Here is a 144179-nt window from a genome sequence, read left to right on the forward strand (position 1 = left end):
TAAACGGGTGTAAGTAAAGCTCTTGTCATTTTATTTTAATTATATATAAATTCGAGTTGTTTTTTTTTTTCAATGTGCTTCATTCAATTTTTATAAGTAAAATAAAACACTCTTGAATGAACTCTCAGCTTCTTGAAAAAAACAGGATCAACGGAAATACATTCATATTTCAAATAGGATTAAATTGACATATTAATGGAACAAACTAATGTAATTAATACTCAACTCTTTTCATCAGTATTATCATCTTCATTTTACCTAGCATACAGCATAAGTTGGGGGTTTCGACTGATTTTTATTATCACTTCGATAATGTTGTTTGGATATTAATATTTAATGGAAAGGGAATGGAATATAAAATAAAAGATTAACATTAAAATGCTTTTTGACCACGAGACTCTTGTTTAAATATTAAAAGTCAGGCTCATCTTTTGTAACACTTTTAAGTAGATTGTTTTTGAATGGATATAACAAATTAAAAGATAAGATGAATCTTAAATTTCACGAATCTAAAACAATATCGAATCTATCTAAATTTGAATTGTTTATGTAAAATAAATAAGTAGAAGAATTGAATAAAAATATATAATATTAAATGGTTTCCAATCAAAATAATATTAATCTGTATTACTCTAAATAAATTTTTAAAATGTTTTTAATTGGTTTCATTATGTCATTCATTCTTGTGCGATTAAATTGCCAATTTTGAGTAAATAGTTTTAAAAAGAGTGCCATAATGTATACAAAGCTAGACTAAAATAAAATAGTGCTTAATGAATGAGCGCAAATCAAAAGGGACAGCGAATGTATTTCCGGGAATCGACGAGCTCAGCGTGCTGGGGACGGGGTCCAGTAATAATTAAAGATGTTTAATTTATTTGTGCAATTTTTCGATGGAAAAAAATGATAAATGCGTGACCGAGGGGCAGGGATAGCCTGTGATTTGTAGGGTGTTGGACACGAGTTTTCGTGAAAACAAGAATTCGAATCTGGCCGACTGAAAAATCCCAGTGTATTGAATAGTGACTGGTGTACGTGAAATCTGCCGGGCCTCAAAGTCCTTCTAGTTCCTATAACAAATTAAAAATCTCTGGGGGTACTGATACAGGAGTTCCCTTGTCTTCTGGATTGGGTTCAAAATTACAAGGCTACGGAGTTGAACATTGGTATCGTAAATTCAAATTTGGATCGTCTGATTAACGACAGTTATAAAATAAAATAAAATGAAATAAAATAAAATAAAATAAAATAAAATAAAATAAAATAAAATAAAATAAAATAAAATAAAATAAAATAAAAAAGAATAGAAATAAATTTTTTTTTTGAAAACAGAAAAATAAAATAAAATAAATGATAGAAATTAAACAAAATATACATAATGCAAAGTTTCCCCCCCCCCTCCTTTACTTACATGAAAACGCCTAATAATTCTACATATGGGCCACTTTTATGTGAATTTAGTTAAAAAAATAAAAATATCATTATGAACACATTTGTTATTAGATACATTCGCAAGTACTTAATATGCAGAAATCTGCTATATTGAATGTATCATACACATTTAAAAAAGGAAAAACACTCTGTTTAAAAAAAGATGTTGCTTTTTTTTAAGAGATTGGCAGTGTTTCAAAAATGGTTGGGAGCCTCTGATGTAAAGAAAACCATCTTTAACTTTTAATCTGAAATATTTGCTACTGTTGAATGCTGACAAAAATGCGTAGCTTTTCAACAAAAAAGAATGCTCTTTTCTCTTCTTAAATAAACTTTCTGTTTTGATTAAAAACTTCATCTTTTAAACGTTTGCAAAAATAAGTATGTAAAACAAATATTCAATTTTATCTCCCGACAATTTTTAATGGAAAGAAAAAATGCAGAATTAAAAATTGTTCGTGAATTGTAAATTTATAGATTATGGGTCAATTTAAAATTAAATTGAAATTATACATATTCTTTTAAAAAAATACATGGTTAATTGTTAAACCCGAATGCAGTCAGTCTATACTAAAAGGTTCATAGGGAAAATCAATACTGTAAATTTATAAATTATGTGTCAATTTAAAATTAAATTGAAATTACACATATTCTTTTAAAAAAATACATGGTTAATTGTTAAACCCGAATGCAGTCAGTCTATACTAAAAGGTTCATAGGGAAAATCAATAAAGCTCATCTTAGATTGTGGGGCAGAATCTATAAATGCTCTGTAAAATCTCTCAACAAATAAACAAAAAAATTATTTACCCTCCCTTCACTGTTTCGAAATGCTTCTGACACAACCCGTCTTAATTTGATTTTATTAGCTTCTAAATTTTATGAAGAATAAAAAAAAATTCGTTTCTTCTTTTTTTTGTTGTTGCATGTTTTAGAAAGAAAAATAATTATCAGTTATCATTTTTCCCTAAATTAGTGTTCCAGATTTAATAATGTTGATAGTGTAATAATATAAAAATAATAATATAAAGTTTAAAAAAAAATGGATTAGAAGAAGCCGAAAATTCTATCTCAATCAAACTAAAGCTAAATGTATGCATAAAAATAATAAGGTTATTTTTTTTTTTTTGTTGAGAAAACGTTGGTAGTATCTTAAAAGATAAAAACTTTTTTTCCTATAAGAATTTGGAATTATAACTATTTTCTGTTGAGTAATAGGGAAATATATTTCTTACGGGGGGGGGGGAGGAATATATTTCTTGCATACACTACGTAATGGGGATATATATTTTTGATTTTTAAAAGAATTTATTTGAATTTTTACTTTTTTTCAAGTTTGAAATAAGTTTTGGAGAGAAAAATAATCATGAATTATCAATTTATTCTTTATTATTTATATCCAAGGTTTAATAGTGTTTCCACTGAAATAATATAAAAATAATAATTAATGAAAAAAAAATGAATGAGAAGAAGCAAAAAATTTAATGTCATCCAACTATAGCTAAATTTATGCATAAAAATAATAACTTTGGTTCATTTTCTTTAAAAAAGAAAGAAAGAAAATAACGTTGTTGCAGTGCATAATATATTTTATGAAAATACATTTGGCAATATAATGATAAGCAACATTTTCATAATGTTCAAGAGAGCATTTCTGGTCAGAAAATCACGACTTCCATGTAGGCAATAAAATATTTCTATGTATTTGCTGTTAAGTATATATCCGGAAAAAATACTCAGGAACAGTTTTATGTAAAGAAATATCACTTTTAAAATTTAAAAAAGGGTAGCTTTCCTGAAACTGCTGGGGTCAAACTTCATAATTAAGATGACCTTGAAAAGAGATGTGTAATAATGTAATATTAGTAGAGAGAGGGGTAGAAGAGTTATTTGATTAAAAGAGAGGGAAAAAGAGAACGGTATATTTCATGAAAATCGTATTTCACATTTTTAATTCATTTCTATTTAAACGTATTCAAAAATTAATTACTGGAAGAAATTTATTATGTTCACAGAGTACACTTTCATAAAAAAAAATTTTTTTTTTAGATTTTTATCGACTTAATTATTAAATTTGTTTCAAAAACATATTTTATTCTGCATGTATTTTGAATAAGTCATATATATAGGGGAGAGTCGGGTAGCCCCGCTCACTTAAAGAGTATTGCTTGTATTTTTGTATAATACTAAATAATAATCAACATTTTTGTATGTTTCTATTGTTTTATCATTTAATTAAATAATGCAAAAAGAATGAACCAAAAAAGAATAGTTAAACTTTAAAAAATTGAAATTTAAAAAAACATGTTTTTCAGCTCTTTTCAAAATGTGTCGGGTAGCCCCGCCCAGTTACAAAAATTGTGTTTTTTGGCTATTTTTTCAGGTGTAAATGAAAATGACCAACATATTGACAATAGATAAACCTCATTTATCATTTTTATCACAAAATTATTTTATTTATTACATATTTCTATACTTTTAGTGAATTCTATCATTTAATAACAACAAATGTCATACTTTTTATCATTATTAATGTATATTAATGTATTATAATATTAATATATATTAATATATATTTATATTAAATATTTAACGAAAATAATTTAATTTAAGTAACAATAATTAATAACAATAGTTGTTTTTCAATGTAACTTATTTGGTTCATCTCTTCTTATAAACTTAATATAAAATACTTCTTATAAAATTACAAATTCACTTTGTATTTTGATTGCATTCAAATGCTTCTGTAGACTGATTCGTTCACAAATAAGTGAAAATAAATAAGTAAGCAAATAGTTTATCATAATATTTATGATTTCTTGATATTAAATTTAATTTGAATATATCAATTACATTTTAAAAATATTTAATTTTTCATTTTTAAATATATAAATTTATGTTTCATATAATATTAAAACATATATTTGTTGTTAAAAATGCATATAACATTCAAATTTGAAGCAATAAAATAATAATCTTTGCAACCGTACATTTATCGACTACCCGAAATCCAATTTTTTTGTAAATTTGTAATTACTCGAACAATTTTTTGCATACAAACTTCTTTCTTTGTGCAAATTAAACTTAAAACTACATACTTTAAGGCTGTATGCATAGAAAAAATTATTTTTTTAGTATTAAAATGAAGTTTAACCGAAACATTCAACCAATTTTTCTTAATTTCATGACTACTGTATTCAACATATTTTCAAAACTATTGTTTACCATGTTACCAGCTGCATAAATACTTGAAACTTTGAAAATAATCTTTTTTTAATATAACAATTAATGTCTGATGGCCCATTGACTTGAAAAAATATTCTATACATATGAAATTGACAGTGGGCGGGGGTACCCGCTGGGCGGGGCTACCCGACTCTCCACTACCTGATAAAAAAATTATTTATTTACTACAAATAATACCAAAAATTTTAAAGTTTTAGCGTCTTTAGTCTGGTGCCGGGGGGGGGGGATTTGCTCTTTTCATCCCTTTCAACACGCCTCTGGTACGACGCTAATATTACTCCAAGATCTTCATGGATTGCGCAGCTTAATTTTTAAACTATTCTACAAGAAAATTCCAAATTTTTAAAATTATACAACATTATTTTATATTTTATTGTGGAACCATAAATTATTTTAATTGAAAATTATTTCAGTTAATACTTATAAATAACTTTTATAAACAGTTCATTAAATGTTATCTAATTTTTTTAATAAAAAAAATGTTTTCGAAAGTAATGTGTCCAAGAGTGGAAAACGTAGCTTTATTTTTAAATTAAATACATAATTTTTAAGAGAATTTTATTTTTTAAACTTATTTATTTTTAGAATATATGTTTTCGAGAGCATAAGTTATTTTTTGAAATTATAATAGTAATTCAGTTGAAATTTGTTCAGTTAAATAAATTATTGACCAAAAATGGAAATTCTTTAGTCAATAATTATTATCTAATTCTTTGAATTATTATCTAATTAATTATTATCTAATTCCATTATTAATTAACATTATTATCTAATTCTATTTTTTTTTTTTTCAATTTCGCTTGAAAGTTTAATTTTTAAAATATGCTTTTAGAATAACAAATTATTATAATTGCAATTATTTTAAGCAAAAAACATAATTATTTTTTTTTAAAAACTATTCCATTGAAACAAATAACCTTGTTAACAATACAAGGTTATTTGTATAAAAAAAATGCATTTGAAAAAATATTCACTCCAGCTTGTAGTATCTCAGAAAGCAAAAATATGAAAGCAGTGCAACGAATGAAGTTTAAAATAACCCGGTTTCAAGCTGCATTGTTCGGTTATTATTACCATAGAAGCAAAATGTCAATAGTTAAATTGCAGTCTGCCCTCAACACCCAGCTTTATCTTTGAAAACAGTTTTCACCGTAGAGGTCCATTTAATTATTAGGAACTACTGGCGACTACTGGCGCCAGCTAGCGCTACGATCGCTTCGGAGTTGCGCAAGCGCAATTGGTCCTCATTTTCGGATCACCTTCGGATGCCTGCAAGGGTGCGTACTGCTGTCTGTAATTAGAATAGAAACTCATAATTCTTTCAATTAAAAACATTTATTAAAAATGGAAGATAAAGGTGAAACTTATTATAAACCTCATGAGGAACTAACGGGGTGTCAGAAATTCAAAAGAATGTTTTGGAATTCGGACACTCAAGAATGTCTGGGACGAACTGGATTAAGTTGGTGTAAGTATATTTAAATGATAAGCTTTAGTATCCATATAGAATATTTCGATTAATAGAATAAACTGTTATATTTTTCTTTGCAATTTTAATATAAAAGAATTTGCACTTGTATGCGATAAGTTATGGTAAACGTAATGTTAATTGTATAAATTTATCTTAAATTACTGTTACAAAATCCTTGCATGCCCCACTTAATTCTAAATATGTGTTGGGTGCAGTAAGGAAGTTTTTCTTATAATATATCGTTATAAAACGTTATTTACAGTTCAACTACCTTGCTATAATGAAAAAAAAAATCTTAATATTATTGATTTTAATTGCGATAATTTATATCAATGCAAAGTTGTATATAGTGAAAAAGTAGAATAATTATTTCGACTGAAAAGAATATTTACAATGTAATACTTATACTTATGTATTGTACTTATTATTTATGTACTATTATTTATTATAAAGAATATTTACAATAAGTCGAATATTATATATTAAAAATATCTAGCTCTATATTACAGGGAGATAAAGCTGTAACAATCAGGAGCAATATTTTCTTCAAAATAACGCAATTCTATATTACGTTCTATGGCTTATTTTATATTTGCTTACATAGTTGATTAATACATATTAATAAAAATATGCATATGTACAAAGTCGTACATTATGAGAAGACATTGCTCTATCAACAATATAGTCTTTTTAGTCGCAGTAAAAAAATTCCATAGATGTTAACGGGTTTGGATGGGTGTATGTCCCTCTCAATAATTAAAAATTTCTAAAAGCCTCCCTCGATATTTCAGACAAGCAAAAATTTTGCAAATCTTCATTTTAAATTTATGAAGATTTGCAAAAATTCTCCTAATTTTAAAATAAAGGAATAAAAATAATGAATAATTTTTCAGACATAAGAATTTTTTCTCTCATGTTTGAAATTTAGACCACTATTGCGACTATGTATTTTAATTTTGTCCCCCTTGAAAAATTGGACATTTGCTACACCTGTGCACAATTATATGCCTCATATTGTTTTTATTCGCAAAGTTGAATATTGTGTATCAGGGGTCTGTCCCGGCCAAATTTACTACCGTTTAGCAGCACCTTCACAAATTCAACTTTAGGAAATTTCACAAAATACCTTTTCTTAAAATTTTATTTTTGTATCCCCCGTAAAAAACAATAAATCCGCATTTTTGTGTTGATTTTTTAATATAATTTTTAATTTTCACAAATTATGTCGAAATTTTCTCAAAATTGGCCACTCTCATAAAAACCTAGACAGACCCCTGTATATTAAAAATATAGGCAGGGGTCTGTCTAGGTTTTTCTGAGAGGTACCTATTTTGTGAAAATTTAGACATAATTTGTGAAAATTTTAAAATTATATTAAAAAATCAACACAAAAAATATGGATTTATCGTTTCTTAAGGGATACAAAATCAAAATTGTAAGAAAAAATATTTTGTGAAACTACCATTTTTCCTTAAGTTGCATTTGTGAAACTACCGTTTTTCCTGCAGTTGAATTTGTGAAGGTACCGCTAAACGGTAGTAAATTCGGCCTGGACAGACCCCTGATAGGTATATATTTACAAAGTTGTATGTTATGTAAAGGCAAATAACTATCAACAATATTTCCTTTTCAGTCAAAATCACTTTGTTCTACATTATATTCTATGCCTGTTTGGCGGCATTCTGGACGTGCATGTTAGTTGTATTCTACCAAACATTAGAGAATGATCAACCAAAATGGAAATTAGACAGCAGTAGAATAGGCAACAGTCCTGGTAAGTATAATTTACTATGGTTTTTATTAAATATAAGCATTCTTTTTATTGGCAACTGTGCATAAAAGCTATTATTCATACTTTAAAATATATTTCATACAAATATTTTTTTATAACCATGTTGTAATGCTGCAATAGAAATTAAGCAAATTGTAAATGTATAAAGTTTTTATAGAAGTTTGACTTATTTTTTTTTATATTTACACATAATTACCTTAAGTATTGCATAATGTTGTGTGAAAATGTCCAAATATATTTTAACATTAAATGTAGACAACTAAACTTAAATCCATAACTATTTGCTACATTCATAAACTAAATAATAATCATTTAAAGGTATTCCTATTTTTAAAATTTCTTTATATCCAACTTCTTTATATCAAGCAAATTTAACCAAGATTAAGAGAAATACTCCAACATTTTTATTAAAATGCAAATGGATAAAATAAAACCTTGGTAATATTTAAAAGTATTAAGGTAACGTCTAGACTTGGCAAAAATTGGTAGCATAAAGTAATGTTTAGTTAACTAAAATTAAGAAAGAACTATACAAATATTAACTTAAATTTAAGTAAAAGTTTACTATCCAATTTTTATATTTTATGCATTTATTATCAGGAGTTTGCTTTAAGAACTAACTTAAAGTATTTTGGTGACTCTAAGGAGTATATATCTGTATCAAGATCTGTCGCAATTTGCAAATTTAAAATAAAGAAACATTTAGATGTTTGCCAGGGGATGACTATGAGTTATACCTTTCAAGTTGGTCCCTTTCTGCGATGCATATTTAGTTACTCTCGGGCAGCTGCCCGGAAGTTGCCAAGTGATTATTCAGCCTCAGATCACTATGTTTAAATCTCCTCGCTCTAAGGTGAGACATTAAATTTTTGGATCTCTATACTTTTCTTTTGAAGTTATGATGGAAGCAAATGTGTTGTAATTTTTATTAATTGATAAGGCAGCTTGCGAAAAACTGACTAAAATATCACAGAAAACTAAACTCATAAGTTATAAGTCAAAAAAGGTAACTTAAAAGGTATAACTTGTAGACAACCCTGTGCAAGCATATACATGTTTTTTGTTTAAAACTTCTTCTGTTTAAAATTTAGCACCTTGTCAATTTAGCACCTTGGCGATAGTAGTTGGCATGACGGATCACAATGCGGAAATATCTCCGGTTTGTCGATAATTTTCGTTAAATTTTTTTATCCTAAATTCCCCTTCTGGTTACCGTGATATTATTTGTTTTCAGTGGCATCATTTTTGGGCTACTGCAACTTTTGTATACTGTTATGCAATTGGTTCATTTTCTTAAATATTGGTTTATTTTCAAGTTTTCAAATGTAGGAAGGTCTCACTGTTGTAAACTATTACCTTTTGTTTAAAAATCTTTTAAAAAAATCCCTTTTGACTTTTTTTCCTGTTTGAGGGGAATTTTCTTTACATTTTTCTTTTCAGTAAGAAAATCTGTCTCCATTCACCGAATGTACGATTTTTTTGCATTTGGCAAGGTGGTAAATGCTTAGTGCGGGCCCTGCATAGTTTGAATTTAATGTGTTGAAGCAGTTTATGAACTTAACAAGGTTTTTTTCTAAATTTCAATCTGTTTGAAAGTTCTGACAATTTTTTCTCTCACTTTTTTGCTTTAAATTATGACTATCTAGGAAAATTTTATCTTTCTTGGGATTTTAAGCTTCGCTCTGAACTTCATGTCACATGAACAAAGAAAAAAAAAAAAGAAAGAAAATGAATAAATGTAATAACAAAAACAGTGAGAGGTATATTATCTTAATATTTATAGTGAAATTTTTAAAAGTATAAGAGGCTCAAGAGAAATAAACAGTTTCTAATTTGAACTGTTGTATGGTAAAAAGTTTTCAAGTCTAGATATCCGCTCATCTTGTTTCGATTGCCATGTTAATATAATTTCCTTACATAAAATTATAGTCATACACTTAATAACAAAATAATACTTTTTTATGAAGTTTTTGTTTGTTATATTGACTTTTAAGAAGAAAAAAAATGAATGAGAAGCAACTATAGGGTCTGGTAAGAGGAGCAGAAAGGGTGAAGCCACTTAATACTATAAGAGAAATTTATTGATCTCTAAGTATTATAAGTTATTCAATGCTCTATAAATAAAATTATACTGAAAAATGTTAAAACTTTCTATTCTAAAGAAAGTAATTCAATTAAGAACGATTAATTTTGTTATTTTGCATTAAATTTGCTTTTATTATATTATATTGAGCAAATTAAACCTACTTTTTCTCGGTTTGTCGTTTGCTCCTTTTAAAAGCAGTGTAATATATTATTACACAATATCATGATTTGTTTTCACAAATTGTCCCGATTTTTATTTTGAAGCACTATGAAGCCTGCAGAAGATATTTCTGCAAAAATGCATTGATATACAAACGTTTAAAAATTTAATGTTTGTGTCTTTTAAGTAATCCAGTAATTTAACTAGAATTTAAAAAGGAAAATCCTAAATATAATTGCAACATATTTTTAGTAAATGTATTAGAATATTTTTCTTAACTCTGTATTTTCTTTTTTTAGGTTTAGGATTCAGACCATCACCACCTAATGCCAACATTGACAGCACCCTCATCTGGTTTAATGCCACTCGAAATGAAACTACCGATTATTGGGTTCAAAATATCAATGAGTACTTAAAACGTAAGATAATTTTTTGATGTTTTAAGCATATATTTAACACTAAAGACAGTTGGAGCCAGTTTAAACTCTCTTGTTTTTTATTAATCTTTGAATTAAAAAATAACTTCCTGAAAGTATTCAGTATTTCTGGCATTTCCTAATTTGATCCAATTTCAATGCTAATTTAATCATTTATGTGTTAGTGTTATAAAGGAACCTTTTACCTAGAATGACAGGAAGGATCCTTTAGATATTTTGGCATATCAATACCCCAGGTAGTTGTGGGTATAAGGTACCCTTTTGCATATATAAGGTAAGGTATCTCAGTTTCATTAAAAGAAATGAATGAAAAAACCCAGAGTACTTCAACATATCTTTAATTATTATTTATGGAGAAAAGAAAACTGAATTATCTGAGAAACTGATGAATACGTATGATTGAAAAGCCAATGTTCTCTTTAATCAAATACTTTTGTTTACCAAATCGAGTAATAAACTTTAATATTTTGATGATCTAGTCTATAATATATTTTTATTAAATTATGATTCTATTTTAAGATTTCGGTTGTCTAATGCTCAAACAATCTGAGAAAGGCAAAAACGGTCTTTTTAGGTATACAGCTATGTTCATTCTTTTTAGTGTTAACCCCCTTAACGATCGATTAATTTTCAAGAAAACTGTCATAAAAGTGCCTAATTTTTTGTTGCTTTTGTGTTTGTATTACATATTTGAATAGTGCTAACATCTAGTTTAAAATAAACTATCTACAATTACCTTACAAATATCCTCGTACTGCCATCTGGTGTGTAAAATGTGAAATAAAATCTTTTCCTGGGCAAAAGAAATGAATTAGTTTTTTTCTTATTGGCGCATTGCTATTGAACTCTCCATCCAGCCCGTCAATATCACGGGAGCGAGAAGGAAGGGGTTAATGTTAAAACATTTATTTGTTATGCTTTTATAGTTTAATTTCTGCTTGGTGGATAAAGTGAAGTAGAAATAACTTTTTTGAAAGGAAGTGCCAAGTATCAAAACAGTTTTTATCTGGAATCTAGTTTAAAAAATATTATTAATTTTCAAACTATTTAATATATATTTTTTAAGTAAGTAAAAACTTCAAAACATGGGAACATTTTACGACATTCTTAAAAAATTAAACTAATTTTGATGTTTTGTGCTAATGAGAATAGTAAAACCTAGTTTTATAATTATATTTGAAAATTTTTAAAAATATCATAAAGTTACCGCTTGATAATCAATAAAATAATCAATTCAATTAGAAAATTGCATGCTAAACATATACGCTACATATTAAAAAAAAGCTCCTGTTGCATTCACTATTATAAATAAATTATATAATAGTTTTTATAATTAAATATTGTTAAGTTTGAATATATAATTTGACTCTTAAATAATATGATATATAGGTTTTTAAAATTCCTAATCAAATAATTAAATAGGTCTTTAAAAAAATGTGACATAATTTAAGTAGTTGTAAAAAACTTTAACTCTTTTGGTCTTATATTAAATTTAATTTGTTTAAATTTAATGTATCACAATATCAGATTCTATCTATATAATAATAAATAAAATTTTATGGGTTACCAAGAACTGGTAATCAGTAAAATTTTAGAATTCTATTCTTTTCTAGTTTAAATCAAAGATTAATCGAGTGATTTACATTTTGCTTTAAGACATTGACACCCTGCTTATTGTTTTTGTGAAATGTTTTAGTGCTATTACTTAAAAGACTTATCACTTATTTTCTTTTATATAGAAATTTTAATTTTTTGTTTTTAGCTTACTTTGAACGTGATACTGGGGGAATTGTTCAAACTTGCACAACAGAGCATGCCACAAAAGAGAAATCTTGCCATTTTGAAGTCAAAACTGGAAAAGAATACCCTTGCTCCCCAGAGCGACAGTATGGCTATCCAGAAGGCAAACCATGCGTTATTGTTAAACTCAATAGGGTAAGTGTCAAAAGTCAGATTTAGTATCAGTGTGTTCATTTTTAACAACTGATCAAAATCCCAGAATTTTAATTACTTTTAAAATTAAAAATAAGACTATATATCGATGCAATATTCTCCTTCAAGGATAACACTGATGTGATTATTGGAAAAGAATCTAAATTAATTTAAATTCTTTGTTATTAATAAAAGCAAATGATGAATGTTCCGGATTATATGGATAAAATAAATTGAGTGTTAAACTTCTTGCTGGTGAAATTTGCTAAAGAATGCTTTTCTTAAATTTATTTCCATTGTTCATAGAAATTTCTGTACTTAATAAAAACAAAATAGAGATGTATGTACTATAATTTTTCATTTTTCGAAATAATTTTTTTTTTTTTTTTTTTTTTTTTTTTTTTTTTTAGTATCTAGATTTAACCAGTATTTTTCTATTACCTAAACCTCTTGTTAAGTTTTGATCAAACAATCGAAATTTTTCCCATTGTGTAATAAAATTTAATGAATTATTCTTAAGATGTAACAAATTAGGAAAATGTATTACAGTATCTGTTTCAACTTTTGAATTTAAGCATTTATCTTAAATAGATTCTGCAAGTTTGTAAATTTTATAGTGCAAAGATTTTATATAATACTAACCTAAATGATAGCAGTTAAAAGTTATTAACTAAATAGTCTTGAGAGAAACATGGTTTGCGAAAAGTCCAATTATTATTTTTTTTAAAGTTATTCTAATCCATTAATAGTTCAAGTATCTCTTTTCTACCTTTAATCTTCTAATCAATGCATTGAAAAGTACACTTTCATTTGATTCCCTTTAACTGTGTAAAGGGATTGTAATTTTGACTTTATCTAGTGCTGTTATCAAGTAAAAAATTGAAGTGAAAGTTTTGAAACTTGAACAAAAATTTTGGCCCATAATATTATTCCGAGATCTTTAACTTACTTCAATTGGAAAAAATATTAATATTAGGGTAAAACAAGAGATTTATTTTTCTTACACGTTTGTAAATACTTTTATTTGGTGGGACTTGATCGATTCCTTTAATTAAAGGTGTAATGACCATTAAATGCTTTCCCCCCTTTAGATTTATGATTGGATTCCAGATACATATGACACACCACCAGCTGATTTGGCTAAGCATTTAACAAAAGAATTTGCTAAGGACCAAGTATACATCACATGCCTTGGAGAAGTAAGCTTGTTTTAACTTCTTAAATCAGCAAGTAATTTTTTCTAAAGTATAAAATTATATACTGTAAAAAAATTATTTTATGACATGAAGTTAATTATTTGACTTTCTGGTATTCCACCTTTAGATTATGATGTTCATTTTGATATTATTTTGATTGCATAAGCTACAAGTAAACAGAACTCATAAGATAAGTTCAAAATAAAGATAAAACAAAGGAAAATTACAGACAAATGAGAAAAGGGGGAAAGGAAAAATAATAATAAAAAAATAACAAACAACTGGGAGGAGGAAAAGAAAGGATATTTTTTTTTTATTTTTTTTTTTTTTTTAAATCCGAAATCTTTTATTTTTTGAATTTAAAAAAAAAATTTCTCCCTCCTCCCAGTTTGTTATTTTTTTTATTATTTTCCTTTCCATCCCTTTTTTCATTTGTCTGTAATTTTCCTTTGTTTTATCTTCATTTTATATACAGGGTGATTCTGAAAAGATGGGCAAAATATTAGGAAGTGATAGTACACACCCAAGCAAACAATTTTTTATCAAAGTGCATGGTCGAAAACAAAACGCAAAGGTGCTGGTGCATTTGGAAATTGGTTTCATGCAAACATGAAAGCTCCATTCCGGTTGCAAGTTACCGCTCTGCAAGTTATTATTTGCATGTTATGGGAAGAAGAGCTCGTGTACAAATTTTCAGCACGATTCATACATTAAAGCTGCTGATTCGAGAGTGCATTGTCAATCTCGGTAGTAACGCATCTGAAGATGTTGCCCTTCTTTAGTTAGGAAAAAGCCGATATGCATTTTGTCTATGCATTTGGTTCCAACAGAACGCAGCACCATCTCATTATGTACGAGAAGTGCGAAGCTATCTGGACGTAACCTTTCCAAACCAATGGATTGGGCGAGGTGGTCCTATAACTTGGCCACCGTGCTAGCCAGATCTTTCATGTATCGATTTCTTTTTATGGGGACAGCTGAATGCTCTTATGTATGAGACTCACATTGAATCTGCAGAAGAACTTGTCGCCAAGCTTTCGGCCGTTGCATGGGAAGTTCGTGATATGACTGGTGTGTTTCAGAATGTTCGCCAATCTTTTCTTTGTTGTTGTACTGTGTGCATAGCCAATGCCGGCCATTGTTTTGAACACTTATTGTAATCACATGTCATTAAATTTACTTTTATAACTTAATTTCATCGTTCTTTGTGTGTTTTTGCCTCATAAAAGAATGTAGCTTTTAATGTCCTATAAAGGTTTTATGTTTTGTTTTCGACCGTGCATTCTATGATAAAAATTGTTTGCCTGGGTGTGCACTATCACTTCCTAAAATTTTGCCCATCTTTTTAGAATCACCCTGTATATATACAGTATAAGTTTTTGGAAAATTATTTAATCAGGTCAAAATAAGCTTAAACCTTTATGGCAACTGGAATAATAGTCATTTGAACTACTGAATTTTAGTTTAAAGGAACAGTATTTGTTTAATTTTAAGCACTCTTTGATTAAGTTTATGTAAATAAACTTGTTGAACTGAACAATGTGATACTAGTGTTTCATTAAGAAGAGTAAATTTAAAAATATTAAGATAAAATTAACAAACATAGCAATGTAGATCTAAAACAGATTCAATCTTTATCAATACCTTATTTTAATTCATATTTACAATTTTTTTTGAACTGAATTAAAATTATTTTATTAATTATATGTTTTTGTTTCAAACATGCAAGTTTTCCGATCACTACTTTTGTATTATGTGTACTTTTTTATGTAAATGTTTTGAAACTGGGAATTAAAAATTACTATTTTGGTAATATTGAACATTAAGTTATTTTAAGAAAATTATTTTTTTTTATTTTATAAAATTTATTTAAGTAAAATTAAAAATTTATTTCATTTTTTATAATTAATGTTGGTTAAGAGCTATGATCTAATATTTTTGTCAAATGCAAATTGTTATGATGAAAAAAAAAAACCCTCTTGCTATATTTAATGCTATCTTGCTATATATATGCTTGCTATATATAACTTAAAGTTATATATAATATACTCCCCCATCCCATAGTTGAGAAAATCTTTGACGTGATTTTATTAGATAGGTAATGACAAAAGTACATCTAGTGTGTCAAAAGGAAGAGTTTTTTGAATGGTAATCCTTCAACTTGAACAATAACTGAATAGTAAAAATCAGTCAACGAATAACAAAAGATTCAAAGCATAAGAACATATGCCGAGTGACATGAAATAACTGAAACACATATAATATAAAATATTAATACGCATTAAAATATCTCGATTTTTGAATGAACTGAAACATAATCAGTAATAACCTCTATTCTTATAACAGGTTTGTAAAGGTATAAGATTTCTGCTTTAAGATACATTTTATCTACTGATATTTTGTCCCATTTCTTCCTCTTTATTTTAGGAATGCATAAGTCTTAATTGTCTTTTGTCAATGTTTCTTTTTTCTAAGCTGTACTAAATGAAAATGAATTGAGCCATTGGCAGACCTGTAATGTACTCTTGCGTTGTTCCTTTAAAATTAGTCACCATCGCAGAAAGCTTTTTACCATTACTGAAAAAGAAAAAAATCTGCCTCTTCAAATAAAGTTTGTCTTTTTGGAATTCCCAAGAAAATAAAATAGTAGTTTTTACGCATTTTTCTTCCAATGTAAATCCATGTTTGAATTTTTTTTCTTTTGCAGTTAATTGATTTTCTTATGGTTTTTAAAATTCTAATAATATTACGACAATCAAAATCATACATTTGAATAAATTAATTTTTGAAATGTTTGATTTGTGCAAAATCCATGTATCGTTCCTATCAGGCTTTTTTGGCAGTTATTGCTGTTGATTTCCACATGATTTTTGAAAATGCTGATAATATTATGATATGGGCAGGGTATGCGCCTGTCTGGAAAATCATGAATTTCGGTATTGAACAAAATTTTTCATGAAATGTCATGATTTTAAAAATTTTTTTGAAAAAAAAAATCATGGACAGTCTTGGATTTAGGTTGCCTGAAAATCTAATTTTTAAAATGGAATTCACTCTCACCCCCGATTTCATGGAGTTCCAAATATCTGAATTTGTAACAATCTCCCTACTCAGTCATATTTTATTAAAACATAAATTTTTTTATCATGTTCTTTAATAATTATGGTGTTCTTTAAAAAAAATGAAAGAAATCGTATCATTTCTGGAGCAAATTATCATTTAAACATCTGTAATTTCAGAATTTTTATTTTTTTTTTATTTTATCAATTTAAAATTCTAGTTGAAGCAAGCTAGTCATTGCCAAATTTTTTTTAATTCTGAAATGAGAACAAAAAAATCTGAAGTATTTCTTTCATTTCTGGTGAACAAAAAAAGTATCTTTAGAATATTCTGTGGAAAAAAAGAAAAACATTATTTGCTTTTGTATTTTTTTCCAGCTATTTATTGCTTCAACTTTTTTTTACTCTGTTTTTTAAATTTAAAATCTATAAATATGAAGATGCAGAGTATAACAGTTTTGGTTATACCTATCATTATATAGTGTTTTTATAATGCTTTTTTTAATTCATTGTGTTTTTGTCGGAGAAAATAGTAATTTCGTTAAGTCATGAAAAAATTTTGGAATTAGCCATGGATTTGAAAACCTAAAATGTAGCAGATACCCTGTACACGGAATTTCTCCGCAATGATCACTATTGATTTCCGTATATATTTTTAAATTTTGATATTTTTAATACAATAATATTTATTACAACACATGAATATCATAATATACATTTAATTAATCCCTTTTTGTTGTGCTTTCATCATATATAATACATATGATATTATCATCGATCTTTTTTCTGTTATTGCTGTAGATTTCATGGTTTTAAATTTTTTTTTGTGTATAACTTGTAAAGTACGAAAAAGGAGGAATATGTAATTTTTTTCATTGTATACATTTTTCTATGTGTTAATGTGAAAACAATTAATTAGACAAAAGAAAAATTCTTTCTCTCTTAAAATTTTATAAATGTTACTTTTGAGCATAAAAATGAGTTTTTTATTTATATTCTGAATGCATAAAAAGATAAAGTAAGCACTAAAAAAATTTCAGGTAGTTACTTTCTGTTATTGCAAATCTGATGTACTCTTCTCTTAAGTTCAATTGTCAATCCAGCTTTCATTGATGTGTACATTTTAGTTTATGTTATATTTCATTTATAGTTTACTAATTACACTTTGTCACTCTTTTAGAATTCAGCAGATAAAGATAACATTGGAGAAGTTGAATACCACCCCAGCCAGGGTATTTCATCCGTTTATTTTCCCTTTATGAATCAGCAAGTCTATAACTCACCTTTTGTGTTTGCGCAATTCAGCCACATCAACCGTGGCGTGCTCGTCAACATTGAGTGCCGTGCCTGGGCTAAGAACATCAATTTTGACAGAGGAGACAGATTAGGAAGTGTTCATTTTGAACTACTAGTTGATTAAGATATAAGAAAAAAAAACACAGATAAATTAAAAACATCTGAGACCTGCAGCATGTTAATATTTGTCACTCTTTCACTACAATTTTCTGCATTTTATCATTGAGTTTTAGTACTTTATTTTTGTGTTCGTAGAATTGATCTGAATGGAAATTGTATCTCGCTACCCCCTGTTTAAACATGTGTGACATCAAAGATCTGGTTGATAAAAAGAGCACAGCTGAAAGCACATATTTGTAAGCTTAATTATAGTGTGTTATGTGTAAAGAAAAAAATAAAATAAGTATATTATATGGTATTATAAATCTTTTATAGAATAAAGTATTTATAAAATACGATGCCAAATGTTCTCTGTGGCATTTCTTTCAACCCTTTGTAATTTATCATGTGCGTTGACTATTGGATTTTAGTAGAAAATAAGCGATGTATTACATTGCATTATATTTCTCATCAGTGCATTAGTAATAGTTTAGGTATTTGTGTGATTAGTGCAATAGATGAAATAGTTAACACATGTGTATTCTTCCTTTCTGTTGAGCAGTGGTCGGCAGTTTAAAAGATTGCTTTAATTAAATGCTGAATTTAGTAATAAATAACTTCATGTATCATTACTTGCATTTCATGTATTTATCATTTTAACATGTCAACTTAATATGCATTTTTATATGACTTAAGGATGGACCACTGGTATAATAGTCATTAAACAGTTGTGTTTAAAACTTTGTGAGACTGATCTGTATTTCTTTGTGTTTAGAATAGCATGTCGTGTAAATTTAATCATTTGTTTTTCTTTTTTTATTTGCTTTGTCAAATTTTGTTGCGTAAATACACATATCATTAACATTGTTGAATCTATTATAGTTTAAATTTTAATGTTATCAGTGATGTTTTCATATTTTAAAATTGTTTTCAGATATTATGTTTAGTTGAAATATATTTGTCCTGGGCATGTTTTTTAACTTTTAAATATTTTCCTCTGCCAACTATAATGTGTTTTTAAAATATAAGAGAAACCTATTTAAGTGCTATTTTTTGTGCATGCATTTAGTGGTTTGGATTTACTAATACGCAAGCATCCCGAACTGTCAGAAATTGTGATATTGATGCTACAAAATGCTATTGTAAGTCAAAATGAACAAAATTAGTATTTCTCTAAAATTAGTAGTGGTTCCTTCGTAATTAAAGGACTGCTTATAATGAAATAAAGTTATGGTGTTGATTGAACATTTAAAAAAAATGGCATTTTATTAGTTTACGTCAATACAGCTGCACTGCAATAACTTTAAAAGTTAATAAAATATGGAATTAAAAATAATTTGTTTCAAAAAATTATAACTTCTTGTAATATTTTCTAATTTACAATGGTTGATACAAATTTCAAAATAACATTTGGTATCTGGCAATGTTTTTATTTTATTTTTTGTAAATATGAAAAGATAAATATGAAAATTGAGCAATGTAAAATATAGGGAAAACAAATTATGCTGTTACTTAAACTTTTGAATAATACATATATATATATTTTTTTGCACAAAAATTGTTCTTTTTTTTTTCAAAGAAAAGAAAAATCCCTCATCTCTTTGTATTTTAAAGCACTTCCAACTAATTTGTTCTGTATTTTATTCTGAAAAATATTTATGCGGGTTTTACTTTTTGTCATTCTATGGTGCTGACATACTGATTGCAAATCATTTCTTTTTTTACTAAAGAAATTTTTTACATTTTTTATTACCATTAAAGTTAAATATGGAACTACGCTTATTTTGTCCCTGTGCTTTTTTTCTCCAATTAATTCACTATTACTCTAAGGTTGTCCAATTATGAATATTTTAATTCAAGTTATTAAGCACCTGTAATTATTAATTTATATTACCAATTAATGTTTAAATTTTATGCATGTTTTTTATTAATGATCTGAAAATCTTAATTTTATTCTTGAATTATACGTACAGTTTTTAGGGGCCTATCATTATTTGAATTGTTAAAAGTACTGTTATAATGTTATATGTTTGATTTGAGCACAAAATTGCGAAAAGCTGGTTGTTTATTTTTTATTTACATAACATTATTGGAAATGTTGCATATATTATGTATTTAGAAAGAAATAAAGTTTTGAACCTACTTTGCTCTGAGTTTTATTGCTGTTTTTCATCTAATCTAGAATTAATGCTAGTTTCTCTGTAACTTATATTTTGATTTATGTTTTTCATTACCTTCACTGCATAGTTGAAAAAATTTGACGTAACAACTTTTTTCTTGATAATTTTTCCTAGAGACTATTTCCCCTTGGGAAGGTTTTAAAAAAAATATGCCTTTTTATAGGATACATTGTAAACATAATTTTTTAGTTTTAATGTAACGGAAACATTGTGCTTCAAAATAATTTCTATAACTGCAAAAGTAGAGACATAAATTTTCATTCAGTGAATGATTCTAAAACTCTTTGCTCATTCAATTTCAACCTGTTTTAGTAAAATGTGGTTTTCCCTCTTTTTATGGAATACCTGGCATTTTTAGCCCAATTTAAAGTATTGGGAGTACAAATTAGTTCAATCCGTTTCTTTTTTGGTCAAAAATGTATTTTTTATTTCAAAACAAAATGAATGAACAGATTAATCAAAGTATTGTCCATCGCTGGCTACTACTTTTTTCCTCCTCTCTGGCAATTTTCGAATTCCATCTCGAAAAAATGTTTCGTCTTTTGATGCGATCCAAGTTAAGAGCCAATTTTCGATTTCTGCGAAAGATGTGAACCGGTGACCTGCGAATTCGTGCTGCATCCGATGGAACAACCAGTAATCAGAAGGAGCAATGTCCGATGGATGCGGTAAAATATCCCACTTGAGCGTTTCCAAATAATTTTTTGCGACATGATTTGATTTATTGAAATTACATACATTTGCTGACTTGTGTGCTCAATATATAGGCTTTTAAGTCATAGTCAAGTAGAAAATACAGATAGAACAATTCAGAGAAAGACATCACAAAGAAGACATCCAGGGTTACGGCGGGATTCGAACCCGCTACCTCCACGCTTAACAGAGCGTTTGGACCGTTGCGACATGAGGCCGACCGTTAACAGGCAGAAGAAATAGCTTTGTCATGTCTTTGCTCGTATTTCGGAAGTTTTCCTCGTAATGCACGGCTCAAACGAATCAATTGTAGCCTATATAGATCGCCCGTAATGAAATCGTCAGGTTGCAGCAGCTCATAGTATACAACACCCTTCTTCATTCACCATTCTTGAAAAGTCGAAACCATTCCCTAGATTTATCAGTTGGAGCATTATCACCACAAACTTCTACGAGTATTCAAAGTGCTTCAGCTGCACTTTATTTCCAATTAAAGCAGAAACATAAAACCTCCCGCAAGTGCTTAGTTACCACAAAATTTAACATATTCAACAAAGTAAAATACAGGGTTTTTACAGCCAGTTTTGGCATTTTTTAAAATGCCTTATTAATTGATAAACTTATAAATTTTATCAGTAGCACATAGGGTAGAGGGGGGCTAGTGAGTTGAAACTATACAGAGAAAAATTGAATGTAAACATTGATTAAAAAAAAAAAAACATTATTTATAACATGCCCCCTTTGTTAAAATTTTGAAAATAAAATATGTTAATGAAGAGTAAAAAGAAAACTAGAAAGTTACTTTTGCAATTTAAAAACCTTTTTTTACAAATTTCTACTTAATGTGCATGGGCCTGTACAGTGCGCAAAAAAGTAAACTTGATGTAAAACTGAATAACTTGATGTAATGTTCGGATCTTCACTATCTAGGACTCATACTTAATAGTTTCTAGACGGTGAACTCAAATATCATAATTAGAGCCGAAATTGGACATAAAATGCACTTCTTTTGAACAAATATACATTTTTTTCCTCTTCGACGGATTCAGATTTCTGACCCCCAAAATGTAGGAGGTAGCTGCTATCTCGAAAATATGGTCCCAATAGTTAGGTCAGGAGAGCGGTCCTAAGCTTGCACCCCCTAATGTTAATTTTATTTTTTACGTATTTCGTTATAACTCAAAAACTTTTTAAGCGCATTGAAAAAGTTTTGCACAAACTTTTAAAATTTAAATTTGTATAATGCAAATATAAAATTTGTTTTTCCAAAGATACTTTCCCGCAAAAAATAACTTTCAGTAAATAGTAGTCGAAAAAATTTTGAATTGCTAGGTATATATTTTTTCATCATTTTAAAGATTGTAATTTTAAATGGCAAAATACAAAATTTGAGCGATGCTGGTCAAATAGTTCCTGAAAAATCGGATTAATTTTAAAATTCGATTCGCTCTGTACATCAACTTTTGCCAATCTTACAGAAAAAATGTAACCAGTGAATGAAAAAGTTATTCAAGATGTCCACTTAAGTCCCATGTCACTGAAATCAGATTCAGCCGGTGTGTACTGGTTCTTGAAATGGAAATATTTTTAAAAAAATAATATTAGGTTTCATTTAAAAATTATTCAATTCTTGTTAATTATTTAAAAATTTAGTCAATATTTTTTAAAAAAGAATACATAAAAAATTAAATGACTTGAATTCTGACATTAATAGAAATTGAAGGTATTTTTTATCTACTTTATTTCGATTTTCTCAAATTCACGACGAAATTAGGATCCCAAGGTATTAAGTCAACTATGTAAATAAGAAAAAACTAAAATATTGTTTAAATCGGAAAGCAATGAGAATCCTCTATTATTAATCAATTTATAAAGTCAGAAATAGTTAAAATGCAGTGTCGAAAAGTTAAAGACTACAGAGATTTTTTATTCTAAATAATTTCATAAAATTAATTTTCAGAAGTTGAGTTTTAAGAAATTTTATGATGCTGATGTTGTCGTAGACCATTAAGGCAATAGGTGCGATTGTTCTTGTTTACCAGTGGCGCCATCTATGGACAAGAATTCGAATTCTGACCCGTTTATAGAGCGGACCCATTCATTCATCCACAGATCATAATTTTGACCTGAACCAGAGAACGATCAATCTCCAATTCAGTACCCTCAGAGGTATAATTTGTTATAGTAACATGGAGGACTTTGTGACCAGACAGATTTAACGTGCACCAGTCACCATTTACTACACGGGGTGACTTCGGCCTGCTGGATTTGAGCTCCCGTTCTCATGAACGGGGGTTCAGCTCTCTACCAACCAGGCTATCGTGACCAAATGATTTTACGAAAATTATTAAAAGCAAAGTACATTCTCTTGAAGAAGGGGAAAAAAGCTGTTTTGAATTGTTGGATAGTAATAGACTAATAATTGTAGTAATAGACTAATAATTTCGTGAAGAATATGACATAAATAAAAATTCTGAATGTGAGCTAAAGCTTTCCAACAGAGGTTAATGTTAAGCTGGTAAGCGGCCACCGAAATGTTCGATTTGTATATAAATGTGTTGGGATTGACGTTATGAAGGAACCTTGGCCAAAGAATACCTGGGGAGGCCTTTTCATTTCAATTCCAACCTTCAGTAAGGATAGGTTCGAAAAGGGACGAAATATATTGCACCTCCAAAACCCGTTTCACTGTCTCCCCTACATTTTTTGTGGGGGTGCGTGTGTTAAGTAACCCGAAACTAATCACTGTCACAGAAGGGGAATTGCAACCTGCGGGGGTCAACTAGCTTTCAAAAGATATCAGAAGAAACTCACTCTTCATCTTATATTATGCTTTTTCTCTTTCTAAGATAAACTTAAAAAATATTTTTTTTTAACTCTAAAACGACTTTATTTATTTTCAAAATAGTTTTATCATTTTATTTAACATGCACTTTTTCTAATTATATCTTGAATTGTTTATTATTTTGATTTGATTCTTAACAAATAAACACCGGGGTTATTTGTTATTTGTCACAAACAAATTGAAACATCAAAATTGAAAATTATTCGATTTAATTATTACAAAATTTTAAATCATATTAAGACAGATCTAAATTCCGATTATATCACTTAACTTATTCAAATAATTTAGCTCGGATACATTTAAAACTTCACCCACAAACTCATATTCATCATTTTTACTTACATTATTTCTACTCAGTTATAGTTACTTTAAAAACTTATCGCCAAAGATATTATTTAACAATAATACAAAAGAAATTCCTTATTGATCTAAAGCAGTTATTTAGTATAAATTTATTAAACTGCACATTTTGAAAGCGCAGTTTTATATGAAGTTTATTTTAAAGGAATAAAGGAAAACATAACTTATTAAAAAGCGAAAATATTTTATTTATCAGCTTTTGCTTGTTAAAAGGTATTTATATTTTATCAAATAATTTTTATCAAGTAATATCTTGTGATTACTTTAATAAAGGAACTTCATTTTTAATTTTAGGCCTTTAACTTAAAATTATTATAACCCTAATAACAAAGAATGATGGTAAAAGTGGGTAATGAACGCATTTTATTTGTAAATGTCGTAAATAAAAGGACAAATAAATAACTTACAAAAGTATAACTTATTTCTAAGAAATTCCTTAAAAACTATCTTTGATAAGCTTTATAATTTTCTAAACGTAGAAGTAATATTATAAGAAAATTGATGTAACTCTTTCATTTCAGTTTTGAGGATTCATAAAAAATACCATCATTTCTGTCGTAAAAATAAAATATAACATTTTCGACTAATAAGCTGAAGTGACAGTTTAAATTTATTTTTCTAATAGATCATTTCGATGGATCATTAAAAACAACAAAATAAAACAATTCCATGTTATTTTACATTTTAGTACATAGATTTGTGAGACTGCTCACTGTAATTAATATAAAGATTTATCAAAATAATCGAAATTAATTTATAAAAAAGTACGATAACGAAATTTTTGAAAGAAAAGGCATTTATTGGTTTTCATTAAAACTTACAACATAACAACAGATTGAGACAAGTTTACTTTACAAAATTTTATTAAATACAAAAATACAGAAAATTATGGTTATCTGGGAGATATATTCATATAGATGGCATGCTGGCTAACCCTGGGAAGTTTTCGTGTTTTTCCTCTTTATGTAATGCTAATGACGGTTAGTTTTCTTATATTTTAATTAACTATAATTACACTAATTAAAGTTTGCAGTATAGAAATTTCTACAAAAACTCTTCTCCATGAATGGCAAAAGAGGGTCAGGGAAGAGAAATTAAAATAACACATTGATTACATACTTTGTTCTAGCAAAAAATTATGAATAAAAGTTCCATTATACACTTTTAATATGAATTCGAAAAATTTCTCATTATTAAATACATAAGATATTGCATAATTACTACTCTTAATATATATTTTTAGAATATTGCGAAAAAAAGTTTTAAAAAGTGTATTAATTAGGAATTACCGATTAGGGAATCAACTAAGGAATCAGGTCTGAAAACATCAAAACCAGTTTGACTGTCTGAAGTAACAAAGAGTAACTTAACTCTAAGTATTACAGCTTATTTTTATTTTTTAATATATCGTAATGAAATTTCGTGGTGTTTATAATAATCACATTTCTCATTCTTTTTATTTCATCTGGCAATCAAACTGGTTTCAATATTTTCAATGTTGCGTTCCTAAGCATCGATTCATTATATTTTGATACCGTTTGTATTTTTCTCTCGTGAATATTAATTATGACCACTAATGTTCTTTTACTTCCCTTTTTTTTTTAAAGAATTTTAAAATACATGCGTGTATTTTCATATTTTTCTTCATTTGCTGATTAAAATGAAAATTTCATAATACTTTAGTGTTCTTGTGTATTTACATTAAAGCCCTAAAAACAGGGTTAAGTGCTTGTTCATGTTTGGATGATGCGTAGTCTTGTGTACTAGCTATTTTTTTTTCCTTACCGTGAAAAAACATACTATCCCAGCTATTGGAGTAATTAAAACTATTTACGGAATGAAAAAATTGGAACCTTTTAAATTTTTTTAATGTAAATGTTTTTTTAAACCTACAAATGAGTGTACGATATATTTAAAAAAAAAAAAGGAAAACGGCGGTTTTGTGATGCTTTATACCATATTGGAAGATCTTTACGTCATTTATTCGATTTTAATTAATCTCACTTTATTCAGCAGCTAATTTTTTTAATTCTGAAACATCTTTAAAAAACAAGAAACAAAGTTTTAAAAAAGGAGAATAATGTAATTAAAAAATAAATTCCATTCTCAAAATGAATAAAAACAAGAAAATTATTACTACTAAATAAATAAAATGTATATAGAATGAACGAATTATCAGCAAATATAATTTTCATAATAAATTACAAGCTTATAACTAAAGAGAAAGCTATCGGTTTTTAAAGCGTTCCCCATATCAGTTCTTCAGAAGGACAGAGAGAGAGAAAAAGATTTTCAAAAGGGGGCAAGACCTCCCACCGAGAAGATTAGTGAACTTGGGGGTGGAAGTTGCCTTCCTCCCTTACTCAAAGGTAGAAAGTGACTTGTGTTTCAAAGGCAATATTACAAAAAGTAATAAAGATAAAAAAAATTAACCTACATTTTCGTGGATAGGAAAGATTGAAAAAATTATTAGTATTTTTTTTTAATTGATCACTCCGATTCTTGAACAAGAAAAATCGATTCAAAGTATGACAAGCCCGCCATAGACTTTACATGTTAAAAGCAGAATTGAGGAGTCTGCTTGGTGCAACACTTTTCTCCCGGCAACCACGATTCATGACCCTGATTTTCTGCTCTTTTGAGCGCGCCCCGTGTTCTTTGTTCGCCAAGGAAGGAACACTCAGAAGTTTAAAAATTAGTCTACCAGAGTCTTAACAAAAATATTTTGAGATAGAAAATTCATGTGAATGTAAGTTTTTTTGGATCTCATTTACACTGAATAATGGAAAGGATTGGAATATGTCTGGAAAAAAAAATACGTTATCAAACTTTACAATTATAAGAAAAATGCTTTAGTGCCGAAGTTTTTTTTTTTTATTTATCTTTTTAATTTTGATATTTTTACTTTATGTATCAGTACTCATTATTACCAACACCAAAAATGATAAAATGATCGATAAATTATTGAGAGAGACCACTTATGACATTGAGTTTAACGAAAATATTTAAGTTGCGTAAATAAATTAGAGCTAGAGTTACTTTACTTGTATTTTATGTCTAAATCTAGATATATGAAAATAACAAACAAAATAACGGAATAACAATGCGAATCGAAAGAGCAGGGATGGTGCTATAGTGGTTTGGCGCATGCGAAGTTAGTGATCGCAACTCGAAAACAGAATAAGATAGGAGAAAGTGAATTACAAAGTATTTGCACAGTATCGATTAAGTATAGATACAGAAAGGTACCTTAAAGAGATTATTCCAAAGAACAAAAGACTTAAAGCATATATTTAATTGTTCGCAATTTTTCTACCCATGGTATGGTTTGGAACCCTTGCTTTATAACTTTGTCTTTAGCTTTTTCCACCGTATCTCGAACTTTTTTCGAGATAGTAAAGCGGAACGATTACTCAGTGATTTTTCACCAGATGATGCTGCAAACGGTTATATTCTATCAGATATCCACTTTACTGTATACTTCGATGCTTTATTTATTTATTTTTGTAACCATAACTTCAGCCGTTTGGCAATTAATTTGGTGGGTTTGGACTTTAGTGGACACCCTGTGTAACATTAATTATTCATTTTCTGCGTGGATTCATTGGTCCCCCTGTTAGGTAAACTAAGAGACAGCATCAAAGTAATTATATTTAAAACAAACAGCTTAATATGAAAATTCTAATGTACTCATTAAATTACGTATAAAGTATCATGTTTGTATCTATTATATAACAATTCAATGAATTCCTTAAACAGGTGATGCTTTATTGTTCCATGACATCCTGAAAAAATGCCTGAAATAGTAAGAATCAGTAGCGTAACCGGCTTTTGTATCCGTAATTCAATATCTTTTTAATTGAGTTTTGCATCGTCATTTAAACTTTATGCCCATGAAAATATTTGTTATTAATGATCAGAGCATTCAAAACAAACAGCAAGTCATTGGAAAAGAAAAGTTTTGAAATTATCGTTTGCGTTTCCCGTCTACCATGTTGTAATCGAAAAAGGAATAAAAAGAATTCAAAAAATCCCAAATGCGTGTCATAAGCTTACTATCGCATCATCATCCGCACAAATCCGTAACCCGTTTACTGCGCATGTCTCGGAAAAAAACACTCTTATTTTTTTTTTCATCCTGTAAACACCAAATTCGATCTTCTAATTCCTTAGAATAGAGATGGAAATTAACTGAATTTGTTTGTAAATAACTTCTTTTACAGGTAAGCATTGGTTATTGTTATATTTTAAGCTGAAAAAGTTTAAAAAGAATTGTTTTCGCAGAATAAAAAACTATTTTCAAAATTAATAATTATCGAAGAAAATTTAGCAAAACTTTTTAAAATTTATATTACTTATATTTCAAGCGCATTTGAAGTAATAATAAATAAATAAATAGATACATTTAGCAAAAATTGATTATAATTATCTGTACTTTTTAAATTGATAAAATAATTTTAATTTGCCAATACCTTTAATTATTTAAAAAAAACAAAAAACATATTTCAGATAAATAAGGTTTATTTCAATTTACTTCCAAAGTTCTTACATTTTTATTTGATTCTTCATATTTGAGTTCTTCAGTTTTATAATATTATTTCATATTTGTCAATCTATATTTTGTCGATGAAAAAAAAAATCACGATTTATTGCTGTGTCATTTAGACTTTAGCAATAATATTTTTATTTTATGCATAAATTTAAATTTGTTTGTGTATCATTATTACCTTTATTTGTATTTTTATTACACGTGTATTTTTGCTGCTATTATTTAATATTGGCATTTTGAACATTTGAACTTTAGTCGATATAAAGATTTAGAACATTTTTCAGAAAACTGTTACCATACTACCGATGCTAGCATACTTCTCCAAAACAAATTAAAATAATTTTTTAATGTGAGGTCGAGTTATAAGAAAAATCTTTGTCCAAAAAAAATAGGATGGAAGGAAAACTGTGCAGGTTATGCACTATGGAATTTTTACAAATAACAATGTGCAATAAGTTAGTAAGATTTATTTATCACCGATAATCATCAGTCGATCCGTATCGAATTTGTGGCCATATCAATATTCAATTCTGTATCTTTGTAATTTTGAGCCAAACACAGAAGACAGGGGAACTTCTGAGTAAAACATTGGAACAATTGAAGGAAACTAACCAGCGTTTAGTTACACATTCTTCACATGATCGACGGCTAGGACTCTAACACATGATCATAATGAAGATATTTTTTTTAAAAAATTCATCAGTCATCGTCGGGATTCGAACCTGAGTCGCCTAATATCCCTTGAATCAAACTTACTTTAAATATAAAGTATTCGAAGCAGGATGGCTTAGAGTAGAGCTTAGCGACTCATTCAAGTTCAAAACACGATGATGCCTGATTGATTTGAATATTATTGTTACCAGGCGCCGAACAATTACAAAACTACTGACAAAATTTACTTTGAGAGAGTCTCACTGATGTCGGGTTAACCACTGGAGTGTTTCAGGCCTTTCTTCTCAGGATCAGTTTTACTCAATAATTTTTCAAAAATCTATACTTTTTTTCTTATGAGCCAGATTCAAGTTCACAAACTTCCTAAGTCTGGAATTAAAAGTTGTATATTCACTGTATAGATTGGCAGATCCAAATAAAAATTAATTTAAGTGAATACAGCTTTAAATTTTTTTTTAAAAAAAAAGTCTCAATAGTTTTTTGGAAAATCAATAAACAAAACTAATGAAAAGGATTTAGTTTTTCACTTTCGCTATATAAGGAAGTAATTTTAGTTATTTGATATTTTGTAGTCTTGATTCATTATTTGATTGTTGTAATTTGTGGAGAAAAAAATTAAGGTTTCTCTTGTGGATTGAACCACGGTGTGAATAAAGAGATTAGTTATAATATGAAGATTTTATTTTTACTACAGTATCGACAAATTTATTTTAAGAATATAATTGATGGATATTAAGAGATATTAATTAATCTAACCTTAATTTTTATTTATTGAATATTTTTTGATTCATTCATTTCATTTAATTTTTAAAAGAATATGCGAGGAAACTAGTTTTTTTTTCTTCATGTGACTAATGCTCTGATATTATTATTTCAATTGTTATCAACCTTAAAAAAAATTGTACAGCATTTTACCTTGCGTCTTTTCCCTCCCCTCCCTCTATTAAAACTTATCTAACGTATTTAACAGATTCCAATATATTTATCGAACTGATGTTCAACAGATTCTTTTATATTTATCTAACATTTTCCAACGGCTTAATTAGTGCTCCACAATATGAAGTTATTGTATTTATTTATTAAGTTATGAAGTTATTTGTATTATTAACAGATTAAGTTATGAAGTTATTTGTATTATTAACAGATTAAGTTATGAAGTTATTTGTATTATTAACAGATTAAGTTGTGAAGTTATTTAATAAGTCATGAAGTTATTGTTTATTTATTAAGTTATTTGTATTTATTTTTTAAAAATCGGGTAAAAATTTAAAAGAAATTTCAAAATGTGCTAAGTGATAACAGATTAAAAAATTTAAAAAAAATTTTAAAGCATATTTTTAAAAAGGTAGAAAGATTTCTAAAAGGCAAAGAAATAAAATATTTCCCTCTCTATATGTAGAAAAGCTTTTTTGTTTTTTAATGGATTAAGTTTAAACTTTATTTTTACAATCAATTTACGTGTGTGAAAAAGAATTTTAGATTATCTTTTAATAGGTATAAAAATAACAGAAATTGTAATTTTTTGCAATCATAATTTTAAAGAGAATGATTCATAAATAATAATAATGAAATAATGTATTACATTTTTACCAGTAAAAATGTTCTTAAAAGAAATGTACCAAGTACTTTTAAGAGTAAAGTGATAAAAAAAAATTCTGAATTAAGTGAAAACAAAATTTAAAACTGTCTGAATGTTTACTAACTGCAAGAATCGCAGTTCATAATATGTTTACGTGTAATTTTTAAAATATTTTGAAAGCGTTATCTTTGTAATTTCTATATAAATTTCACAATAACCAACCATTTATGAAGTATAAAGAATATACCATAGCAAAGACTATACTATATCAGTGAAATATTTTAAAACGTCGAAATAAATTCTTTTAGTTCTCACTAAGCATTTCCGTTAAATGAAAAATATTTATTTCAAAATATTTTAAACTCAGTTTCAAAATATCTTGACTCCTTCTAAGGTTCTAGGACGATATAATTGTTTTCTTTGTTCTCCAAATTATCACAAAGTAAGTTACCAATATTATTCTCCAAATTAAGTTTTGAAATTTCGTAGACTGAACAGAAGCATTTATTCTTTAAATTATTTATTTTGTAGCCTAATAACTTGGATAATTTACTGTGTAAGATCACGATGCAAATTAATTTTATTAATGTATTTATTTATACCTTTCTTTATGCGTTAGAGCTCACCATATTTCAAAGGAAAAGTAAAAATTTGTTAAAGAGAGAATTAAAACTAAAAAAAAAGTTTTACGCTTAAAACTGTATAAAAACTATATTTTAAGTATAACGAAAAGTTGGTCAGTCTGCCAGTGATCATAAAGTCGAATACGAATTTTATAAAAGAAAAAAGTTTCCTGTGAAAAACCGTTAATAATTTTACTCTATCGTTTAAAGCCTGATAATTTTGTTACCTTCTTTAATAACTTACGATGCCAATTAATTTTATTAATTGAACTTCATGCATACTTTTTTTAAGATATTCGACTGGTTTAAACGCAATTTTAAAAATAAAAAAAAAGATGGCTTAACTAAAATTTAAAATTTTTGTTTGGTGAGCAAGGGAAGGGTCTTAAAATTGCAAGTAAAGTTTTAAAATTTTTTTGAAATTTTTTTTCAAAATAAGGGCAAATTTGAACTTAAAAACTACAAACTTTTCACGTCACGCTAACAGCTCTACAACAAATTGTAATGCATAAATTTATAAATAATATTTTTTCCAGATCAATAAAGTGATTACTTGTGTTCTTAACTAAAACTATAAAAGCATTTAAAAAAAAACTATGAAATAGAACTAAATATGTTGCTTAAAACTAAATTTTTAAAGAAAAACTCTAAATATTCTTACTTAAAGCTTGATAGAAATTACAAATTCAAACTTAGACCTTGGCTTTTGGTTCAAAACATCGACAAAATCTACATACAAACTTTCAAAGAATTCTACAGACTTTTTTTGTATTGTAATGTATGTGAGCGAAATTTTTTTTTCAAAACCAACGTTCTTCAGAAAATTCTGAAATGTAAGAAAAATCTGTCAACAAAAACCCGTGTTTGTGACCCGTGTTCGAATCTGAGCGATGGCAGGTGAATGAGAAATCCGCACCCGACTCGTACCGACCACAATGACGTAAAATATACTCAGTGATAGACAGAACATGGGTTAGAGTCCCTTTTGCGTCAGGTTTACTGTGAGAAGTTATCGTGGCTTTCTTCTCCAATTAACGTAAATGGGGTTAGTTCCATAAAACAATCATCCACAAAGGTAAATTTCTTCCAATACTTGATTCAGTAATTCCCTTTACTTCTGGATTGGGTCGACTGTTCACATACATTAATGGTTATTAATATATATATATATATATATATATATATATATATATATATATATATATATATATATATATATATATATATATATATATATATATATATATATAAATGGAAGTTTTCATCGAAATTGCCGATTTTACTCAGTCGGGTACCATAATAAACGATAGAACTAATATTAAAAACATTAAAAGCAATGATTAATAACTAACTATTTTTTTAATTTCACATTTTATGATAGTATAATTCTATTAAATTTTATTATTTTATTTTATTTTATTTTTATTACCTTTTTTATATTTTTACTCTCAAGTTACAAAAGAATTGCTTATTTTAATGATTTCGATATAGTTATCGTGTAATTAATCGTATGAAGCAGTCTCTCGCGTTACAACATTTGTTGCACTTCACCTGTAAACTAGCAAACATTCATCACTCCTTGTCATGATTGTCAGTCAGGCTTTATGTAATTTATACGAGTTGACTATTTATGACTCTTAGCATAGTATTGATGGAGCTCAAGTATCAGGATTTCATATTATATGCGTAATTTCTAAAATTTAATTTGAAACATTGATTTATTTGCTTAAACGCGTACGGTGTGTAATCATAACAGCGCTTGGTCTGAAGCGAAACTTCTCATTCGAACTGATTAAGTTAAGATAGATAAATTGATAGTTTATTTTGCTGGAGCTCAGAGGCTCAAATTTATGTTTTTTGCTTAATATTTGAATTCAAACTTGAAAAATTTATTGAATTGTTTGAAAACGTATGATCTGTTATAAGAACAGTGTTTGGTCTGAAGTGAAACATTTCACTGAAGTATGTTCAGTTTAAATAGGTAAATTGATAGTTTATTTTGCTGGAGCTCAGTGGCTCAGATTTATATTTTGTGCTTAATTTTGGAAATTTAACTTGAAAAATTATTTAATTGTTTGAAAACGTATGGTCTGTTATAAGAACAGTGTTTAGTCTGAAGTGAAACATTTCACTCAAGTATGTTCAGTTTAAATAGGTAAATTGATAGTTTATTTTGCTGGAGCTCAGTGGCTCAAATTTATATTTTGTGCCTTATTTTGGAAATTTGACTTGAAAAATTTATTGAATTGTTTGAAAACGTATGGTCTGTCATAAGAACAGTGTTTGGTCTGAAGTGAAACATTTAACTGAAGTATGTTCAGTTGAAATAGGTAAATTGATAGTTTATTTTGCTGGAGCTCAGTGGCTCAAACTTATATTTTGTGCTTAATTTTGGAAATTTAACTTGAAAAAATTATTTAATTGTTTGAAAACGTATGGTCTGTTATAAGAACAGTGTTCGGTCTGAAGTGAAACATTTCATTCAAGTTGGTTCAAATAGTCTATAGGCAAGTTTTCAAGATAATCCATAGGCTGTAAGTCGATGGAGCATAGTGGCTTAGTATTACATACCGTGCGTAATTCTTTAGATTCTTATATATAACGTTACATACGTTATTTGAAAGCATACGGTGTCTAAGCATAGCAGCTTTTAGCTTTAAACAAAACGTTTCATTCAAGGTAGTTCAGGTAAGATAATTTATTGGTAAATTAGTAATATATTTTGATGGAGCTCAATGGCTGAATTCTGTGCGTAATTGAAAGTATAGTTTAATTTAAGGTAGTTCAGTTAAGATTGTCTGTAGGTACATTAATTTATTTTGATGAAGTATAATGGCATAATTTGATGTTCTGCAGCATATTTTTTTCAATGAACTTGAAAATTTGATTCATTCGTTTGAAGGCGCATGGTGTATAATAATAGTGTATGATCTGAAGCGAAACGTTTTATTCAAAGTAATATAGTTACGACAACACTTTGGGGAATTTTGTTGTTGTTGTTTTCTGTTGTATGAAACCTTTTAACGTATTTTTAATTTTTTAACGTTGCTGATTTCAAATCCGCAATCGGTTTCTCTCTCTCCAAGTTTCAGTTTTATTTAAATGACGTTTTTAGTCTATATTTTGTCGAAATGTACTACTTTAAAAACGTTATATACAACAAGGAGTTGCATAAACATCACGACAAACTTCTAAGGGACTTAAGCACATCATCAGGATTGAAATTGTATAGAACTCATGCCTAGAATTTTCTTAAAACGCAGGTAAAGACCATTTCTTATTGTGATTTGTTTCTTCGCTTGTATCTGAACATGTCATAATAGAGAAGCGCTCTGCAATTTTAATCTTGTTGATGTGCCTTAACTCCCCTAGAAGTTTGTTGCAGCATTTACGCTACTCCTTGCTATATAAAACGTATTTAAAAATGTACATTTAATAAAAAAATAGACGAAAATGTTCTTAAAAACTGCAGCTTTAGGAGCAAAAGTAATTTCAGATTTGAAGTTCCCACACCCGAATTAGACAAGATCAAGTATTTGTATAAATGCAACAAACATTTTTTCTCCAGTGCAATTAATCAAATTAAGATAATCTATTGATAAATTAGTTTCTTATTTTTATAGAACTGAGTGACTCGTTTTTGTATTGTGTGAGCTTTTTTTAAAATTTAACTTTAAAATTTGATTTATTTGTGTGAAATAGTACAATCTGTAATCATAATGAACGTTAAAACCGCTGGCTGTCTGAAGAAGAAATCTTCATTCAAGGTGATTTTTTACTTTTTTTTTCAGTTAGAATAATCTAAGGACGCACTAACGACCTGAATAGTTAACTCTTACATTAAATACTGTAACTTTAACTAAATTACGCAAGCATTCAAGCGTACAAAATTACGCAAACCAAGTTTAAAATATTTTTTAGAACAAGTTTGAACATAGAGTTTTCCTATACTCATGAAGAAATAGCTTTAAAGTTCTTTTTTTATAATTCTCCGATATTTAAATCATTATTTTTGTCTGCGTCACTAAAATGAAATAATGGGAGATCAGTATTTTGATTATTTGTTGCAAATCAAAAGTTACAACATTCGAAACTAGCATAAAAAAAGAATTAGTAGATTAATGGAGAGACGGGACCTCAAAAGTCCATTCGGTTATTTTCTTCAACTAATCTACGGATTTCAACACAAATGACGCCCCAGGAATATGGACTTATAAATATTAACATGCAATCACGTAACGAAGATAGTAATGGAATTTGAAGTACTCCATTCAGAATGTTAATGAACAAGAAGTTATTTTGGGTTACTAGTTATCAGTAGAACTATTAGAATAACTAGAATTATCCATATTATACCGACCGTCTGCATACCTATTAAAACTATAACGTGGGTTTGACATTACTTTGACACCGCATATTTATTAACTGTACATATTATATAGTTCATACATAACAGGGGGGTGACATACCTTGTTAGGAAGAGTACCACTTTTATCAGACAAAAAAAAAAAAAAAAAAGAAAAAAAAAATATTATGCATAACACTTTCCGCTTTTTCAACTCATTGCAACATATAAAAAGTTTTTTCTTTTCTTTTTAAAAATGTGTTATTTATAGACTGATTATGGGATTGTTACATAAATAGAGCCTTTTTCTTGTAAGTTTGAATAGTAGGGGTTTAAAAAATATTGAAACAAAGAAGAAAAAAGTACCAACTTAAATTTTATTGTTGAAAAACAATTATAAAGATCCTGTAAGTTAGGTTATATATAGAATAAAAATTATCAGTTAATCTTGAACAATATTTGATTTGATTTTATTCATATTAGGAAACATTTATTCTCTATTATGTTTAAATATAATATTTATTAATATAATATTTAAATATGAAATTTTAAATATTATATTACTGTAATACATTAAAAATAATCGTTAAGGTTTGCAAAATTACTTGCTTGTACAATTTTTTAAAATATAATGTTATTTCAGCAGTAATAAGGCTTTTACGGATTCCTCAATGCGACTTTTTTTGTTAAAAATTTTTGTTTTTATAAATCTTCGTGTGGCGCTGTCTTCAATCTGTGGCACGTATGCTGCGAGTTGAGCATCCATGATATAAAATAATGTCTACATTTATAGTATAGGGTCCTATACAATAAATTCAGGCATATCCTATGAGATACAACATAATTATACTATCGTAATTGAATATCCACTTAAAAACGAAATATTTCTTTAACCAAACAAATATCCTTTTAAGTTCTCTATCTTTTAAACACGCTCACTGTTAATGCATTATTTATTTATTGAAAAAGAAAATCATTCTGCAGAGCTAGTTTGACGACTCTACCTGAGTTCCAACTCAATTACAGACACCTTTTAACCGCTTTGACATCATTATATTGTCTGCAAGCAATGCATTATAGTGTATATCTCATTAAAATGTAATATCACTTTGCTTATATGAAACTTTTTTTAGTGATTATTTCGTTTTTGTTGTAATACTTATTTTTGCGTTTTAATACATATTTTGAGCTGTGCATGGTAAATTAACCAAATATATGGATCTAAATGTTTGCATGGTATATGAAGTATAGCTCTTTCTTGAAAGGCGGTCACGACGTCTTCTTCAATTTTTATTCGTTTACTTAAATCCATATACGGCGAAACAAGAAAAAAGCGAAATTAATAATAAGATGCATAAACTTTCGACCGCTCTCGTGACTAAACGATTGGGACCATATTTTCCAAATTGTTGCCCCCCCCCCCACTAATGTTTGGTAATCAAAAATCCAAAGCCATCAAAAAAAGTCATACTTAATCAGAAAAAATATGTTTTTTGTCTCTGATTCTGCACATTAAATAATAGTTTTGAGAACGAGGTTTTGAGAACGGTTTTGAGAACGAGGAAACAGGATTACTAAAACAAAAGTTATTCTGAGTAATGCCGTTTGTTTGGTTCACTGTGAAATTGATACAATTTCTTTTGCGGGTTATTTTTAAATAATTTTTTCATTAAAATGGAGGACTGTTTAACGAGAAATGCGATGAGGCTGTCGTAGATTTATGTGCAGTAACCAGAAAAAAATACCCTCTAAGCAAAGTATAAATTTCAATAATCATATTTTTCCGTTACTTTCCTAAATGCCAGTCTACATTAAGTTTATTAAATACTTAAATATCCGCATAATAACATCTTTTCTAGATATTAGTAATTAAAATGCATGACTCATTTAAATTTTTACTAACTCGAAATTATTTGCCGGATTCCATTTGAATTTTATATTTTGTGATTTAAATTTAAATAGCTTTAAAAAATGTAAAAATATAAAGGTTTAATTTTTTTTAACTAATAATAAATAAAATAATAAAAATTAGAAATTACTAAAAATATTTTTTGCTTGAAATTACCTTTGAATTACCTGTAAGTGAATTTTATTATTGTGGACAAAAACCTCTTAATTAGTTAACAACATCGCGAGTCGTGTCAAAACATACAAAAAGTGAAATTAACATTAAGGGATCTAAATTTTCTGCTGTTTTCCTATCTATTGGGATCATATTTTTGCCCTTCTTTGACCTTGCTACCTTCTTTCATATTTTAACTGTCAAAATTTTTTTATCCACCCTAAACAACGCCTGCTATATTCAAAGAAATTTTTTTCTGTCTGAGTTTGCTAGCACTTAGACGTGATAACTAGCACTAATCTATTGGCATATTCGAGGTTAATTCTTTGAATCAATTAGACTGGAACTTGATACGTAAAAATTCGATTATCGGAGCAAGAGTTATTCGTGTTGATTCTAATGAAAGTTGTCTTCCATGAAAAAGTAATGTAAAAAAGTTTTTAACTGCCTCTGCAACCGTAAAATTTCTCACTACTACATAATGAGCTTTTAGATTTCAGTAGTCTATATATATAAAATGAATGTGTGTCTGTCTGTGTTTGTGTCCTTTATAGACTCCTTAACCATCCGACAAAAGGCGATGAAATTTGCCTCGCAGATAGTTTCAAGCACGAGGAAAGTCACTGTCAACATTAGAACATTCTACGACAAATCGTTCTTGCAGGATGAGCGAAAAACGAAATGGAATTGTCTGATTAGTTAAGCTTTAGCCATTGTTTTAAATTTAGCGATTCAATTTTCACATATTTTAAAGATAACATCGGTGATAATTGCTAAATTATAGCTCTGTTTGAACAAAAATTAGTTTATTGATTGCACGTATTTGAATATTGAATTATTTTATATTTGCTATGTCAGATAAATTCAATGAGCAACATGATGTGGTAACACGCGAGGGCTACTTCACCAAATTTATACTTTAAAAGTTGTCTGATACCAGGTATTTTTTTTAATTATATTTCTTTTAAAACATTTTTCTAAATAACTATTTATTTAAAATCAACGATAATTGAACAGAAAAAAATATTTATGTATTTAAAGGCAAAATTAATGTGAATGTTGTATTTATTTGTTTAGGTGAAACGTAAAAAAATCTCCACATTATTATTGATGCCAATATGCTTAATGATTTTAAATAATAAATGCATATTGAAATAAAAGAAATAAGTTTTGTACTAGAAAGCAAAAGCAATGGAATTAATCTATTTATTTGTCTAGAAGAACCGTAAGAAATCGTCATATTATCATTGGCGACAATGATGCCTAATTAATGTTGGTAATTTGTTAATTGACATAAGAAACTGATCAAAATTATAGCAAAAATATTGGAGAAAAGATACTTATTCATTTTGATTCGACATATTAATATTGACACTATATTAATACTGATAATATGTATTAATTAAAATAAAATAATATAAGCTATGTGCTAAAAAGCAAAGTTAAAGGAGAAAAGGTTAATAAAAAATTTGCTTAGGAAAACCGTAGAAAATTACTATTTACAAATGATGCTTAATTCATATGTATCCCTGACGGTAGTATGTACTACTGGTGTTATAATAATTGGTGCAATTTTGATAAGAATTCTACAACAGGTTTTCCGTGGTTTCAGAAAATATTTCTCCTGTGGTAGCAGAGATAGTTTATTAATATTTTAATGAATGAGAACAAAAGAACTTTGTTCTTCCACTACTAAATATTTTAATAGTAAGTAAAAGGTTAGATAGAGAAATGGCCATTATTCCAATCTAGGTATAAAATATTGTAATGATATATTTCGTGATGATTAAAACAGAACCAATACTAAGCAGTTAAATACCAATACTTTAGAACGGCCCCTTGAAAAGGATACGTACCGGAGAAAATCATTTGATAATGGTAAATTTTGACTATCATGGTTTGGCCGCCAGTAATAGCATCATGCCAAGTGAGGCTAAATACATTTTATCTTTATTCTAATGGGATGAACTACAAAAAAACAAGTTTTACTTACTTCGATAACGTAAAGCCACCGTAAAGGGCAACAAATAATATTAAATAAAAAAATGAAATTATTTTAGCTGTATTAATTGAAAAACTTAGGGGAAGAAGCAGGTAAGTGACATTTTCAGAATGAAGAAAACAGTTGTATCCGAACTGTTTTATTACCAATTTAATAGAAGACGGGACTAATAATTCTTCGCTTTATTGTTCTTAATTTTAAATAAAGCCTAACTACCTAAAAAATAAAACCTTATTGCCTAATTTGAAATAAAAAATCATACTAGCATACTAAAAATTTATGTGATTAGTTGTGTTAAGATTTAAAGAAAGGCAAAACCAGTGATTCATTAATTCCCCTAAAATATCCCTTACCTGGTTCTTAAATCAAGCTCTTTAATTGTGTCGGTATATGCTTTTCAGTTATGAGCGAGATTTCGTACTGTTTCTTTATTCTGATTTATTGATTCTTTACTTATTTTTCATTCAACCCGTGCGAAGAACGGGCATTCAGCTAGTAAGTTATAAATATTAGAACCTATGCTTGTTAGTATAAATATAAATTTATGAGAAGGCAATTTTATAATTGAACATTAAATTATAAAAATGTAATATTATAATTGAATGGTTGAATTGCACTTATTGTAACATTCCGTCTGTGCCAATGTGACCGCTATGAAAAGATTGCCGCTCTTTGGAGTTGACATTAAATGAATTGTTCAAAAAATAAAAATGAATAGATCATAAACAGTACATAGCGACGAAAATAAACGGTTAATTTACCCCATATTTAATATCGTACGATGAGCGTTTGAAGAAAGCATTTATTTATATCAGTCTGTTCTTCCATTTTAATACAAAATAAAAATTCATAATAAAATCAACAGCTTTATGATACACTCTGTCGTTCAGTATTGTGAACAAAAATCTGTTAACTGCATATAGGCGGAATCCAGCTGTCAATGATTGTGTTTCGTAAGAATGCTTAAAAATTGTTAGTTTACAATGGATGGAATGTGATAAGGAAAATACGTTTAGTGATGATTATTTAAAATTATCCCACTTTTGAGACGGAGAAGTAAAAAAAGTTGACTTAAACATACCTCGAAATGTAATTCGTGCTTACAACGATAAGCTTCGGAAATCAGGGCTAAGACGTTCTATTAATGTAAATGCTATGAAATACATTCGGTTTCATTTTTGAGAGGTAATCGTTGTTTAGAGGTGCGGTCTTTAAAGGAAATTTGAATGTTTTTTAATTGAATGTTGAATTGTACTTGTAAGTATGAAATATTATAATATGGTGTTGAATTAAAAAGAATATAAGATAATAATTGAGTTTTAAGGTATCTGACTGAAGTGAAAATATACAATTTCGATGTAAGTTTCGAATGTTTTTACTGTCTATCTATTTATGAACTTCTCTTCATTAGCTTTTTAAGTATCCTTAAATTGAAAATTAATGTTATGATTTCCAATAATTTTTTTTTATGTAAAATTAATTGTTTCAGTATTTTTTGACAGTTACATACTTTTAATGCATTTTCATAGAGTAACATTGATTTTGAGAAAATCTCTTTACACCAACATAGAATATTTTTTTTTAATGGAATTATCTGAAACTTCGCATACAGATGTTATATAATGTGAACAATGTTTTGAATTAAAAGCTAATTCTTAAGTTTAAATTTATTATTTTTATCCTGCTTTTAAGTAGTAATGTTTAAAGAATCAATATTGAACGATAGTTATTTTTATTTCATTAAATATTTGAAATTTCTTAAAGATTTTAGTTCAAAACATAGGTAACCATATTATTGATCGGGAAGAAATTTTTTTGTCGATATTTATGAATTATTTTTTTGTTGTAGAGTTGCAAATCATAAATAAAATGATTGTAGTTTTTATACTCAAATTTGCATTCATTTTGAAAAATATTTTATAGAATTTTAAAGTTTACTTCAGATTTATAATTTCAGGATCCCTCTTACCGAAAATAAAACTAAAATTTTACTTAATGCTGTTTTTTATTTTTTTAAAAAAATGTGTCTAACCCAGTCGGACACCTTATGAATGCATTAGTTCTTATTAAAAATTTGAACAAACGTAAAGCTCAATAGAGTGACATAAGAATATTGTGCCATTAAAATTGAGTATTGAACTATAAGAAGTTAATAAAATAGTTTAGTGTCATTTTCTACTGAGGAATGTAATATATTATAATTGAGTGCTATTTTATTCTTGTAAGAATGTAATATTGTAATTGTAGATTAAAATATTCTAGAAGTCTAAGAATGTAATATCATAATCGGGAAGTGAATTAGAAGAGTATTATTGAGTATTGCTTTGAAGACTGTACTCAAACTCAATAGAAGTATGGGACATAAAAGACATAAGACTTAACGGAAATATAAACTATTACGGTCAATAAAGTGACATAAGATTATTGAGCAATTAAATTGAGTATTGAATAATCGGATTATAATACTATTATTATAATTAAGTATTGAATATTATAAATATAATATAGGTGAGAATTTGAACTACAATAAATTAATATTATAATTGAGTGTTAAATTGTTACGTAAATTAAATTGATACGTAAGAATGTAATATTATAATTGTGTTATTGAATTATAAGAAATATTACACTTGAGTATTCATTTTTAAGAATGTAATAGTTCTTAATATAAATGTGAGACATAAGTGACATAAGGAGCAACTCAAACGTACTCAATAAAGTGACATAAGCATACTGGGTCATTGTAACTGAGTATTGAGTTATAACAATTTATTATTATAATTGTGTTAAATTATACTTGTAACGTAAGAATGTAATACTATAATTGGTTATTGAATTATAACAAATACCATATTTGAGTTTTAATTTTCCATATTAGTTCTTAACAGGAACATGAGACATAAGACTCAATAGAGTCACATAAGAATACTGGATCATTATAATTGAGCAAAAAAAGAAAATGCAACAATATTATTATTATTAAGTCTTGCATTTCATAAATGTAATATTTTATTATTGAGAATTATGAATATGAAATAACTATAAAAGGTATTCAATTATAAGGAGATAATATAATTATAAGAATTGGATTCTGAATTCATTTCTCTTTAAGAAAACATTCATAAGTTTAAAAAAGCCGTGGAAGTTTTTGTATATTGTCTTTTTTCTTGTACTTTAATTAAAACTTTTAGGATAAACAAGAGAAGCGAAAATAGATCTCTTAAACTGTATTTTGTTGGTGTAAATATTTTCAATCATGTTGTAATTTAACATACGTTATTGTTTAGAATTATTTTTACAAATAATAATATTACGCAAAAAATTAAAATAAATTTAATAAGATATTTCGCGCATCTTTCCTTGGGAGACAGGAAAATGAGATAAATGCTGTCATATAATAATAGATAGGTTATTTCTGCCAATTATTTCTCAATGTGAAGTTGATGAAATTATAGAATGTTATTGTCTTATTTATCGTTGTCTTCATTCAATAGAATAGATTTTCTATTATTTATATCCTTTTCATGCATGTATTTTATGATTATTATGCATAAGATATGAATTATTGTGGAACCTAAAAAAAAACCAATGATTCAATGCTATTGGAACTTTTTAGTGGTTGCAATATACAAAAACTATTGTTGAAAGATTTGAGTTTCCACAAAATGATGAAAGGCTTTTAGTTACTTTTATATTATTAATGTTATCAATAGGAAAAAGACCAAAATTGTTATTGCTAAAATTGTTATTGTTGTATAAAATTTTAAGTATAACTGTTTTAATAGTTATGTTTTTGATAAGCAAAGAAATATTTAATATTTTTTTGAATTTTTGATATTATTTGTACTATTTACGATTATTTTTTCATGGCTCTTTTTGACAAGTTAAATCTAAAGTTAAATCAAGTTAAATTAAGTTAAATCTAAAACATTTTCAGAACTGCCTTCAAAAGAAAGAAAAAAGTGCATTTTTTAAAATTTCCATATGAGAATACACATTAAAAAAAGGCTATTTAAAAAAAATCAAATTACAATTTTATTTATTTTATGCGTTTTTCAGTCATGTATCGTGTTAAGAATTTTTTTACTTATTTATAATGTAACCTATATAGTTAAAAAGTATGTAGCACAGAGAAACATAATATCGGGCAAATGAGCTGAAACTTAAATATGGTGGACCAAAACATCCATCTGTGTTTGTAGCAAATCTGTACCATTTTATGCATCAAATTTGCGCTGATTTTTCTGATAGTGCAATAGTGCCTTTTAATGAACTTGACGGGATCATAAATTTTGGGACTGATAGAGAATGCCCATGAATGCCATCGACGTAACCACATTGTGAAAAAGGGTTTCATAATATTGAGCAAAAATTTTCCAAAATAGCTCCGAAACAAATAAATCGTATTTCCCGGTGCATAAACCAGCTTTTAAAACACCCCAAAAAAATTTTAAAAAAATCAGGGGTCAATTTATATTCCAGTAATAAAGTTGAACATTCGTTGATCATGAAATATCAATAAATCACAAACAATGAGATAGATATAAATAACTCTGTGTCAATTTAATTCTTTCAAAATTTATTTTAATATGTCATATACAATTAGTATGCTATATATATGCTTATTTAATATGTTATATACGATAAATTATTCAAGAGTATTTCAAAAAATATTATAAAATTAAAACTTTTAAAACATGCCATAAAGCTAAAAATTTAAAGATTCCAGAATATCAGATGTAGGGCCGGGATAGCCTAGTTGGCAGGACACTGGGCCCATGTCCAAGATTTCGTGGGTTCGATCCCAGGCCGGCCGAAAACTCCCCGTGTAATAAAATGGTGACTGACGCTGATTAAATCTGTCGAGTCTCGAAGTCCTCCATGTTCCCATAACAAATCAATACCTCTGGGGGTGCTGATCCGGGAGTTCCCTTGTCTTCTGGATTGGTTCAAAATTACAAGGCTACGAAGTTGAACATTAGTAGTATTAAACCCGCAGTTCAACGACGGATATGAAATAGAATATCAGATGTGTCGGAACCAATAACGTTAGCAATGTCGTCACACAGACAATGAATTGAATGGAAAATTTTGTAGACTTCATATCTTATTTTTCTTTTTTTATTTCAGAAATTTTTATGTTTGGTTTTTTTTAGTTATCGACTTATACACCCGTCATATCAGAATCTTGCTGTCTCGTATTCAAAGATAGGGGGTCGATTTATACACCGGGATATACGGAATTTGAAAATCCCTTGTATTCAAAACACCCATCTTATTTTTCTTTTTTTATTTCAGAAATTTTTATGTTTGGTTTTTTTTTAGTTATCGACTTATACACCCGTCATATCAGAATCTTGCTGTCTCGTATTCAAAGATAGGGGGTCGATTTATACACCGGGATATACGGAATTTGAAAATCCCTTGTATTCAAAACACCCATTTCTGAGCAAAATGCATAGCCTCAAAAGTTAATTGGAGGAAGAAATGTTATTCCTGATGTTATTATATGGATGTTATTATATGATGTTATTATATTCCTGTCATTATATGGAGAGAGAAGTTATTCCTGATGATTATTTCTCCGAGATAGTTGTTAAGATACTCTAACCACTCCATCCACCGCTGCAATCACGAATTTTAATGGTACAAAGGGTGACAATTTGGAAAATGTGATTCCGATAGCTTAGTCAGGTGGTAAATTTAATTGCTTATTTCACTACATAGAAACTTTTATGAGAATGGAATGTATGACACGATGTGTCATTGCTTCGACACCTGTATAAAGCTTCCTAATTCTCCCTGAACTGGTGTGTACACGCTGGGTCCTTAGTTCGAATCCTGCAGGCAGTGAACGAACATTTCTCCCTCCGTGTCACTTTTGAAACAATGCATTTAGCTCAAAAATGAGTAGGGTAAACTAACCAGTGAAAGAACACTTAAGTTTCGCTTGCCTTTTAAAAAATCATATTAATTTCAAAATTCGTAATTTTAGTTAAATGACAGTGTCAACAAATTTGTTACTAACTGCAAATTATGTAAAAAAAATTGTAGGGAACTTACATAGTATTGTTTTAAAGTTTTGGATAATAAAACGTAACTTCAATAACTATATTTTAAATTCTCTTTTTCACAGTGAGAAAAATAAAACTATTACATGCAATTAATTCCACTTCAAACATATAAATACAAATACTCACCTTACAATTTTTTCAAAGAAACAATGTGTTGCAGAGATAATAACAAATTCAAAAATTTTTCCAGAGAAGTCTATTTGACCAGGTAATCCAAAACATTGCTAGATGACTTCCTATTGTTTGGCAGTAAGCTATTGTTACCAATCAAATTCTTATTTTTAATCAATATATATGAAATGTTCCCTCACCGGGTAGTGTTCCATCACTGGTTGGTTTACCCTATATGCTGTTTCAATTTTGAATACATGGGATTTTCTAATTGATTCTTTTTGTTTCGGAGCTATTTTGATACATTTTTGCTCAATTTTGAGAAAGTTCATGAGTTTGAAAAAGTGACATGCAATATATAGACATTCGAATATTAATTGCTGTAATAAAAGTTTTTAAATCTGTAACTAACATCGACTAAAATAAGAACAAAAACTCGAATTTTTCAGTGCGCATCATATATGCTGTTTCAGATGTGATGATAAAAATAAATAAAAACTACCATTGTTTACCATACCGGATTTAATATTCAAAATTAGAAGGCTAGAAATCATTTTAAAACTATAAATATCCATTTTTAGAGAAAAGTATCTATTTTCATGGGAAAGTAGCTAAGAGATTTGTTTCATGTATGCATCATATTTCGTAGGCGAAATTATCCTTTTTTTAGTGAAAAATCTCTTTTTGACATTAGATAGTAATTAATACAATAATTTTCTGTGTGAATCATATTTTGTAGATGAAATTATCCTTTTTTTGTGATAAGTATCCGTTTTCCATTCGAAAGTAATTAATACTAGTGATACTATTTTTTTTTTTCGGTGAGCATTATTTTTTTTTTAAATTCACATATTTATTTCTGTTTATTTTGAATAAATTTAATAGTAATGGCACAATTGTTTTGTGTGCAATATATCTGATATGACCGCAGATTATTGCCATTGTCTCAAAATAGCACAAACTTAAGTCTTTTCAATAAATACAACCTCTTAAATTCATCCTTGAAAACTAATAGTTAAAGTTTTAAGTACGAGTAAGTTAAGCCTTATGACAATTTCCTTCTCAACCAATGATCAGCAATTATGTCGGTTGCCATGTAAATCTATAGAAATGTCCTTGCTTAGTATGATGAATCTTTCAGATTTAGTTTTCCTAGTTTTCAGAAAGCATCGTCCCATGTCAAAGGGCAGATTTATACTGACGTGTGCGGCTGCACGCATTATAATTCTTTTGTCTTTTCCATTAATTCGTCTGTTGCGATTCGTGTGTATCAGATGGAAACTCGTTAGCGTGTCGATCTAAAACAAAGAATGGTTTTTGGGTTATTCGAAAATTATAAATTGATAAACGGAAATAAGAATCATATATTTTTTTTCTGGATGTTTAGGCAATATTTTACTTTCTTTGCAAAAGGGAAAATAAACCTGTTTTTCCCCGTTTCGTTTTAGGTTATTTAAAAACGTTTTTAATTGGTAATTTAATGCCTGCAAAGTTTGCATCGTTTTTTGTAATCATTTTAAAAAAAAGATATGCATTATGTTTATTGAGTGATTGTAAGTAGTAAAATATCCACATTTATATCACAAATCAATACTTCCAACTACATTGCAAAGTTTTTATAAACTATCTTTTGTGTATGTGAGGGTAGAATCTTGCAATCGAAGTTTTGAACACTTTCCAACTAGCTAGAGTACTGGCTATAGCCGAATTGTTGCTCCGTGCCTCATGGAAATGCGAATTTCAATTGTTTATTGACCGCTACAAGTAGAAGTTATCTCCATGCATTATTACGAATGGGAATTAATTGTCACTCGAAATTTCGATCATATTCCGACGAGCTAAAATGCTCAAATATCAACTGCTGCTTTGTTTTTAGGGTAAATTTAAGCTGAAATTTTATCTAAATTTTATCCTATATTCTCTCGAATAAAATTTTAGATCGATTACAGTGATAAACAAACTGAGAGGCACAGAAATAAATAGAAAGCAGCAAAATAAAATTTAAAAAATTTAAAACTACTTCCTTCAACTAGACTTTAAAGAAATTTTTTTCCAAATCTAAAAAATTAAAATGAAAAAAAAAAAAAAAAAAAAAAAATTAAAGCGAATGGTATGTTACTTTCGTAATAAATTCCCCTCTCCACCGAAAATTTCCGTTGTGCCATATCAAAGCAATTCTCTCTTAATTTTTTGTTTTATGTCTGACAAAAATGATATTATTTTCTCCCTTTTTACAGTCAAAAAAAATTTTCATTTTATTTTACCACTTTGTCTTTTTTTAATTTTATGATAGTTTGTAACTTTTTTCAACAATTAGAACTTGTATTGGCTCTAGGTATAGAGTTCCAGTTGAAAATGAGCTCTCTAGTTATTCGGAAAGTTGTCAGAATTTTGATTGGCGATAAAATCAGTATGTAGCCGTTAAGAAACGATTGAAACTTGTATTTTAATCTGGTTCATAGCTACAGATGAACCTGAGAACAATATTTAGCCTGAAAGAGATCAGAATTTTAACTGCTGATAAAATAGAAGATAAAGTGTTGCCAGGAAACGAAACGATTGTAACTTGCATTGCTGTCAGTTCGAAAGCTAATTTGTCGAAAAGTGATCAAAATTTTGGTTGTAAGATTTCATTTTCACAGACTCAAAAGCGAATTAACCAAAATATTCCAAAAAAATAGGAAAAAGTTCACATTTTTTCGAGTATACGAGCTTTTTCAAACTAATGCCTTTACTAATAAAATTTACTCTTTTCACAGCTTAATAAAGCACTCGTGTAATTTAATTTTAAAAGCTGAGACGGAATAAAAAAGATAAAATTATAGAATTTAAATATTTCATCTTATTTCGAGTCGTTTTGAGTTCAAACACGTCCTCATTCATCTCTAACAATCCGCGATTCACATTTGTCACCTTTAGAAGTCAAACAAATTTTAATACATTACGAACGAGCACAGATTACACTTTAGTATCATAAACACGATTTTTAAACCTGAATAAATAGAATCAGGTGCAGAAAATTGAAAAAAAAAATTAGTTCGTTGGAGAGACATAAAAGTATTCAAATAATCTCTGCATACTTAATATACTAAAGCTGAGCAAGATTTGGAGAATCAAGGCTGTTTTTTTTCCTTAAATTTCAAATGCAGAAAATTACTACTTGCATGTTTTCCATAAGAAATCTAATAAAACCAGCTTTTAAATTGATCACGACTTATAAAATTATTAATTATCTTAAAAGCATTTTTGCTTATTCTCTTTTATTGAAAAAATTACATTGATAAATAGAAAATATTTTGTGTAATCGATTTTAAAAATGGGAAATTTCCCGATATTATTTTTAATGTAATATTTCATTATCATGTCAAATAATACTGTATATGGAGGTTTTCCTTAAAAAATTAAAACTTCGATTTATTTGTTCGCATACTTTCTAAAAGCAATTTAATAAAATTAAATTGCTCCCAACTTATAATTTACTATCTAAAAATGTCGTGGTTTGCTTTATTAAAAAAACATTTAAGTGTAAATCAGAAAATGTTTTTGCCATTGATTTCTGGTAAATATTTTGGAATTGTTTTCTAATTTAATATTTTGTTGACGAGTAAAATAATTCGACATATTAAGATAACTTTTTAAATTAAAAAAAACAAAAAAAAAAAAAAAAAAAAAGATTCTTTTCAACAGTCTTGAATCTTATTTTATATTGTGAAAAAGTTTCAGCATTCTGAATTTAACATTTTCTAAGAAAAGATGCCTCAAACATTAACACTTCAGCCAAACATTAACACTTCAGCATCGAAGCTGCTGGATTGAATCAACTGCATTGATAATAAAATACTAACCAATCTTTATTGGATGTAAACTGTATCTGAATCGTTCACTTAAAACTACAATTTAAGCGTTGCACTTTTTAAAAATATTGTTTCACTCAATATTTGCTGTTTGAGTTATAATGTAATAATTTGCTTTTTATCTTTAATTTTTAGACTCTAGGAAAGAGAGATGTCTCAAATAAAGAATTACCCGAATACCCCTCAAGTCAATTTACCTCAGCCGCATGTGACCATTCCAGACACAAGATCTGACAAATGCCGATGCTCGGGTTGTGAGTATGTTTTATTTAATGCTTCTGTATTCTACCTTCATATTTGTAGAGTTTTTCTAGAAGTAAACAAGACATTTAATAGCAAATGTTTTGAAAAAAAAAACTTTGCTTGTCAGGAGTTTAAGTTAAAATTTTTTAAAAAAATGTCTACATTAAGGTAGGTTTGGTTTTTTTTTTTTTTTTTAATAATAAAAACTGTTCTAAAGAAACCTTAAATATTTTTCATTTCTGGTTGAAAAAGAAAACTTGTATTTCACTTCGTAAATTTGTAATTTTAAATTTAACTTTGAAGAAGAAAAAAAAACTGTTTCGTGAAACAAAATATTAAAATCATAAACTAATTAAAAATTTGATTATCGAAATAGAATCAATATTATTTAAATATTTGTAGAACCGTGGCATACATATTGGTTCCAAGATTCGTCAGCAGTAGACAAGGAATATTTTTAAAGTCAGCATTGTTAATCAAAATGAATTTCAAAAAGGATCGAAAGAAATTCCTCATAGATCGGTTCGGGAGTAAATGATCTAATTTTCTAATGATCTAGTTTTCTAATGATCTAGTTTTCTAATGATCTAGTTTTCTAGTTCTTTATTTACACTCTTTTGCATGGTGATTATAACTCCCAATTTTTCGTCTAGATGTATAAAGTTCAAACCCATACAAATCCAATGGTTAGCAATTTGGCAATCGCAATATTTCGATGGCAAATTATGATCAGAAATGGATAAGTTTAAAAGTTGTCAAAAATTTTAAAAACCGCCACTAAATACGTGACAGATTGATTGTCTTACTAGGCTTGTTTATTTAATAGTTCAAGATGTGTTAGTGATTGATGCCGAAATTGCGCGCATAAACTAACATCGTTCTATCTCGTTAAAAAAAATTGAATTTAACGACGACTACAGATATAAAATTGTTTAAATTTTTATTAAAGTTCAAACTCGATTTCGGCCTTTTTGTCCAGTTTATCAAATGCCAGAAATTCAGTTTAAAAAAAAAATTAAGTTCAAAATTGCTACTTTTTTGCGAAGAGCTGTCACGAATTCTAATATTGTAGATTTGATAATAGCAACATAATGAACTGGACAGCCAGTTCTGTTCTGATGACCAAAACGGTAAATTAACATAACCAAGAAATGACCCAACAAAGCTCAAAATATTGTTCAACAGCGAAAGCGCGTTGTTCGTTCGTGAAGCTCGCCATTTTCAATGACTCTGGTTCATCTGCCTTTTGACTTTCTTATCTCGTTTTTTTTTTTTTCGTTGGCAACATTTTATAACACAAAAGGTGCTTGATGTAAATTTTGGGATACTCTTTTTAATAAAAAGATGTTATTTTCTTCCATTCGGAAGTAAACTTTCTTTCTTTTAAAAGTTAAATCCATATAATTGCACAAACTCCTTTTTTTTATTAGTATAATTAAATACCTGTAATCTGAATGGATACAAGGTAACAAAGATTAGTGCTATTCTTCTTATTGGAATCACATACCTAGACTAGAGATAAATTAAAGAGGAAAGTGATTTAAAAATTTCGGACATTCCGCAGTGAATCGGCAGAAAATCTGATTTATTTTATTTCCTACCTTGAATCGTTCGAGTTGTACAAATTGTTTTTTATACTTCCTCTTTCTTTCAAAGATGAAAATTTCTTATTAAAATATGTTCGCTATATGTGCTAGTAGTCGAAATCACAGACAAAAAAATTTTATCGTTGCTTTTCTTTTTTATGATTTATTTGTTGAGTTACAATTTAACATTTAGTTGAATTGAATTGAAAGTATGGTTTAATCACACCAAGTCAAAAAAGGACATGCTGCGCCAAACATGCGGTTTTTTTTAGCATTTAGTTAGCAATATAATATTTCTTTGTTAGCTGTTAATTGTATGACTAGTTTTAACACGCTTTTTATTTCATTCACTTGTAAAACGCATTTTTCTCCAGGTAGCAACAAAAATAAAGAACGAAAAACAGCTGTCATTTAAAATTATAATAAATAAATTTTATTATAATTTTATGATTCGGTAAATTTATTTTTTATTTTAAATAAATTTTATTATTTATTTTAGTCAAGTGTTATTATTTATTTTTAATAAATTTTATTATTTAGTAAATTTTATTATTTATTTTAAATAAAGCGAAATCAGTTGAATAGTTCCTAAGATATATAATTTTAAATATACGACTTTTTTAAAACTCGATTTCTCAGGAGCTATTTAACCGATTTCGTTCAAACTTTGTATTCTGCCATGTAAAATTAAGTTCTTTAAAATTACGTAAAAAACTTTATACCTTACTGCTCAAATTTTTTCGACTATTTTAATAGTAAAAAAGTAAATATGTACTAATAATATTATTAAATAATAAAGGATTAAATAATAAAAAATATGTACTGAAAGTTAATTTTTGTATGAAGTTATCTTTGGATAAAAGAATTTTATATTTGTGAGCAAGAATTATATAATTATATTAAACAGCAAATTATGATATAGCGAAATACGCAAAATAAAAATAATAATAATAAAAATAGTAAATAAATAAATGAAATTTACATTAAGTAGTCAAAACTTTGGACCGCTCTCCTGATCAAACTATTGGGACCATATTTCGCAGATTGAGGCTACCCCTACATTTTTGGAATCTGGAATCCAAATCAGTAAAGAAATGGTATGTTTATTCAGGGAAAGTACGTTTTTGTGTCTGACTTCGTTATTTAAAATATTGTCTGCACTTATTAATTATCATATTTGAGATCACTCCCTAAAGCATTAAGATTGAGTCCTAGAAGGTGAAAGTCCAATCATTAGATCAAAAGTTATTCAGGATGGTCCGTTTTTTTTCCCGCACTGTACATCTAGCAGCAGCTTAACAGCTTTAAACTATACAGTAAAGATAGTTAGCTGAACTATAGCAACATCTCCTAGAAGAGAGAACGCCTTAGCACAGATCAAACTAGTAGTCCGATGTAACGAACATAAACTGCGCAGAGAAGTAAATAAGAAATATATCACTACATTTGAGCTACTGCTTTTGTAAGTTGCGCAGTGGGAATTTTATGTAGGATGTCATTATGTTTGGAGTACTAAAGGATAAAATTTCTTGTTTTTTGGTAACCAGTGCTGTGGCCTTCTCTCTTCTAGAAAGTATTGACTGTAGGGGAAATTTATGTCACACCGTGACGTATATGACATCTCGCAAGTAAGAGCTGAGCAATCCAGTTACCACAAAACATCCTCGGTTCTCTACAGTTTGTGCAAAACCAACGGACACACTGTAAAAAATTCTGGATCAATTTATGGTAGAAAGTGCTGGCATGCATCATTCGTGAAATCCCTTCTTACCGTAAAATATTATACCATAATATTTATTTAATTAGAGTGATTCAGTGATTTTACAGTATTGCTGTAAAACTTACGGTATATCGGACTTTCTGTTCCAGTAAAAGTGGATTTTACGGTAAAAAGTAACCAGCACTATGAGTGCCGGCATTTTTTTAAAATCATAATTTGATCTGTAATTCTTCACAGTGTGGGATGTTACTTGAGAAAGCAAAATCTCTCTAATAGAGTTGCATTTATACGCTGCCATCAGTTTCTCAACTGCTTCAGGAGTTCCTTTGTCTTCTGGTCGAATCAAATGAAAATTACGAATTTTCCAATGTTCATATTTGCAACAATGAAATTCAGTAAACACACATTATTTGATACTAGTTTGAGTTATGTTATATATGGAAATCTTGATTAGCTTTTTTAGAATTTGTGTCATTCTAAAACCGTACAAACAAAATAAGAAAAGGTGAATGAACTTTTAAAAAAGTGCTGAGACAATTTTATATAACTTTTTTTTTCAAATGATTTTGTTCTTTTTAGGGTTACCTTTTGTTTCAGTTGGAATATGTGCAATTCTTTTTCTGATTCTCGTTACAACTTATGGTGGAGCAAAATTATTTCCAGTTTCTATAAATATATATGCTGGGCTTGTTCCTATAGTTAAAAAAGGTAATGTACTACATATAGAAAGCAAATACACGCATTTACTTGTTTTTTTTTCCCTTTTTAATTCTCAATCATTTTCGAAGTTTTAATTTAACTGCTTTCGCTAATCCACATTTTTAATTTACAATTTACACAATGCAAACAAAAGCTATTCAACTTAGTGACTGTGTGATAAAATTAGATTCATGCCATTATATTGTATTCGCAGTTCGTTTATCGCGATTAAGTCATGACACAAATCGTCAACTTTAACAAGCATTAAGTTTGAAATTAAAATATTTCTTTTTATTGTAATAATATGTTTTATGTGTCAAAGTTTTTAATCTTTTTCCTGGCCTTTTTCACTAAGTATTTTTTTTTCTTTTTGGAAATCTTCATTATATTGTAAAGAAAATCGTTATTTATCGTCTTCTGATGAAATTATTTTATCAAAGACATGATAAGTACCATATTTTAATTCGATTCCTTTGATCCCAGGAAGGATTAGAGAAAAAATTATATTACTGTAAAGAGAATCGTTATTTTATCGTTTTCTGACGAAACTATTTCACCAAAGACATGAAAAGTACCATATTTTTAAGTCGATTCCTTGATCCCAGTTGTTGTTTGTTGTTGTTTTCATGCTAGAATATTTAAAAACAGTTCTGCTGTGCATTAGGCTTGGTTACCATTAAAATTTATATGTTGTACAAGATAATTTTGAAAGGTGGCCAAGCTGGTAGCCAAAAACGGCTAGCTTTTAATATCAATCAAATATAAAAATATTTGTTTTTTCGAAATTCATTATTTACTTACCTTAGCTTTTTGAATGAATTCATCTCTAGTTACGTGTATTGATATCGAATATGTATATTTTGAAATCTAATTGCATTCATTTCAAACTTTATTTCATAAATCTAGGATTTCTGCAAGTCCTACCATTTGTGGTCGAATCAAACAAGAGTATTCCAGATTCCCATGTTATAAAACTACCTCTTCAAAAAGCAGAATTAACAGAATATATTCAAATAATTGATGGCCTGCTAAAAGGTAATATAAAACATTACATAAAAACGCGTTACGTAATATTACGTTATATGCTAAAAACTAGCTCTATAACTATTACTGTATGCATCAATTGATTAATACAAATTTAAAATGTATTTACCATAATATAGTCCATAGAAATTAAGGCATTTTATGAGTTTAGATAAAAGAATGATTTCTTTTTATTAATGCTGAGTTATTTATTTCGGGAAACAAAAGGTGAATTTTAGAAATATAAAATATTAAACATTAAACGAGTTTTTCATTATTATTCATTGACATTATTATTTTTTAATATATATATATATATATAAATTAACAGGGCTACATCCCGGTTATCATTAGTATTTTCAGATTTAATAATGCAGTCAAAAGCCATAATACGTTATAAAAAGATTTATCTAAAGATATGCTGGTGGTTATAACAGTTCACATCCCCACTCCGCAAAGGAGGGGGTGTGGACGAAACTACGGATGGTTCTGGCAGATGTTTATTGGAACACGTTATTCAGCAAGAGACATGCGAAAACAATCGCTCCCGCATTAAATACTTACAGATTTTGATGTAAGTAGGTTCCAGTCGTACATATCTTATATATATATATATATATATATATATATATATATATATATATATATATATATATATATATATATATATATATATATATATATATATATATATATATATATATATATATATATATATATATATATATATATATATATATATATATATATATATATATATATATATATATATTAAGAATATATACATTAAGAAAACTTAACTGCTCATAAGCTGCAAGTAAATAGAGCTCATAAAATAAGTTCAAAAGTAGAGAAAACATGTAAAAAATTACAGAACAATGAAAAAGGGGAATGTTACAGCGAAATGAAAACATATTTTAATTTTAATGATTTGTTTTTTTAAAACTAGCTAAATAACCGTTCTTCGCACGGGAATATTTAAAAACAAATAGAAAACCATAACAATAAATCAGTATTGAGAAACACAACGAAATCATGAAATCAAACTGAAAATCATATACCGACACAATTAAGGAACTTGGAAGAACCAAATAAGTGATATTTTTAGGGGAATTAATGAATCAGAATTAATGAGATAAAAAAAAGTGGTTGAATAAATACGGGTATGTTTAATGAATGTAACAGAACTGTTTTTGCTTTCACTTAAATTTCAACATAACTAATTACATCAGTTTTCAGTATGCTTGCATGATTTTTATTTCAAATTAGGTCGTGGTAAATAAATAAAAATAAAGAAATATTTGTCCCGCTTTCTAATAAATTGGTAATAAAGTAGTTCAAATGCAACTTTTTTTTTAGTTCTGAAAATGCCACTAACCTGTTTCTTCCTACTAAGTTTTTCAATTAATGTAGTTAAAATAATTTCAATTTTTTAATTTAATGTCAAATGTTGTTTTCTTCGGTGGCTTTATGTTATTGAAGTAAGCAAAGCTCGTTGTTTGTAATTCATATTATTGAATAAAGATAAAATGTTTTTAAAATCTCTTGGCATAATGCTATTGCTCACAGCCGATTCATGATAGTTAAAATTCCCTTTAAATTAAGCACTTAATAACAGAACACCTATTCCAAAGTATAGGTATTAAAACTGCTTGGTGCAGTTTTAAAAATCACCCAATATATCAGTATAATATTTTGTACCTATATAAGTATATTTGATACTTATTATATTGCCCTTCAACATTTGAGTTTATACATATTTGTCAGTGGCAACCAACTAGAGCTGAATTTCTTAAAAAAATATACATTCGAACTTCATAAGGATTTTGGAGCTTGACAATATCTCTATCTGACTTTTAATTTACTGTTGAAATATTTATAAGTAGTGGTGGAAAAAATTTCTTTTATTTCTAATTCCTTAAAATATTAATACACTGGATATTAATACCACTGGAAAAAATATTTTCTAAAACTACGGAAAACCTGTTGTAGAATTCTTATCAGAACCAATTCGCCAATTACCATAATACCAGTAGTACACATTACCGTCAGTGATACATACGAATTAAGCGTCATCTGTGAATGACGATATTTTAATGTTTTCTTAAGCGAATTTCCCATTAATCTGTCTTCAATGGGCTTGACTTTTTAGCGCATAGTTTATTTTATATTATTTCAATTAATACACATTATCAATATTAATTGAGCATTAGTGTCAATAATAATATGCAGATTTCTTACAGTTACCCAAAGCGCTTTTCTCCTTATTTTTGCTTTTTAGTATAAAAGTTACTTTTTTTTTATTTCAATTAATACGTATTACCAACATTATTAAGCATCATTGTCGTCAGTGATAGTAAGACGACTTCTTACGGTTTTTCAAGACAAATAAATTCCTTTACTCCATTTCTTTTTCTTTCTAGTACATAACTTATTTATTTTATTTCAATATGCATATATTACCTTAATTAATTAGGCATAATTGACGTAATTAAGCCTCATTGGTGCCAACATTGGTGCCTCATTGGTGCATAATGTTTCTCCTTAACGAATTAGTACCACTTTCCCATTAACACGTTGAATGCTACGCTAATTTTACATGGTTTGCACGTCTGACCAAAATGATTTTCCAGTATGCATTGCATATTTTGATGAAATATTATTTACAACAAGATAGTTAATTTTTTTAATCATTCGTGACACATTTAATTCACTGATGTCACCGTTGACCCCGTGGTGCTACGAACAAACTTAGTGCCGGTCACCGTTGACCCCCATGGCATTCAAGGTGTTAATTTTTGCTTTTGAATACACAAATATTTTTTTAAAATTCCATTACTGTTGGTTTTAAATAAGTAATTATTTAAAAACACGTTTAAAATAATTAATATAAATAAAATTAAAGCACGTGGTATCAGACAAAGTGTAAATTTTGTGACGTAGACCACGCGTTCTACCACGTAATGTTCATTGAATTCATCTGGCATAGCGAATATAAAATAAATAAATATTTAAATACGCGCAATAAACTATTTTTTGATCAAACGAAGCTATAAGCTAGCAATTATCACTGATGTTATCTTTAAAATATGTGAAAATTGATTCATTAAATTTAAAACAATGGCTAACGCTTAACCAATCAGAAATTACCATTAGGTTTTTCGCTCATCCAGCTAGAACGATTTATAGTAGAGTGTTCTAATGTTGACAGTGACCTTCCTCGTCCCTGAAACTATCTGTATGCCAAATTTCATCGTTTTCTGTCAGATGGCTTAGGAGTCTATAAAGGACATACACACACAGACATATTACATTCATTTTTATATAGATAGATAGGAAATTACAATTTAATACTTTCCGAAAGAGAATATATATTTCTTTTTATTCATCTAATTGGATACCTGCAAGTGACGTCATTATAGATAAATCGTAGCATTTGTCGATTCGGAAGCCATTCAGGTTTGACACACACTCGTGACGTCGCTAACAGGTATCCAATTAAATCTGATTTAAATCATATGGTTAGGCATGATCACTTCACTTCTTCTCGAGTTATGAGTACATTACTGAGATACAAAGATTTTTGATTGGATAAGTATTACCCGCTATCGAAGAGAGTATTTTTCATTTTTTTAAAAAAAAAACATAAGATTATCATATTTTCCCTTTGTTAATCCCGTTTATCAAACTGGTAGCATTATTAATCTTGCTTGATATTGATTTATATTTTTCCCTTTCAGGTTATCCAGAAAAGCATGAAGAGCCCTACAGGAACTGCTGGCTTCAAAATCCATCTATTGATCACCCGTGTTTTTACGATCGATCTTGGATAACTGAAATATGCTCGAGAAACAACAGTTATGGTTATGATTTATACAGAGGAGAATACAGTCCTTGTTTTCTCCTGAAATTTAATGACGTAATATTTTACAATCCTCTTCTAGCATATTTCTTTCTTTTCTTTTTTTAATGTTTGAATTACTGAAAGTTCTAAAGGACCTTGTCGTTCATTCTTATTTTGCATTGTTTATTCATATTTCCTGCTAAGTCAAATTTTGTCCAAGGAAAAAAGTCTTTTTGTTAAATTTTGATTTGTTTTATTAGTCATTACTTATTTATTTATTTGTATTATGTATTGTACAAATCGCAAAAATAATAACAATAATAATAATCAAATCGAAGAACAATTAACACATTAGTAAAGAATTAGTTTTTTTTTCTTCTTATTTAAGGCTTTAATGAAGGCCTTCAAAAAATTTTAACTATCATCTTCTCTTCGGATAATATTGCTCAATACAACGTGTCAGTATTTATATAGTATTTGTCAGTTATATAGTATATGTATTTTGAATTTTAGGGGGACATTTCATTATCGTGATCTGTTGCGCCAACTACAATCGCCAAGTTGCCAAATAGATTTTAAACTTGCAAATTTAAAAAAAAAAAACATGTAGATGTTTACCTGGGGGTGGTTACGAGCTATACCTTTCGAGTTGGTCCCTTTCTGTGATGTTTTTTTTAAGTTTATCGCGGGCCGCTGCCCGGAAGTTTCCAAGACTTGACGATTATTCTGCCGCAGATCAGGATATGGAAATCTCCCCAATTTTAGGGTAAATAGTCAATATTTCTAAATAAATCCTTAAAAATAGAAAAAAGATGAGGTCCGGCATCAATGTATAGGTATAGAATAACATGGAAGTTTAGCTTTCCATCATTGTACCATATCATGCAGTCGAGAGTTGATGGAGAAAAGTTAAAAGTAGGATTTTCACCATTTTTGACATTCACTTATTGATCAATCTCTTGGATACACTTATTCTTCAGAACTTCTTTGTTTCATATAAGAGATTGTAAACCACTTCCTCCATTTTATCTTTTTTTGGCTAAATCTCTTATCAACGCTTCCAAACATTTCATTACATTAATGTTATCCATCTTAGTTATTCATTCACAACCTATACTGGTTGTTTATAGTTGTTTGCAAAAAATAAAACACATTTTTTTTTCTTCTTTTATTAAATTTCTTGGACATGCTTCCGAACGCTTTATTTTATTAAATTTAGCTAGTATCTTATAGTTATCTATCTTATAGTTTTTCATTCACAACCTACAACTGGTTGTTTACAGAAGTTTGTGAAAAATGAAATAAACATACATTCTCTCTTCCAAGCAGACCAAAGATTGGAAGCCCCTTCTTCCATTTTACCAATCACTTACGGAAGAATCTCTTGGATATCCTACCGAACGCTTAGATCACGGATTCATACCAGTTATCTGCAAAGCTCAGGTAAACAAAACTATACACTTAGAGTGAGTGAGCTATAAATTGTTTTCGTTAAATCTGTATTGTTTGAAAAATCAATTGTTAAGTTTTATTAAGATTTAAAAGTTTAGCTATCAACTATTGGGCAATTCCATGGTGTCGGACGTAAAAAATGAACTAAAATTTCTTAAATCAATTTCATTTATGAATTATAAATTAAAGTTATTAAATTTGAATTTAAAATACTTTATTCACTATATTCTATAACAAAAATAATTTATTTAATAAAATCTGATAATAATTTAGTTCAGCGGTTCTTAACCTATGGGTTGCTACCCAAAATTGGGTCGCGAAGCATAATTCTTGGGTCGCGCTGAGTCGAACCAAAAAAGTTAGTAATACACCAAATAATAAGTAATACCAACACCTCCTAGAAGAAGTCATTGTGGCTTACTCAGCCTAATTTTTACTTTTTTTTGGGTCGCGACATGAGCATATTTCTCAAATTTGGGTCACGGCTTAAAAAGGTTAAGAACCACTGATTTAGTTCACAATAAATGGGTTAAGCAAATGGTGTCGGGCGTAAATCACACAAAATTAAAATACGATTACTTGGTTACGTATCCCTTAAATTCTGCGAATTGGTTCGGAATTTCATTTTAAACATAATTAAATTTTAAAGCTTGCATTTGAAGCATATTAAGCATATTAAGCAGTTTTTAAAAATTCTAACACGATATATAATTAATTTTAAATTATTTTGTCAATATTACGAAATATTCAATATTTACAAAATTGTTTATATTAATGAGCTATAGAATCTTGCTTTATACGAAAAGTTTATTAATCTAGCTCTAATTTTATTTACTCAGAACAAATAATTATGCATTTTAGTGTTGGACGTGAAATGTATAAAGTGCCTTATGAGAGTTCTTGTAAAAATCAAAATGAACAATAATTCTATATACTTATGCAACAGGACCTGTCTTTATTATTGTAAAATGTATTTTAATGATTATTTATTTCATTTCTCAATATTACTGTGAATTTAAAAAAAAGAAATATCTGGATTTCTTTAATGTGACTTAATGTGACTTAAAATTTCAAATGATGTTGCCTTTCATTCAACAGCTTGCAACTAATTGGAAAATAAATTTATCAAGTTAATAGTTATTATAACTAAATATTCAACTTGTTGCCTTTAAAATGACACTTCGTAGTATGCTAAAAAAAATATTTATTTTGTATTTCTCCTCAATTGTTTGACCTTACTGTGGAATTTCCCTATTTTCAGCAATGAGATAGCGTTTTCCAAACGGCATTTCACGAACATTAGAGGCAACAAGAGTTAGCAACAATGATGTTATATTAAAAGTATTCACTTCATTATATAGTTAAAATATTACTCGTGCTTTCTTAAAAGACTCAAAGAATATAACTTCCAATAAACAAGCATTATTCATTTATTTGACAAACGCAACGTGTGAATAGAAGGCATATATCAAACGAAGGCTAAATTTATTATTCAATCTAACATTTCAAGTTGTTTAGCAACTTTTCACATTTAACTGTATGAGGTATTTTTTTAACTTTATAAGAAATGTTTATTATTAAGTTACAATAGCATTTAGATATATTTCGTAAGTTTTGCTAAATTAATACACTCTGTAGCAAAAAAACGACGCACCAAGAAGCAATCACCCGATTGCTTTGAAATTTCGTATGTATGAATGTTTTGAATAGATATGGCTGGAATGATGCCGACTGGGGACGTAAAGTCTTTAGCGACGGATCTCGCTTCCAACTGTGTCCTGACGATCATCGAAGGCGTGTTTGGAGCTTTGGAGACGCACAGGGTAGAGGGGGGATCCTGCCTTCACTATTGCACGCCACACCGACCCTCAACAAGGCATTATGGTCTGGGGTGCCATTTCCTTTGACAGCCGGACCCCTTTGGTCGTCATTAGAGGTACACTTACTGCACAGCGGTACGCCGACGACATCCTAAGACCTGTTTTGCTACCGTTCCTTTTGCAGTGCCCTGGGCTGGTTTTTCACCAGGACAATGCCAGACCACATACAACACGTGTTGCTATGAACTGTCTGCAAGCTTGTCAAACTCTTCTTTGGCCTGCCAGATCACCAGATCTCTCTCCCATCGAGCATGTCTGGGATATGATGGGAAGGCGATTGCATCTGGCACGGAATGTTGATGACCTCGTTCGACAATTGAATCAAGTTTGGCAGGAAATACCGCAAGAGACCATCCGGGAGCTTTATCGGACTATGCCACGCCGTGTGGCAGCTTGTATCCAGGCTATAGGCAGGTCAACACCTTATTGAACTTGTTACTGTAACTCTGCAATAAATTATTCAATTGTTCTGAAATTTTAATCATTTACTAATCTCTACATTGTCTTCCTATCCACCAAATTTCGTTTTAATCGGACAACTCCTTCTTGGTGCGTCGATTTTTTTGTTATAGAGTGTAGTTACGATTACGTTGAATTCAGAATACCGCGTTGAGAGAAGGGGGATTGGACCTAATCGTTCGTTTGAGGACTAAAAAGAGAACTCTTTTACACTGGGAAACAATTTGTTTTTCTTCCATCTTTATAGTTTGTCTATAGTAAGAACTCCCCTAGCCATTCGTCTGAACCCGTGGCGGTGACTATGGTAACGAGGTATAATATTTCAAGTAGGCTCGTGTTGTCACTGCTTAGGACAGGTTTTGGCTCGGGTCAAAGAGAGAAAGGGACTTTTTTTCTTCGGTCTATTGTGTTAGCCCTAGAGTGAAGCCCTAGAGTTAGCCCTAGAAGCTACCCTCGATGAAATGCGCTATTCTTGTTTCCATAGCAGCAGACGGCCTCAGACTTTGTGATGGGGGGAGTACTTACCGTAGACAAACTGTACCTCGAGCAAATATTTTCTTACGGAAATTATAAAAGATTTGTTTACGCAATTCAATTATTTTACGATCGTAAAAGTTATTATATTTATATTAATAACAACAAAAAATGAATATAAATAATTATTGTGAAGTATTCTTCGCATGACGAAAACTATTTCAAATTTATCACAGACATAAACATGTTGGAAAACGTAAGAAAGCATCATGATGTATCGTGAATTATAAAAATAAAAGAAAGTTGGAGTAAAGTCAATGTCAACTCTGTTTGTTTTTATAGAAAAAAATAGATGAAAATTGTACTAATAGTAAAAATGCTTACATATTCCAGTATTTACATGTTATATTATTCGTTTTTTTTTAAACCACTAACCCTTTGACGCAGAATTTTTATTAAACACATTTTTCAAACTTTTTTTTCAATATTTTGTATTAATTTAGGTCAAAATATGAAAAAATATTATATTTAGCATTTTAATAATTTAATGTTATGAAATACTGCATGAAACACTGGTGTCTTTTTCTGTGAGGGCAAAATCTTTCAAACACGGCTCGACTCCAAACAATAATTTTTCAAATTTGCAGTTATTTAGATCTAAGAGAAACAATATTCATTATTGAGATTTCTTGAATTTACAAAATTAGTTATTGATAAAATTTTGAATATGAATGAAAAAAAATTCCAACTGATTTTTTTGCTGGATCGATAATCTAACAGATTTTTTTCAGTAACTATTAGATTGTTTTTCTATAATTAAAAAATACCAAAATATATTTTTGCTTGTAATTAGAGTGCTAAAAAAATATGTAAACATAAAAGGGACACCAGTGTCTTATCTACGTCAAAGGATTAAAACTAATTTTTATATTAATTTCAATGGTTTTGTTTTAATCAGGATAAGAGCAAGCCGAATACACCCATTGGAATTGATATTTACCCTCCCAAAGGTTACTCAGTCCTTTATTTTCCTCAATCAAAGTTTGGAAGTTCTTACCTTTCTCCTGTTGTAACAGTCAAAGTAAATGGTATAAGAAGAAAAAGAAATGTCACTGTTGATTGTGCGGTAAGTGTGACTTATAATTCCTATTTTAGTCTAATTATGATTAGTATAAAATGAAAATGTGGTTAATTCTCCACATTAGTAAACCAGCTTTTTAACTCCTACAAATAATATCATTCCAAAACCCTACTGATGTAGAATTAAAAATTTAAGACATCTGACAGCAAAAGCTTGCTCTACATTGTCAAGTTTCTAAAATTATTATTTTTTCTCCCAACTATTCCTTTTTAAAAGCCATTGGATTAATTAAAATAACTTTTAGTCCAGTTTTACATTCTTACATAAGAATTTATTTCATCGTCGGCTGCATATAGGATTTTCAGATTTTTTTGAACTAATTAACCAGTATTTCGGTTACATGGAGAAGAAAACTACGAAATCCTCCTACGGTTAGCCTGGCGGCATATGGATTCTTATCAGCATTCTAATCCACAATCCGCATTCTAATCTACAATCCGCCTTTCACTATCTATGGTAAAGGAGAACACATTTTTTGTTGCATTTATACCAATACTTGATCTTGCCTAATTCGAATGTGGGGATTTAAAATCTGAAATTAGTTTTGCTCCTAAAGCTGCAGATTTTTTTAAAATGACATTTTTTGTCGAAATGTCCGAATTTAAAAACGTTATATATAACAGGGTGACAAATAAATGTTGCGACAATTGTTGTCTAGGGGAGTTAGGGCTCATCATTAGGATTAAATTTGGCTAGAAACCCGTCGTACGCAACTGGGGGAATTTCCCCTATTATGACCTGTTCAAAAGCACACGAAGAAACATTATAGGGAAGTGCCCTTAGTGGCATATGACGCTCATGGCATATGACTTAGTGGCTCCCTTAGAAGTTTGTCACAACATTTAGGCGACCCGCTGATGTTTTTAAACTTGAACATTTTTACTAACAATAAGTTAAAACTGTCATTTTAGAAAAAGGCTGAAAGAGAAACCGATCGCAGATTTAAAATCAGCGATACGAAAGTATCTAAAGAAATGTTAAAAAATCTCATGCAACAGAAAGAAAAAAATTGTAAAATTTATTAGTCTGACCTCTATTTAACGAAGTCGCTAAATCCCGATAATAAGTTCGTTATATGGAAAGTTCGTTAAATAGAAAATCACCTTTTGAAATACTTAAATAACACAAAAGGATTTTAAATTCATAAACACTAGGCATAATTAAAATAGCAATTGATACACATTTATCTCTTAAACTAGTATCTACTATTTATGTCTTACAAATCTTAACCATAAAAACAATCTGCATGGAAAACAAGAATAGAGCAAAACATTATCACAAACAAAACTACAAAACTATTATAACAAAAGTAAAAGAAAAAAAAAAGCTAAATTTATGTATCAAATTATACCTGCATTTATTATAAAAGTAATTTTAAACATGCATTACCTCAAGCGTTTTTAAGTTTAATTACTACTGATAAAATCCGATAATTTTATCTGAATTTTTCGTTTGAAATGCAAACAAAAAGGAAAGGGTTCTCTAAAAGTTAAGTGGCTTTGAAAGTCAAGGTCATTTTCCCTGTAAAATGTGTTAACAAGTTTGAAATGTTCTGAAATATTTTGGGAAATAGGGAAAGTGGATCTCAAAGAAAAGTTCGTTAAATAGAAAATTCACTTCGTTATTTGAAAGTTATTTTATTAAGAAATTTCTAAAATGTTCTTGGTTCCACGAAAAAAATCGCAAAATAGAGAAAATGGAAATTCGTTAAATATAATTCCGACTGTACCTGCTAAAAAGAAATTTCAGCCCACTATAAGCGAACTGCCGATTTCTTATCTGTTTACTATAAGTGTATGAAATAACATTAGTTAAATAATAGTTCGGATGGGATCGTTAAAAACGTTTATTACAATCGAATGTTCACTATATCCCGGTTTCATAATAACGGGGTTAGAATTGCTAAAAACCCCTCTCCCAAAAGCTACTTATATCTCTATATCAAGCACGTAGAGTTATGACAAGTTGCTTCAAAATTATTCGAAAGAGAAAAGATATAGAATTCGGGTAACAAAATTTGCGAAAATCAAAATTTCTTTCTGGAATTTGCATTATGCAAATTTTTAACTCTTATAATAAAATGTAAAACAATGCTTTTTACTTTCAGATTGTTACACCCAATGCTTTTGAATTAAACAACAATGGAAGAATAAGTATAACATTTTCCACATCGTAAATGATGAAGATTGAGATTGACATTCCATCATGGAAGCAGTGGATAAATTGGCTTCATAAGAAAAAGCAAGCTAAGCGAACATGAAACTATTGTTTAGAATGTCAGAGACGAATGCAAATAACCTTCAGACATAAACTGTAATTTATTTTCTGTGTTAGTCCTAAAAAATCTTTAATCATTATTAGGAATTGGTTTTCGACAATTATGGAATTAGAAGTAAAGCAAAAGTGTGTGTAGATATTTTTATAAACGCTGATTATATAGAGAAAGAAATAATATCATCTTTTTAAGTACAAAAAATATATTGTGAAGTTTTAAATTTCTTAAACCAATTGTGTATAAAATGAAAATTGTCAAAAGAATTTGATTTATTTATTCATAACTTTTTTTTACCCTTTTGACAGTTTTGTAAATAGGTAAAGGATTCTTCTTGTACGCTGTATCTTATAGGTAAATAGGTTTTGCTACGCAGACTAAAACTTCTGTTTGATAGTCAATTCACAAAATGTTGACGCTATAAAGAGCATTAAAATGAAAAATCAAACCAAAATTGTAAATACATTTAATCCACTGGAAAACGAGACGATCAATTCTTGTCTTGAAGAAAGAGCACCGTCGAATCCAACATCTCATCCACTCTTGCATATCATGGTGCAGATGTAACCCAAGTTCACAAATGTTTTTCTCCGGGCAAATAAAAATGTTTCAAATAAGTCGAAAGATCCGGTTAGCACGGAGGATGTTGAAGTATTTCCCAGCCAAATCTCTGATATTCGTAGGTTTTCCCGGATCAGTTAATCTATACGCGGAATTACATCATGTATAATGGCTCGATGGGCTTTTCCTGGGTACAAATTGTTCTGCAGTGTTGTGCATCCATTTCGAATTTTTTTCTCCCAATCGTGCATGCATGCAGTGTTTACCATACACAGGAGAATTTCATACGTTCCAGTACTCTCAACTAGCCAAAAACAAAAGATAACACTCTAAACATAGTAGCCACGTTCTAGAAAATTTAATAAAGGTTGCACTATCGATAAAAAAAAAATCCTTGTAAATTAAACATCTGTGTTATAGTCCCAGTCTGTGTGTTATAATCCCTATCTGTGTTAAAGCTAACCAGTCTCGTAGTGAACTGATCCTAAAGACACGGTTCCCAGTAAAACACCGAAGTCAAGCATCACTGGCTGCGGTCAGTCAGCGGATGGGTGATCACTTTCATCAGCCTGCATAGAAAACGAGGGTATCGGTCCTCGTTAAACTGCTCTACCGTAAAGCGCTCGACTTCGCGGGCAAGTCGTCGGGCTATCAAAGCAGCTCTGCAGAGGATCATGGCATGTCTTCGGATCATCCTCAGGGATGTTCTCAGACAGTCACCAACAGCCCATTGTGCAGCTCTAGTGCGACGCGCATAAAGTCTACGTGAAGTTAAAATCTATGAAATTTACGATAAAGTCATAAGCATAAATTTTTACCTCTTTTTTAATTTTTCTAGACTGTGGTGTTACTCTTTCCTTCATATTCAATACTGGACGAAGCCATTTTTCGCAATGCTCACCTCAAGGGTGAGGGTAGCGAACGGTGTAGACCTGTGCATTTTGACTATGCAATTCTCTTACTTCACAGTTGGCATATCTATTGTCAAATTTGGCGAGCATTGTGTTTTATGGTGGGGTTTTCATTTTACTGCACCTTATAGAAGAAACTGATTATAAGGATCATATTAAGCAGGGCAGGCCCGAGGTATATGCCTGGTAAGAAGCTGCGTAGGACGCCGAGTTAACTGGGCGCCCTACGCAGTTGTGTGGTAAGGCTAAATAAAAATGAAAAAGATTTTTACTATTTAATTTTTCCCTTTCTAAACGCTTTTTCGCCTTCTTGCTAGCTTGCTGAAAATAACAGTTAAAACGCTCTTATTTTCCCAAAATCAAATGTTGAAATATATCTAATATTTTGGCAGCCTAATAACCCTACAAACTGTGTATTCCTTGTTTTATCAGTGTCAATGACATCCTGCCTTATGATAATTAAACGATCGGCAAATATAGATGACTATTGATAATTGAGTTAAATACAGATGACTATTGATAACTGAGTTAAATACAGATGACTATTGATTTTTCTTTAACGTTTCTTCAAGAAAACCCTTTCGGGAAGTGAGAAAATTGATATGCCTTTAATAATTTCCCCTCCCACTATGTTCTAAAAAAAATTGCTACGTTTAGGTTGGCGCTCTCTTAAGGTAGGTAAAATAGGAAGTTATAAATATTGGTGTAACATTGGCTTATTCTTAAAAATCATTGATGCAAAATTTATAAGAAAAATAGACGAAAAGTGGTATTTAATTTGTCAGGAAAACTTACCAATTGCTTTGTTAGAAAAAAGGAATAGCAGGCACGTCTCGAATTTCCTGCAGCACAGTGTTTTTTGAGAAAACATACAACTAAAATTTTTATTATTTTCTCAAATTTTAAAAATATATTATTTTCAAGTTGCTCCTAGATTCATTCTTGAAGTAAAAACAAAATTTATTACTTTCTTTCAGTTATTGTAATATTAATTTAAACGTTTAATATAATCATTTTGCTTTCTTTTATTTTATCAATACGTGATTTCCTTAAAATGCTTCATTTTTAGTTTAAAAACATATATAATTGATTTTCTTTTAATAAATATAAAATAATGTGACCTGTAAGATTTGCATCGATTTTTTTTCTCTCGAAATTCTTCATTCTATTCCATTTTCTTTTACTTTTTGTGATTTAAAATATTTCCAATTTAAATCAAAATCACTAATTAGCTATTCTTTAATTTTTACGGCTAAAGTTGTTAAAACGGACTTTCAAAAAAACCATATAGCAATTTAAATAATTTGAGGTTGATTTTTAGGATCAAGGGATTTTAGGTCCTACACCTTTTTTGTCAATACTTTTATCAATATTAAAATTATATCAAATTGGAACAAACTGAAAATTATAGCATTGTTCGTTACCTCTCCTCTCGATAAATTATAATCTTAAATAAATAATAATTTTTTCTTTAAATAAAGTTTAGAATACTGCCTTTTTTTCATTTTTTCCTTTTTTAAATTTAGTGATTACATTTATATTATAGTTAGCTTATTTTCGCTTTCTTGCTGTTTTTTTCTAATACTAATTATTTTAAAATGTCTTTAAATATTGGACTAAAAATTATATCACTGTATTTATTTTTTTTCTTCTTCCTAATAACGAATAAAAATTTTGAAATATTTTTAAGGTCTCAAGTTTTTATTTCAGTTTCAAGCATTAAATTTAATTTATTTTTAATTTTAGTGATTAATTGACTCTTTTTTACGAATATTTTCGGTGAACTGGAAAGCAATGTCGCTTTTGATACTTTAAATTATAAAATATATTTTAGCAAGTTTTTTGTTTTAATCAATGATGTTAATATCCACGTTTTTGGAAACCTTATTTTATAAAGTTCGCAAAATTTAAATCAGTTGGTCAACATCAGTTGTAATTTTAAAAAGCCTGGCAAAAATTATAAATTAGAATAGGCATTCTCCAATTACCCACCATATTTGCCCGACATTGCACCATTATATTTCTATATATTATATGACCGCTACATTGCACGACAAAAAACTTGAAAATATGGATGATATTCCAAATGCCTTCTTTATTTTTTTGATCTTGCTCAAGAAACGATTGGTTTTTAGGAATCCGGCATTTAAACGTGATGTCAAAAGGTCTCTGATAACGTGGCTAATGCATAATTAAAATCTTTTAACTGATTAGGTGCACAGACAGAGGCAGATCCAGAAATTTTTTCTGGAGAGGGTCATAGACTCAGATTCCCTCCCCCCCCCTCACACACAATTAATTTGCTTTTATAAAAGAAATTTTTAATATTTTTTTTGAAAAAAAAAAACTGGGTTTTTAATGCTAGTCTTCTCATTTTTATTTCTTTCATAATGAACAATACATAAATAATTCAAGTATTCAAAATCTTTAAATAATAAATGTAATAAGTTTTTTAGAAACTGGCAAATCTGTCAATAGCATTTTTAACATCCAAATCAATTTCTCGATGAATGTTTAATAATGCGAGTCCATTTAATCGTTCTTGATTTTGAGTTGCTCTAAGCCAAGTTTTGAGACGTCGAAGAGTTGAAAAGGAACGTTCTGCTGTTGCTGCACTAACTGACAGAGTTATTAAAATTCTCAACAACATATTGATTGATGGGTACAAATCGATGTCACAGGCATTAATAATCTTGGAAAGATCGTTGGGCACTTCAAGTCCTGCTTCTGTTTCACCCTGCCATTTTGCCATCCAAAGACGAAATTCTGTTTCGACAACTTCTATGGAAGCATTTAAGAGATTCTAATAAAACTCGCAGTTTCATGAACGGCTATAAGATCTTCTTCTGTAACAGTTTGAAACCTGCTGAAGTGCGCATGGAGCGCTTCAACATTATTAATGTTTACAATGAAACTATGACGAATTTCGTTTTAATCATTTGGATTATGATTCTTGAAACAGTGAAGAACATAATTAGATGAAGGAAAAAAAAAACGATTTTTCCGATCTACCTTAGGTGTATATGCCCCCTTAAATAATTTTTAAAATATTTTATTTCTTTTGTAAACTATTAAAAAAAAATTATATATATTTTTCAATTGGCGGGGGGGGGGGTCATGACCCCCGCCGGATCCGCCACTGTGCCCAGAAAACTGAAGCCTATTTTTGAGCGTTTAAAAAATGTCGATTATTTCCAATTTTTATATTTTTCAGCGCATGATGTTTTTAATCAAATAATATCTTACCACTTCAGTTTCTTAAGATTATTTAACTAAATAAATGGATAAATTTATAATGAAATTAATTTTTCTCAATTTCTATGAAGTTTGTTGTAAAAGCATAACGCACATTTCTTTTGATCTTAGCTTTTTCTCTTAAAATTATGTATACTTAAGGATTTTTGTTTTTGAGAGAAATGTATTCATTCCATGTACAGATGGCAAAAATAAATGAATTAACTGGTTTGGTCACCCTGCATAACTTATGATCTAATGACTGGATCTTTACGTTGTAGAACTCAATCTTAATGGATCAAGGGGGTGATCTCAAATATGTTAATTAGTTCAGACGATATTTTTAAAGTTACGAAATCAACTACAAAAACTTACTTTCTTTTAATAAACATACCTCTTTTTTGGTAGATTCCGGTTTCTGAACCCCAAAATATTGGGGATAGCCGCAATCTGGGAAATATGGTTCCCCTATTCTCATTAAGAGAGTGATCCAAAGCTTGGACGCCTTAAAGTTCATTTTTCTTTTTACGTATTGCGCCACATCTCAAAAACTTTTTAAAAGTATTGAAAAACTTTCGCACACAATTTTAAAATTTGTTTATGCAAAGATAATTCCATGCAAAAATGCATTTTAGTAAATATTTATTTTTAATTGTTTTATTTAATAATAGTCGAAAAATGTTAGAATTGTAAGGTATTCCTTTTTTTGGACTCATTTAAAGAATGCAAATTTAAATGGCAAAATAATCGAGTAATTCTCGAGAAATGGAATTTTGAAAAAATCGTATTTTTAAAATTTGATTTCTCAAGAATTATTCGACAGATTTTCGACTATCATTAAATAAAACAATAAAAAATAATTAATATTTTCTTAACGTTATATCTTGCATGGAATTATTTTCGGATAAAAAATTTTTATAACTGTGTACAAAAATTTTAAAATTCGATTTTAAGCTATCGAGATATTGAGGAATACGCAAAAAGTAAAATTAACCTTAAGGGGTGCAATCTATTGGGACCATATTTCATCGAAAAAAAGGTATGTTTATTCAGAGAAATTACGCTTTTGTGACTGATTTCGTAATTTAAAATATCGTTAGCATTTATTAATTAGCATATTTGAGATCACTCTAATTTTAAGTCAAGAACGTGAAGATGCGATCATCCCGCATTTTGCGTACTGTACGTATTTATATTTTATAAGCCTCATTTAACAGCTGACTCACTTTTTGGGTTTACGACTACTAATGTTAAACTCTGCAGCCTTGTAATTTTGAACCTAGTCCAGAAGACAAGGGAACTCCTGGATCAAGTTTTAGGAGAAATTTGCTTTCGCGGAGGACTTTATTCCTTTAGCGTTACATGGAGATGAAGACCACGAGAACCTCCCACGGTTAGCCTGACGGTAAGGGGACTCTAACCCATGATCCGTCTGCCACTGAGGATATTTCACATCAGCACTGTGGTCGGTTTAAGCCGGATGCGGAATTCGAATCGACCAGCCATCGCTGGGATTGAACCCAGTTCACCTCATTGGAAGACGAACGCTCTATCCCGAGTCATTGCAACTTTACGTATTTATATCCGTCGTTGAACAGCGGACCCTGCTAATGTTCAACTCCGTAACCAATCCAGAAGACAGGAAACTCCTGGATCAGTACCCCCAGAGGTTTTGATTTGTTATGGAAACATGGAGAACTTTGCGACTCGACAGATTTAACGTGCATCGGTCATCATTTACCCCACGGAGAATCTTTGGTTAGCATGGGATCCAACCCACGAATCTTGAACATGGGCCCAGTGCACAAGCAACCAGGTTATCCCGGCGGATACGTATTTATATTGTAATAATTATTACACAGCTTAATAAATTTAATTACTTCGCTCTGAATAATTTAGAATAAAGTACATCATATAATTAGTTAATAACGCATTTTTATAAAAATTAAAAACTGTTGATTTTGACTTATTTTAAAATTGTAAATAACATTTATTTTACTCCGTTCATATTTATTATCGTTAAAGGAGGGGGAGCCAAAACTGTTTTTGTTTACACTTGATAATTAGCTCTGACATTAAGTTTGATGTTCGCAACTAAGTTTACTTGATTGTTAATTTTATATTATGTTCTGTAGTTAGTATTGCAAAAGTGTTATTTTCTTAAAATAAAAGATATTTTATATGTAATATTCTAAAGTCTATTATTATTTGATCAGAAACTGAAGAAATGTTTTTTTCCACTTTCCTAATTTTCCTTTTTCATCAAACTAAAATAATTCACAGACTTCCTTCACTCAAAAATAACAAATTTTTAGTTTAAATCTTTTTAAAATAATTTTTTAAGGTTTTATTTTTTTGTGGTAAACTGTTTTTCTTTTCTTTCAACAGACTACTTTGAAAATTTTATTATGAAATGAAAACACAAATGGAAGAACTTAGTTTTTAATTCTTATAAAACATATAACAGTGCACTGTACAAAAAATACATATATTCAGGCTCTAGAGAACAAAAACAATCGTGATTTTTATAATTACAATAAAAGGTAAACATAATTGTTTATTAAACTATTTCTGCAATTTCGCTTTTTTTAAAAGAGAATTACTGTACACATGAAGCAGGCTAGAAGCTCCTATGTACACATGACAAAAGCACTCAATTACAAACACATTACAAACAGCACTTATTTCTTATATATATAGTATATGTATTCACCTATTGAGGTCAGTTTATTGGTCTCACATATTTAAATTATCAAGCCATTATGCCCGATCTTAACTTAGGGCAACTAAATTATATCAGATCGAAAGATTAAAATTTAAAAATTTCTGTGCAAAACAAACAATTCCCAAATGTACACAGTGCCTACTAAAGTCCTTAACCCTCCTCTTAACTTTCGAGTTTTTGGTGCTGTAGTTACGAAATGGTGTCTGGCGTAGAAAAGTGGCTATGTGCTACAAGATGAGATCACTTACAGTGCCATCTAGAGGAAAGATGCAGAGTTAGAAGTTTATCTGGAAAACAGGATAAGATATGGGGGGAAAATATGAATTGACAAAAATGAACAAATTTGCAAAGAAACTGCTTAGCAGACAGATTGTAGTGGGCGGGAAAAAATGTTAGGTTTTGTTGATTTGTTTACCTGAAATTTCTTACAATGTAATCCTACATAAAACATTCCTAGAAATTAAAATATATATATATATATATAGATTAATAAATAAAAGCTAGCAATCACAAGATACCGTAATATTTTATTTTCAAAAACTTTTAAGCATTTGATGTCGACAAGATGTCCATTTGTATTAAAGCCATGAAGCTCTACAATTTTGTAATTCAGTTTTTTCTGACATCTTGCGCCTTTTTCGAAGTAGAAATGCTAATTTTGCAATTTTCCACTAGTCAGCCCATGCGTAGCCACTTTACTACACAAAGACACCATTTAACTATAGTAATTTGAAAGTTAAGTAGATTATTACAGACCTCAGTGGGCACCCCATATAGTAGTGATTAATAAATCATTTAATTGCCAAATTAATTAAAGCAATTATTACCATTAGAATGATTAATGTAATTAAACATGATAGTAAAATAATAAAATAAATAACATTTCATAAACATAAAATACATTCGAGTAACAGTTTATAATTGCAGATAAAAATGAAGAAAATAACAAGCTTAAATATTATCTTTAATATTTTTATAGCTATGAAAAATCTAGTTCTCATTCAAAAATTTAATCATAAAAATGCATAAATATAAGCAAGCTTATTCTCTTACAGAAATTTAATTGGCTTGATATGTTCATTAGAATTCATGTGATCATAATAATACACCACAGTAGGAACACAAATATCACAAGAAGGCTTGGATAAAGTATTAAATAACACCAACAGCATCATGGAATAATAATTATATTAAGAGGCCCACATTTGATGGCTTTTAAAAGAATTGTATTTTTAATTAAATTAATATTTTATAAACTTTTTTATGGTTTACATTTTTATTTTTGTAAAATGAACTAAACAAATATTACATTATCAATTTTCAATAAATAAACAACAAAGTAAACTTTAAATGTTACTAATACGAGTTTAATTGGTCTTTGATAAACAATTTTTTCAAATTCTACAAACTTCTGCGCACGATAATTTAATTAGAGTCTGGACAATAATCTATTTTATTACAAAAGTGATATTCTGTTAATTTCAGTAGAGTAATATTTTTTACAGTGTGCACATAAAAAAATGTGAAGTGTCTAGAACCCTAATATGAAATATAAAAAACCTTTGCATAAATCCTCAAAAGATTATGTGGTTTAAATTTATTAAGATTAAAATAATTTAGACCTAAAAATCACTGATAGGGGAAAATTTGGCAAGCCAAGCATGATATACAATTACTAGAGTCCCTAATGACAATTATATTGATTTATATTTGTAAAGAAATTATTACTTTTCTTAATAATAAAAAAAATGTCTTAACTTAATATTTCAATTGACAAATTTGTATTCATTTGCTACATACTTTATGCTTCAAGTGCCAAATTTTTTGCTTTAGGTAATTTCAAATGATTTATATATCATTATTTTACAGAATTTGAAATTGCATTCTTTGTTAGGGTTGTACGTAAAAAATTTTCATCTTTTAATCATTCATGTTATAATAGGACTGAGAACATCTCACAACACTCTTTTCTGTACACTTTTATGCAAACTTCTTATTTTTATTAAAAAATTTAAATCTTGAAATGCACACTTTGTTATTCAACCATCAAACTTGGGACTCTGATAATACTAATAAAATTAACATACAGACTAAAAAAAAAATATTGATTGCATACCCATTTTCTATATTCAGAAACACCCCCATACGACAATATATATAAAAATTTCAACAAGAATTTTTGCACGCCCAATAATATACGTGAGTCTCGATTAAGATTACAATTGATTTGGCAGCTAAAATATACATCTTCATTGTAAATGTTTTGGAAAAATTTGGACCATATTTACTCAAGTTCTTCTCATTGTTAGAGGCAAATGAAAATGGGTGTCAACCCTCATTAAAAACACATTTTTGTCAGTAAAATTAATACATTTTCTTAACGAAATAATTAATTGAGATTAAGAAACAAATATCAACATTGATATATGTATGCACAAGTTAAAGACTGGAATGATATCTTATTACATAAATAAGAGGAGAGGAAAAAAGAAAATAACAAATAGTTGTCCAAAAAAATACAGTCATTTGTTTTAGCCAGGTTAAGACACAATTCATCTCTTTACCACTCAATGATTCCAGTGGGGAAGCTACTGTGATGCTATTAATCTCCACAGAAGGCATTGAAATTCTGTTTCACACAGACGGAGAAGTATCATGCTGTATCTGGCATAGGCTGCAATAAACTGCTAATATCCCAAAGCTGAAATTTAAATGAGAAAATATTGAAATAAACAGAAAGATAAATATATACTTTTGTATTTATAATTTGTTTAACTGAGCCTGAAATGATTCAATAAGAAAGAAAGCAACAAATTACAACTTAGATGAAGAATTTTTATTTTTTAATTAATTTTTACTAATTTAGGTCAAATTAAATGAAAAATATTATACTTAGAATTTTAATGACTAATCGGGGTGCGTAGCCAAATTATTCAACAAAAAATAAGCACCTTTTAAGCACTTTTCAAGAACTCAAATAATATTTTTACGCACCTTAAAAAATATTATAACTAGGCAGGGTGAGAAAGTTTTTGACAATTGACGTTTTAACCGTCATGTCAAAAAAAAAAAACCTTTTGGCATTGTTTTTGACAATTGTCAAAACTTTTGAATCATGTAAATCGAATGACGCTTTCATACGCTACAGACTAACGATGCGCCGAAATAGATAAGGGTTGAATTAATTGTGAAAACGTTTAATAGAACAATATGAACAGTGTCTTTCTGCATAATTCGTAGCGAAAATCAACATGGTAAAGGGAAAATCTCAATTTTAAGCACTTTTTAAGAACATCCAATGAAAAAAGCACCTTTAATGGCTTTTAAAGAACGAAAATCAAAAATAAGCACCTTTAAGCACTTATTAAAAACGCTATGCACCCTGCTAATGGTTATGAGAAACAGCATGAATCATCTGTGTACTTTTCGGTTTTATAAGTATACACAGTCGAACCTCGTTGACACGAAATGGGTGGGACTGCTATAATTATTTCCGATACACGATGAAAATAATTTATTACATACTAACTACATATATATTATGTATTTCATTAATGTATGCAAAAAATACTCTTATGTACCAAGCAAATAAAAATAAATTCCAAAATTTGAACTATATTTTCCACTATTTTAGTAAAAATAACAAATAAAAAATATAATGTACATAACAGCACTTTATGCATCTTATTTTGAGTTGAAAAAGTCCGTAATAGATTTTTGCTTTGTCTTTTGATTTTCACATAGATTCCAAAACTGCAGAATCTCTTCCAAACAAGTTATAGCAGAAGTTGCGCTCCTTTGTTGAGTAAGAAAATTCATTACATTTTACATTTGTAATAAAGAAAAGTAATTACATTCGTAATAAAGTAGTTGCAGTTAGAGTAACTTAAAAAATAATGTATTTTTAACCACTGATCTATATAACCAAAATTTTTTTGCTATAGAACTGCACAAAAGATAAACAAATTTTGTATCTTTTGTGGAAAAATAATTTTAAAAAGTCATCTTAATTGTTTATGATAAATGTTTTTTTTTACTTAAAAAATGATAGGCATGTATATAACTATGTTCTACGCAAGAGTGCCCCAAATTGTGATTTGGGCTAAATAATGTTGCCGAGTAATATCACTGAGTAATTTATTTTCAATCAATATTAGTTAATTAAAAAAAACTTTAAGGTAACAAGCTCAATGTATAAATAATTTTGAACATTGAAATGAAACATTTCATTGCTTGCAAATTTATGTGCATATGTTTAATATTTTTAAATTGACATAAAAAGAAGAAGAAAAAAAAAATGCTGAAGAACATACAGAAAATATGGAACTGAAATATATGTTGACAACTACACATTATGCTGTTAATATTAATTACTACACAGTAACTAGAATAAAGTTAACAAATTATTTCCTAATTAATATACATGCAGGATAAAAAAAAACAAGTAGTTACAATAGATTTAAATAAATAGACATGAAGTAAAAGATTTACCTTAATGATTTTATCAACTCCGACAGTAAGTAAATGTGAACGAGTTTCATCTAAATCCATATGAATGATACTATGACGAGCATCATGAAATGAAGCTAATGAAACTTTACTGAAATATTAAGAATAAATAAAATAAGAAATATACAAGAATATAAAATTTATTTTAAATTTACAAAAGAGGGAAAATAATAAATACAATATACAATCTATGCTTCGTAATATGACCTCGCCGCTTCCTTATTGCGATCCTTACACTATAATAAGGAATACATAAGTCCCGTTTTTTATTCCATAGATGGAATGTTATTTTAAAGCCCATTAAAACATCTAAATTTAATCGTTCATTTCAACGCAGAAACCAATTTTTTTTTTAATTTAAGAAATTTATGCAAAAGCAGATATTAAACATTATTGGGTTTTCATACAAATATTTTTTCCATTGACAATAAGTTAATAGATAACATTGAAAATTCTGGAGAAAATGATCCAAAACCATATTTTATTTGGCAGCTCAAGAAACATGAAACATTTTGACTTTTCCAAGAATAAAGAAACAGAGAAAAGACAACCTCTTATTATCCTAAGTTGCCGTAGGTGCAATCTATGGTCAAAAAAATTCTGAAAAATTTATTACTTTCCATTTTTGAGTATAAGAAGCGGATATTGCTTCTGGATTTACTTCTCCTTCTGGTTTTTCACAAGGTTTGGTTTACAGTAAGAAAAAATTAAGTTGAAATAAATGCATCGGGTAGGAATCAAGACCTGAAAACTCAAAACGATCTGAAACGATTCTTGAAAATGAAGTTTAAATAAAAGAAATCAGGTAGGCCCAGCCTCTCAGCTGGGTGATACCAGTGGTGATCTACACCCCCTCTGCTGAGGGGCCTAGCATGACGACAAGTTCAATAATTCGTGTGCCCCCATAGGGTTGGGACGGGGTTGACCCTTACAGCAAGACAGAGCAAAATCAATGGGACCATGTTGGGCACAATGATTTAAAAATTTTTGTATCCATCTGTGAAAATTGTAGTCTTCTGTATGCATTGATAACTTTTTAAATTTTTTTTCAAAGGGTTAATTTTTCAATCACATTATTCTTACAGCAAAAAAAACATGAATAAAGTACAGAAATGGGCATACTATAGTTTCAGTTCTATAAATAAGAGTCATAACTCCAAATGCTAGTAAAGAAGTAAAGTCTAACATGGGCAATGTGGTTTAAACAATAGGGACAGATGGTCAAGTTTGAACAAGATAACAAAAGAAGAGAGATAAGAAACAGGTGTATGCAGAAACCCAGGGTGCAAAAAATTATTTTAAAATAGATTTCCAAAGATTGGGAAATGGGGTGATATTAGAAAGATCATTGATCAAATAATTAGAATTTTGAAAATATAGAATGATTCCCAAAAATCAAGTTCCGTAGATGAATAGAGTTGAAAGATTTTAGCAAAATTTCTGTTATTATCATTCTGCTAAATTCATTTAGCAACGGCCTCTAAATTTATCTTCATTTCGTTTTGAAAGAAATAGTTTACTTTGGAGTAACAACACATAGCATTCCCATTCTTTTTAATTTTATTTTTGCTTCGACTTTGCAGTTCTCTGGGAATATGTTATTTAGCGTGCTTCGAATGATTTTAGCAGAATCTCTGTTATTACCATTCTGCTAAATTCATTTAGCACTTCTCTCATCTACTGCCTCCACATTCTTCTTCATCTTGTTTTGAAAGAAATAGTTTACTTTGGAGTAATAACACATAGCATTCCCATTCTTTTTTATTTTATTTTTGCTTCGACTTCGCAGTTCTCTGGGTATATGTTGGTTAGCAAAAATGGCTGCTATTACAGGCCTAATGCTGTAGGATTAAATTAAAAGTTTTTCAGGAAATTAATAAAAGACTGGTATCAAAGTCACAAATTGCTAAAATATTCAAACTCCTGAAAAGCTTTTTGTGTTATTGCAATGTTTGTGAAAAGGTAACAAAGCAAATCTGTCAATATGAAAGAGCCCTAAGGGTTTTCCAGATAAATATAATGAAATTGAATGCATGGTTATCAAAAATTAACATTCACATGATAATGATTAGAAACCTATTCATTATGAACTTTAAGGAGATTATCTTTTTAAATATTCATGACTTAAACACACAAGCAAGTTTTTGATAGCAACTTTATAATAAAACATAGTATTGTGAATTATTTTAAAATATTCTATGTTTCTCTATAGGGTCATTAGATTAGTCCAGGTCAAAAGAAAACAATAAGTTATAGCATAAAATTGAAAGGAAAAAAAAAAGGATGAAATAGAAACTTACTCTGCATCTGTTATGACAGTGTGACACTCATCACATACTCTAACATCAAACTCATATCCCATAATGGGGATTTTGCTTTGATTACTACTACATTTATCACACACAGCTTTGCCACATTTACGACAATGGTGCTAAAACAGAAATAAAATTGCACTTTAATTTCATACAATTAGCACTTTAATTTCATACATTTAATTGTTTTATGGGTTAAAAAAAATTAAATTACACTTCAATTTTCATAATCAATAAATTTATATACATAGAAAAAGAGAAACTAGAGGAAATTCTGTAAACTTGTTAAATATTTATCTGGAAACAAGTCTAAGAGCAGTTTAATGTACAAAAATATCTTTAAAAAAATGTGGCTCTTTTTTAAAATGCGGCAAACCTTTCATTCATAAATTTTTACTGATGATTATATTATGCATAACATGTTTTATGCAATAAATACAAGAAGCTTTAAGAGTGACGACAAATGATTTTCAGTAACTCACACCTCTAACACAGTCATGCTTCAGGGATTTAGAATTAATTGTATAATGAAGCAACATATAAAGTGTGGCAAATCTCAGTATTTAGACTTAAACATAAAAATAAATAGTTAAAAGTCTGGAACATGTCGGAACTTCATTTTTTAATAATTTAGAATTCCAGCTCAACTTGAAGGAGATAATTAATATTCTACGTGCAAATAATTGCTTTATTGTGAAAAATAAAAATAAATAATCTATGTACATGAATTAAATTGAAACTATGATTTAACAAACAAAAAAGTTTGGAAGAGAATGACATTCTTTCAGCAATTAAATTTATCACAAAATGCAAAAATTTTAAAAAATTCTACTATGCCAAACATATATAAACAATTGGTAGCAAAAAAACAAACAAAACAGTCAAAGTTTATAAACATTTAATACGTACCTGCCGTAGTCCAATGGTTTTTTGGTCAACCATAGCTTTTATATTCCAAAAGAAAGGTCTGGAACACCGTTGGCAATAATCACTGTCTGCCCAGTCAGGTGTCTAACAAATTAGAATAATAAACTGCATTTAGAGAAGAAGAAAACTTAAAATAAGAAAGTGCTCTATTTTTTCTAACTTATATTTTACTTTAGTAGTCTTCACTTATTTGTTCTTAATAAATTTGTGATAGAGTACATTTGTACGGAACAAAATTTTTTAAAAAGGATGAAAAAGAAATATTTTTGATATTAGATTAAGAGAAATAATGTAGAAGATTTTAGAAATCTTGATTTTCATGCAAAAATTTAAAATATATAATAAATACAACAATTCAATTAATAGTATTAAACAGAGGATTTATTACTTTAAATTGTTCTGGTTTTAAATTTTTGCATTTTTTAAAACTGACAAAAAGATTTGGAGGCTAATAAGTTATTTTCAAAAGAACTACATTAAAACAATAACTTGCAGTACTGAATTACCAATTTGAAATTAAATACTTGTAACACTAAAATTACAATTTGCTCATTGAATTGCTATAATTTTTTAAGGAAACCTAAATAATTTAATGAAATAAAACTATAATGACATCTTTATTTTTCAATGATAACTATAAAGATTTTATATAGTTTGAAAAATATTACGGAAGAGAGTAAATAGTTTATGAAAATTAAATCACTTAAATTACTGAAAACAATGTTAAATGCCTCCTTTCTTATAAGACAAAAGTTTCATTGTGAGGAATGGGGCCTCAATAAATGGATGATGTCATAATCTTCATATAGGATGATAATACTTATCACTTCAATATGATTGCCATAAGAATGAAAAAACATTAAATAATTTATACGATTTAGTTGGTTACACATGATACAAATGGGTATAAACTGTTCAAATATTTAAACAGTATCCAAAAGAGTTAACTCACCTCCAACCTATTTACTTGCATGTTCCAAAAAACTATTGTACTATCTTCAGCTCCAGATATTAATTGTTTTGATGCATTGGCAAAACACAAAGATGTTACTTTATTGCTGTAAAAAAAATGAATATCAAATTTCAATGTGAACTAAAGACATTCAAAATTAAATTTTATTAATGAATAGATAAACCAGAAGCCAAACTTGAGTGTATAAATCAGTAAAGAATTTCTTAAATTTTTTTTTTTTATCCATTTAGCAAAATATTTCTATTAGAATTTCTTCTGAATTTTAATTTTTGCAAGTTATAAAGCCTCATAAAATCATTTTTTAGCTCTGTTATTTTACAAAGATATTTTCTTTTGTCAAAAAGCTTTTCTCTTATCAAGCCATTACATATTTGTTTTTGTAACAACTATACATATATATATATATATATATATTTTGTTGTACATTTGAAGTGTCTATTTACAAGATTCTTGTCACATATACTTTAGATTCCAGCTGTTTAGGCTGCTTAAAATCTAATACTTATTGCTCAAAAAATATAGTAAGAAATCATAATAATTGGGTTAATGGTGCAGCTAGTATTAAACTCAATCTATATTATAACTGCTATTACTTTAAATGAAAATACAACCCAATGTTTAAAAAATAAAAAAGGAAAGAATTTTTTTTTTTACACAAAAATTTGAACTTCTTAAAGAGTAGGGGGATATAGGTGATTTCTAATGAAGGAACTAAGCCAATATATATAATTATTAAGTGCAAAATTTTTATAACAATACAAGAAAAATATAGCACATTGGCAAAATATAGTAGCTTGACTACAGTAAATTTCAGATCAGGTACAAAAGACTTAACAGACTAGGTACAAAAATAAGACTCAATAATTTAAATTATTTTAACAAGAAAAAGCTAACATAGTTACAAAATTTTTTTCTGAAACAATTCACTTCATATTCAAATTGAAGTAGAATTCTATGAATGAAAAATTTGGAGAAGATCGATAGGAAAACAGAAGGTGAACATTGAAAATCATGAAATATGAAAAAGCAAAAGAAGTTGGTAACTATGCATTTTGTAATTTAATGCCACAGTAGATAATCTTTTTTGATGAAAAGCATTAGGATTTACTTTGTATAGTCAGAATATTCAGAGCATAGAATTCACATTCTTCACTAATATATTTTTTCCATTTAACTCAAGTGATCGTTTTTTTTTCTTTCTTAAATAATAGTGTTGTATAATATATAAATTTTATTTAAATATGATCAATTCATCAATTTTGCTTTGCAAAATAGGTATATGGATATCTTATTTTAAAATTCACTTGCACTATTGCCCCAGATAGCTGTACTCCATTCTTTCTCTTAATAAGAAATATAATTTTATTTTAAATTGTTAGTTGATTCTATTGATTTTGAAATTTATGTCATTGATTTATATTTCTTTGCAAGCTTTTTAAAGCTTTCATCCCGATCAATTTGAAGTAAAATATAAAATTTTTCATTCTGGGATAAAATAATAGACTTCATTTTAGCAGAAGTAGAAACTATGATGATCAAACTAAAATGCACAGATAATAATAAAAAGGCAGACAAAGCAACACAAATACAAACATCTACTTATTTTAATGAAACCAAAACAGCCAACTTTATTAACAAAACATTTCTTTATAGTTCACATGAAATATTCCTTTTCATATAGTAACACAGTACAGAGAGTTTTTCATTTTGGAGCCCTATTTATGATATTTATCATAAAATACCAACTTAATGGTTAGTAATCTCTTATCTTCCGAATATCCAACTTTGAAAATCAGTGATCATAAGATGGAAAATTATCTAATGTTACCCTTTTGCTTATTAATTACACTCATTTCAACAATAAAAAAAGACTATATATAAGCTCAAATAGAATGCTTAAGCTTGTTTGAAATAGAAAACAATCTTTAAATAAACTGTGTGCACTAGAGAAGTTTAATGTGAATTCATAATTTTTTTAAAATTTTTAATAGTTCCAAAAAAGAAAAAAAAGTGGAAAGTGAAAGCATAATTGTAATGTATTTGGTTCTAAGTTTTTGTATATATTTGGCTTTTCAAAAATAATACATACAAAAAGAAGAGTGTCTTACTGGTGTCCTTGTAATTCATAAGCTGTACCCTGTTGACCTCCTATGTCCCAGACAATTATTGATTGGTCAAAACTTCCGGAAAATAAGAGCTTTCTTTCAGGATCCCATGATAAACACCTTATACTACCTGTTAGAAACATATAAAGCAGTCTATAGTTTTACTGAAACTAAGTTTTATATTATAACAGTAATTTGTGATTCAATTAAAAACAGTTAAACAAACTACCAAAAACATAATTGCTTTTAATTTACGTAATAACTAGTACATTTGATTAACCGTAGTCTAAACATATTTTATTTTGAACCAAAATTATAGATTGACAACAGGACTGGTGAAAGGGTGGGCAACTATCCCGAGCACCAGGTTAGGGGGCACCGAACAAGACTTAGATAGTCAAGAGTAAATCTTTTTCTCTACAATAATTGCTAAATAGTGAGATAGATAACTTCTTTCTTCATCTGATTTATCTTAACGTTTTGATCTTGCTTAATTTAGGTGAAGGGATTTCAAATCTGAAATCATCAGAATTAAAATTAAATAGAAACGCATGCTCGAAAACGTTGTCACACGCCACTAGGAGTGCTTCCCTATTATTATCTGTTCACATGAATGGTTAATAATAGTGAAATTCCGCTAGCAACGCATGACATCATTTCCAGACATGGGTTTTGATGCAAATTTAATTCTGATGATGTGCCTTAACTGCCCTATAAGTTTGTTGCAACATCTATGTGACTCTCTGTTATATGTTTTTTACTTGTACATTTTGACAAAAATAGACTAAAAATGTCATTAAAAAAAGGGTGCTTGGAGAGAGAAACTAATTGAAAATTTGAAACCAGTGACGTGAAAGTATTCAAGATACATTAAAAAAACTTCTGCAACGAGGAAAAAAATTATTGCTCATTGTAATCATTTAATATTTTCCTAATACTTAAAAGGCCATCCATTCTTTGGTTAATACATTTGTTACAGGATTATTTTTAATTTATTTTAAATGGTTACTTTTCAGATAGTATACTTCATAAACATTTTATTACAGGTTTGCTTCGTAATGAGAACTGTTATTATACAACATACTGTATGTTATTGTTCAACATACATTTTTGGCTTACATTGAGTGCCTGAATTAGAATGAACCTATGGACTTCAGAGCAATAAATTTTAGAGTGAATGAGTTTTTAAATAAGGAAAATTAGAAAATTTTAGAAATACCAAAAAATTGGCAACTATTTAAACAGTGAAAAAAAATAGAACAGAAAATTAAACTTAAACATTATATGCCAAATTTTTGAATTATATACACTTTCATATTATATCTAGGTAAAGAGGCAAGGATTCCTTGAAACCTTAGTAATAATGAATCTAATAATGAAGAAGCAATAATTGTGAGGGGAAAAAAAAATTCTGAAACAGCCATAAGACTTCACAAAAAATTGCCTTTAAATGCACAAGTTACAATAAAAAAATTTAAAAAAAAATTATACATACATATTTGTACTAGACTTTGTTTAAATTATTACAGAATAATTATCAATAAAAAGATATTGTTCAAGTCATCCTACTTTATGTTACAACTGGCCTGAACTTTTTGAATTCTGATTTGGGTCATGGTTAGCAATAAAATAATTTTTTTAAAACTATTATTACATATTCTGCTGTTTCTTCTACACATCTTATTTGAGAAACCATTTTTTTTCTTTTCCTTCTATTTTTTCAGATTTAATTTGCTTTATTTTACACTTAAAAGACTATCAACATAAATTAGCCTTATAGATGCATAACAGCTTCTATTAATCATAATTCCTCTTTGTAAATAGAAATATAAAAATATGAAATTTTTATTTTAAATGACCTTATTGCATTAAGAATTTCAAAAAGTAAAAATAAAATAAAACCGCAATAAAAATAACATTTTCTGGAAAAATTTAATTTTTATTAAAACACTTCTGTCAAATTGCATATTACTAATTGCACTCTTTTCAGATTCAAAAGAAAATGTTTTGCAGTTCAGAAGGTCGTATAGTTTTCTGACAATCATTGGACATATAAATCAATACCTATAATATCAAATGTGTAAAATATATATAAATTGCAAAAATTTGCAATTTTTAGAGAAAAAAGTTATAGAAACTTTCACATATTATTTTAGACTTATTTTAACTCATTAATACTATCACTTTACTAAACACAAAAAATAGTAAAAAAATATTAAAATAGATACAAATGAAACAATATATACACATTTAAAAAAAAAAAACTTAATTTAACCACAAATGTTTTTTTAGATAACTGTATAATTAAGATCAGTTCACAAGCATGCTTTGTTTACAAGAACAAGTTCTCTTAAAAGGGGAAGGGGAAAAAATTTATCCTCAACGCAGTACCTGAATGCCTCTTTAAAGACGTAATTGGTTTGTAGCCGGATTCTTCTAACTTTAGCATTGTAATTTCACCAGTATCATCACCGATAAATACATGTTTTGATTGAGCATCAAACCTTTATAACAGTTAAGTATTTACACCCATTTTTTTTATTTTATATAATTCACATGCTACAGATATATAAATAATATTTTAATGTAAGCTTTAACATGATTAATTTCAACATGAAAGAAAAATACAAAAGCATTGCATAAGGATAAGAGCAATTTAAATAAAAGGTTGGCAGCATTGTTCAGGTAGTAAAAGTTACTAGAAAAGCAGTAACGGGACAGAAAAAAATAGAAATTCTATAAAAATACGAATTCTGCAGAAAAATAAATAATTACAGTTAAATTTCTTTATTAAAAATCTATATTTGGCTTTTAATCTTAAGAAAACAGAAGAATTATCTTAAGATTAAAAGTAAATTTTTAATAGTACCTGAATGTCCTTTTAAAGTAGTAATAGGTTTATAGCCAGAGTCTTCTATCTTTAACATAGTAACTTGGCCGGAATAATCGCCGATAAAAACATGTTTTGACTGAGAATCAAACCTTAATAATAAGTTAAGTGCTGATAACTAACACATTCACAACAGAATCAGTATTAAACAGCATCAAAAGCAAAAACTCTACAGATAAAATGAAACATGCAAAATATAATATCGAAATGAAAAAAATAAAATCACTAAAAAACAAAAAAGAATCTGAGAAACAAAATTATTGAATGATTTAAGCGTAGACAAGTAACTAAGAAAGTTTGCATAAATTGAAAAATTTCTTTAGAAAATGACATAGTAAATGCATATAAAACCGTAAATGCATTTTCTCCAAAAAATATTTTTACATTTAATTTAAAATATTATTCAGAACAGATTCATCATGCATCTGCAACCATTTTTCAGGACTTTTTTAATCGCCAAACTTGGCGATAGGTGAGATTTATCTGGCTCTAGTTGTAATGCTGTTATCACAGAGAAATTATGAGAGAATCTGACGAAATTATGAGAGAATCTGACGCATTGAATGATATAGGCAAATGTAGCATGATATAGGTACTGGTGGAAGATACTATTTATGTTTTAATTATGCATATGACAGTTTTGAAATTGCATAGATCATAAAAAAAGAGGATATTAAAATGGATGCTGACATTTGACATTTTAATGCTGTATATGACACCATTGAAACTGCGCAGATCGGAAAATTAAGATTATATTGGAGTTGGATATTTGATGTATATAACTGGTTTCCATGTGCACAGATGGGATGAGAAGAGCATTGACGTGCTTAATTTTTAATTTGTCTTTTGTTTTTCTACATATCATTTTCTGCAGAAATTTCAATATTTTGCTTTTGGAATAGAATTTTGTGTGGAGTTTCTTTCTCTCTGCAGAATGAGTGGTTTGATGCGTGATTGGGTTTTGTAAAGTGATTTTTAAGCAAAGTTGCATTTTAACCATGAATGTTGGATGTGGTTTTTCAAATTGAATTATAATTCTTTATAATAGAGGAAAATAATAAAAGGATTCTAAGAGAAGTTTGGATTAGAAAAAATGGTTTAGAAAATGTTATAGAACTGCGAAACAATAAAGCTTTTTTTAATAAACTGATGAGCAGGTAAAGTGAATTTATTACGCTTATAATAAACTACAAATTCAATGTTGTTAAGCTGTAAATTTAACGATTTTGTATTAAATAAGAGTTTTTTTTAATTTACTCAGCGTTTCATGGCGATAGGAGAACTAGTAATCTTTTAATAGTTTTGGCAGAAAGTGAATTCATGCTTTGGTGCATAGTTTTTAAAAAAATTTTTATGTGTGTAGTTGATATTTAAATTTTTTCAATTGTTAATATGAATGATGATGATGTTGCCAATTAGGAGACTCTGAAGAGGTCATGAATTTAAGAAGAAAACTGAATAATCTTTTGCTTCATTTTGGGGGATTTCATGTTTCCTTTTTTTTTTTTTTAAATTTATACAAAGTAGTAACAGAACTGTTGCCGGAGTCATGATTCAACATAGATCTGCAGTATTTTTTATTAATGGAATGTTAAGATAAAAGTATTTGTAGCTTAAAATTTACCCAAAAAAATGGGTGCAAGTGCATAACAAAACTATTGCTACAGGTTAATGATTCAATAAAGATCAGCAAAATTTACCAAAAAACAGATGCAAATGCATTATAAAACTGTTACCTAGAACTAATAATTTGATCTACATCTGCATAGCTGCCAAATCTTCCAGTTTTCTCAAAGATTTTAGTTTTCATATTTAAAGGTTAATGATTCAATAAAGATCAGCAAAATTTACCAAAAAACAGATGCAAATGCATTATAAAACTGTTACCTAGAACTCATAATTTGATCTACATCTGCATAGCTGCCAAATCTTCCAGTTTTCTCAAAGATTTTAGTTTTCATATTTAAAGGTTAATGATTCAATAAAGATCAGCAAAATTTACCAAAAAACAGATGCAAATGCATTATAAAACTGTTACCTAGAACTCATAATTTGATCTACATCTGCATAGCTGCCAAATCTTCCAGTTTTCTCAAAGATTTTAGTTTTCATATTTAAAGGTTAATGATTCAATAAAGATCAGCAAAATTTACCAAAAAACAGATGCAAATGCATTATAAAACTGTTACCTAGAACTCATAATTTGATCTACATCTGCATAGCTGCCAAATCTTCCAGTTTTCTCAAAGATTTTAGTTTTCATATTTAAAGGTTAATGATTCAATAAAGATCAGCAAAATTTACCAAAAAACAGATGCAAATGCATTATAAAACTGTTACCTAGAACTCATAATTTGATCTACATCTGCATAGCTGCCAAATCTTCCAGTTTTCTCAAAGATTTTAGTTTTCATATTTAAAGGTTAATGATTCAATAAAGATCAGCAAAATTTACCAAAAAACAGATGCAAATGCATTATAAAACTGTTACCTAGAACTAATAATTTGATCTACATCTGCATAGCTGCCAAATCTTCCAGTTTTCTCAAAGATTTTAGTTTTCATATTTAAAGCGGCAGTGACACTCATGTTATTCCATTAAACATTTTAAATTATAATAGTAATTATAAAAGAGTTTGATCACCACTACACAAAAATAATTGCAACAAATATGTAAAAGCTTAATAGTCCTTACAATTGCGAATTTCAGCCTGATAAAAGTATAAAAATATTTTTGAGTAAGATTGTTTTTCTGTAATTATTTTACAACCACTTGGAAAAACCAATTCTCGAAAAGAGTGAAAGTTGGCAGGTATGCATCTGCAGTATTATCGTTTTACGAACTGTACTTTAATGCTAAATAATGTCTGTTTTTACAGGCAACTTAATTTAATAGGATTGCAATATTTAATTCCTTTATGGCATGGTAAAAAATTGGCACTGATGGAACTGTGTCAAATGTAGTTGGCAATGAAAAAAAAAAAAAAAAAACACTGAAAAATGTGAAGAGATTCATAACAAATCAGTTCCATTATAATAAGACAATTATTGAAATTTTTGAACAAGACAATTATTAAATTGTAAATGAATATTGATCACATTCATTTATAATTTTTTGAAAAATCAATCACACATTTCTAACAGGTTTAGTATAAATAATGTAGGTTTTATACTTTAAAAAGTATTAGTATAAGTAATAATATATAGTGCACAAAATAAAAAATGGACTGTTTTGAATAACTTTTGATCTACTTATCTGATTTTCACGTTCCAGAACTCAATCCTAGAGGTTTAAGAAGGTGACCTAAAATATGTTAATTAGCGCAGACAATATTTTAAGTTTCAAAATCACACACAAAAACATATTTTCAAGGAATAAACACACTTTTTCCCCGACGTATTCCGATTTCAGACCCCTAATATATAGGGGGTAGACGCAATCTGGGAAATATAGTACCCTTTATGATAATCCCCCCCCCGCATGTTGTACACAGCTATAAAATTCGTTTATTCAAAGATAATTCCATACAAAATATAACTGTCAGTAATTATTTGCTATTTTTTATTATTTTATTTAGTAATAGTCTAAAAAACTTTGAATAGTAAGATGTAAAATTTTTTACATTATTTTCAACAAAGTAATTTAACATCACAAAATACAAAATTTGACTGAAATCGGTCAAATAGTTGTTGAGAAATTAAATTTTAAAAACATGGCTTCATTAAAATTCGATTTCCCAGGAACTATTCAACCAATTTTGTTCATATTTTCCTATTAAAATTACATTCTTAAAAATGATTTAAAAAGTAGTATACCTTACAATTCATAATTTTTTCGACTGTTATTAAGTAAGATAATAAATATTTACTAAAAGTTATATTTTTTATGGAATTATCAATCAATAGAGGAATTTTATAGTTGTGTGCAAAAAAAATTTCAATTTGCTTAAAAAGTTCTAGAGATATTGCAAAACACACACAAAAAAAAAAAAAACATTAAAAGGTAAAACTTTGAACCGCTCTCCTGACCAAACTAAGGGGACCATATTTTCCAGATTATTTTCAGAAATCTTAATCTGTCGAAAAAAGGTATGTTTATTCAGAGAAAGTACGTTTTTATGCCTGAGTTTGTAATCAAAAATTTTGTCTGCTATATACTAATTAGCGTATTTGAGGTCACTCCTTGAATCATTAAGATTGAGTTCTAGAACGCGAAGATCCAATTATTAGATCAAAAGCTATTTAGGATGGACCATTTTTTTATTTTGCGCACTGTACATCTTGTATATGAGAATCTAAATTTTGCCATAAGACAATCAAATAAGAACTAATTTTAAAAAATGAAATTTAACCTTTTGATCAGTGATCATGAACTTAGTTTAGAATAGGTTACTTTCTTGATAAACAAACTGGTAACAAAAAAAAATTTATAAATAAACTTTGCTGAACATAAAAAATTTTTTTGAAGGAGAAGTAGATAAACAGTTCCCCTGTAGATAAACAGTTAGAGTTTAAGCAAATTTTACTATTTCTTAAATAATAAAATTAGAGATAAAATAAATATTAGAGTTAGCTAAAAACAATGTTTCAACACTTGTTTAGTTTTTTTTCTTCTCAACTTAACAAGAAAAACAAAATTTTAAAGTAGACACAAAGTTTAATTTTTAAAGTTACACATTCAAAATAAACTTATAAGCAACTAAAATTAGCATTTTCAAACGTTATGAAACTAATCAGAAATTTTGATTTGAATTTAAAATTACAAGGATGTGCTTTGAAAATGTTAAGAAATAAAACAAAATTGAAATGTTTCCGGAATGAGACAATGAACAGGTAAAAAGTAAGTTAAGTTGAAAAAGTTGTTTTAAAAAAAATAATAATAAAATTGAAAAAATTATGATGAACACTAGTTATCTAATAATCTGAATCCTACTTTCTTGCAGTATAAATACTAGAGAGATAAGTTTCTGAAAAATGTCTTCCTTGCTGCATGCATTCAAATAAAAATCAAAGATAAAAATTCAGTTTTAAATCTTAATCAAAAATTTAAAATTAATGATTGCTATTATAAATAAAAACATTATATGAATTATTTCAGAATTATCTAAAAGTAAAATAGAGATAAAAACTCTAAAATTGAAATTTTTTTTATAACCAATAACAAATAGATTGTAACAATAAGTAAGGAAAGTTTAAATATAAAATATGACAATAGATATTTGACATATTTTCAATAGAACAAAACTCCTACCTATCCGCAATAAAAAGAAAAATATTAATATACAAGATATAATAATGTATTATACATTCTACATTAAAAAATCGCCTAACAACTTGTTTTTTAAAAAAATGGAGGAAAAGATGAAAATGAGGAACAAAAAGATGAAAATATTGCACGATTTATTATTTTCCTTTTCTCCTTGTACTGTGGAAACATAGGTTCATAGAAATGTCTTGGCTTGAACCTTTCAATTCTCTCTTACCATTATTTTTAATAAAATATGTATTATAATTGTAATAAGTGGGGTTTGGTTATCAGAAAATATTGCAATTAAAAACTTAATTTTGGAAAAAGAAAAAAAAAACAAAGTTGATAATGCAGAAAATTCAAATCAGAGAAACTCGAATGTTCTTTTAGTAACCAAATGATTCTTTTAAACATTAGATATGAAATAATAAATAAAATTATCTTTTTTAGAAAATGAAAATAAAAGAAATTTTGGAAGGATACTGTAAAGCTGTGCACCAAGCATTACATTGGAAGCCTCCTAACCTTTGGCCAGTTTCTGAGCAATGCCATTGAAAATATTTATCACGACCAACACTCAAGACCCATTCAGACCACAATGAGAACACAATATCAGCAACGCGACCTTGATGAGCTGAAAAATGGAACACATTCATAGACAACAGAACTTAATAATTTTAAAAATTTTGTTTTCATAAAATATCAAAAATGTTTTATATAAAAGTTCTTTTTGTTAAAATGAGCTTAATAAAGAGCTTCCCAAGAGTTTACAACCCATGAATCTTGATCTTAAACAGGACTAGGGAGTTTTATTTTCAATTTAACTTTCCGTTTTCAGAATTACTTTGAGACTGAATTACTTGAGCCCACATTGAAGTGGGTCACCATAGCTTCTTCAAAAATAAATATTCAATACCTTACTTATATTTCAAATATTAAAAAATTTTTGTACAAAATAAGCAAAACTAAAATTATTTCTTGAAAGGAAAAATTATAGATAAAATTGCTAACAAAAAAAAAAAAATAATAATAAAATACACAGTTACTGATATAACTAAATACATATATTTTTAAAATAATTTTAAAATATTTTATTGGAAAAATTTGTTTTAAATCAGCACATATACCTATTAATAAAGTGACAAAGAATTCTGTTTAGTTCAGAGAAAAATAATTAAATTACCATAATTTTATAATGACATAACAGAAGACTTTTAAAGATAAATAAAAAAATAAATAAACTTTTTGTTAGAGTCAATATAATCTATATAATTTTTTTCTTTTTACCTAAATAATTTCTTTGATGATTCATTCGGTTATAATCTTCAGATAATAAAAATTCCTGCAATAAGCAAAAGTATAACAAACTTTAGATATAACACTTTATAAAACATAAATTTTAAGTATAAATTGTAAATTTTTAAAAAATAAAATAATTAATTATATATATATATACAAATAATACTATTATATTAATTAAATAAAAAATATAATAAGTACTAAACTTACTGATATAGTCCCATTATCCATACCCACAAATAAACGCTTTGTTTCCTCGCTATATACAATACAAGTAGCAGGTGCTGAAAAATAAATTATATTTGTTTCATCGCTTTAAACATTAATTCAGTAAGTTTTGAAAAAAATAGAAGATTATTTACTTACAAGGCATGTAATGACATATGCTAGGCCAAAATTGTCCTGTGTCACGTTTTAACCAAACTCGCACAGTCCTTCAAAGAAAAGACCATTTAAACTGTATAATAATAAAATAGCCAAAGCAAAAGAATAAAAACAACAAATTAAAGTGAAAGAGGTAAAAGACTATTTAAATTGTCAGTGTAATAAAACAAATAGCCAAAGAAAAGAAACCAGAACATAACAAAGTATAGGGAGAGGAGTAAAAGACCATTTAAATTGTTAATGTAATAAAACAAATAGCCAAAGCAGAAATAGCATTACAGGAAGAGCATTACAAGTTATGTTGAAAGAGGGGGTATAAAGACCATTTAAATTATTAGTAAATGAAAGAAATAGCCAAAACCGAAGAATAAGAGCACAACAAATTATAAGTAAAGGAGGTCATCTCATAAATTTGAAAACAGTGGAGTTTAAAATTTTTTATAAGAATTAAAGACCTTAGTGAAAGAATGTGAAATTTTTGACAACAAAATACCTTTATAACTCAATGTATTTTTGATTTTCAATATTAATTTGAGTTATCAAAGTTTCAAAGAGGTTCAAGTCGCAAATATTTTTTTTAATACTTAAAAAAACATTAGGAACTTGTGCATTGAAACATTTCAAGACTTAACATCTTAGTTTTGAAACAACGGACAGTTTAATGAATATTAATGTGTGGGTTAAATTTGAAATTTGTAGAACATAGATCACTAGCAAACAATGTTTGACTATTAAGAGAATAAATGAAAATTTTGAACTAAAAACTGAACTGAAACCTCGAAACTTTTGAACTGAAAACTTTTGAACTGAATCCTTTAAAAATCATCAAATGCCTTAAACTGAAAATGTAACCAATTTAGACTATGTTTTATAAGGCATGTTTGATTTAAAAAAAAAAAATGTGTCTGATATTCGGATTGCATCACATACTGATAAATATATTTATGTATTTATAAAGGTAACATTATTGTAGTTGGTTAACAACAGGCATGTGAAATAACATGCATTCAGAGAACTGAACAAAACTAAAACCAAGAAGAAAGTGAAAAATATGCAATTTAACTGCAAAATAAACTACTTCTCACAACACTTCACAAAAAGAGTGAATAATTTTCAGATAGGAAAAATATGATTGATGAACATATGAAACCCTTTTAAAAGAAATATTGAAAGAATATGATTATACAGGAAACTCTGATTTCTAAATGTAGGTGCAATTTAAATTTCAAATTCTCAATAATAGTAAGTAATCAATATTTCAAAATTCTTTTGACCATAGATTACGTCTAAGATCCCGTATGTAGGTAGGTAGTTTAGGGTAGTAGGTAATAGGTAGTTTTACCACTCTTCCTTCATCCAGAGAAAATTGAAGATGTTCAATGTTTACTGAGCAGTAACATAGCAAAAGAAAAGAAATAGGGGTTTGAAAAATTGTCTCAAGATTTTGTAATCGATTAACTCGCAGTCAATGGAAAAATGTCTAATTCCTATTTTTAAAGTTATTTTATTATTAAAAAATAATTAAACAAAATTACAGTTTCTATCAGGGACGCCACGAACTTATATGTTTGGGAGGGGAAAATTCTCATTTTGCAGAATGAAATTCCTGTTTAGAGCGAATCATAAATTAGTATTTGCTGTTATTTTTACATATAAATGAAGAAACATCATGAGTGGAATTTTTTAAGCTTACATTATTTCTTTATCTTTAGACATAAGACTGCGAAAAGTTACTGAGAATATTTTTTCTAAAAATTCAATTTCTGAAAATTTACCAAATGGCCAAACAAAATTTGCAGACTAACGAAATTCTTAAGGAGGTCACAGCGACCCTGGCACCCCTGTTTGTTATATTGGAAAAAACAATTCAATTTGGGCATTAAAATGGACATTAAATTAACATTACAACTATGGAACAGAAAACAGGACTTCATGCAGCGATCAATATAATGGAAGGGTCATACTATTAGGAGGTTCACTAAAGAGCTAAGAGTATACGATATGATTTGTGTTGTATTATTTCATTTAAGTAATTTTTTGGTCTTTAAATGGGTTTTTTATTTGGTTCCATATTATTGACACTACTAGCAATGCAAAATTTTTCAGACTGATGGCATTATTATTAGAGTAGAAACATGGCGCACAAGTTCTAATAAAATAAAATTTCGGAAAAAATTTCAGTCATTTTGGTGAAATTCTTTAGTTTGTAAGAAGAAACAGAATAAGTAAAGTTGGTAAATGTTACAATTGTAGTCTTATTTTCTTATTACTATCTTACTACAACAAATTAGATATTTTTGATGCATTTTTTTTTGTCATGATGTGGAAACAATGTTTTTGCAGACGATTCGCACGCATTAAATTTATTTAATAAAATTTTTACAAAAATAAAATATATTGAAAAAAAGAATAAAATTTATAATAAGGAAAATTTAAAACATTACCACAGTTTGTAAAATAAAAATAATCAAATAAAAAGAGAACTTAATATCAATACCTGTCATCACTAACACTTATTACACCTTCAGCATTAGGTACAATGACAGCCATATTAATAACATCTTGATGTCCTTCCAATTTGCTAATGAGTTGCGGTTTACGGGCATTGACGAATTGTGTACTTGCACCAGCAATAGGTTTAATTTCAGCAGCCATGACTAGTTCTACATTCATTAGAAAATACTCGAGTAAATCTTCATAAACTGAGAAATATTAAAACATTCAATTCAGTCATTCATTCCAGTCACATACTCAAGATATCCAATGAGAAAATATAAGGCTACTATACATAGTAAAAAACTAGTAATTTAGAATTTTCACAACTGGTGTCTTTTATCTAACCTTAGATAAAACGAAAAACTTTCTGCGAGCACAAAATCTCAAAAAACTTTCTGCACATATTGGTTAACTCTCATAACTAGTTTCAATTTTCCTTTTTGACGCCACCTCAATTTAGCCCATTCCTCTGAAAATCTTAGATTTTTTTAAAAAATTTTAATTTTTATAGAACTCTATATAGATTTACACCACAGTGATGAGTTTGGTAAAAAATCCAAAAAGCTTAAAGTAGAAATCCAAAAATGTTATGCGAAAAAAGACTTTAAATAATCGAAATATACCTGAAATTTAAGCAGGTTCACTCGTATCAATCTGGATACATATTAAAAGTTTGTGAATTTTTGAATATCTTTTGAACATCATCTGATTAAACCTGTTAGTTTAAGTGAGTAAAAAAATTAAGGTATCAAAATTTGACATCTGATCTATGTTAAAAGGCTTTTAGTTGCGAACTAAATAAATTTAGTTATTTCCTTTTGATATCATTTCCTCCCCCCCCCCTTTTTTTTTTTTAATTTTGTGTCACATATTTGCAATGTAAATGTATCACAAAATTTTATTCTGACAGATTCTTAGTTTAATAAAAAAAAAAATAGTTTTTTTCAAACCATTGAATTTAAAAATGTATTATTTTATTCAACCACAATTGTTTTGATTGTTTCACTCTTTCTATGTATCATTCACACTTTATAATATACATACAATATTGATAATCAAAGTAAAATCAAACAAAATATATAATAAGCTTTATGATTTCCAATTTAGGAAGGTCTACTGAAATTGAAAATTACAAAGATATATTGATATTTTATCTTTTTCAAACCAGTTTACTTCTAACGTAAATATTTTTAACATATTAATATTTATTCATGCAAAAATTACATCTGTTTGAATAAATTTACAATAGGGCTTAAGATAATGTTCGAATTGCGACTTTCTGTAAAGTTTACAAAGGGAGACCCTCGTTGTTTCATTAAAAAAAAACTCTGCTAAAAAAAAAGCTCGCTTTGATATGGCGTGAGCGACTGGTTAGGTTTATCAACGTGCAGTATCTGATCAAACATGTGCTACCTTTTCGTAAAATATATCTGGCAAAAAAAAATCCTCTTTTTCCCAGATTCCAATGAGAACAGGGTTTGCTTGAGAACTTGCTTTATTAAAAGTTATTTGTAAGCCTGTTTTTTCTAAAGTTGAACTTGTGAAGGTACCGCTAAACGGTAGTAAATATACCCCTGGTACTATAATGGTTTTGTTTTAATTTTTTTCTTTAAATCCTAGAATTTTTTTCAAAATATGTATGTGTTATTTTAAACTTTTATAACGCGAAAGTTTTTTTCTTAGAATTTTTAATTTATCTCTGCCTACCGCCCCCGATATTTATGTTCATATTTTTTTAACAAATCAATTATTGATAAAATAGGGGGGAAAATATTTACAATTAGTATGAGTTTTTTCATTTTTTAATGAAATTCTAATAATTAAAAATAGATTTAATTTTCAGCAAATATACTACTTATCTTTTTGATAAAAATTTAGTGCTTAGAACATTTATATTAATATAAAAATTATCATATTTGCTACCAACATGACTAAATATGCCTGTGGCTTTTCGTTAGTCAACAAGCTGTGCAAGTGGCTCTTCACTCATAAAGGTTGTGCACCCTTAATCTAATCTATTAACTTAAGTGAACATTTACATCAATTTTAATAAGAAAGAAAATTTTGTATACAGTAATTTTAACTACAATCAAATAAGCACTTAATTTTTTTTAAATTTTGTTTTTCTAAAGTTAATAACAGTATCAAAATCAAACTAAGAATCTAAATTTTGAAGATTTCCTTTATTTTGAGAAATTCTGCATTATACTTTATTATTCATTAAAGTTAGTGTTTTTAACTTTTAAAAATCACTATACACACTTCAATATACTATCAAAGGAAAATTTAAAATAAATAAATATAAATAAAATATTATAAATAAATTGAAATATATTAAAATTAATTTACGTTTATTTTTGCTTAGCCAAAAAATAGAATAAAACTAGGGCACAAAAACATTTTTCAGATAACAAAATAATATTATTAAATGAGAATTACTCATCTAAGTTAAAAATTCTCTTATTCAATAATTTTATTGATTTGATGATATGATATGTAACTGTTGAATAACAACTGGGAAATATGTTGTAAAAATGTAATTCACAAAAACAAATCAATCATTTAATTTAACAAAAATTCATCGTTGATTTTAATAACAAAACAAGAAAGTTACTTTAAATATTAACCTAATAGCTGGTTTTAATGATATAAAATACATCTATAGTTGATTACGTGTACAAATAATTATGCTTTAGAAACATTTTATAAAATAAAAAAAAATTAAAAATAAAATATTTTAAATAGTGTAAAAACAACAAAAGTATTTTAAAGGTAATAGTTTCATTCCTATGTGACAAGTGGCACTTGGCAGATCTCAATTTTGGTTTTAAAATCATTACCAGTTTTGTTTTTTAACACATTTAAGCAGGAAAATATCATAAGTCGTTTTAATTCACAAACCTACTTTATAGAAAGCTTATATTTTCCACATGAGGCGTTAACCATCACCTATCAAAGCATAACGATTATCATAGGCCGTAAGCCATTGCTGCTATCAATCAACTAAAATAAAAACATTGAACAAATTGTTGCCATAACACACGAGCAGATCACGCAGCGACACGAACAAAAAGTAGTTTTTATGTCAAATTTACAAAGTTTCAGAACAATACGCAATAGTGAACTACTTTGCCAATTTAAAATTTTAGACTTTAATTTATTACGCAATTCTGGACAAGATATAATTGTAAAAGAGAAGTCATTGTCACGGGATGCTACTTTTTTTTTTGTTGCAATTTTTTAAGAGTGTGAGATTGGGAACATACACTCATGAGAATTCAAAATAATTGTCCCTCTTTATTTTATGAATTAGTAATTAAAAGTACTTTTAAATATTAATTTAATTAAAAAATTTTGCAAATTTTTAGTTGCAGGAATGCTAAGTTTGCTTGATCGTAAACTGTTTCAACTTTTCATTCGTTTTTGAAAAACAGTTTGGACAATTTTATATTCGTTTATTTCAGAAATAAAAAAATGGAAAAAACTGAATGATATGAAACTGAACCAACTGATTTTGTTTACGAACGCCTGCGACCTTAAACCACAAGGTGTTGGGCAGGCGAGGGGTTATTGTGGTTGGTCAAAATAAAAAAAGCACAGATAAACAAAAGTCGTGTTTCTTAATTTGACATCGCATTAAAATTGTAAAATATTAAAACGTATTTAAAAAGTAGTTTTATTCAGACATGCAATAAATTAAAATATTTATATTTCCTAATTATATTTATTGCATTTATTCTTGTTATTATTTCTTGTTATACTTGACATTGACTTCAAATGGAAGAAGGTATATTGTATGCTTCTCAATTAATCGAACTTTATCATACAGCTTTTCACTCTTTTATTTAAAGATTGTTCATACATTTCGTTTTTTTTTTTTTTGGTATACATTTAGATTTAAGTTTAAATTTTTCTGAATTGTAAATATTTGTATCCTATATTGTTATATATATATTTTTCTTGTCTATTTATAATGTCAAATATTTATATTAAACACAAGCTCATGTTCGCCTAACGGGCAAATCATTTAAATTACAAAATAAAGTTTGATGTAAAGAATCATTTAAAAGTCTTGTTTATGCAGGCATTTTCTCTGGAAGTTAATTGTTTCTAGGATTCTCAGGGGTCTGTTTAGAAGAAATTTGGGTTCACAAAATATCTTTTCATAAAAACGGACCCTTCACACAATATTTTAACTTAAAAATGAACCCTTCACAAAATGATTTTTCTTTTAATCGGACCCTTCACAAATTTGTTTATCTTCATTATTGTTTTGTTAATTGAATAAACCCTTCCCAGGGCAGAAAACAAGAAAGAGGGATGTAAAGGAATAAAGTTATGTCCTCGGCAGACAATTCTTCCATTATTCGTCCGAAATGAATATTCTGCTTTCAGCAGTATAGGCTAAATACCAGATATTTGTATGTTGCATCTCTAATTTAGAAGCAGCAATTGCTGTTTATTTCTGAAAATTTAATTTTTTTTAAATTATAATTTTAGACTGCTGAGCATAATCTTGTATCTCTTTTCAATTTATAACCATACTATTTGCACAAATTCATAAAAGCAGAACCCTGGTTGAAAGAATGTAAGTAATTTTTTCACAAGAACCGGACCTTTCACCAAATGTCTGGACAAACCCCTGGTTCTGCAACAAGACTTGATTATCAATGTTCTACTAGTGTCATCAAAAATAAACAACTCTCACGAGTCAAATTATTACCAAATTTTTTAGATGATGAATAATTTTATTTTGCTGTATTAAGCATAAAGTAACATTAAATATTCAGAATTGCAGTTTTGAGCATTCTCGCTTTAGGGCATATTTTTATATTTTCTAATTTTAATTTAGGTAACTTTGCTTTCGTGACTCTAGCAACGAATGAAACTTATAGTAAAGGAGCCATAGTTTTAGGAAAGTCTTTGAGACTTGTATCTACAAAACATAGGCTAGTTGTTCTTGTTACAGCTGGAGTGCCAGAAAAATATAGGTATAAATTTTAGCTTTTCATAATAAATAATTATTTTATGAAAAAAAGATAATTCAATTGGAGGTGGAAATGCTTTTTCCCATATAGTTAATATTTTGTAAACTACAGGAAATCAAATTTCGGAATTCATTAATGTCGATACCAAAAATAATAACTAATGACCTGCTTTGGTCTTTAGTTATTATTATTGGTATCCACATTAATGAAATGTGTAAAAAGTTTACTTCATTATATTATAAAAATTTTTTCATGTTGTATCAGGGTTGGCAGGTTTTTGACATGTGACAGTTTTTGACAGTTTAAACCATGGTTTAAACCGTCACGTCAAAAACCTCACTGTCAAAAATGTCGAAAATGTCAAAAACCTATATTCATATGTGAAATTTAATTAATACATAAAATTTATATATTTTTTAAAGGATAGTGTTTCTAAATATGTTCTAGAAAAAATAAATTTAAAATTTTGAAGAAACACTTATATTTTGAATAGTAACCAAAATCTTGTACTTTTGAAAACTCACATCTTTTGTAATATTATGTATTCATTTTCATGTGTTATTGAAAATCTGCAGTGATATTATTAAGAAATTTATTTATAACCAAATTTAGTGTATAGTATAGATTATACTAAAAATTAGACATTTTTAAAGAATAATACTGTTAAATACACAGAGTAGTTAGTGTCGATTTACAGTATATTCAGCCTATTCATTTACTATGCTGAAAATTTAGTTTATCCAAATACTTGTGAATTTCATTTTGCTGAATACGATATAGTTTTGTTGAATATCTAAATATTCAGCTGTTGAATAATTACTTCTTGCTTTCAAGATATGCATTATTTGTATTCTTAATACAAGTGGAGAAAAAAAAATTAAGAGATAAAAATTGTTTTAAAATGATAAGTGATAATAATTATAATAATAATGATAATAATTATAAATAAATATAATAAAAAAATATGAATTATATTTATCATTATTCATAAATATAACTACTTTTAAATTCAAATTAACATATTGGATAATAAAGATACTAGGTATAACATTAAAAAAAAATTTTTATACACTTGTATCTTGTATCAAGTTTGTATTTATACAACATAACTTGTAAGTTCCTTATAAATATTAGTTATATGTTCCTTATATGTCAAAAATGCATAGTAATAAACTTTTAATTTTCTTAAGTATCAAAAAGAAGAAAAAAATTTTAAATATAAATATTTAAAAAATTTTTGTGCAAAATTTTTCTGCACATGCATTTGAATATAAATTTCTGAGATTTTAAATCTGTTATTTTACCTTAATTTTAATTAAAAAATATTTTAAAACCTGCTGATTACCTATAGTATAATTAAACTTTAATATAATGCATGGCAACTGTTGGTAGTTTTGAAGTTTATATATTTTCTTGGCAAACTTCAGTTTTTGACATTTTTGACGGTTTAAACCAGTACACTAGGGAACCGATTATCCGGAATGATCGGGACCATCGCTATTCCGGATAACTGATTTTTCCGGTTTTCTGAATCTCTACAAAAAGCCGTTTTTTTTATTGTTAAACCCAACTAAAAAAAATTTTTTTTTGGGAAATAATCTTAAAAAGAAGAAAAAACGATGGAGTAATACACTAATGATTATTTCCAAAATGATGGTAAGGTAAACATCTTTCAAAAAAGAAAGAAAATTCCTAAAATCTTATGAGGAAAAAAAAATTTTATTTAAAAAACTGCGGGAAAATTTATCGAATTTCGTTCCGGTTTTTTGGTTTTCCGGTTTTCTGATTTCCGGATAACGGGTTCTGTACTGTATTATACCCTTGTCATGTCAAAAACCACTTTTTGACGTCAAAAACCCAACCCTGTGTTGTATATTATATCTTCTATTTACTTATTTTAATTATTTGATGCAATTTTATTAAATAAATTCTCTATTTTTAAGAAAAATCTAAATGAAGTCTTGTTGAATGCTTTGTTATATACTATTGTTATTTTATATCCGTCGGTGAACAACTGACCCAATTTTTGGGTTTAAGACTACTAATGTTCAATTCCGTAGCCTTGTCATTTTGAATCAATCCAGAAGACAAGGAAACTCCTGAATCAGTACCTCCAAAGGTATTAATTTGTTATGGGAACATGGAGGACTTTGCGACTCTACAGATTCAATGTGACTAGTCCCCATTTACTACACGAGGAATCTTCGGCTGGTGGGGATCGAACCCACAAACTCTTGGTCAAAATTTATTCTGTTAATTTTTTTATAATGAAAAATGCTTATATTCTGAATTGTTATTTTATATTTAACATTTCTTTTAAGTTATTACGTTTTTATTTACTTATTATTTTTTTTATCTAGGGATGCATTGAATAAGGTATATGACATGATAATGAATGTAGATGAGCTTGATAGTAAAGATGCTGCAAAACTAATGCTAATGGCTCGTCCAGAGCTTGGTGTTACATTCACTAAATTACATTGTTGGAAATTAACACAGTTTTCAAAATGTGTATTTCTTGATGCTGATACTTTGGTAAAATATTTTTTGAACACTTTTAATTTAATGTATATATGTGTGATAGACATCAGATCAGACAACTTTTTTTGCTTAATTTTATTAAATATTGAGAATATTTCTATAAACTTTTAGTAGTTTGCATGCCTATCAATCAGAAGGAATCTAAACATTTGTTTTAGGTGAAAAACATTTTATTTCATGAAATAAAAAGGTGCTGTGACAGATATGACAAAAAATGTATGTGAATTTTGTTTTACGCAGCTATATTACGAATTGCTTTGAACTGGTGTATAATTAAGATTCATAGACTTTAATATAATCAAACATGAAGTAATGGGATTCTTTTTAGAACATGAAGTAATGGGATTCTTTTCGTAACTGTAGTTCGATTGATACGGACTTATTGAAAGAAACTCATAAATAAAATGTTACAAATTAAAAAAACAAAATATAAACAAATGATCTTAGGCCAGACAACCTTACTTGTTGCTAATCAGAACAAGACTTACTCCTTTTAGGAAGGAGGTAACTCCCTAGAGATGGCAGCGTCATCTTTGAATTAACTCAAATAATTGACAAAAAGATAAATTCTGATATTACAATTCTAAAATTCAAAGGAAATATCTTTTAAAAAATACATCATATAGGCTGCACAATCATACAGGCTTGATCTTAAAGGGTTATGTAATTTTTTTAAATTTTTCAGATGATATAGAGCTACCCGGGGTAATTCACGATCACTCTGTTTCTGGGGTAAAAAACGATCACCTAAGTTAAATTTTTTAAAAAAAATTATTTTTTTTTTAAAATTGAGACATGGACAAGAATGCTTGTACACTTTACTAAAGTATAACTACATTTACTTATGCTTTCTGCATTTTCCATTTCAAAGATGGGTTTCAAAATGTGTACATTTCTGCTAAGATCCTCTCCTTCTCTTAATAATAAATATTTTGAGTTACTTTCTTTTCCTTTGATATAAAAATAGTGTAAGCTTTTCTTTAATTGTTTCACATCTACTGTAAACATTATAATTGATTATAGGAAACTATATCAAGTGTTGCCCCCTACAGATGGGGAAATTATTGATCACTGGGGTTAATTCCTGATCATTTTCATTTCTTTTTATAAATACGTAGTATAAAAAATAGCTAATAAATAGTTAATTGTCTTTTATTAAATAACAGTTCATATTAAGTGGAACAATTATAAAATCCATTTTAACTATAATCACAAAATTTGTTTTTAACTGTATATAAAACAAATGTGTTCTGATATGCACCACCATTTCTAGCTTGTCTTATCTTTCTTCTATCTTAATTTTATGTGTGTACATTGTTAGAATAATTTTTTAAGTTGATAAATTAACCTAATATAAATATGGTGAGAAATTATAAGCCTAAAAAGGATTCTAAGCTTCTAGAAAGCAAAAACAGCAAATTTCTTTTAATGATTGAAAATGAAAATTTCAGTGTGAGAGCTGCTGCCAGAGCTGAAGTGCTAATCTTTATTCCTGCTTTTAAATAAAACGTTTTAATAGCTGCTTAAAAATATCTTTTTGGTTTATTTGTTTGATCTTAATGTCTTATTTGTTAATTACCATTGTATAATTATTTTTTTGAACAGCCCATTTACTATAAAAACTGGTGATCAGTAATTACTCCAGAAATGATCAGGAATTATCCCAGAAATGATCAAGAGAAGGGGTAATTCCTGATCAATAAAAATTTAATATCTTTTAAATTCTAATTAGACTTTCAAACAAAAGAAGGTAGCATAGCACTCATCTCACATAGCCTCAAACTTCCAGTAAATATTAAAATTCTATCTTCAATATTTTTTTCACAAAATAGATGTTTGCATATTTTGATCAGGAATTACCCCAGGTCACCCTATATCCTAATTTATTTACCTATTGTTTAAAAATATTTTTAATCATAGAAATTATATTTTTCTTAATGTTGACATATAACATATTTTCTTAATGTTTATATATACCTTAAATATTTAGCTTAATTAGTCATTTAAAACTTTATTTATTTTTACATTTATTAAAATGTTCTTTGATTTATGCATACTTTTTAGAAGTGCATCATAAAATTATGTGTAAATCAAGTTTTTCTGTTGTTAAAACTATTCTTTTTTTTGTTCCTTAATATTTGTACATATTTTTAATACCACTTGTAGTATTTTATTTTTATATGCATTTGTAATGTTTAGTAGAAATACTTGCATTTTAATTGCGTTGGAAATGTAATTTTTATTTAATAGTTACGGTTATTATTGTTAAACTTTTTAGGTTCTAAAAAATTGTGATGAGCTTTTTGAACGGGAAGAATTATCCGCAGCTCCTGATGTAGGATGGCCTGATTGTTTTAATTCTGGAGTATTTGTGTTTAAGCCCTCTATTGAAACTTTTAATGACCTTATTAACTTTGCAACTAAGGAAGGAAGTTTTGATGGTTTGTCTGATTTTTTTTTTTTTTAAATTTTTAAGGCAGAATATGTTTTCAGTTGTAAATATGGAATAAACATTTTCATAAGTAATATTCTATCTAAAATGATTGATTTTGAAATTTCTTTTTTATTATTATCTGAAAAGCATAAATTAAATGCATATTTTTTTTTAAAAAAAAATTCAAGTTTAAATTTAAATATGGACAGTGATTTTTATAGATTTTTAAATTTGGATATAATTTTAAGCCCAAAATTTTACAATAGCAGAATTATTTTTGAATATATGGGGGAAAATATATATTTACCAGTCATAAATGATTTTTATTTGTCGTGACAATTTTTGCAAATCTTACTTTACCTATTTTGTATGTTGATTTTTTAATATAATTTAATTTTCACAAATTATGTCTAAATTTTCACAAAATAAGTACCTCTCAAAAAAACCTAGACAGACCCCTGAGTTACCTACTACTACTTTATTTCAAGTGTAGTTACTGCAATTGTTTTTTTCTTTACTAAAAAATATTTATATAGTGATAACAAACTACTCTTGTAAGGAAGTCACTACTTAACTACTTTTAGTTGACAAATTTTTCTAAATGATTTAATATATACAGTTTTAACATTTAATAAAAATGAATATTTGAAGAAAAAATTCGTAAAAAATGCTATTTCTTACCTATTTTTTCTTTCAAATTTCACATTTTTATGTTTTTCTTGACAGTGAATATTTATTTCAAGAAAATTGTTAAATATTTGTGATTTTGTTAATGTTTGAAGCTTAGGTTAACTGAAAAAAAATAATAATAAGAGTGCAACGAGGATATTTTCATTGCACTGCTAATGACTTGCATAAGATTAAGTCCAGTGAGTTTTGAAAAATTAGTTGCATTTGAACCTTGATTCTTCATTAAGCGAACTTCAAATCTATTTGCAAGAAAATTGTTATAAATTATTGTTTTATTTTTTTATCTTCCTATTCATAACCCTACTTTTTCTAAGAGTCTATAAATTACCAAAAAAAAATGGGGAATACGGTAGTTTCGCTATTCGCAGTGTATTAGATTCCTCCACTGGTCACTCTGCAAATCCTAGTAAATAAATTTTATGATTGTGTAGTAAAGCAGTAATGATTATACAATGACAGTATCAGTGTATTACAGTACCTGCTAATATTGCCTGTGAAATCTAGTGATGCAAAATGTAAATCCCGAATTTGGATTTTTTTCACGTACTGAAAAGTGAAAAGTTAATATTTAATCTTTTTTTTATTTTATTACGTATTTAACATTTATAATTATTATTTTTGTTTTTATCATTTGTTGCAAATTTTGCACCCTTTTTAAATTTTTCATTGTTATACTTGTATTTTTATAATACTCGCAAAATAGTTACATATTTGTTTTGTTGTGTTCAAAGGTTTAAGACTAAAGTCACTTTTTGTTTACCTTAAAATAATTTCATTTTTATTTAAAGATTAATCTTAAAAGTGGTAATTATGAATAGCAAAACAGCAAGACTGGTACTTTAGATTTTTTTCTTCATTACTTCTGAAAAAAAAATTTCACTTATTGTTTCCTAATGAGCAGCTAGTCTTTAAGTAAAAGCTAAATATATATATATATACATCTTTTTTTCAATAAAAACATTTGAAAAAATGTTTTTATTGAATTTATTTGAAACTGCTATGATTTGTACAATCTTTGAAAAAGGGAATAAGTTTAGACTTTGCTTCTTTGAAAAGCAGTTGTTTAAAGAAATATAAATTTATAAGAATATATATATCACCAAATGAGCCAGAAAACAATTAAAACAAGAAATAAAATGAACTTAATCTGGAAATACAAAACACTTTTAATTTTCTCCCAAGTTTTAATTAATATATCAATAAAATACCGATTACTCTTTTTTTAAATGCATGTTTAACTGAATATCTGTTCTCAAAGAACGGCATGTAAACAAGTTGAAACTAGGCTAGCCGATGTAGTATGGAATTCGGGTTACGCAACTTTAAAATACGCTTTTTTGAGCAATAAAATTTTATAAATTATATTGTATATACTTATTTAAAAATTATATTTGTATTTTATTAAATTTCAAGAAAAAATTATCATTTTTAGGTGGTGATCAAGGACTTTTAAATTCTTATTTTTCTGATTGGAATACAAAAGATATTTCTCGTCATTTGTCATTCATATACAATATGACTACTAGTGCAGTTTATACTTATACACCTGCTCATAAACAGTAAGATTATTTTTCTAAATATTTAAAAATATGCATATCAATTCTTGTGCTATTATTTAGTTCAAAATTGCACTAAATATATTCAAATTAAATATATATATATATTTCTTATGAATTAAAGCTGAGTATTTACAATTTTTCTTTGCTCAAAATTGTGGTTTACTATATATGTTTGCATTTCTGTTGTAGATTTGGACAAGATGTGAAGATAGTTCATTTTTTGGGGTTTCAGAAACCATGGTCTTATGATTATAATGAAACCTTAAATGTTGTTATTGCCCCAAATGTAGACGAATCCTTATATAATTATCTCCTCTACTGGTGGCAAGTTTACAGTGAACAAATTAAAGTAGCTGATAAAGTTGCGGTAAGTAGTCTTGGAATTATATTTCATTCATAATGTTTCCTTTCATTATGTTACTTTCCTTTTAAGTTTCTTCATTTACATCTTGATTTTCACTTTTTGTTTGATGTCTAGATCTTTATTTTTTTGTTTCTTAGCAAGTTAAAGTTTTATTAAAAACGTTTTTGTTAACTTAGTCTCAAATTTTATTTGTATTTAACATTGTATTGACTAGTCTATTTTATGTCGAAGCATATTGTCAAAAGAGTTTTATACTATATGTTTTAAATTCTCACCATTTATTTTTACTAATTAATTATGGATTTCTACATTAATTATAGGGAAGATAATACACAGGCTAAATAGGACTCTTTTTATTTTAATTATAATTTTAATTAGTTCTTCTACACATAGAATAGCTATGCCAGTCATTATTTACTGTATCTTTAAAAAGTACGAATGTACATTTTCCTAAAATTTTTACATTTCCTTTAAAAAAAAAAAAAAAAAAAAAAACAAGATTTTGGACAATAATTTTCTATTGAGTTTCTAACGTTTTATACTGTATATATTTAATTTTAAGAGTAAGTAATTCATATTTCGTTCTGAAAGTTTTAAAATAACCCTTCAAACAATATGTACCCCTTGAACTTATGAGGTAAAAATTAGCATAGGAATAAATGAAGCAGTCTGATTCAACCCTTTCATTTTTCCAAATGCGCTACAAACTGTTATAATTTTTAGGGATATTATTATTTTAACATTTTAATACTATTATCAACTCAGTTGAATAATTAAAAAGTTTAGAAATTTTAACACTTTCTTCCAAAAAACCATGAAGTAAGAAAAATATTAGTGAAATTTCTTTTTAATTAGAATAGTTTCCTATAATTGGTCTGAAAATTACTATTCTGAAAAACTTTAGATGATCTACATCTTTATTTATATCTTTATTCTCTGAAAAATATCATTACCTTACATATCAACTGACTTATTACACCTTTCCAGGTGTAGGATAAATCTGCAAGAAATTTTTATTAAAATTTTTTGTGACAAATCTTAAATTGATGAATGCATTTAAATTGATAATGCATTTAAGACACATTTTGATTAAATAGAGTGTGTAGGTAATGTTTTTAAAAAGTGCTTAGTTTCAATTTTTATTTTTAAAAACCCTTTAAGGGCTTTTAAAAAACAAAAATTTGGTATTTTTAAAAAGTGCTTGATTTTTCTTTTTCCAAAATGAGATTTTTTCTTTACCATGTCGATTTTCACCAGGAATTGTGCAAAAAGTTTGGTTTACGCAATTCGTTCAACAGCAATCCATTTTGGCGTACCGTTGGTCCATTTTACATATTCGATGGAATACTTGCGAGTTCACATGACCGTATACTGAGCTGGATTCAGAGGGAAGAATTCCTGCTCTCTCATATGCAACTCAGCTGCATTTTGCAAGATATTCTCAACTTCAGGCTTCATTTTCTGCCCTCTGAAATCTAACCGAAAAATTTCTCTAATTTTCACTGGTCTTGGGGACCAACTAAACATATCCAATTTTTTTCCCTAATAGCAAAAGAAAATTTTATTTCTTTTGTTTATGTCGTCCTTGGTGAAGAGCCATAGTCTTAATCACTTCTTCAAGGCCTTCTTGTGTATTCTAATTATAGACCAGTATCATTATCTTTGAATTTGACTTGAGGACCATTTTCTAATTCTGTATTTTCTTGTGGGCCCCCAGAGCATTCAAGAATTACAAAGCTTCATCATGTCAAAATTTATTCTCCCTTTTATTCATCTAATTTAATAAAAGTAAGAGTTAATTATTGATTGAGAATTTTTAAACATAAGATTTTTTTACCTGAGGGACCATCCTCAAATAGCATAATTTTTTTGAACACTTTTATTGTATTTTTTAAAAAAATTTTTTACTTATTATTTTTTATTGTCGTATTATTACTTTCGTATTAAACTTAAATCGTATATCGTATTAAACTTTCTGTGCTCTTAATTTGTTTTATGAAAAAGCTCAATAATAGTTAGAGGCAAGATTTTAAAAAAGTAAGCTTTAGAAAAGCTTTAGGAAGCTTAAAGAAGTGAGGGGCTTTTAATATTTCAAGTGTAGTAGAAAATCTTATGTTATTCAGATTTGTCATTCTAAGAAGCTTTATTTCGTCTTTTAATGATTTGATTTAAAAACGTTGAAATAAAAAAATTTATTATCTCAGATTTGCTAAATATTATGAGTGTAGAAACTATATAATAATTTACTTCTGACAAAAATCAATACTTATTGTGTTTACATTTCAAAATTATTTAATTTTTCATCAAAATCATTTCATTAAAGAAAACTGAACAAAGAAGAAAAATTTAATAAAAATTTATTAGGAGCCATTCACTAACTTACATATTTAATAAGAATTTATTAAAGTTTTCTTAGTAGGCTTATTTATATATCTTTATAAATTCACTATGATCAATGATATCAATCTTGTTAATGCTTTGCTGAATATGCTTTTATAAATAACTTTTATTTCGCATTAAAATGTTTTTACATAATTAAAATAATTATTAATTCAAAAAATTGAATGAACCACTCAATATTGAATATATTTTAAATTATGTATAAATTGTTTTTATGGTGGCTAATATAATCAAGAGTACAGTTCTTTGCCAGAAACTAGATATTTTATGATGATCATGTGAAGTCTTTGAAAATTATTTTGCATTTTGTTAGTGTATATATGAAGAACTTTCTACAATAGGAATAAAATTTTTTATTAGTGTGCATATCCTAATTATATTTTTTTAAATCGTTTAGAAATATTTTTTTTTAGTGCCGTCATTTGGGGCTACTTTGTGCAGGATTTCGCAGTTTTTGAACTCTGACTTGTAAAAAAAAACTATGTTAATTCAAACTTTAGTAAAATTTATCGATATTATATTCATAACTGGACTCAGACGAGTGAATTTGATCAATATTGGTATTATTTGTATGTAATATTTACAAATAATAAGTCAAAACATACCTTGCACAAAGTAGACCCCAAGTGGGGCTACTTTGTGCAGCGATAGGAATTCAGTTTAATAATCATGTTTTTAGTAAAATATTTATATAAAATTGTTAAAAAAGTTAATTGTTGACATTTTTAATAACAAAAACATCAAGATGTGTAAAGATATTAGTTTGAAAATAATTTTCAGCGTTGAAAAACCATTTTTTATAAAGAATTTTTTTCTTAAAAAGAATGTTTATTTCAAAACATTTGAGTTTAAACAAAAAGAAACCATATACATTTTTGAACATTGAAATGGATGAAATTTCAAAAATAATAATAATTTCATATTCATTAACATTTATAATATTGATAAATTTGAGCATAACATGCTTGAATGAACATGACAGAACTTGCTCTTCAGTTTCTGTCAAAATCACCTGATGTCCTATAAAATATATTTTTGTGTGTTAAATCGTTTGATTAATTCATTAAAAAAATCTTTGTAGAAGAAAAATAATAGTTTATCAGCATGTTTCACGTGTTTCTTGTGAATTTTATTAGAGATAGTATTTCTGTGGATTTTGTACTTCCGAGAAGCTTCAGCAATCGACATACCACCAGCAACTGCTTGCAAACTTTGTTGCAGCTTTTTTAAAGTGCAATCACGGTAGTTTCTCGTTCCAGGTATTTTTTTTAATAACGTCTGACAATTTTTCTGTCGAAAAAAAAATTTATGAAACTTTGCACAAAGTAACCCCACAGTGCATTTTTTTTTTCATTTTCCGTTTATTTATTATTAATTTTCAAATTTTTTTAATGCTAACATGATATAATTGTTTATTAATATATGAATAAAAAATTTTGCACTTACGACAATTGTTTTATCAATGTCTTTGCATTTCACAGTTAAAGTTTCCACGCACACTTTTCGACTTCCGACTTTCTTGGGAAGTTGTTGACATTGGATAAACAAAACACACTCTGAGATTGTTTTAAAATTCGAAAAAATGTTTGTAGTAATAGAGGAGACTTCTATCTTCAAATTCCACACATTTTTAACTTAAGTAAAACATAATACTGAATAACAGCTCATGAAAAGTGCCAAATTCGAATTTGCACAAAGTAGCCCCACATGACGGTGCTTATTTTTTTGTTGAAAAATTTAGCTACTCACTCTGTTAAACAATAAATCAAATTCTAATTTCAATGAAAATCAGTGTTTTACGTTTAATGGTACAAAATCATTGGAAACCATACATACCTATTCTTGTGAAAAATTATTTTTCATTAATATTTTATAGTTATACCTATAATTGTTCAGTATTAGAGGCCTGTTCAATATCTATAGTTGTTCATCAATAAGGTACCAGTTCTAATTTATGCATTCATTAAATTGCCAATTATTTCCAATTCGTATTATTTGGCAATACTATTTTTCCAAACAGTAATGGTATACAAATCGTTCTTAAAATACAGCTTTTTTTTTCTTCTCTTTCTCAGCAGTGTGATGTGTCAAGTAGTTTGTCAGAATTATCTTTGTCACCTAAAAGTGATCTGCCAAGTTCAAGTCCATCCATGGAAAATGTCGCAGATGGTACTGTTCGAATGTATGAATGGGAGCATGGGCAAATAGATTACATGGGCAAGGACAGTTTTGAGAACATACAAAAGAAATTAGATGATGTCATTAATGGCTCTTCAAAGAAGGACGATTCCTAGATGTTAATTATAGGTATATATATATGTTCTATAAAATCAATTTGATGTAAGAAACAAAGAATGAATTGCTGTTTTTTGTCAATTCAATGTCTAATTTTATAAATCTGCCCATAATTTAAGTAAGGCATATTTATATTTAGATACTTAGAAAAAATTGAAAAAATGTTCTAGTTCTAGAGAAAGAAAATTTCTGTAAAATTAAAATTGAGTGAGGAATGTATGAAATATTTCTTCATATCATTGTCAAATAAGATATATTATAGTGCTTTATTTTTTTAGCATATTGCATAAGGATTTAAATCATTTGTTTTAGATTTCTTTATGAACTATGCCTGGAGTTTTTATCCAAATATTATAAATTAAAAATCATTTTATCTTTATTTAAAATAATGTAATTAGTACCTTCTCTTTGTATCTATTTCATTTGCAGAAAAGTTCTTAATATATATATGTTTATCTTAACTTTCAGTTATTAATATTCTCACTTTCTGTGTTTACATTTTGTTGATCAGTCAGTGTTAGTATATTTTATGTGTTTTACTATCTTTATTTTAGAAACTAAACTTTTTTTTTTCAATTTGAGGATTATATTTATTGATTGTCCCATAGCTCTCTGTATTTTTCTGTTCTGTTTGCTTGCAGAACTTAGTACATTTCTATTTCACTGTTAAAGATTTTTTACTTCTCATTATATATGCATTTAAAATCATTTGGAGGAGTAAAATATCTTTGACTACCAAAACCAAGTATAAAACGTGTACTGGGCTAAAAGTTAATAGGGTGAATAGTTCATAATTAAAAGTACTAAAAGTTTTCACTTTACTTTTTATAAAATCTAGAAAAAAATTAATTTTACATTCAGATTTTTTTTTTTTTTTCCTTTTGCAAAATTTAAACAGATTTGTTATGATTAAATATCTCCATTGTATATTTATGTAGATTAAAATTAATTTGATTTAATAACTAACTCTTTCTCTTATTTTATCTAGTTTTTAGGATTTTTTTTAAAAAAAGCTTCTTTCTTTTCTCTGTAAATTGTTAATAAAAAAAAGTCTGAAAGTTGTATTTTTAATGTTATTCCATTTTGTTTTAATTTTTATATTGTGCTGTAAAATCTTTTGACTTACATTCCTTGCTAAAATGTTTATTTTTTCAGTTGTACTGTGCAATAATTATTTTTTACCCCCTTTCATATTTAGTTTCAAATTTTTTTTAAAAAAAGTAAGAATGCATTTTTTAGTGCTAACTTTTTGATATTTTTATTTTTTTATGAAGTCAGTAAAAGGAGTTTAAATAGGTGATAAAATCAAGATTATAAATTTTCTGAATAAAAAAACAAGGTTTTACGAGTTTTTTAAATGTTTTATTCTGTATTAAATAAACAAAATAATGGTCATTTGAATGTATAAAAAATGTTCTACTCATTGAGTGAGCCATCTTTTACTCTAATAATTATCTAATTTATTTATACCTTATATATAAAAAATAATGTTGTTTTTGTAATAATCTAATAAACATTTTTTTATACACTAATGATTTTTATGCTAAATTCATTTTGCATACTTCACAAATGGTTTTATGACTGATTTACTCTCTTTTTTATTAATTTTTTGTGTTTATATACTATATATATTTTTGAGACTAAGAATTTCTGATTTTATTTACAATTATTTCATGTATGAAGTGTAACACAAAGAGTTTAATCATTGTCTATTCTGTATTTTTAATCAGTATTATTAGTTGTTGACTTTTATATTAAATTTCTATAATTGTAAACTCATACTGTGAGGTGTTAAGTTTATGTTATGGCTCTTATTTGTCTCATTACATGATAATATTAAAAGGTGCTAACCGCAACATGATTTTTATTTGTTCTAATTGTTAGTTTCTGTGTTTATTTGATATTTCTATGGTTATCTTAATTGAAATTGTACATTTTTGTATCACTTGATGCTCAGTTTTATTTTAAACAACTACTTATTTAGTGTTTGCTAAGAGACATTAAATTTTTTGTGTGCATTATTTTTAAATTTTGTTAGCACTAAGCGAAATTTATGCCTGATGTTTAAACTTGTAAAAATAATTATACAAAAAGCATAAAAATCTTAAAGAAATCAAAATCATTTGTTTTATGCAAATTAGTTTATTTCTTCAGGAGTTTTTCAGTTAATATTAGCTTGTTTTATAGTAGTTAGAAAGTTTGCTAATATTATTGATTTTTTTTATTGATATTAGAAACTTTTTGTCATTTGTTATGAGAAGTAGTTTATTAAGTTGCTTAAAACCTAGTATGTTTAGTTCTTTCAAATTTAGTTTTATTTTGTTTAAATACTATTATGCATTTATTGTTATTATTTTTTGTTAAATTATAATTAGTATTTTAATCATTATGTGCCATCTCTGCAGTATAATTTATCAATTTCATTAAATTGTTGTGCCATTAGAAATATAATTGTTTTTGACTAACTTCGATGACATCTTCAGAAAAAAATTAAAATTATTCTGTTGTAGATAGTATTTTGTTGTTTTATCCCAGTGTCATAACTTCATTTTTCTCTAATAATAAATATATTTAAGCTTATTTGTTGTGAAGATTTTTTGCTCATTATCTTGTCTAAATCAAATACTTTTTTCTCCTTTTAAAAATTTTGATACTTAAGATACTTTTCCTTGTTCATATGGCTGGAAATACAATGTTATAGTATTTCTTCATTGGAGTTAGAAGTATTTGTGTTAAAGTTTTAACTGCATAGTGTATACAGTGAAGTTTGAGTAATGCCTTAAGAAACTATGGAAAATGTTTTGGCAACAAAAAATACTAAGATTTAACCATTATCATATAAGTCTCTCTTTGATTTTTAAAAATGAAACTAGTATTTCATTGTATGCATTACAAACAACTGTTAAAAATACTGTGCTACAGATGTAGAAAACAATGTTTGAATTTATTGTGTCCCTTGAGCCTATTAAAGTTTTCAGAAAATTTGAAATTATATATTTTTTAGTATATTCTAGAAATATATATTCTAGTAAACATTTAAAAAAAAATTTGTTGCATAATTAAATTATAAAATAAATTTTTGGGAAAATGTCACAAAAATCTGAGTACAAATAATTAAAAGATATAAATGCTTTAAAAATTCCAGCAGAAACTGTATTAGTAATTTATAAACTGTTAAATTTTTAATTGCATCGGTGAAATGTAAAAAAGATATCTGTAAGTGTGAAAACTTACTTTGAGAAAAAAGCTCATTTGAATAAGAATTTGAAGTGAAATTTTTTATCTATACAGGCGTCAATGTAAAATTCCTACTTATATATTTGTAATGTCCTTAAATATGCATGCTATCGAATATGTATAAAAAAAAAATTTGCAATGATGTATCTCATTAACAATTGCACTATTTGGAGAAATTTGTTTTAAATATTTCAAGGTGTTCTATAATCACTATTCTTAATAAATCATCATCAAAAGAATTAAGGGGAAAAAATCCTTCAAAAAATTAAAGAAAAGAAAAGTTTACAGATTTGGCGTCTCAAATTAATATTTAAGTTGAGGAAAGGAAAAACAGTATGAAAGTCTGACAAATCACTATTTAAAAAAGATGGAGATTAGAGAGATCAAAACCAGTTTGATTGCTTGATAAATTTTGGAGTTATCACTGTTTCCTCTATTAACTGACAGATTCTGATTTTTTTCAGTTTTACCTTCCTCCCTACCGATTTGTTTAGTTTTTATAGCTTTTTTGTTTTTTCTTTGCTTAAATATTAATTTAAATTTCTTAATGTGTTTGCTTTCTTGTAACCAATTCTGACAAGAATTTTAAAAAATATATATATATATATATATATCGAAGTAAATTGTTACTTTGTGCCCTGTTTGTATACATATATGTGTGCGTGTGCAGTATATATATTTTTTTAAAATTTGTAATAGGTAGAAAAAGTCACTTTTATGCAGGAAAGCTACAAATAACGGATGCAGATGGAACACTTGTGTCCCTTTTATATATATTTCTTTTTGATGTTCTAATTACAAGCAAAAATATATTTTGGAATTATGTTTGTACTAAAATATAAAATTCAAAAAAAAGTAGTTTGAAAAATTTTTTTTTATTATTAATATTCAAAATTTTATCAGTAATTGATTGTGTAAATTAAAGAAATTTCAATGGTGAATAACTGTTTCTCTTAGATCTAAATAAGTGCAATCCTCAAACATTATTATTTGGTTGTGAGTCGTGTTTGGAAGATTTTACCTTTAATGCAGAAGTAGTCACTGATCATTCACACTGTAATTCATAAAAATAAATTACTAAAATACTGAATATAGTTTTCACTTATGTTGACCTAAATTAATACAAAATAATGAAAAAGATATTTAATAAAAATTCTTCATCAAGGGTTAAAAGCATTTATATTATACCTACTTTTGTTTTATAACTATCATATTTTTAATGTTTATGTTTTTTATAAAGCTTTATAAGAAGCAAAATAAAAATGCATACAAATACTTTATTATAAATTAACATTTTTACAAAATAATGATTTTTAATGAGCAAAATAATGTGTTTTATCTTTGTCATAAATTTCAGTATTTACTGAGTTCCAAAAATGAAACACTCTAGCTATGTTATCTTCTTTTCATATTAAATTGTGCTTGTGTAAAGTGAAGGTTAAATTTTAATTTAACCCCACATATATGTAACCTAGAAATAAGTTAAACCCCATTTTTATGGTTGCTGTTTTGCTTGAAAGCAAGTTAACTTTTCCTTAACTGTGAACGTGTTTGTGATCTTATGATATTTCAGTATCTAATAGTTCAATTGCTTTAACTGTTGATTTTTTGTTCAAATAATAATGATAACCAAGAAATACTACTACACACAAGACGCAGATGTTAGCAAGTAATAACAGTCCTAAACCTGCCGCAAAACTGGAAGGAGCAATACAAACATCTAAGTTTGCATCATTTTTGCCAACATACAGTGGCTTGGTATTTTCTTTATCTTTAATATTAAAATCTAAGTCAGATGGTGCAATTACTCTTAATGTTTGTTGCAAACCCAGTTGTTCATTTTCTCCTATATCCCTCCTACCTCGTCTTCTACCTGGTCGCCTCAGCTTAGATTTGATGTATTCTTTTTGATAAGGATACATACTAAGATAAGGATATCTTTCTTTCGATAACACATCACCTTTGGTGTCAGTTTTTCCATAATAATATAGAGGTACACCATTATACAATGTTAAGGGTGGTAATGGAACTGGTGGCATGTGTGAATGATAATGTATTTGGTGTCTTAAGGATTCATAATTTTCCTCTGGATGTCTGCCACTGATTTTATAATCTTCAAAATAATCATTTGGGTGTCTATTAGACACCGTTATCTCCATTACTTTCTTATTTTTCCTGGATTCATAATCTTGCATACCTTCCTTACTATCTGAAAAAGCATCATTGTAATCATTGCTTTCTGTAATTTCACCATTGAGTTCAGATCTTCCTGACTCTAAAGTACTTGCTGTGACAGTTGTTGCAAGGTATAATTCATCTTTTTCTTCTTTTCTCTCAACTTCACTATCATTTTTTAATTTATCACTAAACACTATGCTACCATTATATTCAGTGTTATCTAATTTTTCAATCGGATCAGAGTCAAGAAAGCTTCTTAAATTAAGTTCTTCTATGTCTGTCGGCAATGTGCTTGATTGTGCATTATTTTCATCTGACAACTGCAGTGCCTGGGAATCGGAAAGATTTGGAATGCTTGTTGCATCTTGTGTCTCAGTAATGAATGACATGCTTGTTGTTGTTTGTATTATTATTTCACTGATATTCTCTTCACTAGAAATATTTCTTACATCTTGAATTATTTCTGATGGTGGGAAGTGTTTGCCATGCTCTTTTCCTTTGAATAGATTTGTGGATTGTGAATAATATACATCATCTGTATTAGAAGAATCGTAGTTGTTTACTTGATGAGTTTTGTCTGCATAATCATCCTTATCCTGCCTGTCTGTAGCTGCAAGATCTTCAAATAAATCATATGGGTAATGCATGAAGTAGTTATAATTTGTATTGGAACTACTTTTCAACGGATCTGTTTCTTCTTTGGAGGCATTAGCTCTCTCACTTGAAATCTCACTCGATGAAACATTTAGACTTAACGTTTGATTTATTTCATCTGGCCGTGAAGTGACTACAGTCGAAAATGGGTGTGAATCCTTGTAAGTTGGAATATCATCTTCTTTTAATGTAGGTTGTTTGAATACTGTTGACTCTGGTATTTGAAACTCCCTTCCTTCTTGACAGCTTCCTGGGCAACCATGTCTACATATTTCAACGGTGCACTGAATAGTAACTTCCACAGTCTCTGGGAATTTGAAAGCGTAAAAGTGGCTATAAGCTATGACACTAGCCGTGCCTTTAGTTTCTGTAGTCTTCTGAAATGGAGACATCATTTTAGGTCTTAAGACACATCCCTCTTCATCTGTTAAATGTATTGGGTGTTTTTGCCCATCGTGTGCGATGCATGATTTAACGCGCATATCAAATTGACCTTCACTGTCTTGTATGGCTACAACCAGCGTTAGGGGACTTCCTAATGGAACTAAACCTTCAACTTTTGCCGACCATGGACCTTTACCATCTTGCACTTCAAGCCAGCAATCAACATCATCGCCTTGAAAGTTCATCTCTACTACATCAAGGTCTGAAATTGTGATTGGCATCTTATATGCTGATTTTTCATATCCATCATGCCATTCACATCTGATTTTTTTGGCTTCGTCCCAAGCCTCTATCACAATATCATCGTATTGAATGATAATCGTGTTCTCGTAATATTTACCTTGAGGATCAGATCGCGTTCCACAACTGTCATATTCGATAGTAAACGTAGCTTCAGTTATACGAGAATGTGGTGCGACATGTACACACCTGTGAGACTGACCATTTGATTTCGAGTAAATGCTTCCATCGTATGGTGAACTGAATTCAAGATTTATGGTCATTTCTTCTTTGCCACAATCTACACTTAATTTTGTTAGCTCCGGTAGGCCCTCTGGTGGACCAGATCTCCATGTCTGACTATCGCCAAATATGCCCTGTGAAAAAAAAGTAACAAAAATATAGTATTGTTATTAAGGAATATGAATAAATTTAAGTATCGGTTTGAGGAATTAATACTAAGAATAAATTTTTTAATTTGATGGAACTTGACAGCTATTAAATTTTAGAAATTTTATTGGACATTCATTTTATTACGATAGATAATTTATCAGTAAGTAGTATTAACAAACAATTCACTTTTAAAATGTTTTGTTGATGTTTGAAAGATTTGTTTAGCCAAGCCTATACTTGATTGAAAACTTGACAGTTAAGTTTCTGATTTAGTTCAGTCTTGTTTTAGCATAGTACGTCACCAAATTCGCAATATTTCCTACTAAGGCTCCTCTATATATTGGATAATTTATCTAATTCAGGGGCTCTATTTCCTACGATCGAAAAAAATAAACATTCAAAATAACAAGGAGCTGGTAATATCAAACGACTTAGGGGAAAAAAAAACACTTATAATTTAGCCGAATCAAATTGGAGAAGCAGTGGGTAAAAATATTTGAAAAAGTTTGGAGAAGACTTCATACTGCAGGGCATTAATAATTATTGAAAATTTTATTGATGAGCAGGGCACGATTGCTAGTAGAAAATATCAAATGCCAGTTACAGAAAAACGCAGTATGAAAAATTGCTAGAAACGTCTGATGGCAGTACCGTCGTTACGCATGGGCACAACCGGGCAGTACCCGAGGGCACCAGGCACTCAGGGGCCCCTTGAGAATCTCACTTTTTATAAATTGTATTTTTTAAAAAAGAACTAAAAATAAACAAAATTGCCTTATATATATTTTTTAAATAAATATATTCTATTGTATAAAGTGTATAATTTGTTTTTCTTTCTACGAATAGTGATTAATTATCATGCAAGCAACAATAATTTGAATAGTTTATCACCAGGGAAACTAAAAAAAACAACCGAAATCTATTTTTCTACGTTGCAATGTAGTTTTTGTGTGAATTCAGTTTTTTTGTGTTAACTAAAAATACATTTAAATCAAAATGTATTTAAATTTGTCCAAATTATTGCATATGTTAAAAATGCTTTATTTTGTGTATGTCAAGTTTTTTAGTTCAATTTTAAGCAGTATGTCCTGTTATAAGGTCCCAAAACATTTCTGTGCCCGGGGGCCCTACGTGTTATTAAAACGGCCCTGTCTGATGGTGTGGAATTTTGCTTTTTTTTTTCATGCGATTTTACAAATTCCGATATTTTTAATACATTAATATGACTTCTCACTTTTTGACGCTCTACATTAAACGACGATTCCATCGTTAATTGTTTTTTAATAAATTTATTCGGTAGTTATTTATCGCTATTTCGGCGATCTCCACATGTTTTTCCAATTTTTAGTCTTTTTAATACAATAATATGGCGACACCAGATGTTTGAATTTGAGTGATCACTTTTTGATGCGCATGACTCGCGCTTTTTCAGTCATTAATCCACGTCGTTTCTGATCGTTTTCTCCGCGGTTAATTTAGTTTTACAGCTTTCTTACATACTCATCCAAATTCCAATATTTCTCATGCAATGATATTACCATACATGAAATTCAAATTTCAGTAATAATTTTTTGACATAATTCGATTGATTCGATTCACAAATCCACCTCGTTTTTTGGGAGTTATTTATCGACTTATCGACCACTTCAACATGGTTTTTTAAAATTCCGATTTTTTATACATTATTTCGACATTCAAATTTCGAATTTGTGTAATCACTTATTGAAGTGCTTTATTACCGATCATATTTATCTACGTCCTTTCCCCACCTTTTTCTTGGCATTTCTTTGGGGGGGGGGAATATCCTCTTTGTCATTAAGCTATCATTACGACACGTAATATTCAAATTTGATTAATCACTTTTTGATGCTCTCAATTCGCAACTAGGACGTCATAAATTAACGTCATTTTATAATCATTTTATCGGCAGTTATTACACTTAGTTTTACATCTAGTCTAGCAATTTCCACATTGTTTTTAAAATCTCGATATTTTAAATACGATGTTATTACTAATTTTAATATTTGTGTGATAGTTTTATTTCAATAAATCATACAGCAATGATTAAATGATTATGATGAATTTTCTTCATCACAAAATATATTGCGATACCTCTTTCAGGAATGCTTATATGAACCCCAATTTTTCTAGCGGCATTTTTAGCACTAATAAAATTTAAAACTATGAAATCATGCCCTGCTGAAGAATTTGCTAAGATTATATGCATGAGGCAGTGGTGTAGATAACTCCCCGCAACGAGGTTTGAGGGCACACTCGCGAGAAAAATTAACACTATGAGTTAAAATAAAAATTAATTATAAAATATCTTTAATTCCCTTTATAGATAATAATATTCCTTAACTAAACTTTTAATATAATATCTATAAGATAGTGAGTTATTTTCTCTTAATCTATATATTTAAAAAAAAATTATTTCAGTTTAAATTTAGTACCTTAATTCTAATTTTTCATCACTATTATTTTCATTTTCTTAAATTAAAATGAAATTAGTGATTATAAATATCCGAATATTTTATATTATAATTTTAAGTTTTTTAAGGTAAGTCTAAGATAGAGCTCCCTTAAATCTATGTACGCTATGTTTAAATTTAATTACGTTTTCATATTTTTTAAACTAATTTTTTCTCCAATACTGTAAAATAAAACTTAATTTTCTACATTTTTCCTTGAAAGAGAGTCATTTATCATTTTGTATTATTTAAGTTATTGACAGAACAAAAATCATTAGTGGTTGGTTGAATGGGGCAAGGGAAGAAGTGAAGGAAATCATTCTGTGATAGTTTATAATTAAATTTAAGAAAAGTTCGTAAATATGTAATAATTTTTTTTATTGGTATTTAAAGCTAAGCTGTGTTTTTTAATATTTTCCGTTTGTGTTATGAATGCTTGTTTTTGTTATTTTCATTCAGAATAATTTTTTAATTTTTTTTTTCGTAAAATACTAGAAAAGTATGTTCTATTTAAAAATTTTAAAACAGTTGTTTTGTAAGATTTATTTTCTCGAGACACATATTTAGGTATTTTTGTACAAATTTTCCGGTGAAAAACTTTTTTGTTTCGGGGTCAAAAACAAAGAAATTCACTCTTCCTAACTACAAAGAAATCGATAATGTTCGCAATCGATTATCCGATCCAGGAAAAGAACTTTCATTAACAGTTCAAAACAAAAATCGTCTGCTTATTTGTTTACGTGAGATATAAATGATAGAAATAGAACGCCTTATGTTCTTTACTTTCTTTCCCCATCTCACTATCCTTACTTCCGCTGCAATCGAGCTATGAAAGTGCTTTTATAAGAACAGCCCACTATGTAAGAGTATGGAATCTACGATGCAGAAAACTTTGAAGAGATATTCTTTACTAAGAACAAAAGGAGCAATGAGACCGAGAAGAAAGGTGAAGTATTCATGAAATAATCCAGTCAAAATCAAAACTAGCTTTTTCCTGTCCGTTCCCTTGTATTCTTAGAATAGACCGCTGTTTCGAATGTAATTTCATTTTATGTAATATTGTATTGATGGTACTTACTACTTAAATAAAGATGGATAAAAGAATAATGGGAGGCGGTATTTTTCAACACAAATATTTATTAGTTCTCTAACCATTATTCATGGTAGTTTAATTTACAGTCTTGCAAAAATTAGTTTGGAATGTTACTTTCTTATTTTTTAAACTGTAGAACTAGGAAATTATATTCATATCTTATAGTGTTAACGGCTTAAATTTTTGAAACAAAATCACTAAATTGATTTATAAATTATGAATCTTTATGGTCTTATTGTTTGCTCGCACTACAACTACAAATCTTTGAGTTCTTTTAAATTAATTATTGGTAATTTTATTTTGATGAAAATTAGTCTGGAACGTTGCTGTTCCATTTTTTATTTGTAGAATAATGAAAAAATATTTTTATCATTGCGAATATTGTTTTATCTATCGTTTACACCCACTAAACTGCAAATATTTGTTCGTTCTTCAGATTCGATCCTCAAGTAATTTCATTTATAGTGTTTCATTTTTTAATTATCGAACTATAAAATGATATTTTCATTCCAGAATTAAAGATAAAATTTTTTTGAAAAATATCACCTAAGATTCATATATAAATCATATGCGGTTATTGCCTAATCCGTCATAAACTCGCACTAAATTTCAAATATTTATTTGTTCTCTTAATTGAATCCTTAGTAATTTGTGAAAATTAGTTTAAAACGTTACTCTTTTTTATTTAAATATGATGTGATAATCACATCTCAGAGCCAATGTCTTAAAATTTTGAAAGAATGAGACTCAAATTCGTTGATAAAAATATCGCTGGTTCAAAACTAAAAGGACACTTCTGCATTCACTTCCCATTGAAATAACATGAGAAGTGAGTGCAGAAGGGTCGTTTTCGTTTTGAACCAGCGATATGTCTTCAAGACCTAATTTGTTTTTGCAGGCATTAAACTAGCGATTAATTAAAATAATAAGTACTAAATTATAAATTAATATGTTTTTAATAATCAATTCTTTTGACAAACAATTTTTTAATTAAATTGAATATTTAACCAATGACGGTAACATAAAATCACCTGGGTGGTGGATTTTGAGAAATCCCTACTGCCCCCTGTGACCCGAATAATGAGGCTTTTAAAGGTAAAGAAATAGCAACTGCGTTATCAACCGAAATATTGTGAAAGCTTTAAAATTTGCCTTATAATTTAAGCGTATCTATTTTCATTGCTGGTGTATATTGTTTACAGCTAATAGCTATAACACTAAAATAAGTTATGCTCAGTGAGCATAATTTATCATGCACAAGTCTGGAAAACCTAAAATGGTCGTACACTTAAGAAAGATACATTCATTCTTAAAATATGCATTCTTCCATTTTTAGCATATTTTTGAAGTAAAGATTGAAAATAATAAATTTATAAAAAACATAAACAATTTTTTTTAACTACTGATACTGCATTTGAATAAAAAAAATCAGAAACACAATTTTATTTGATGAAAATAGAGGATAAGTCAGACAGAGAGTTTTTAGGCGTGCCAAAGAATGCTAGTGCATCTTAAAGTTGGTTGTGTGAAAGATTGGTATAATTTTTTTTCTTTTAATAGCAGGAGTGCCAAACTTTTATTAGAAAAAAAAATCATTGGTAATATGTAGTTTTTAATTAGATGTTAATCTGTTTTCTTCAGACTCAATAAAAAATTTAGAAATCAAAATGAATTTAATCATGTTAAAATGTAATCAATTTAAATATATGTGTACAGTGCGCAAAAAATAAATAAATAAGCTGCCGGACCAGAATAACTTTTGATTTAATGATTAGATCTTCCCGTACTAGGACTCAATCTTAAAGTTTTGAGGGGGGGGGGACCTCAAATATGCTAACTAACTAGCGCAGACGATATTTTAAGTTACGAAATCAGAAGCAAAAACGTACTTTCTGAATAAAAATACCTTATTTTGGACGTTTTTGGATTTCTGACCCCTAAAATAAATTTTTTAACCGTCGTTGGAACAGCCGACCCAATATTGGGTTTACGTCTACTAATGATCAACTACGTAGCCTTGTAATTTTGAACCCAATTCAGAAGACAAGGAGATCCAGTATTGAAAAAAAAAAAGCTTTCGTGGAGGACTTTTTGAGGAAACTCACCCGCAATTGTATTACATGGGGGGGGGGGATCTCATTTCGAGTTTTATCAGTCAAATAAACTAGGTTTAATTATTTTAATGCCACTTATGCTTATTGTCCTTGATACTGATTCACCTGAAATAGGTAATAAGTGTCTGTTTTCTTTCCTCACTTAAAAATTAATGTGAAATACTTAAATTGTAATATTGACCACTTATGTAAGGGTACTAAAAATAAATAAAGGGCAGCAATAACGAATATTTTGTATTAGATATATTTAACTAAAATCTTACGCTCTTTAAAATGTATTTGGTAATTTTTTGATAGTCAGCCAGTTTTTATTCTGCATTTCAATAAGTTATAATTGCTAATAAAATTAATGTTTTTTTTATAATTTTTCCCACACGATTAATAGAAATGGTTTTAAACAATAATATTTTATCATGGCTTCATAAAGACAATTAATGAGCATATGCCTCGGTAGCAAAGACTTTTATATTTAAAAAAGGGTTCAAATTTTCATTATGCATAGGGTGCACATTAGGCTAGCTACACCACTGGTCAGGAGAGTTGTCTAAAGTTTGGACCCCTAATGTTAGTTTTACTTTTTGTGTATTTCGCTATATCTCGAGAACTTTTAAAGCGAATCGAAAATTTTTTACACATAATTATAAAATTCGCTTTTACAAAGATAATTCCATGTAAAATATAACTTTTTGTAAATATTTATTATCTTTTATTATTTTATTTGTTAATAGTTGAAAAAGTTTTGAATTGTAAAGTATGAAATTGTTCACATCATTTTAAAGAATGCTATTTTAAACTGCAAAATACGAAATTTAAGCAAAATTAATTGATTAAAAAGGTTGTTTTTTTTTACTTGAAAAAGACGTATTTTTAAAATTTGATTTCTGATGAACTATTCGATGAAAAGTTAATTGAGAGTGAATATTTTTTATTTTACGCACAATACATTTATTTAACTTTTTAAAGATAATTCAGTTGCTTAAGTTCACGTTTCAGTTCCTGTTCAGTCGCACATTTCCAATTTATATGATTTAATCACGTTTACTAAGAACGCTTCAATAGCAAAAATTTTTAAAAAAAATTTATGGATCTAACTAAAGTAAATTCCCCTTGGCCCAAGAAAAACAAATAGCGTGAAGATGCAGTATAAAAGTTTTTGTAGACATATTTTTTAATCCAAATTTATCCATTCATAAAACAAATTATAAATTTTAAATAATCGAATAACCAATTTTTATTCTGTAAAATTCATTTTATCGTATCTCATGACCTTAAATTTCTTAATTTATTTTTCATGTCATCTTTACAAATAAAATAATCAATCTCTAATTTTTCTATTATGAAGCACTTTCTCAGCTCTAATTCATCTTCTTTGACAAGTTTTCTACCCGCACACACTTTCTTTAACAAAAAAAAAAAAAAAAATGTTGGCCTAGATTTTTTCATTAGATATTAATAAACCGCATACATTGAATCCGTTTTTAATGCCATTAATGTTATTAGAGATGCTAATCACTTCAGATTACGATTTACAAAACGATGTCGTTAACATTTTTGATCTGAAGACCCGGAATCCTAAACTTCAGCGACCATGACGACTATATGATAACGTGACAAAACTGGTAGACTGGCATATGCTTATGGGAAAGACAACGCCCTATCGGACCTTCCTCTTTTGTATTTGGCATGACAATAGACAGCAAGCGTACATGTGACCGTAACGTCCACGAACTATCAAAAAAGCTCTTTGGGCGTTGGGACTAAAAAAAGTTTTGTTTTGAAAATATGTTTTTTATAAAAAAAATCTTACATTTTTTACGAATAAAATATATTTATGAGATAAATGAGTGGAAAAAAAATTCGTAGAAAAATATTATACCTATTTGAACCTTCATAAAATAGTTGTAACTTAAAGTGAGTTATCTATAGTAATGATCTATATTGCGTAAAACGCTTTTTCGTGGTCACAAGACTCGTGAAATTTCTTCTCTCGCTTTGGCAACAAAAACTCATTCAAACTGAGCTATAAGTTGGGCTGGAAAGAAAAAAGCAAACCAATTGATCATATAAATAAACTGATGATAAACGCGGGATGCTGTGCCGATTCTCGAAGGTCACGGTTGGGCCCTCTAGTTACAGTAAAAATCTTTTTCATAGAAAGTTGGTCTGTATGAATGAAGGTTGAGCCGGGATAGCCCGGTTGGTAGGGCAGTGGGTCCATGTCCAAGAGTTCCTGGATTCGATCCCCTCCGGCCGAAGACTCCCCGTGTAGTAAATGGTGACTGATGCACATTAAATCTGTCGAGTCGCAAAGTCCTCCACACTAACATTTGAAATTATAATACTTTTTACTTACAAAAAACTAGCAATTTATTTGGAAAGGAAATATGAAACATGATTCTACAAAGAAATTAGTATGAAAATACACTTCACTTTAACTGTACTGGCATCTAAGAAATACAAAAACTTAATTATTATTTAATTAAAATTAATAATAAATTGACTGGTTGTTTTAAAAAATTACTAATGCATTCATATTCAAAAGTTCAAAAGAACAAACACATTTTTGTGCATAGCTTCAGAATCAATAAGTCAAGTCAAGTAAAATTTTGTAAGAAAATAACAAAGTATTACAAAAGAGATGATAACAAAGGGATAATGTCATGAATTCAAGATCATGACTTAATAGATATTACAGCATAGTGCAAAAATTGTGTAGCGAAAATGCTATGGGAGACTTCTAGGGAAAGGGTGGTGAACTGGTAATTGCTCAGCAAAAAGCATCCCAGACATGTCCGATGGAATTCGAACCTGGAGATATGACTGACAACTATATCCTCTGAATATCTTCGGCTTCATGCTTTTGGCCAGACCGTCTCTGTGTGAATGCAATCTGTTATTCATAAAAATGAACTGGGTAATAACATCATCTTTATATAGTCTTTTATTGAAATGTATGATTTTGGCCCAATAACTCAGCGAAGCTAGGGAGCCTGCTTGATACTACATATCACAAAAAATCCTGCCTGAACTGGTGAAGGAGACATCATTAAACGAAGACGCAGTGGATATTTTTTTATTTTTACTGATGACCTCGATTCATGCTAAAAATTTATTCTCGACGAATTCTATACGAAGAGATAGATGCGGTATTATCCCTCTAAGGGCGACTATGGAGGTCGATGTGTTATGATGTGAAACGCGACGTGATGTTGGACCGCACCACAGACTTGTGCGTCTTTCAGGGGTGCATCTTGACATCTCAAAGGTAAAGGTTGAGATCTCAGATCCCTAAGATTGTTCTGAGGCATAGCTGATCCCCAGTTAATATTTATAAGTGACAACATGCTTCCACATAAGGCTAATCTAGTCGTGGAAAATCAACCTTGAAGTTGAAGACAATCAGGAGTTAAAATGGAGAGTCAGATCTCCAGACATTAATCTCATCGAGTATGTCTGTAACATTATTGTTGGTAGAACAGATGTGCAGCTCGTTTCCCTCCAAAAAACTTTCCTGGAATAAAAACTGCCTTAATGGGATAGCGGGATAAATTGCCCAATACATAATTTAAAACTTATTGCTCCAAAACATTTGTCAATTTTGTCAACAGCATGAGAGTTCGTTCGTATGACCTCCATTGTCATAAGAGGGGAGTAATAACCGAAATTAAACTATTTTGAACAAATGCAATTTTGCTACATCATTTCGGACTATCTTGCCCATTAACTCGTCATTTTGTGCCATTACCTTTTCAGTTATTATCATTATTGTTTTATACTTTGATGAAATTGCATAGAAAACTTCATTTGATTTGGTGTACTGTTCTTTGAGTTATCTGCGAATTTGAGTGTGTTTCTTAACTTTACAACATAAAAATTATTCACTGTGTTCTTTAATACATGCTGTCAACATCTTAACATTGCCTATTTTAAAGGATACAATTTAAAATTAAGTCGTACTTGTGATAAAATTAAGTTTTATATTTTAACAAGCAGAGTTTGATTTGATTTGAGAGCGACGTAGATGTCACTGCATTGGAATGCCACAGTAGGAAGGAACTGATAACATACTATCATATTTATTTATTTTAAATAGAATTTTGTAATGAAAAACAAACCGACTGATGTCAACAGAAATAAAACGAATACAATTGAAATTTATTCTTTAGAAGTAAAGAAACGGTCACAGTGCCGTAATTTCCCAGCAATGCACAATTACTTTCGGATTTATCCAAAATTTTATTAAAAATTATGAAATTACCTTACAATATTTTTACGCAAATCGAATATTATCAGATAATTTAATTACACTAAAATATATTTAATTTCCATTTATGTCTTTTTTTATGCTTTATACATTTGAAATAGTGATTCATACCATACGGAGTAATAAAAATTAAACTCACCGTTACATTCAAAAATTGCATTAAAATATGTACTTTCAGAACAATCAGTTTAACGATGAATCATAATATTGATAACTTGAACTATACTACCGTGCACAGCTACTGCAACCTTAATAAAGTGTTAAATTGAATCATGTATGTGTTTAGTTTGAACAATCTATCGTGTAAACATGCAACCAGATAAATTTGAACGATACTTCGTAACTTTTCACAAACACAATATTAGAATTGCAGAAATTTTAAACTATATTATGGTTCAAAGCGGCTCTAAATGTATAATTGCAACGATAAAAATCTTTACTGGATAGAGCAGGGCCGTTTCTAGGGGGAGGGTGAGTTTGGTGACCGACCAGGGCCGTTAAAATTTAGGATCGCCAAAAATTCAAAACTGGTTAATAGTCATGTTACAAGTTTTTTTTTTTTTTCCACCTTCACTTTCTTGCGACGTTGAGAATTTTTTTTTAAATCTTTATAAACTACACTCCCAGTTCTGTCTCTTTCCCAGTAGAAAAAATTATTTATCTCGTAACCAAACCTAGTTGTATGTGTGTGTAAGCCTATTCCTTAAATATATTATTCAGACCAGTTATTTTACTTCTATTTAAAATGTATCAATTTTAATTTCAGTTAATGTTCCTTTACACCAAAAGTGTAATTTTTAAAAATACGAGCATGAATTCCACTTTGATGTCATAAAAATTAGTTGCATTAAAAATTTTAATTATTGTCTATTTGTAAACGTGTGTGGACTGAAGTCCTTCAGAGCTGCCTCGAATAATATCAAGAAAAATGAAAAGCATTGTTGTCATGATTTAAAAACATTTTACTTAAAAAAATCATTAATTAAAACCACAGGATTTTTGTGTGTGTATATATATATATAACGTCGTTGCCGAGTGGAAGGATTAAAACAGGTCATAGGTCGGGAAGGAGGGTACAAAATTTATTTATTAATTATTAGACAAGAGCAGTCATGAGAATGAGTAAAAGTGCACATGAAAAGTTGCGCTCCTTGGTTATATGTTAGGGAAAATCTTGCAAAGTAAAATCCGTAATATGTCTTGATTTAGGGACAGAGGGAACTCTTAGTAGTTGCTATTGGTTTATGAAATAGATCGAACGTTTCCCACACAAGAGCAAAGGGAAAAATGTCCTGCTCTTAATTAAATGCATACTTGAGCCAAAAATAGATTTAAGAACAGGATGTGGCTTTTAAAAGTGTGAGAAAGTATTTCAAATAGAATAATTAATTAGGAAGAAGTTTTATAGCAGAGAAACTAACACAAAAAGATTAATTGAAGCTTTTTATGTTACATCCCCCCTCGCCAATAATGTTTAATTAGAATCCAAAAATTTTGAAATTATCCATTTGCAAAATCTTCCCTATGGTAGAAGTACAAATAAAATAACCAAATTTGTAATGGTAACAATATATAAAAGTAATATAAATTATAAAACATTTACATATGTTCATATTGTAAAAATTTTAACATAATTAAAATTCTGTAGTAGCATCATCAGCAAATTTAAAATTTTCATTTTCAACAGTTTTTTTGACTTAACAGTGTTTTCAGTTTCAAAAGTCTTTAGTTTAAATATCACAACACAGCTTTTTCACTATAAGAATTATTCTTCATAAAAACACTATTTAAGTTAACTCTTCAATCATGATGACAAAAATTTATAAAAATTTGTTAAAAATGTGTAATTTAAAATGTAAAACACAAAATGCAAAATACAGTTTTACAGGAAAAATTTCAATCTGAAATTAGATTTGAGTATTGTTTACCTTGTTTGAAAACAAAATAAAATAAAAAATCTCACAGTGGTTGTTATTCTGAAGACCAATACTTCAGTATTGTCTTTATTTCACTTTATTTACCTTTCATATTTATCACTTTTATAGCAAAATATCCGGAATTTTTTTTTTTTTTTCTTTATGTCCAAAATTTGCCTTCTATAACATTTTTTCTTTTCCTTTTCTCTCTTATTTTTCTTTCTACTTTCTTTTCTTTTTCTCTCTTATTTTTCTTTTCTTTCTTTTACATTTCTTTTATTTCTACTTTCTTTATATTTATTTATTTGTACTTTTATTTTCTTTCTTGGTATTTTTATTGCAATTATTAACCCGGATTTCAGGAAAAATGTAAAGACAAATTGCTTTTATAATCAGAAAAGATGATCAGTCTTCTCAGATTTTACATTACAACCCGTTTAACACAATTTATCGCTAATTGAAATCCAAAACAAAGCTTTCAAATTTAATATGGTATTAAGGTAAATCAGTTTTTAATTTTTGACTGATCTAGCTATTTTCCTTATTTTAAATCTGAAGTGCAAGTTTGGTTTATTTGCAAATTACCTTTTCTTTTTCATTTATATCTTTCATTCTTCTTTTTGGACATAATTTTTTTTTTTTTTTTAAATTTTAGCTCGGATATTTTTTTAAAGTAATTTTTGTGCAGAGATCTTAATTGGTAATTTAATTTGTCACAATTGTGTGTTAGAAAATTCAAATATTTTATTTCTATTTTAAACGTGTTTTTGAAGTGAATTTGGTTACTAATACTTTTCAATTTGTGTTTGATCATTTTCCTATCTGTATGCTGGAATTGTCACTCAGCAATAAGAGACTTTGTTTATTTATGGACAAAACTGAGCTATGAACTAATTACCAACGTTGAACTAAAGCATTAATGTCTGGTTTCACATTTTAATTCAAATTCTAAAAACAAATATTTTATTCATTTTTCCAAATTATTTGTGTGAGTTTTAACATTTCTTAATTTAATTTTTGCAACACCGTAATTGTATTCACATATCTAAATTAAATTTCAATAATTACTGCAGTTGCATTACGAAAAGAAAAAAAATTAAATGGCATTTTCATTTAAGCCCTAATCACTGTAAAACAAAAATATAATTTCTACTAACCAAAAAATCATAGAAGCTGTAACACATAAAACAATATGAAAATAATTTCTTGTAACACTTTTCAATCAAATAAATCAATTAACTGAAAATAAAAATTTAAAGAAATAAAAATTTCAACAGTAAATACTATCAATATATAAAAAGTAGTTTCACTTTGAAACATCAAATATGGGAAAAAATTAAAATCATAATCATTTAAGAAATTGATTTATGAGAAATGTAAAAAACTTTAACTCAAAGGATACCTGAAAAAGTTCGAATTAGTCCGAGATATTTTGAAAACCACAACAGAGATGGGAATGCGTTGAAATTCCGTAAACACAATTCCAAAACCAAAGACGTGAGCTGCTAGGGAAAAAATTTGTTTCTTCGTTAAGATGAATCGTAAATTAACACCAATAGTGACGGAGAAATTGAAGCTTATTTTTCTTTTGAATGTCGAATATTTAAGTAGACCATCGTGGGTGTGAGAACAATTATTCATCGACGATAAGATCCAGCTCAGCACTTAAGAGTGGCAAAATCAACGCTTTCTCAAAGGGATAGTTTCAATAAAACATTTTAATTAACAGGAATTCGATGCAGTTTTTCTTTTTAGTCCAAGGAAGGAATTGAAGCTCAGCTTTCTAGTATTCTCAGGAACGTAGACAAAATATGCAGCATAGACATGGAAAACGGATGATCGTTTAGTTCCACTGTGCGTAGGTATAATTTATAATAAACTAAACGTTTGATGATTGAAGAGATTATTTTTTTTTTGATGACGATACAGGATGAATTAATTATTGCCATAAGTTGAAGAAGAATTTGACTGCTTATTTACCAAATGTCCATTTGAATAAATGATTTGAAGTTATTCCATATTTTTGAAGTACCCTCTTCCGAAGTTGATTTATTTAATTTTAAATGAGAGATATTCCATATCGTTGATGTACCGTACCCCGTTCCCGACCGTTCAATCCTGTCGACTTATAACGTCGTTGCCGAGTGGAAGGATTAAAACAGGTCATAGGTCGGGAAGGAGGGTACAAAATTTATTTATTAATTATTAGACAAGAGCAGTCATGAGAATGAGTAAAAGTGCACATGAAAAGTTGCGCTCCTTGGTTATATGTTAGGGAAAATCTTGCAAAGTAAAATCCGTAATATGTCTTGATTTAGGGACAGAGGGAACTCTTAGTAGTTGCTATTGGTTTATGAAATAGATCGAACGTTTCCCACACAAGAGCAAAGGGAAAAATGTCCTGCTCTTAATTAAATGCATACTTGAGCCAAAAATAGATTTAAGAACAGGATGTGGCTTTTAAAAGTGTGAGAAAGTATTTCAAATAGAATAATTAATTAGGAAGAAGTTTTATAGCAGAGAAACTAACACAAAAAGATTAATTGAAGCTTTTTATGTTACATATATATATATATATATATATATATATATATATATATATATATATATATATATATATATATAAATACAAAAAGGAAAAATCCGGAAAATAAAACATATAATCTTTTCATCAGCTCACACGATTATATCCGCAAAAAGGAGTGCTTTCTAATATTGTATCAATATAGCCAAAGCAAAATATATCAATACAATAGTGTGAGAAGCACTCAAAAACTTCTCACACTATTGTATTGATATATTTTGCTTTTGCTATATTGATACAATATTAGAAAGCACTCCTTTTTGCTGATATAATCGTGTGAGCTGATGAAAAGATTATGTCTTTTATTTTCCGGATTTTTCCTTTTTTCGTTGCAGTATTATAGTTAAATAATATTAAGTATTACATTTGCATTTTCAGCCGTTAAACACGAAAAGAATTTTAAGAAAATCTGATAAGAATCAAAAATCCAATGTTTTACATATATATTTTTTGTACAAACCATGATTTGATCAACCCTGATAAAATGTCTCATTGTGTCACCCAGGGCAGTTAAAACTTTAGCTCTGCATAGATGTAAGATGTGTAATGTTAATGAATCAGAGAAAATAACATAAATCAGTTGCATCAATATGGGTATGTTTAATGTAACAGAATTGTTTTTGCCTTCACTTTAATCTTAATAAACATTAGTTTTTAGTATGGTTGTATGATTTTTTTTTTTCCTTCAAATTAGCAGTGGTAAGTAAAATAAGGCAAGGAATTATTAGTCCCGCTTTCTAATAAATTGGTAATAAAATAGTTCAAATATCATTTTTTTCCTATTTTGATTACAGCCTCACTAAAAATATCACTTACCTGGTTCATTCACTAAATTCTTCAATTAATAAAACTAAAATAATTTCAGCTTTATTTATTTATTATTATTTGTCGCCCTTTCCCATGACTTCCTCAAGTATCATCATTTAATATTCCTTTATGAATATCGAATTCATTGGAAACATTTACTTGAATGATTTTTTATATAACAAGTGAATAAAGGGGAAAAAATGAGCGGTTTGTGGATTTGTAATTGAGCGGTTTGTGGATTGAATTTGTAAATAAATAAATAAAGAAGATAATAAACCTATCTGTAATTTGAGGTACGGTGATTGGTAAAATTTTTTAAGAAAAAAAAAAGAAAACAATTGTAAAGCACCCGTATCATTTTTCCCCCTTCTTCTATTTCTTTCTTTTTTTTTTTCTCCTTTTTTTTTTTTTTTTTTTTTTGCTTTTTTTTTTTTTTTTTTTTTTTTTTTTTTTTTTTTTCTCATACATAATTAACATCTAGTTCGTTCTTGAGCTAGGTCACTTGCTTATATTTTATATTGTAAAGTAATAAAGATTAAAAACTGGAAAAAAGTCGCCATGGATAGGAGGCGTTGGAGGCTACGCGTGGTTGCCAAGGCCTCTAAGGGGCTGTCGTGCTGAAGAGGAAGAAGAAGAAATGTTCTTCATCTATACATTTTTAAACAATTAAAAGTATAATTTCTACAAATAGATATAGTGTGTGAATATTTTTTTTTTTTTTTTTAATATTAGAAGGAAAAAAAACATTTCGTAGACTGATAACAGAAGATATCGACTTTAACAATCGAATTTTAATATTTTTCATCAATAAATAACGCATGTTGCTATGGCGTACATGACTATACCGACCGTTTTTTCTAAAAAACTTTTTTTTAGTTTTCCAAATGATAAATCAAATATATTGATAATTGATATAGCCAGCCGTGGTGATTCAAGGGATAAAGCATTCGCCTCCCGATGTGGTGAAGTAGGTTCAAATCCTAGCAGTACTGTTTGACGAAGTCTGCTTTCGGCTTATCTCGGCTCGCACCAACCACAGTACTGACGCAAAATTTTCTTAGTGGTAGACGGATCATTGCTTAGAATCACCTTACCTTCGGGTTTACCTCATGGTTTTCCTCTCCGTTTAACATAAATGCAGGTTAATTACATCAAAAAGTCCTCCACGAAGGCTATTTTGATCCAGAAGTTTCCTTGTCTTCTGGGTTGGGTTCAAAATTACAATGCTATGGAATTAAGCATTAAACTTGTAGATTCTGAATTAGTTCGGCTGTTTACAGCCGGTTATAAAATACAAAATAAAATATATATAGCTAATGAATAAACGATTGAATGGAATGAGAGAACAAGACTGGAAGCTAGTCCATTTATTAGCCAATATATGAATGGTTGAGTAAGAGAGTTAGTGCGTTAAAAAATACTTGTAAATGGGGGTTTGGAAAACTCGTCTAATCAATTAAAGTGCGAAGCAGCTTGTAAGAAAGTAAGTTTTTAATCCAATAATTTGTAGTACAACAGAAGACAAAAAAAAATTTTAAAACATATTATATTTTTTAGAGCAATTTTGAACAGTTTATTTCGGTTAACGAAAAAACATAATATTTCATTTCTATAATACCTAATTCTATAAAATTCGGAAACTAAAAATTTAATTCTTTAATATTATACACACAAAATTGCTATATCTGCCAACTTACTGTTAAATATGATGTTTAAGCTTTTTATTGAATAGTTATTGATGCATAAAACAAAATCCTAAGTATACTTCGATAGAAAAACACAGCAACTCCCATACGAAGCGGAGCATGCATTTTGCCTCCTCATGTAAATCCTCTTTGTGTAAAGAGTAGGAGGGAGAAGCAGTCGATATCATTCCATCACCAAAAAAACTTTTTAGTTATCATTCGATTACTAAAAATTTTTTTGAACAATGCAGACAGTGATGCGGTGTGCAGAAAGGAAGACCACAGGGGTAACAGACCCAAGCATTAGAACTCAAAGCGACACTAAAACTTCAACTCCATTGCAATTATTTTCATTGTAAGTAAAAACTTCTTAGCAGAAAAATTTTTGACTCATGGAAAATATTTCATGATGACATGATTTTCAAATAAATTTAACAATGGAGTTTTAGGGAATTAGAATACAAAGTGAAAATACAGCAATATAATCTAAAACATTTTAATGTTCCAATCATTAAAAAATAAAATAAAATCTAAGAAATTTTGATGGGAAAAATTTTCTTTGCTATTTTATACTTTCCTTAATTTACATTAAAAAAAATTAGTATAAACAATAGGTTACCACTTAATTACTTGAGTCATCAAATGGAGGAATTACCCGCTAACATCCATGCACCTTTGCGCGATACTTCTATAGTATAGCAAACATAAAAATCTCAAACAAATGAGCTCATAAATCAGTTAACTCATGAAAAAATTAATTTCTTACTTACATTTGTCCCAAGAACAATTAGACATGTTGCCATCCATGCTAGATAACAATGAGCCATTTTCCTTCACTAGAAGTTAATTGAACCGTTTGTGAAAGAAGAAACTTATAACACGCAGATTTGATACCAAAACATTTGAGCACTTTATAGATAACTTCTATATATACAGATAAATCTTTTTAAAGTTTCACTGTGGAATTTCCAGTTAAATCCAATAAGCGCGATGAAAAGAAGAACTAAACTGTTTCATACTTTCAAATAATTAAAGCTAATTTACGAAAATTTTAAACAAAGCAAATAACTCTGCCTGAAGTTAGAGTAAGCATATTTTGACCATTAGATTCAACGAACTTATCACACAGACCAACGTCTTCTTTCTAATTCTTTACAAAACTGTTCACCAAGGATATTGCAAACGATTCTTGCTTTTTTAGCAAGGCATATATGCCCATCCATGCATTCATGTGCTACTGAAAGATGCTTTTGTTAATTTTTGAAAAGATCTTGTGGACGATGGGTAGTTGATTTTGTTTTGAGTGGATAAATTTTTATTACATCTCTCGTGGTTCTTTTTTTTTCTCTCATTGGACAGAAACTTTGCCGAAATGGCGCGTAGCAACATTTGGTGAAAACAAGCTCCTTAATGTACTTCTTAATTGTCACTTTGTGATACAATTAGAGTAATTGAGCTGTGAAATTGGATTTCACTTTTACAAGATAAATTAATTTATTTCTAAACAATTCTTGAATTAAAGAGTTAAAAGCAAAAGTTATGGCGATGGCGAGAATGGATATTGAGTTTCCTGGGGTTGAAAGTTTATAGTTCATCGGAAATTTTGAGCAAAAATTAATTATTTATATCAATTCTTCCTAAATTCTTTTCTAAAAAGAAAAGAAAATATTTTAATTAATTAATTAAAAAAAATTATGGAAAATACCAATTTTTTCCTGAATTTCTTCGAATGCTAATTTTGTCATAAAATTTGTTTGGTAAGCACTGAACGAGTGAGAATTTGATTGTAGCACTGCATCTATGCACGTAGAATGAGCCTTAATTTCAATTTAATAGAAATACTTTGTAACTACTTTTTTTCTGTACAAAAGTTGACTCTGATTTACATATGTCAATGATTTGATTGATCTTTTTGAGTAAAATTTAGACTACTGTAACAGTTTAATGAATTAGCAAGGCACAAACTTAAATAGAGTGTGAAATTAAAATCTTTCAAATAAAAGGTGTTAGGCCCCATAAAATTTGGAGCTCCATCTACCCATGCAATAATCAGGCCCTGGCATTCGCACCTAATGCGGTTGCCATATTAAAAAGAAACATATGAAATTATTCCGAAACTATTCAAGTTTTACTTACATACATTACAGGTGTTCTATGTGTGAACCCTTGGTCACACGGCATACATCAATGCGATAGTCCAGTTCCTGCCCGGAGGGAATTATTTTACGAGAGTGCTTCACACTCTTTTATCCTAAAATTCATATAGTACTCCAAGTTTTTTTTATATTGATATTTTTGCAGTTTCTTTTAATTAAATTGAAGGCTGCGCCCTCTGTTTTTTTAGCAATCCTCGGAGCTTTACAATTTAATCACTCCAAATAAATTAGAAATTTAAGCAAAGTTAGACGCATTGTTCATCATCAGATGTTATAACTATAAATACTTATTATAATAAGAATAATACTCCTGCTAATAGTTTTCCTTTAATGGAATGGCGTACAAAAAAAAAAACTTTTGCTTTGACATAAAATAACTCAAAAAGTAATGACCACACCAATAACATCTTCATATCTGATTAATTTTTTTATAATTTCTCCTCCACTGCGCAGAAGCTCAAGTTGTTTCCTGCCTCATTTTTTGTTTATATTATTTATATATATTGTTTATTTATATTACTTAATTACGATAGTGAGAATCTAGTGATAATTTTCTAAAATAAAAGTAAAAGTGGCACTAGGTTTTTTTTCAAATATACAGAGATAATCAGAAGTACTTCCATAAGTTTAGCATTCTTCTTTATATTATTTACGCAGTGTTTCATTCGTAGAAAATTTTTATGCATTTGAAAATTAAAGTAAGTTTCTTCAGTATAAGAAGAAGATAAAAGAATTGCAAAATTGGTTGCTTGAAACAATACTTATGCATTCTTTTTTCGTTTTTATCAACAACAACAACAAAAAGTAAATAACACTAAAATTCATTCGTGTTGAAGTAAAATGAGAGAAAATGAATTTTCATAAAAATGCCGAATGGCCAAGTAAAATTTGCAAAATAGCTAAAATCTTTAGGCTGTCATAGTTACTTCCCGCGACCCTGTGCTAATTATATAGAGGATAAGAACAAAATTTAAAAAAAACTGAAATTATTTTTAAAAAAATATCATTAAAGTGTCCACCAAATGACGCCCTCAAATGCAGCTATTAATAATAATTAGAAAACGAAGGGAAGAAATGATTATTCTCGAAATAGAAAATCGTATACATTATATCTAGGTTACGCAGAATTTTCTAACCCGCCTCATACTCGCATCTTTATCAATTTTAGCGACACCTATATATAATTACAAGGACAAAATAAAAAAAAAATCGAAAATAATTTTATAAATATTTCTTAGCATATGTATATGTTTTTAGAAATTTTGACTCTTAACCTTTGATTTATAATTTATATTAATATCAAAGCTCTCCTTTGAACCAAAAGGTTATAAAAAAAATAATTACACTCTCGACCAAATGACCCCCACGAAAGCAGCTATTTATTATATTTTATTATTTTGCAACCGTCTTTGAACAGTCGGCCCAATTTTGGGTTTACTCAACTCCGTAGCCTTGAAATTTTGAACAGAATGCAGAAGACAAGGGGACTCTTGGATCAAGTATTGGGGGGGGGGGGGGAATTTGCCTTCGTGGAAGACTTTTTGATGGAATTAACCCGAATTTGCGCTTCATGGAGAGGAAAACCTCCCATGGTTAACCTGACGGCAAGGGGACTCTAGCACATTTACCACTGTTCATATTTTTAAGTCAGCACTGTGGTTGGTGCGAGCTGGGTGCGGAATTCGTATCGACCAGCCATCGATGGGATTCGAATCCGTTTCACCTCATTTGAAGGCGAGTGGTCTATTCCCTTAAACACTACGGCTCAGTTGTTAATAATAATTAGAAAACAAAGGAAAGCAATGCTTATAACCGAAGTAGAAAATAGTATTCATTAAATGTAGGATATACAGAATTTTGTTACCCGCATCATATCATAATTTATATCATTGATGATAGTTACGCCTGTGCAAACTATATAGACTAAAAAAAAATAAAAAATTTTGAAAATATTTTATAAATATTCTTTCAGCATAAGTATATGTTTTTAGAAATTTTGACACCTATCCTTTGACTTGATATTAATAACAAAGTTCTTTTTTGAACCGAAAAATTATAAAAAAAATCATTGAAATGTCCGCCAAATGACCCCCTGAAAAGCAGCTATTAATAATAATTAGAAAACAGAGAGAATTCTAAGAGACCGCCTGTAACCAAAATAGACAATAGTATACTTCAAATCTAAGCTACACAGAATTTTCTTTAACACACCTCATATCATATTTGCATCGTTATGAATTTTAGCGACATCTGTGTTCCCTATATAGAGGTCAATGACAAAGTAAAATTTTTTTTAAAAATGTTATATAAATATTTTTTTTGCATGTGCATATGTTTTTAGAAATTTTGGCACCTATCTTTTGACTTGATATTAATATCAAAGCCCTATTTTGAAATTGCTGCAATATCTCGAAATAATGAAATAAGTTGAGTTAAATCTACTTATTTTTTCTGATTTGAAATTGATCTTGTAATAAAAAGTAGCTAAGTAAATGGTAACATCTCATAACACTTATAACAACAGTAAATGTATTTCAATACTTTTATATGATTTGAAAGATTCCTTTTGAATCCAAGAAAGTTTTCATTTTGATTCCAAGAAAGTTTTCATTGTCTATAATTTTTTTTATAAAAATTTGTTTTCACATATCAGTTCTTAAGAGATGAAATGCACCTCTCAGTGAAAAATTTAAGACAAACATTTTTGTTTCAGAGAATTTGAATTTGAATAAGAACAAAATGCGTTAATAAATTTTTTGGTATACCTTAGTTTAAACGAAGTTTAGAACTGTTTCGACAGTAAAAATATGAGAAATATTTTTTGCAACAGAACAAACTAGTTTCTTGTCATATATTTCGTTGATAACAATTAAATTATGGTCTAACAAAACTGGTTTTTCTAAATTTTTTACAATAAAGTCTGAAATTGTGTCGACTAAACAGTAAGTGCTTTAAAATTAAATTTAAAATATTTAGCTCATTAAAGAATGTTTAAAATTTCTTTTAAATTTTGCAAATCAAGTTGCTAAGGGAACTTTATTATCATTTCCAAAAAATTAAGGATATTTCATTCTTTCGAGAGGCCCCGAATTCAAGCGCCCTCCTGGGTCCCCCATCTGTCAGTCCGACCCTACCGTGACCTCCAACCCTGGCAAACGCATTCGGTGTGTGAA

At 28.1% G+C, this 144179-nt stretch overlaps 5 protein-coding genes across 16 annotated transcripts; 3 read left to right on the forward strand and 2 right to left on the reverse strand.

Annotated features, from left to right (window-relative positions):
* The first annotated feature begins 5836 nt into the window (after positions 1–5836).
* Positions 5837–20347, forward strand: LOC107440130 (sodium/potassium-transporting ATPase subunit beta). The gene is made up of 6 exons (XM_043043704.3): positions 5837–6145; positions 7782–7922; positions 10485–10604; positions 12385–12557; positions 13646–13753; positions 17990–20347. The coding sequence occupies exons 1-6, from the start codon at positions 6022–6024 to the stop codon at positions 18227–18229; spliced, it is 906 nt and encodes a 301-aa protein (XP_042899638.1). The 5' UTR covers positions 5837–6021; the 3' UTR covers positions 18230–20347.
* Positions 20348–28323: 7976 nt separating this feature from the next.
* LOC107452690 (putative sodium/potassium-transporting ATPase subunit beta-3) lies at positions 28324–67898 on the forward strand. 7 transcript variants are annotated; one of them, XM_043043698.3, is made up of 8 exons: positions 28324–28505; positions 50289–50407; positions 54282–54410; positions 55308–55436; positions 59165–59343; positions 60598–60711; positions 64492–64659; positions 66782–67827. In XM_043043698.3, the coding sequence occupies exons 2-8, from the start codon at positions 50305–50307 to the stop codon at positions 66848–66850; spliced, it is 891 nt and encodes a 296-aa protein (XP_042899632.1). In that variant the 5' UTR covers positions 28324–28505; positions 50289–50304; the 3' UTR covers positions 66851–67827. The 7 variants fall into 7 exon arrangements, with proteins under 7 accessions (XP_042899632.1, XP_087015433.1, XP_042899636.1 ...); XM_087159307.1 differs by lacking the exon at positions 28324–28505 and adding an exon at positions 33579–33686 and having other exon boundaries at positions 66782–67212; XM_043043702.3 differs by lacking the exon at positions 28324–28505 and adding an exon at positions 33764–33860 and having other exon boundaries at positions 66782–67212.
* A 7752-nt stretch (positions 67899–75650) lies between these two features.
* On the reverse strand, positions 75651–100721 carry Wdfy2 (WD repeat and FYVE domain containing 2). 6 transcript variants are annotated; one of them, XM_087159305.1, is made up of 13 exons: positions 100426–100721; positions 97522–97726; positions 95007–95074; positions 94851–94924; positions 94629–94683; positions 93825–93975; positions 88073–88185; positions 85207–85333; positions 83078–83183; positions 82108–82209; positions 81187–81317; positions 78869–78977; positions 75651–77078 (listed from the first exon to the last, which is right to left on the reverse strand). In XM_087159305.1, the coding sequence occupies exons 2-13, from the start codon at positions 97695–97697 to the stop codon at positions 77031–77033; spliced, it is 1260 nt and encodes a 419-aa protein (XP_087015431.1). In that variant the 5' UTR covers positions 97698–97726; positions 100426–100721; the 3' UTR covers positions 75651–77030. The 6 variants fall into 6 exon arrangements, with proteins under 6 accessions (XP_087015431.1, XP_087015432.1, XP_087015428.1 ...); XM_087159306.1 differs by lacking the exon at positions 88073–88185 and adding an exon at positions 87595–87707 and having other exon boundaries at positions 97522–97687; positions 100426–100715; XM_087159302.1 differs by having other exon boundaries at positions 97522–97687; positions 100426–100707.
* Positions 100722–100749: 28 nt separating this feature from the next.
* Positions 100750–117371, forward strand: LOC107440127 (glycogenin-1). The gene is made up of 7 exons (XM_016052959.4): positions 100750–101307; positions 102373–102511; positions 104869–105043; positions 107328–107490; positions 109606–109732; positions 109922–110099; positions 114572–117371. Exons 1-7 carry the CDS (start codon positions 101298–101300, stop codon positions 114788–114790), a joined length of 1011 nt encoding a protein of 336 aa, XP_015908445.3. The 5' UTR covers positions 100750–101297; the 3' UTR covers positions 114791–117371.
* Positions 117372–119450: 2079 nt separating this feature from the next.
* On the reverse strand, positions 119451–139790 carry LOC107440132 (uncharacterized). The gene is made up of 2 exons (XM_016052965.4): positions 139621–139790; positions 119451–121900 (listed from the first exon to the last, which is right to left on the reverse strand). The coding sequence occupies exons 1-2, from the start codon at positions 139675–139677 to the stop codon at positions 119588–119590; spliced, it is 2370 nt and encodes a 789-aa protein (XP_015908451.2). The 5' UTR covers positions 139678–139790; the 3' UTR covers positions 119451–119587.
* Between the last annotated feature and the right edge of the window lie 4389 nt (positions 139791–144179).

This window comes from Parasteatoda tepidariorum, chromosome 3, assembly GCF_982258835.1.
Source record: "Parasteatoda tepidariorum strain Cologne lab strain chromosome 3, Ptep-v5.0, whole genome shotgun sequence".
Taxonomy (NCBI): Eukaryota; Metazoa; Arthropoda; class Arachnida; order Araneae; family Theridiidae; genus Parasteatoda; species Parasteatoda tepidariorum.

Bases quoted from the DNA above. Each gene is read 5' to 3' on its own strand.
- Wdfy2 (XM_087159305.1), bottom strand. From the start codon at position 97,697: ATGAATGTAGAACTAGTCATGGCTGCTGAAATTAAACCTATTGCTGGT. The intron at 94,684-94,850 runs GTAAGTTTAGTA...TGCTTATTGCAG, and splicing joins TGGATAATGGGACTATATCA to GAATTTTTATTATCTGAAGA. The intron at 93,976-94,628 runs GTAAAAAGAAAA...TCCATTTTTCAG, and splicing joins TCATCAAAGAAATTATTTAG to CTCATCAAGGTCGCGTTGCT.
- LOC107440132 (XM_016052965.4), bottom strand. From the start codon at position 139,677: ATGGCTCATTGTTATCTAGCATGGATGGCAACATGTCTAATTGTTCTT. The intron at 121,901-139,620 runs GTAAGTAAGAAA...TTTTTTTCACAG, and splicing joins TAATTGTTCTTGGGACAAAT to GGCATATTTGGCGATAGTCA.
- LOC107440127 (XM_016052959.4), top strand. The intron at 107,491-109,605 runs GTTTGTCTGATT...TATCATTTTTAG, and splicing joins TAAGGAAGGAAGTTTTGATG to GTGGTGATCAAGGACTTTTA. The intron at 110,100-114,571 runs GTAAGTAGTCTT...TCTCTTTCTCAG, and splicing joins AAGTAGCTGATAAAGTTGCG to CAGTGTGATGTGTCAAGTAG.
- LOC107440130 (XM_043043704.3), top strand. From the start codon at position 6,022: ATGGAAGATAAAGGTGAAACTTATTATAAACCTCATGAGGAACTAACG. The intron at 12,558-13,645 runs GTAAGTGTCAAA...TCCCCCCTTTAG, and splicing joins TTATTGTTAAACTCAATAGG to ATTTATGATTGGATTCCAGA. The intron at 13,754-17,989 runs GTAAGCTTGTTT...TCACTCTTTTAG, and splicing joins ACATCACATGCCTTGGAGAA to AATTCAGCAGATAAAGATAA.
- LOC107452690 (XM_043043698.3), top strand. From the start codon at position 50,305: ATGTCTCAAATAAAGAATTACCCGAATACCCCTCAAGTCAATTTACCT. The intron at 55,437-59,164 runs GTAATATAAAAC...TTTCCCTTTCAG, and splicing joins AATTGATGGCCTGCTAAAAG to GTTATCCAGAAAAGCATGAA. The intron at 64,660-66,781 runs GTAAGTGTGACT...TTTTACTTTCAG, and splicing joins ATGTCACTGTTGATTGTGCG to ATTGTTACACCCAATGCTTT.